This window comes from Crocodylus siamensis, chromosome 1 (genome assembly GCF_052110815.1).
Source record: "Crocodylus siamensis isolate JL-2025a chromosome 1, ASM5211081v1, whole genome shotgun sequence".
NCBI classification, from domain to species: Eukaryota; Metazoa; Chordata; order Crocodylia; family Crocodylidae; genus Crocodylus; species Crocodylus siamensis.
In genome coordinates, this window is record NC_143395.1 from 95,768,506 (window position 1) to 95,912,684 (window position 144,179).

At 44.2% G+C, this 144,179-nt stretch overlaps 1 protein-coding gene across 1 annotated transcript; it reads left to right on the forward strand.

The window, feature by feature from the left end:
* Window positions 1-22,225: 22,225 nt before the first annotated feature.
* RFX6 (regulatory factor X6) lies at window positions 22,226-83,951 on the forward strand. The gene is made up of 19 exons (XM_090031439.1): window positions 22,226-22,337; window positions 23,390-23,546; window positions 25,650-25,773; window positions 27,365-27,426; window positions 40,952-41,029; window positions 44,314-44,341; window positions 50,155-50,262; window positions 56,645-56,722; window positions 56,820-56,933; window positions 62,048-62,097; window positions 63,637-63,796; window positions 65,324-65,468; window positions 67,149-67,258; window positions 72,356-72,473; window positions 73,571-73,693; window positions 76,405-76,614; window positions 77,554-78,066; window positions 80,917-81,138; window positions 83,464-83,951. Exons 1-19 carry the CDS (start codon window positions 22,226-22,228, stop codon window positions 83,628-83,630), a joined length of 2,679 nt encoding a protein of 892 aa, XP_089887565.1. The 3' UTR covers window positions 83,631-83,951.
* The last annotated feature ends 60,228 nt before the right edge of the window (window positions 83,952-144,179 follow it).

The following is a 144,179-nucleotide window of genomic DNA, read 5'->3' on the forward strand; positions in this document are numbered from 1 at the left end:
ATGCTGAAGTGAGAGCCAGCTGCCAGCACTTGGCAGCCATCTTTAAAACAGAGCTCCATGCTGAGCAGTCTGAGCAGACACTTCTTCTGTGAGAGAAGCAGCATGGCATAGGCACAGGCAGCACATGGCCACTCTGCTCCTGCCGCATCTGCATTTCTCAGCCATGGCTGCACCAGCCCCTAGCCCTGGTGCCCAGGAGCAGGGTCCCCAGATCCCCCTGGCCACCTTGGTCGTCCTGCTGGCCCATCACCAGCACCAGCACCTGGCTGACAGCCATCTCACTCTGGCTGGCTCCCTCATCCACAATGACTGCCTGGATGACAACTGCCACACTCCCTCCACCCCCAGGGTATCCGCCTCTGTGTAGCCACTGCCACCAGCCACAACAACCAGGGGCTCCAGGATGCCACCTCTGGAGCCACCGTCACCAGGCCCTCCAGCCCTACTGCCTCTGGGTCCATCACACCAGCTGTGACTGGCAGCAGTGCATCATACAATGTGATTGGGATGACAAGCAGTGGGATGACACCTTCAGGATGACCCAGGGCACCTTTGATGACCTGCTCCACAAACACCAGCCCTACCTGAAGTGCCAGGACACTGGGCCCTCCCTGCAGACACTCGCCTGGTCGTGATGCTGGTAAAATGGGCCACTCCTGCCAGCCTGTTTGGCAAAGGGGGAACTGACCAGGATACTTACCTGGTGCCAGTGTGGAGGTGCTGGCAAGCCACATGAGAGATAGAGATGGGGAATTCACAGTGTCTGGTAGAGAGAAGTATTGTGCGTTGCTGCTGTCACTGACTGCGAGAGTCTGGTAAAGCTGCTGCCCCTACAAAGGAGAAGAAGACAGAGATGGATGGTCCATGAGAGTAACAAATGGGAGCTCTGTTGTGAAGAGGTGAATTAGCCCCACCAAGGGCAAATAGAGTCCCCTGCCCTGTAATTGGATAGGTGGAAGGACCTGGCCTGGACCGGCATCCCTAGCCTGCAGAGTTACTGCGGCAAACTAGAAGGCATCTCTGTACTCTGGATTTGGAGAGCGAAGGACTCTGGACTTCGTATGATGAAGGGAACCCACATGGCCAGCAGGCCTATTGTTCTGAGAGTTGGATGCCTGGAGAGAAGGTGGCTCGTGATTAGCAAGAAGTCTGAGTACCAGTGAAAAATGGATGATTCACCCTAGGACTGGGGTGTGTAAAGGCAACCGTGAAGCCCAAATATGTTAGAGGATAAACCAAGTGACAAGTTGCTTTCTGAGGGTAAGAGAGTCCCATATAAGTGAAGGGCATTGAAGAAGATGATTGGGCATACGCTGGACTGTTTCCTTTACTTTGTAGTTTACGTTGACTTTTTTGTTTATGAGTGGAACAAGTTGAGTGGGACTAGTAACTGTCTGCTCTGACACGCTATAATTACAACTCATCTGAGCAGCCTCACTGCATGTGTACAGGTGCCCTCTGATTCCCCACCTGTAAGGTATGACTTACAATATATATCTAACCCACAAAAACGTTGAAAGTCTAAATTAATTAATGTTAATGGATGTTAAAATCACTAAACACAAGGCAGAATAAAATTAGAACTACAATACAATACAATACTCAAAGCATCAACCAGCTGTTTTTTAGATTGTTAGCTCTTTAAACATAGGCAGTTTTTCCTATGTATTTGCACAGTGGAGCCTGTTAATGACTCTATCTTCCATAGGGTGGGGGTCCACTACAGTATGAAATATATAACACTTTACAGAATGTCACTTAACCAAGGGGAGAAACAGATTTGTCCATTCCAGTACAAACCAGAGTACTATTCCAGATAATAGGAGTGCATTATATACAGAGACAGACAAGGTGCCTTGGGTAAATCTGATATCTTTTATTAGACTCATTCAAATAGTTGGAAGAATTCTTGTTCGTGAGCTTTTGGGTTTAAATACCCTTCCTATACCTACACCCTTATATACAGAGAGAGAAAGAGAGAGAATGGGAAATACACTGTTAAACATCACCATCTACTGGTGATCAATATTTGTTCCTCAGGAAACAAGCATTACATTTCTGTAGTGAGAGAGGTAGCTAGCCATATTAGTCTGAAGTCAGAAGTCAAGTATAAGACAATTTTTGTAGTGAGTAAGCATGCCATATAGGTCTTTGGTTTTGTAGGTATGATACTACTTATATGCTTTTAACCAAATCAGGTACTGATTTTTGTAGACCTGTTCCTTGAAGTACTTTATAGCATTAAGTTGAGAAAAATGTTTGTCCAGATGGTATAATCATGAAAAACACAAGAATGTATCAAGGATTTTGTGACACCATAGAGAGCACTAACCAGCCAGTAGTTCATGTGTAGAACTTCATAAAAAGAAAGGTTACATGACATTTTTTTTCTAGCTTTAACCCATGGGACAGAATTCTGGTTCACCTACTGAATGACCAAAGTGCATCTTGAGAGTACCTGAGGTACCTGACTAAAGTGTCAGACCAATTCTGTTATCCTCCCTAGACATGTATGTGCACCATTCTAGGAGCAGGACCACCCATAGGCATGTGCTGATGTCTCCTTATTCCTATAATGGGGGCACTTACATACCGAGAGCAGGGATGATAGACTTGCTTCTATACTTTAGTCAGATAACTCAGAGTTAGTCTCAAGTCTGTACTTCAGTCATCCTTTAGGAGGTGAAACAGAATTCTGCACATAGTGTATATAGAGCATAAAGTTGAAAATTAGCCCTCCAGGGGGCATATGTTAACTGTTATTCCAATGCCCGCCAAGGAATAAGGCTCACTTTTTTTCATCCTGTGAAATAAGCATGACCTATGCCTGCAATAATAGAAGTATCTGAAATGTTCTTCTCCGTGCATACACATATGTGTACACACTCTATTGTAAAGTGCTTCTGGATGACATTGGGGTCCAAAACTATTCTCTTAGCCTTTTGACCACAAAAGCAATTACTTTCTCTCTTTTGTTCTTACTGAAAAGCAATGACGCACTTTCCACATCTGTTGTTGTGGCACCTTTGTAACCATTGGTGCAACATTACCAAACCTGAGCAGAGTTTGGATGCAGTCACATAAGAAATTTCTCAGAGGAGACAGCCTAGCAAAACTGGAATAAGTTTATAAAGGAACTACAATAATGATTCCAGGTGTAGAAAGCAATGGTTATAGTGATCAGCTAAAAATGTACCATGTCTTCTTTAAGAAAAGGTTCTGAGGTGATCTGATTGTAGTTTGTCAATTCCAAGGGAGAAGATAATACAGTACATGACTTTGCAAACGAAGTAAAAATAAAATCAAATGGCTGGAAGTAGAAGCTAGAAAAATTTAGACCAGAAATAAAGTTCAAATGTTAAACAATGAGAGTAGCTAAGCAATGAAACATACCTAGATATGTGGTAACTCCTTTACATCTTACCTTTAAAACAAGGATGGATATCTTTCCAAAAGATGTACTATAGCATGAACTGGTATTATGAATTTGAGGCACAAATCTCTTGCTGAATATTTACAGCCATTGTGGTTCAAGAGCTAAAACTAGATAGTCATAATTGTCTCCTGGATCTTAAAATTTATGAATTTCCATATAAATATATTTTGTGGCACACTGGGGCTAAACTCTGCAGTCAAGCTTCCTGATTCCATCCTAGAAATAAATGCCCAGGAGGCACCCATTTATAGCAAAATCATTTTGGAACATATAGTTTTAACTCAATAAATCTAAAGATCCAGCACATGATCCCTACAGATTTCATATGATTAGTGCTAATGGTCTTTGAAGAGGCTCACCAAGAAATGTTTCCAGCTTTTGTTCACTTTGAATTGACATTATAGAAAGAGAGTCAATATATTAAGACTGCACAAGGAAAGGTACAACAACTGGGGAAGTTGTACTTGACCTATGCTTGAAGTGGGTCTTAGGTGGGGGTGGTTGTTGGGGGAGGAGAACATGCACACTTTTGCTTGAAATCCATAGCAGGAAACAAGGAAAGAACAGGTCTGGGAAAGGATCTGGGCTGGAGCTGTACACTGAAGCAGGGAATGAGAGAGATGCTGATACAGTTTTCTGTCCCAATTCAGAAACATCCACGTAGTTTCAATGAGTACAAGACGGTGCTCTAGCTTACCATGGTGCCACTGGTTGAGGCCCCATTATCCAAGTATTCCTAACTTTCCTACCTCTGTTAAAGCATTGAACTAGGGGAGTTTTTGCTGCTCAAAGGAACTGAAACCTTCAATATCCTTTGAATCACAAGTTATACTGCCTTGGAGGGGGAACATGCTGTACTAGATGATTGTTCCCCTGTGTTCTGCCCCAGATGTGCTCTATGTTGAGGTCACAGAGGTGGCTACTGAAACCAGGAGTGAAGAATGTAACTGTATAGCAACCACACCTTTAATCCAGCTTTCTGCATGATCCTTTCCTAAGTATTTTCCTTGGTTTTGCACCTAGCTATACCACAAAGGGTGTCATTTAAACCAGTGGTCCCAAAACTAATGAGCAGAAGAATGTTGTATACCAGGTCTGAATTTTATCTTTTTTGTACAAAATTCTGTGGTGAAATAGATCCATGTGCTGGGTGTGGAGAAAGCCTTTTCTAATTCAGAAAACACTTTTGTAATCACTTTAATAATGCACTAAATATTGTGGTAATATTACCAGTTTGATGAGTCCAAGAAATAACCTTGCTAACCTGATCTCATCCTAACTTTCACTGCCTCCCAGAAGAAGTTTCAAAGTAAGATGCAAAAATAAAAATCTGTGTACTGCTCCTTCAATGACTGGTGTAGGTATTCTTTCAAGTTTCCTGATTTTCAGGGAAAAAGCAACAAAAATTAAGCATAAGTATGTGGAAGGTTCAACCGTTACTCAAACACTGATAAGTAAGAGACAAGAAGCCAGAGCCCTTATACTGTAAACTAAAGCCATTCCACCAACATCAATGAGTTCACTTTACCTTAACCATAATGTTTGCTGGTATGCAAATTTAAAAAGACTTTTAAATAAGTTTGGAAAGAAATAAATGTTTATTCATGTCATACTAACGGAAATTAATAACCCAGAAGTCAACAGCATATCAAAATATCTATTGTAGTACGTTTGTTCAGGGTGGATATGCAGCAACACATTTTCCATACACTTATGTCAACATCAAGAAGTTACACAGGAACAGATCGATGATAAATTTTATTTCTATGACCACATTTATGTTCAAAATGCTATTCAGTTCAACACACAGATTCTCCCTTCCAGATTATTCTTATTGCTTAGTCACACTGATACAAACAAAAGATCAGAATGTTTTGTTTCCATGTACTGCGCTAGGAACATGAGGAAAGAAAATTGCACCCATCCATGTGGAATCGCCCAGACTCTAGGAGTTGCCATTGAAGTATATAACACATAAATATATACATGCTATACCCATATAACAATGACAATAACAACAATAAGAAAAAGAATAACTCATTCTTATATGCCTATTCTATGTTATACATGTCCTTATGATGTCCTAACAGACCTTATGATGAGAGGCTGAGAGCAATGGGGCTATTCAGCCTGGAAAAGTGCAGGCTCAGGGGTGATCTGGTGGCCATCTATAAGCTTATCAGGGGTGCTCATCAAGATCTGGGGGAACAAGTGTTCACCAGAGCGCCCCAAGGGATGACAAGATCGAATGGTCACAAACTCCACTGCGACTGGTTCAGGCTGAACATAAGAAAGAACTTCTTCACTGTCCGAGCCCCCAACATTTGGAACAGACTGCCACCTGAGGTGGTTCAAGCACCCACTTTGAACACCTTCAAAACACATTTGGATGCTTATCTTGCTGGGATCCTATGATCCCTGCTGACTTCCTGCCTCTGGGGTGGGGGCCTGGACTCGATGATCCTCCGGGGTCCCTTCCAGACCAAATGTCTATGAAATCTATGAAATGTCATATAATAACAACATGTATCATATAGAATAGGCATATAAGAATATATATTGTAATAATGTGAATTGTGAAGTGTAGTTCTGGTTCACCAAAGAATACAAGGGCTATTTTAACTTAGCCAGATATGTTTTTCCATGCTTTTAAGGATTTGTTTATCACTGTGTCCAAAAGCTGTTGAATGTTGGTGATTTCACATCCGTGAGCATCATGGGTAAGACAACTGCGCACAGAGAAATCAAAGAAGGCAACCAGCTTTCAGGAAGGAAGTGAGAACAATCTCTATCACAGATGTGTCAAACTCATCTGGCCCTGTGGGCTGGATGAATGGTGTAGAACCAGTCCATCAGATGGATAAATGATGTAAAGCTGGCCCCATGGGCCAGATCAGGTCCATGGCCTCTCCCACCCCCTGAAGCATACTGGATTCAGAGCTTGCTCTGGCCAGTCTTGGATTACACCATACATGGTGCCTGCTTCAGCTGGTCCAGGACCTACTGTACAGGTGGAGGGCACTCCAGCTGGTCCAGGACCCACACTACACACACTACCCACTCTGGACTGGCTGCCACTTGTGGTGCATGTGCTGAACTGACTGGTGTCGTGTGTGGAACAGTCCTTCACCAGCCAGAGGGGGTGCCAGGAATGATGGATCCAGTATGTGGGTAGACGGGGGTGGAGGGGGTGGTCCTGGACTGGCCAAACATGAGTGGCACATACAGCACAGGTCCTGAACTAGCCAGGCCCATGTCACTTGTGTTCAGGGACCTGTGTGTAGGGCCTGTCTAGCATGTGCCTTGTATGATATGTAGGTAAACTCAAGAGGGCCAACCCTGGAGGCTGGATGATGGGACTCCATGGGCCAGATCTGAACTTTGGGCTGTAACTTTGACACCCTTCATCTATTTGATTGCACTACTAGCTTAAAAACCTTATATTAAACATAGCCTGACTTCTTCCCACTTTTATGACTGTCTAAAACGCACCTATCCAAAATCTATTTAAAGTGGACTGCATTCTGATACATTACTATATGTATATGAATTACCCTGACATCAACTGGGAGGAGCAATCAGCCAGGTCTAGCCACTCACGAAGGTTCCTGACGTGCGTACAGGGCCTACACCTCGTGCAAGAAGTACATGTCCCTACTAGAGAAAACGCCATACTGGATCTGGTGTTAGCCTCTGGGGATGACCTGGTGGGGGAGGTGCCAGTACAAGGGAGGCCAGGGGACAGTGATCATGAAATGATTCAGTTTGCCATTCAGAGAAAGGTGGGGAGGGTAATTAGCACAGCGCAAATTCTTGACTTTAGGAAAGCCAACTTGGATGTGCTCAGGGCAGTAGTCAGGGAGGCACTTGGAGCCCAGGGATTAGCTAGTATGGGGGTCCAGGAAAGGTGGTCCTTCCTCAAGGAGGCTATCCTTGGGGTGCAGCAGGACGCAATTCCTCTGCGCAGGAAGGCAGGACAAGGGTCCAAGAAACCTTCATAGCTGAGCGCGGATATCCAGGCTGGCCTGAGGGCAAAGAAAAAAGCGTACTGGTGGTGGAAGCGGGGGCAGGGACAAAGGAGGAGTACACCTCCCTGACCCGAGCTTGTAGGGATTTGGTAAGGAAGGCTAAAGTGGCACTGGAGCTTAGATTAGCTTCTGGGATTAAGGATAACAAAAAGCCCTTCTTCAAGTATATGTAGCAACAAGAAGTCTCGGGGTAACATTGGACCCCTATGAGGCAAGGCAGGGTAGTCGGTGACAGACGTGCGAGAGAAGGCAGAGCTCTTCAACAAGTTCTTTGCCTCCGTGTTCCTGTCTGCTGACAATGGGGTGCTCTTGGGTGATAGTGTAGAGAGGCCCGGGAAGGATGCGAGTCCCCCGACTGTTAGTTCAGACCTAGTTAAGGATTACCTGGAGGGCTTAGATGTGTCCAAGTTGGTGGGCCCGGATGACCTTCATCCACGGGTGCTGAGGGAATTGGCTGGTGTCATTGCAGAGCCATTGGCATGACTGTTCAAGGACTCCTGGTGCTCGGAAAACTTTGGAATAAGGACTAACAATGACAGTAACAGAAGATACATGCATTATGTTTTCTATATGTAAGAGAAAATTAAGTCCTTTCAATTAGGCTGGCTGTTTCTAAGATCATGTCAAAAAACAAAGAACAAATATGAATGTCAATGAGACAAAGAAAGAGCACTAAGTGCATAACTATGTAAGAGATCTCAGTGTCTGGAGCAGAAAAATGCCTTTTTAAGGTAGGTGCTTACAGTAGGTATCATTATAGGGGCTTTTCAATAAGTGGTTGGGGAAACATGCTAGTCTGTTTGCACTGAATTTAAGGCTGTCCAAGGATGAAATCAGTAGGTATGTATGAAATGGGCCGTATTTGATTCAGATTTTGATTTGGCATGACTCGGGGGCAGTGATTCGATTTGTTGATTGGGTCGCTGTCCTGATGCAATTTGGCTGGATCAATGCTGAAGATTCGATGCTGATTCAGAGAATCAATGATTCAGCCACAGACAGAGCTTTAAATATTTTTTCTACATATCTTGAGGTTCCATGCATGGCTTGTGAACTGTGCAATGCTGGGGGAGATGGAGCATCCCAGAGGACCATGCCCCTCCCACCCCGGCCACATGCTCAGCAATGAACCCAGAAGTGGACTGGAAGTACTTCTGGTCTACTTCTGGGTCTGCCACCAAATGTGCTGAGGGCCCACCCTATGTCCCCCCCTGGCTTGGCAGTTGGCCATGGGGGGACTCTGGGTGCCCTCCCAGACCCAGGAGACACCAGTTGCCAAGCTGGGGGTATGTGTGGGGTCCCTGGCAGACCCAGACGTAGACCAGAAGTGCCTCTGATCCACTTCCAGGTCTGCTGCCAAGCACACTGGGGACCATCCCCCCCCACGCTTCTGTGGGGTGCTCCATCCATCCCATCATCTCAGTATTCACGAGCTGCCTGGTACCTTGAGATATGTAGAAAAAAGTTTTAAAGCTGTGTCTATGTTCAAATTGTTGAATCTTTCCAAATCTCTCCAAATAGACTTGGAGGGTTCCAATTCGACTTGGAGAGATTAAAGGGTCTCCTGATTCAATTCAGATTTGGAGATTCAGCCACTGAATCGGGCTGAATCTCTGCCGAATCAAATCAGGGACCAAAGCTTCACACAGCCCTAGAAGTCAGCTACAGTTGTGGACATTTCACTTGAACATATGTGTAGCTTACCCTGAAATATAGTTAATTATGGCTTTCTAAAGGGTAACTTTACCTTAGGCTAGAGGGACTACTACCCATAATATGGGTCCACTACATTTTTATACAGGTGCTGAGGCAGATTACACCAGTGCAAAAACATCATGTGTCCACACTCTGAGAGCTGGGGAGGAAAGTGCCAAAGAAAAGAAAGTTTGAGAAGAAAGATGTGAAGTTCAATTTCCACCACATCTACACATGCATTAACACGCTTTAGTTAATGCACATTAAATCTAGTACCTCCATTGTGAGATACTAAGAAAATGTGCATTAGCCTACCTTAATGCACATTAACTAAAGAGCATGTGTTTTAAGTGGTGCTTAATGCACATTAGCCTACTTTAATGCACATGAGCGAAAGTGCATGTTTTTAAAGTGATGCTTTAATATGCATTAAAATAGGTTAATATGCATTAAAGCACATGTGTAGATGTGCCCGGCAAGTAATGCAATGCTAGAAAGACAGTCTAATCTTTTAGACTGAGCAGGTACAGGTGGAGTTGGAGGAGGAAACAGAGATTGAACTCATCAGCAAGGTGGCTACTGAACTCAGAATTTACCTAGTATAAAATGAAAAATTGGGATGAGCTACATCTGGTAATAGAAGTTGTAGCTTGGAGACGCTCCCTTATTTAGACTATACAGGCTAGGAATTGGGGATAGCCCTTCAGTTAAGCTACAGTTACATACAGTCAGTTGGAGAGGTTAGGAGGAGATTAGATCATGTTTAAAATGGCCACCCAATCTAACTTCCGGGCACTGAAATTGCGGCAGAAAGATAGGCAGAGGAGCACAACCACAAAAGAGGCCTGGAAAGACTGTAATCAGCTGTCAAGAAGGATGAGAGGTCAAGAAGGATGAGAAAGCACCCTAAGAATTGGCCAGGAGAAAGCTATCTTATAACCATATTAACTGCAGATATTGTGGAGTGAACAGTTCTGAACTGAATGAGATCCAGGGATGAGGAAGGCCTACTTGATGTCTATTAGGAGCATGGGCCATTGCCCATCAAGTACAGCTAAAAGCCCCCCTTTATCTGTGGAGACACCAAATGCACATCAAGTGATTATGGGAGACAACTAAAGAAGAAAACAAGGACAGGAGAGAGGGTAACATTTTAAAATGAGTGCACCAAGGGAGGACACCAAGCAGAAAACATCAGACAGTGCCCACATCCTCAAGGAAAAGGAAGGAGGATGAGATAATAACACTTCCAGATGACTCTTGTGGGGCAGAAGTAAGACAGGATCTGGAATTCTGGGGAAGGGAAGAGGTGTTTGTGGTCAAGTGAGTCTTATCATTTTTGTTTTATTCACACAAAAAGGATCCTATTGAGGAAAATAAGATAAAGCTTGCAGAAGTGAAAGAATGAGAGCAAGTGAAGAGTAAGAAAAGCCAGGAAGAATGAGGTACCCGATTAAGGTGAAAAAAGGCAGTGTAGACTTGTATTGTATAGACCAGGGTGAACACAGTCCAGCCCATGGGCTGGATCAGTCCCATGGCAGACTCCATTTCCCAACAGCCCCTGCCCACATTGCTGCAGCTGGTTTTCATGGAGACCCTAGAAGCAGCAGGGCCATGACAGTGCAAGGCCAGGGTTTCCATGGAGACTGGCCCAAGCAGCGCTGGCAGGATGCACAGCTGGGCAGGGAGATGCTCCAGGGCTGGGGCGGGGATCTTACAGCAGTGACAGCGTGGGCCAAAACTGTGATCTGCTGCCTACATGCCCGGAGCAGTGCTACTTGGACTTGTCTCCGTGGAAATTCTAGCTTCGCACTGTCACCACCCCACTGCTCTTGCCGTCTCCATGGAAACTGGCCATGGTGATGCAGGCAGGGGCCACTGGGAAATGGAGTCCAGGAGCTGACCTCTGTTATAGACTAACTAAATCAGAGATGTATAGTATAAGCTTTCGTGAGCCTAGCTCACTTCATCAGATGTTGTGAAAGGACATGCATGGAGATGTGTCTCAAATGGAGAGGGTGATTTGAATTAAAAAAACAGGGAAGGGAGGAAGGGAGAGGAGTGGGTAGGAGTGGGAGCAGAGCTGGGAGAGGCAAACAAGTAATAAGCCCATAGAGGCAAAAGGTTCACAAAATCTTATCCATGGGATAAGCATCCATAGTTCCTGTTTAGACCACACTTAATGCAATCCAGACTGTGGATGATTTCTTGTTCCACAATGTTCTGTTCAAGTTAATTTTTAAAGTTTTGTTGTCTTAGAACAGCTACTCTGAAGCCAGCAATGGAAGTTAAAGCGTTCTGCCATAGACATGTGTGAAAAAAAGCATAGAAGGTGTAGATGTTAGGGTTCAGAAGAACAGATCATTTTTCACCATAAGCAGAAGGGTTGCATTTATTAAACTGCTATATGAATGACAATTCCCCCTTTTCCCTGCTTTTTTGTTGGGGAGTGTTCTGCTTCTGACCAAGTAGTTTCTACTCATCATAATTCTCCTCCAAGGATATTTTTTCTTTCTATATAAATTGGTTTTTGCTATTCACAGCATAGTTTTCAAATACAGTGCTTTGGAAAATATTTTAGGCTTATTATAATGCACCCAGCATCAAAAGAATAATTTACACTGTATTTATAGTCTCTCTCATGTATTTTATTTCTATTAATTATGGAATAGACATGTTTGCTCACATATTGTGGTACAGGATGAGATACCAGCTCTCATGTACTCTTAAAGCAGTGTGTATTTGCTTAGGTACACAAGCCTACAATTTTTTTCCCTTATAATTGCAGACATATGCTTAGTTTTATATTAAAATGGCCACACCTCAGGACAATCTTTTACTGGCCTTAAAAAGACAAGTAGAGCTATACAAAGGTTACTAAATCCATTGAGCATTTAGATTTGCTTAAATGGCTCTTAAAAGTCATCACAGATTTTAGGTAAAGCTAATTAAAGTAGTGGCTCCTTTCAGCATTTTCTCTCTCAATGAGCCAAATTATAGCTGACCCTGAGCAGGTGTGATAAAAGAAGAGGGCACCATGCAGGAGGTAGCCATAATTGGTTGGCTGCACCAGGGGAGGGAGCCAGCTGGTCTCTGGACCAGATGCACTGCTGCATCAAGCTAATTTCACATTGCTGCTATCCTGCTGATTTTAGTGGAGTTGCTCTGGAGTAACACAGAGAAAACCTACACCGGACATATTGCACTCAGTTCTGTGCACCTTGGTACCAATGTATGGATCTTCATGTACTGTTCTCATAAAAGACTGAAATAAATAAATAGATAAGGGCTGAGAGCAGTTTACCTTAGAGGAAATATATTGAAAGTGTTAACTGCTGTGGGCCTAATCCTGAAGTACTTGATCAGTCACAACTCTAAATGAAGTCAAAGTGTAAATTCAGTTCTCAGTACACCAGAATATTGAAGTTGCACCAAGTGATAACTGTGATCTGAATTTGACCAAGCGTCTGGACTGACTAGTAACCAAAGTATAAAATGCATAAGGATTTGGTCCTGTGTGTACAGGTTAGTGAAATGATGGCTCACAATGGAAGGGGAGGGGAGGTGATAACCAGATAAAAGTGTTTGTCTTGTAGGAGGGAGAAAAATTCTAGCATGTCATAGAGATATGCTAGAATAATCAATCTATAAATAAAAACAACAGGATAAAATTAAATAAGAGAAAGTTTAAGCTAAATACCATGTCCTAAGAATCAAATTCTTTAAACTCTGGAATAATCTCCAAGGGGAAATGGTGAAAACACTGTCACTTAGGATATGTATAACTAGAGTGGACAAATACTACGAAGTCTATTAATGGAAACCATGTTATCCTGCAGAAGAATAGCTGGGATGACATTTGAAGTCTTTTTCATTGCTCAGTTCTATTTCTCATATTCATATTACAGCTTGCATCTGTCATACAGGTTGCTATACTTCTGTATAACAGAAGTTATAACATTTAATCTATCATATAGGCTCTTGCAAGGCTTGTGCTGTGAGTCTGAGGAGGGACAGATCACTAACTTCAGCCTGGAACCATGTGGATGGAAACTATTGCACTTAGAGTAGTAGAGTAGCAGGGTAGATTGGCAACTTATAGACCTTGATGCTCAACCTTCTGGCCCCATCTGCTGCGTGAGTGGTGTTAGGTTGGTCCATGGGCAGATCCTGCGGTCTGTGGGCTGGACGCAGCATGGGGTCAGTTGTGCAGTCAGTCCTCAGATATAACCTAGCTGTGTGCCTGCCCAACCCCATGTGACAGATCTGGCCATGAAGTGACCCTGCAAGTCAGCGCGATCTAGCAGGTCATTCCAGATCCCTATAGATTTGGAAATCTGGTATTAGGAAGAGGCTATTAATACTGCCACCATTCCTCCTGCCCCCAAATTTCTAGACCAACAGGGAGACTCATGGTCTGGATGAGATGGCCTCGCAGGCTGGATCTGGCCTGTGGGCTGGGGGTTGAGAACTACTCTTCTAGACTAACTAAATCAGAGACACCTAAACTATCATAAGCTGTAGCTTACTTCTTCTAGGTGCTGTGAAGGGACTGCAAGAAGCAGAGCTTTTAAACAGAAAGCAGTGATTAGAATACAAGGGGTAGGGAACGGGGAGGAAAAAGAAAGGGGCGCTACTGGGAAAGGCAAGGTAAGTAGGAAAGAGAAAGCAGTTAACCCACTGAGGGACATAAGCATTATAAAAGATAATCTGGGTAATGGGATAAGAATCCGTGGAGTGGTAGCCAGACATTGTGGCATCTGGTGCAGATCATGAGCAGAGGACCCTTCTATGCCCTACTGCAGGGGTGCTGAACCTCCAGGCAGCAGCTCATATCCAGCCCATGGAGCAATGGCATCCAGCCCATGTGCTGGGAAATTTGGTGGCAGAGGTGCAATGACAATTAATGCCACCACCCAACCCCCCTGCCAAATTCCAAAGCTCTGTGCAGTGGGTCAGAGCCTGGCCATATCCCCTCCCCCCACATGACCAAGTTAGGAGCTGGGCCATGCTCTTGTCCCTCTGCACAGCTAGGCTATGCCGCCTTCTCTCCACATGGCTGGATCAGAGCTGGGTCATACCAGCCCTTTTCCCTCATATGACTGGATTGCTCCCAAGGTGCCCCCATTCCTTTTTGTGTGGCGTAATTGGACTCTGCCACACGTGCCTTGGGTGCTGGATCAGGACCACTGGCTGGATCCTGCCCGTGGATGGATGGGGCACTGCCCATCCGGTCTGCTGGGCAAAAAGGTTGAGTACCACTGTCCTACTGCATAACAACAATCATTTTGTATTATTGTTTTTTTTTTTGTGGAAATGTTATGAGATTACTTTCAGTATATATAAATATGTGTGTAAAACAAAACACAAGCAAAATATCCCCACACAGCCTCAGGATGTCCAGCACCACACATCAAAGGGACAAGGGGTGTGAACTTGTAAAAAAAATGCAATAAACAAGTTTCCTCCCTCCTGCCCTTTCCCTGCTCTGCCCTCTTCTCCCATTGCCATATGTGAATCCCAGCTGGGACCAGGGGCTAGAAGTAATTGCAATGGCAATAGCAAAGCAGGCACAGAGTCCTGGAGCCCATATGAGCCAGGGGGACAACTTGAATGCCCATGCAGTAGGTAGACCAGCAGCACCAAGGGCAGGGGCAGGTGCTGCATATTTCCTGCTTCCTCATGTGGGCAGCTCCTTCCAGGGTTGGGCAAGACAAGCATGATTGCTGCCTGTGATCTGGATTGAGCTCAGGCTAAGCTCACGTCAATGTGGGGCTAGGACAGACACTCAGTCCATCCTTATGTGAGTCGCCACAGGAGGGCAAGCTGGGCAGCAGAGTTAATGGGGACTGGGAGCTATCCATCCTGCCATACAGGAAGAAGCCTCTTACCCTCTTTCTTGGCTGAGCCTTTAAAGCAGAGAAAACAGGCATGGAAATGGAATCAGGGCTGTACAGGTAGAAGTGGAGCCAAGCTCTGTGTGCATCCACTGCTCTTAAAGCAGCAGCACTTGCCTTCCTCAGCCTGCTGCTGCAAGGGATCCTACCACCATCCATTTGATCTGCCACCCCAATGCAAGGGTACTCAGTGCTGGTGCAACACTGGCATAAACTTGCTATTGTACTGAGAATCTGTACTCTCAATTTATAGACTGCACTTCCCACAACTGAGTTTGTGCATGGTTTGTTGTTCCACCATTTTCTGTTCAAGTTGGTTTTTAAAATTTCACTGCCTGAGAACAGCTGCTTTGAGGTCAGCAATGGAATGTCCAGGGAAGTGAAATGTTCTGCCATAGACTCAGGTATAATTCTGGAATTGGTGTCAAATCAGTGTTAAGTCATTCTTTCATGCAGGGACCACACTATCTGTCCAAAGTTGACAGCAGAGGGGCAATATAAGGAGATGATGGCATGTATGGCATTTGTAGCTAATAATAACATCTGTGGGTCATTCAGCCACTACACTACTGCTGCTTGAGAAACCTTATGCATCTCTGATTTAGTTAGTCCATAAGGTGCAAATCTCCCTGTCTTCTGCCTGACTTCAAACTAACATAGCTAACTACCTCTCTCTACTTAGAGCAAAATGGCTATTCTATAAGGCTATTCTACAGGGCACATCTATAAGTGAATTTAAATGTGCTTGAATTGAATGTACATAAGGCTAATGTGCATTAAGCATTTTCTGGCTGGTGTCTACACGTGGTGGGACTTGGGACTAACTTTAGTCCCAAGTCACACTAGGCCTGCTGTGTGCCTGCGTGGCCACTGTGGGGAGTTCCAGCCTCTGGCAACATGACTGCCAGCACTTGGCAACAATGCTGAAGCCAGAGCCAGCTGCCAGCACTTGGCAGGCATCTTAAAAGCACACCCTCTGCACTGTGACCTCTGGGCAGCTGTTTTCTGGAGCAGCATGGCAGAGAAATAGGCAGCACATGCCAGCCCTGCTCCTGCCACAGCTGTGCTTGCCAGCCCTGGCTGCCCCAGCTCCTGGCCGTGGTGCCCAGGGACAGGATACCTGGCTCCTCAGGGCTGCTGCAGCTGTCCTGCTCACATGCTTAGGGTTACCCTATTCCAGTATCAAAAAAGAGGACAAATGTTGGGGGAGGATAGAGAGGAGGGGACATATGACTGTGGGGGAGAGGCAGTTATATGCCTGTGCCCTGCCTCTGCCCCTCTCTCCTAAGCCCCGACCCTCCTCACTGCCAGCCCCTCCTCACTCCTACAGCCCCCTGCCCCACAGCCCCCTGTTCCCCAGTGCTGCTGGTGCCCCTCACTCCTGACCCACAGCCCCCAAGCCCCCAGCCCTTCCAGTGTCATGCACTCTGGACCTGCAGGCCCCTGCCTGCCAGTCCTGCCAGGGCCCCTCTCTCCCTGCCCCCCAGCCCTGCCCCCCAGCTCCTCACTCCTGACCCACAACACCCTGCCCCCCCAACCCTGCTGCTCAACCAGCTCCCACATTGCGCTTGCATGTGCATACCCCTCCCCCCACACACAGAGTGTCTCTTTACTTGGCTGGGGCCCCAGTGGGGATCACATGACCCCTGACAGCCAAACACCTTGCCCGCTGCTCCCAGCCCCAAGCAAGCAGCCCAAGAAAGCAGAGAAAGAGCAAAAACCTGGCCATTTGATTGCATTTTAAAAACCCACCTGGACAAGAGGACAGGGGTCCAAAAAAGAGGACGTGTCTGGGAAACCACAGATGTATGGTAACCCTACACATGCTGCCATTTCTGAATGCCTGGCACTTGGCCACCTTGTGCCACCTGACTCCCCCACCTGCTCTGGCCACCTGCTAGATGACTGGTACATGGCCTTCTGGGACCCTGCTGCCATGTGGCTGCTGCCACCAGCCATGGTGACCCCAGGTTCCAGAACACAATGGCTGTCACCGTCCTATCCCACCAGCCCCACTGCCTCTGGGCCCACTGTGCCAGCCAGGACTGGTTGCAGCATGCTGTGCTGCAGGAATGGGATGATAACCAGTGGCCTGGATGTCCTGGGCCACCTTTGAAAACCTGATTTGCCAGCTCCAATCCCACTTGGAGCACCAGGACATGGAGATGTGTCCAGACATCCTTGCTGACACCTGCCTGCCCCACTGGCCATCCCCCAGCACCACTCCAGGACATGCACAAATTTGAAATCAAAATTTGTATTTCCTTCACATCCCTCACATTTATTTCCCACACCTCCCTACCTCCCCCCCACAAACAACAGAGCTCCCTCTCTCCCAACACATAGAGCCCCTCCAGCCCCACCCCCCACCCCCCAACAATAAAAACCCCTCTTCCCAAACTGAGACCTATGTACAACAGTTTCAGTCATTGTATAAGTCCCGGAGTTGGGGTCTGTGGGGTGGGGACATCCAGGGCACACAGCCTGGTGGCAGGCAGCTAGCACCCTGGCTGTAGACAGTTCCCCTGCAGGTCCAAGGGCCATGGTGAATGCCAGAGGATCCTGTGTAGGAAGTGGTGGAGGTCCTCCTCCAAGGCCCAGGTGGGGGCCTGCTGCGGGCCAGCAGGAGGGACCCAGGGACTCTGCAGGGCCGGGGCCAGGGGCCAGGAGTGGAAAGGCATGGCCATGGTCTGCATTGGGTGGCCCTGGCTCAACACAGCACTGTTTCAGGGCCTCCAGCTGGGCCCAGTGCTCCTGATACACCTGGTCCTCTGCCTCCTCCTGGGTGGTCTCGCAGGTGATATCTTTCTGCTGCCAGGCCAGCTCCCATGCCTCTCATGCCTGCTTCTGTGCTGCCCAGTTCTTCATCACAACCACTACCACCAGCCACTGGAGCAGGACAGTCCAGTCCTTGGTGCATCGCTGACAATCAGCATGTCTAAGCGACTCCAGCAGTGGGTGGCAGCAACCCTGATGCAACATTTCCACAGGCCCCGGTGGCCTCTCCCCAAAGTCCAGATGTTGGCCCTGCAGAGGCAAGAGACAGAAGCCTTTATGTGAGTTTGCAACATTTCAGAGATAAGATGATCTGCACTAGGGGCTGTGTGCTGCCTGGCCTCAGATCAGTGGTTGGCCATGCATGGGTTCCCAGGGACCACGGAAAGCTGTCCAGGCAGACCTATGCTCAGGTGGCTGCTAGCCAAGCCCCCCAGCCCTGCTCACTCCCCTGGGGCTGGCGGGCCTCTGGGTGCTGGCTGTAGGCACCTGCCTCCCCCGCCCCCTTCCCAGGGTGGCTGCACCTGCTGCCACAGCTCTAGGCCCCACTCCCCACCTCTCCCTACAAGCCAGCTGGTCTGCCATACTGCTGCCTAGCCCATGGCACCCAGGCTTGGGGCACACAGGGCTCCTGGACAACTAGGGTGATAGGCTGGCTGCACCCCTGTCTACTCCACAGGGGGCCTCTCCAGGGAGGTGCCATGAGGCTGCCACCCTCCATGGCACCACTGTTCCCTTGCTGCATGTGCCTTAGGCAGTGTGCAGTGAGCTATTTGTGCAGGTGGGGGGGGTGCCCAAGCCACTATGCCCTGCTGTTGCCTCTCCTCCTGGTACCCCAGGCACACCTACCCTCCTGGTCTGGGGCCCTGAGCTATGACATCATGGGGGGCAAACCTGGGCTGCCCACGACCTCCACTGACACCTGTTGCAGTGCTACACAACCTTGCTGCCAAGGAGGATATTGCCTCTGGGACTGATGCCTTCCTTAGTGTGTGAGAGGCCTGTGCCCGCCCAGCTGCTGGGACACAGGCTGCTCAATAAAGTTTTGAACTGTGTCCCACCTCTCTGCATGGTATGGTGTGGGGGGAGGCGGGGGACTCTGGGGCCAAGGGGAGTATGGGCAGGCCAGGCAGGGAGCAGGGGCAGGGGCCAGGGGCAGGGGTAGGGCCAGTGACTTGGATGGCCCTCCCCAGTGGCAGTATTTACCATGTGTCCAGGGATAGCAAGGCTGGAAGGCTTGGCATAGGGCTCCCTGTCAGTGACGGTGTCTGGCTACACCCAGTATCCATGGCCTGTAGTGTGCAGCAGGCCAGAGCCTGGCCACGTGTCCCTCCCCACCTGGGGAAGAGCTGGCAGCTGGCAGTGACATGGCTGGCTGTTCTTCAAGGCAGGGTGTGGGGCTGGGCAGAGGGTGAAACAGCTGCTAGGCAGGGCTTTCCAAGGTGCCAGTAGATGCAGCAGGCAAGGAGGTGGGTGGGGGAGGGCACCCTCCTCAGGTGATGTGTGACAGGAGGTGTCAGGGTGCAGAGCAGGCAAGATTAGGCCACCCCTGCTGGTGGCACTTGCAGAGGTGCAGCCTGTCTCCCAGGGAGCCAAAATGCAGGTTAGCTCCTGCATGAAGGGCATGGTCTTCTGGGCATGACCAGACTGACGATTAAATGTGGTCACAGCCACCCACTGTGCCTTCAAGACCTTGACTTTCATGAGGCACTGCTAAGATAACTGGGAGTGGCCTTGCATATGCATCCCACCTGATTTGGCCTTATAAATGTGAGTGTTCAAGCTCCCACACTGTGTGAACCATCTCTGGACATCAGTCCTGCCTCAGAATGCTATGAGGTTGCGCACCTCCTCCTAGGTCCAGTTCCAGGCCCGGGCACTCCAGATGGGTTTGGGCATGTGGGTGAGGCTGTGGCTTGACAGGGACAATGTGCTGGACATGATCCCTGTGCCAGCTCTCTGGGCCCCCCTGTAGCTGTCCCTGCATGGCTGCCAGCAGCACCCTGGACAGGGGCACAGCCAAAGACTGTGAGCCATGGAGCAGAGGTGCTTCATTACACTGCCTGCAAAGAAATAGAGCTGGGGGTAAGGAGCAGCAGGGAGCAGGTACTGGCCACCATGCTGCCATAGATATCAGAGCCAGCAGCCCTGGGGGAATCTCAGGGCTGGGCAATGAATGCAGCAGGCTGCAGTCCTTTTCATTACTCACCTGTGGCCAAGGAGCAGCACAAACCAAGACAGGCAGAGATTGCCTGGGCTGCTTTTACAGCTTGCAGCTAGGGGCTGCCGGAGAGCAGCCCAGACCTGAGGCAGAAGAGGCACCCAGCCAGGAACCCTGGGGCTGGGCTCTGGCTGGCCCCCTAGTGGCTGGGCAGACCCAGGACTAAAGTCACCCTGTTAATGGACTTTAACGCGTCTACACATGCATTAATGCACTTTAATGAATCACACCTAAATTTGATACCTGCTTTTGCAGATATCAGATTTAGGCACGATTAACGTAAATTTGGCATTTTAAGGTGCATTAAAGGTGCTCACATGTAGATGTGAGCCCATGATGTGCCTTAAATCAGGCTAACATGCATTAACTGCACGTATGTAGATGTGCCCATAGAGTACTCCCCTCCTCTTCTGCCACAGCTGCTCAGCCCCTGGAGGAGCTTTTCTCACCCCAGGGATAGCACCAGCAGTTACAGGTGAGAGGGGAGCAGGGAGTCAGAGAAGAGTCCTGTGGGGCATGGGGCAGAGCTGCATGAGGGGTGGGAGGAGCAATTTGAGCAGTGCAGGGCAGCAGGAGGACAGTGTGGGGGCAGTGGGGGGCAACAGAGTGGGATGGCATAGGCCAATCTAGGCAGTGGGAAAGTGATCTGAGTGGTGTGGGGAACCAGTGGGGGACCCCTGTTACCCTCCATCCTTCCCCTGCCTCTCCCTTGGCCTATACTGCTGCTGGAGAGTCAGTTGTATTGTATTGTAGAGTAGGCACAGAGTAGACATAGCAGCTCCTAAACAAGCTCCTGCTTGCCAGGCCTCAAGTGGCAGGTCAGAGCTGTGGATGTTAGTGGGGGTATTAACACTTAACATATGACTTCTATGATGACTGTCAGCAGAGAAGACCAGGGTGCAGGGCCCGGGCAAATCAGCCTGTGTGGGGCCCAGATTTGGCAGCAGCGGAGGGTGGGAGTGGGAGAGTAGCAAGCAGCAGGACGCGAAGCTGGCCCAGCTCTGTGAGGACTTCCCGAAGTGTGGGGCCTGGGGCAGTTGCCTCGATTCACCCCCCTAGAGATGGCCTTGACTGTGCTAGAGTGCTAGAGTACGCTGGCCATGCCACAGTAGGAGCAAAATGCCCAAGATTGTTGCCTTGGGCAGGTACAAGATGCAAATCAGCACAAGACAGAATCTCATGTTTTTATCAGGTTGAATTTCCAACCTGGTAAGAAAGCTGCTCTGTAGAGCTTGGCAGAAACTGGATTTTCCACTTTTTCTTTCCTTCCTTCCTTCCTACCATTCTACAATGAGATAAAAACAGAATCTAAACTGTAACAACGTTCTCCATGATGTTCATTCTGGATAGATGAAAGCATTTTATTAGAATAAGATCAACACATCTTGTTCCAACATTGACATTTTACTTTGACACCACAGCCTTTTCTTCATGAAAATGCATCCCTACAAACGAACAGCTAAAGTTAGTCCCAAGCCAGCCCCCGCACCCCCCCCCCCACACAGAGTGAGTTACTGCGCAGTAACGAACCCGAGGCAAATTTAATACCTGCACCACGCAGGTATCGGATACGGCGTAAGTCGCCACATTTATTGCGCAGCATGCCCATGTGGACGCAGAGTCTGTAGCTGTGCCCAGGATATCCCAAAGGGAAAGAGGCTCCTCCTGCCCAACTCGCAGCCAACTGGAGCGGTTTGAAGAAGCGCCGCCACACCGAGCAGGGACTGCCCGCGGCCAGGCTGGGCCCGGCCATGCCTCAGCCCGGGGCGCGGCGGGGCAGGGAGGGGGCCGCGGGTCTGCGCTCGGGCAGGGCCAGGAGCCGCGCCGAGGCCGCCCCTTGTCCGCGCTGTGAGGGGGGAGCGGTGCCCGGGGGCGGCCCCGCCACACAGCCCGGCTCCAGGGGTTACTCATTAACGCGCCTGGAGGGCTGCCCCCGCGCCGGGCCGGGCCATGGGCGCGGCGGGGGCTCCCCCTCCTGCCGGGGGCGGGCTGGGGCAGGGCGCGCAGCGCGGGCCGGAGCCGCGCCGGGGCCGGCATAAAGGCAGGCGGGGGGCGGCGGGGAGGAGCCCGCAGCCGGCGGGGCAGCCTGGCGGCCGGAGCGATGCGGCCGCCCGGGCGCCGGCCTTAGCCCCGCGGCAGCCGTCGGGGAGCCTCGGGCAGCCGCTGCCCCGCGATGCCGCTCAAGGCAGCGTCGAGCCGGGCCGCGCCGCCCCCGCAGGACCTGCTGGCGCTGCCCGCCGACGGGCTCTGCCCCGAGCCCCGCCTGCCCCCGGGCGTCAAGGCAGGTGAGAGCGCGGCGGGGACGAGGACGGGGCGGGACAGCGGCATTGCCCACGGGCGCCCGAGACATGGGGGTGGATGTGGCCCCAGCACTGCTGTCTCCCGATCTACTTATCCATCTGTCTTATGTATCTGTCTCTCTGCCTGTCCACTGCTGCATCTACCGATATGCTTATCCGTCTATGTATGTACGCATGTATCTATTCCTAGCACTGCTGTATCTACTGATATACTTATCCATCTATGTATGTGTGCTTGTCTATCTATCTAGCCCTAGCACTTCTATGTCTACCAGTATACTTTATCTATCTATCTATCTTTCTTTCTATTCAAATATATACATATATTAACACACATACATAAAAAAAAGAGAGCGTCCTTGGTCTGAGATCATCTAGCCACAAATCCGGACTGTAGCTATACAGGATGCAGAGAGAGAGGGAGGGAGAGAGAGCAAACCAGGATTGCTACATCAATATAGTTTGTATTTTGTCATGCTGGAAGTTTTTACTGTTTCGTACAGGTACATTAGCTGACCTAGATAGGTAGAGCGATTTCCTTCAGCCAGAGGTAGTGATTCTCAACCAGGGCACCTCAACATCTTTTCAAAGGTGCCGTCGGATGCTACACAGGGTTAAGTGTGTGAACATGATTTGCAAGATAAACCCAGAGATTTCATATAGGAACCCATAGTGTTAAAAAATATTCTGACTTACTGTGGTCTTTCTGAGGTCTTTGCAATGGACGAATTGCTCTATTATTTTTCTGTAGTCAAAAATGAGTGAAAAGCAAGAGCTAGCATTTTCCATAGTGTGCCTTGAGCTGAATGAGGGGTGCCTTGCGCCAAAAAGGTTGAGAACCACTGAACCAAGGCACTGTCCATAGTTATACACACCATATTACCAGCCACAAACACTAATACTGTAGGTAAAATAAAAGGAAATGAACACAAGAATAAGTCAGCACTGTGGCAAGTATATCAGGACAAGGAACTGTGATAAATGCAGTGAGACACTTGGATTTATGTTCTTTTCTCCCCCTCCCCCTTTCCTGCTAGAAATACATTTTAACAGTGAAACCCTTTCCTCAGAAGAGGAGGATACAGATATTCATGGCAGTAAAATAAAATCCCTGGACAAACCCATGTCGCCAAAGAAAACGATCACACAGATCATGAAGGATAAAAAGAAACAGACCCAACTCACCCTACAGTGGTAAGGCTTTTATTCATTTATAGATATATTCACACCTCTCTCTCTCTCTCTCTCTCTCTCTCTCTCCACATATATATACATACACACACTTTGGTTCATCTATAAGATACAACTCTACCCTGCCTTCCTATAGTTCAGATACAGAGCATACCTGTTTTACTTCAGTTTTTTTGCTAAGACTTTTTTTTTTGAGAAGAGAAAGATGCTCATTATTTACAGAGTCTGAGTATATTTGGGTTGGAAAATCTCAAAATGAAAGCTTTCCCAAAGAAAATTACTCTACTATTTGAAGAAAATATTGATACTTGTCTTTTAGTGTCACATAAGTAAAACTAGATTACATAGGATTTTGTGTCAGAAAGTGAATGTGCATATTGGTTGATACAATAAGTCATGTCACATTACATAACCGCTTTTTCAGTTTTGGTATTTGATTCAGGTGTATTCTGGTATTATTTGAAAATCATTATTTCAAAATGTAGCCCACAAGTTTTTTGTCCTAAAATTCTTAAAGATTATATTGATGAACTTTATCTGTTTTTAATATATTCACTACAATAATTTCATGAGATTCACTCTGTGTGCTCTCTATGAAATAGTAAACTTGTTGAAGAATAAAGTCACTGTGTACAGATTTATCAGAGCTGAATGTAAATTCAGGTATCTGAAAGTAAAAGGATAGATTGTAATTGAAATGTTTCTTTCCGTTTACCAAATAATAAAATACTAATCAGTATACGATGCATATTGGCAGAGTATCAATTTATTTCCGTGAAACATGATTAGTCTTTCTCTCTTAAAAACAAGTAAGTGACAATATTGGAAAGAGAACCTTGATTTTTCCATTTTTTCTGAATGATGACACCTACAATAACACTTAAGCCCCATTAACAGTGTTAGAAAGAAAATGGAGAGGTGAATGATTAAGGCATAAACTTGTGAAAGGATGTGCTTAGTTACCTACTAATGCTATGTTTATGATAGTTTCACTGAACTGTCATACATTTGGTTAGTGTATCCCACTGTTAATGGGAAAGCTAATTTTACTGCATCTTATTTTGGCATGGTTGCACCAAATAGTTCTCTAATTCTGCCTTTCTTGCTCAGTAAAGACTGCCCTTGGACTCTTGGGAACTGTATTATACACTACAGAGGTAGACCTAGATTATTCCCCCTAACTGTGAAAATCATAAGAACAAATGCAGGGTTGTATTTGCTAGTGCTGAGTTTTTGATTTATTTTACCCTAAAAAGTGGAATATGATCCCATGCCATATCCTGTGTCTTTTACAGAATTTCCTTTCATGTGTTTATGCCATTTGAAAGAATTAGGGGTTTTATTTTTTGTTGTGTTTGTAATGTACAAGCCTTACTGATGACCATGAAGAATACAATGCTGAAGAATAGAAATGGGCTAGGGCTGAAATACCCTACTGGACCAGGTGCTTAGTGGTACACAGCTACAATGTGAAAAGATCTAGGAATGGCCACCAGGTGTGGTTTCAGTCTATGGAATTCTGCTTTGATATCCATCAGTAGACAATTCGAATTAGCACTGGTTAGCAATTTTTCACCAAATTGTTTTCTTCTTGGAACATGCCAAATCATTGGTTTTCAAGTGTCTGTCATAAAGATTTCTTGGGTCTGGAATGGAATTTCTAACTGGAGAGAGAGCAAGCACAGAATAGGCAATAGTCTCGTGGTTAAGTTAGGGATATTGCTAAGTAGAATGTTCAAATTCAAGGGACTTACACCTATGTTTCCCACATTTCAGGTGAGCACGCAATGAAGTCCAATGAATATTAAATTATTTATATAAAGTGGGATAGCTACAACACAGAGACTGTGCAAGCCTGATTCAGGAACTTGAGCCTGGGTTTTCTATTCTCTAGGGAGTGAATAACCAGTGCACTTCGAATGCATTGTCTATGGAGCTGGTCTCTCTCAGGCTCTTGTTCTAGGTACCACGCAGTTAGTTACTGCTTGGTGGGCTGTAGCAGAAACCGTCAGTAAAAAGGACAGTATGGAATAATGGAGGGAAAATAGAATGGAGAAACTCAACAGGTATTTGTTTTATTCTTGTTATTGCTTATATACTCTACAGGCTTGAAGAAAACTACATAGTGTGTGAAGGAGTTTGTTTGCCCAGGTGCATCCTTTATGCACATTATTTAGACTTTTGTCGAAAAGAGAAACTAGAACCTGCCTGTGCTGCAACATTTGGGAAGGTAAAGAGCAAATACATGATTTATTCATAGTTTATTAGACACATTTGTCAAAAAAATCACACTGGTTAGAACACTTAATATTTCCATGTCATCATGACTCTCAGAAATGCCCAATTCATTGCGCTTTTTATGACTTTTGTGTCCTTGTGTAAAATTGGGTCCAGCTAAACCTAGGTTGTTTCATCTAAATTGGGAAACTAATTCTGCAACTTCAGAGGAACTAAACTAAAATTCTCTTTGTTTTGTAATGGCATTGGGGTGCCATTGCAAAAAAAAGTTCAGATTGAGTGATCTGGTATGAAAAGCATAGATTTAATTATATTCAACCTATCTAAAGCCACAGAAGTACTTTGATGACTTTTACTAGAGAAGGAAGGAGAAATAATAACAGAAAGAGCTTCTAAATAAAAAGCTGTTGTTCCTCCCCCACAATTAATCCTGAAATCATTTAATCAGAGTAAAATGCAAACTCTTTAAATTAAATCTAGTGTAGTTAATGAAACAGGAAACCAAAAATTCTTCACAGATCATCTTTTTTAAAACACCACTGATCTGCTCAATTTGCTTAGGGAACTAAAATGCATTAGTTTAATGAAATAATGGTAATGGAAATAAAATCCAATTCATGAAATGTTTGCTTGCCATGTTTTTCTTTCTCCATAGGATATATTGGGGCAATTCACAATGCACTTAGATTAACTGATGTCAGTACTAGTGAGGAATACGATAACTTTCCACCTAAACAGTATTATTGTTGTGATTTCTGTTTCCGGTGTGTCTCATCAAATAACTCTTTCATTTGGTACATCTACTGCCTCAGCTTATTTGTGAGGAAGTATGATCTGTTCATAAAGGTAGTAGCTTAGAAACTGAGAGGCCAAAGTTTAGTCTTTGCTGTGTCATGGGCCTTTTGACTGACCTTGGATTTGTCTCATAGCCTCAGTTCCCCTATGTGTAAAATGGGGGAAATGTTACTTCCTTATCGCAGGGGGGAATCCAGAGAAAAAATTGATGAATACAATAAAGATGGTAAGGGGCTTAGATACTACATTAATGGGGACCATTTAAGGACCTAAGACGGACAATGTTGCTTGTCTTAACCTCTGGATTACACTTTAACATTTTTTAAAGTCCATTAGAAAACCAGATCCCCCTAGAGTGGACAAAACAGATGCTGCCTCCAACTTTCTTAGGTGCTTGGGGCAACCAGAGCTGCTTGTGTAAACCTGAAAGCACAGATTCCTTTTGAAGACAGCTAGTTTTTTGTGGCATATGAGTAAGAGTGAGAGTTGGAAGGCAATTGAGGGGCAGGTGTTCCTGCAGTTAAAGTGAGATAAGCTCAGATATAAAGCACCATTAGAAAGCATAAGCAGCTTTCTGTCTGTCTGAGGATTCTGGTGGCATAATGCTTCTTCTTTGTGAACTACAAATGTAAATTATTTGTCTCCACTGTTTTTCTTTTGTACCATTTATCTACTATCTAATATTTAATTTCCTCTGGAACATAAATCTAGCGACTGTCCAACACCTGCTTTTTTAGCTAAGGAAATATGCCTTTGCTAGATACTAACAAGTCTGCCTTTCTCTTTAGACCATTCGCCAGAAATTTCCCCTTCTTACCACACGCCGGCTTGGTACAAGAGGCCATTCAAAGTAAGAAGCAATTGTCTATAAATCCACTTATGTACTGCTGTAGGAAATGCACATATTTCTGCGTCTACAATTTTCTTCACTATAACCTGTATACAAATATCTAGAGCTACCAATGGCATCTTTTGTGTGTGTAGTAAAACTAAAAAGCACAGTCTGAACTTAAAACAAAAATCCATGTATGATTTCTAAAATTCCAGAGATTATAAAGATAATGAAATTCTTGGAAACAAAGTCATGCACATTTTGTAACATTAAAATCTTTTGCCAAGTATTTATTATAATTACTCATTTCCGCTGGGAAATTGCATCTTGATATTCCACCTTTGTGCAAATCTGACAGCTTTTCATTTTGCTTTCTATGTGACACCAAATAGTTTATCTGAAACTATTAGAGAGAGACATTTATCATTCCTCAATAGTAAATTAAGTGCCTAAATAAGAGTTACCTTTCTGAAGCTGGGTTTAAGGCCTAAACTAGAAGAAAATATAAGGATACTTTTGATAGATTCATAAGGCCTTTGAGGAGTTCATAATTTGCAGCAGCATATATCTGATATATAATCAATCTGTTTTATAGTTGAACTGTAGAGGTTGAGATGTTGAAAGCATAAGATATTGGTTTTCCACATAAGTATCTATGGTAAGAGTATGATGTCAAGCATGTGAGTTATACCAGTTTTAGTTCTGGCCCCACACCCAAAACAGTGTTATATTAAGGTGGATCTGCCAGGAGGACAACACATTTCCTTTTGAGTCTCCAAGAGCTTTGAAGAAGTACTAATCCATTGTCTCTAAGGAGTTTTTGATTTTTTGGTTTTTTCATGGATTGTGTGTATTCTTAAGAAAGAAGCAATGTGATACAAGTATGTCGAGACACGTTTACTATTGTCTATAATGTAGTGATGTATAATCAGAGTATAAATAAGAATCAGGCATTTAAGTAAGCTCCCTTCCCAACTTGGAAGACCTTTGTCTTGTTTGGAGTTAAGACTGTTACGAATTTTCTGTGGATGTGCTGCAAGAGCAGAGCTTGTTATGATGATCTTAAAAGCTCATCTCCATACCTACCAAGATTCATGGAGTTTTTTTATGTTTAAACGTAAGTTTGAATTTTCACAGTTGTCAAAGTTGGAGGAGTACTTCTTCTTAGATAGAAGAGGGTTTGTGTACATGCTATTGTTCTTTAAAGGGAGCTTTCAAAAAGATTAGTAGTAGCTTTTCAACTTTAAGTCCAGGATACTCAAAGTTTTTATTTGTGAATTTCTATTGGTTTCAGAATAGTGTTTTATTTCTTTCCAGAAGGATGCCAGTGTTGCCATGAGGACCATTATGGGACTAAAATGGTCCAAGTCTTTGTCCATTTATCTAGATGTACATTTTCTATTAAGGCCGTAATTCAAGATTATGTAATTTTAAATACTGGTATGTGATTAGTTCTAAGATATGTACACGATTCAAGTTATGTATCTGTTTAAGTATCTTTCTGAATCAGGACCTATGGAAATAGACATGTCTGAAAGATGAGAGAGCAATGGATTTGTGGTTTACTGAGGAAAAGCTGAAAGGCAGAGTAAGGTGATAAGGAAAAAATAATGTATGAAGATGGAAAGTAATCATAATAATAGTAATAAGAAAAACTTAAAGTTTGTTTACTTAAGTATTTTCCATTCACAGTGTTTTTTCTTATCTTGCCATTTAAAACATCTGTAAAAAACCCAGGAACTGAAGGTGACTCTCATAGTAAGAAAGTCATGTCTTCCAATGCATTGCTGAAGAAGTCACAGAAATGTCACATAGGGCTGAAAGAGACCTCTAGAAGTCATGTAGTCCAACCCCTTCTCAAGGCAGGATCACCCCTATCCAAACCATCCCAGACAAGCTATTCTTAAACCTACACAACCTATTCCTAACCAATTCCTAAAACTACAATTGACCATGCTGCACAGCTGCAAGGCTTTTTAATAAGTGTATCCCTGAGGGGGGAGTGGCCGGACGTGGATGATGGGGGTAGAAACGGCCAGATGCTGGGAGGGGGCAAACAGATGGATGCAGAGTGGGTGGGTGGCAGGTGGCAAGCGGTGGCAGCATGGCATCTGTGTGGCCCTGCTCTCACCCCTCCCTGGCCTTGCTCTTATGAGACAGTGGCACGGGGTGGTGGTGCTCCATCCCTGCCCACCCCACGTACCATTTGGTACCTTTCAAAGTACCTGCCAGGGGTACATGTACCTCTGATTGACAACCCCTGCTCTAGATGAAGCCTAGCCAGTGCCAAGCAGAGGCACTATCGCTTCCTGCATCTTGTACTTAATGCTCCTATTGATGCAGCCCAACACTACATTTGCTTTTGTTCAGCTGCAACACACTGCAGACTCATACTGAGCCTGTGATCCACCAAGATACATAGATTCTTCTCCATTGGTGCTGCCATCCAGCTTGTTTTCATCCATTTTGCATTTTTGTTTTTGATTATTCTTCCTGAGTTGTAACACCTTGCATTTGTCAGCATTGGACTTCATCCTGTTGGCTTTCACCCAGCCTTCTAAAAAAGAGAGTGGACAGGACTTAAATTTCTAACCCAGACAGGAACTGAAAAGCTCAACCACCTTTCAGGTTTTAGTTACATATAACAGAAAAGAAAAAAAATGGGATATAAATTCATTTTTTCCTATGCAAGCCAGCTTCAAATGGCAAAAGGAAGCTTCTGAGCAAAATTGTTCTTGGAAAGTTTATATAGGTTAAATGTCCTCCATGGGTGGAAAAAAAAAGGAGATTGTGCATTGTTGAAACCTCTTGTTCAACTACAGGCATCCTAAGGCAAATGTATCCTGATATATTGCCTGAGATCTTTGCTGCTATGCATCTCTTTAGATTTGAAATGTATTCCATATGAACGCCAAAACTCGGGTTCACATTACATACAAAATAATTAACAAAATAATGGCTTCCAAACTTCAAGATTAAGCAAGTTCTCATGAAGACCCACATACTCCAACAGATATTGAGTCTATGCCCAGCTGTTTCCAAATTATAATGAATCAGAAAATGCTAGGGAAAAATACTTCCCAAAGTGTTGCTAATATTTTTAAATTCCCACATCCAGTAAATAGATTACCAGATTATGACCCAAATGTGTTATAAATAAATGTTTCACATGTATGACATTTTACTGGTTTGAGTTCTATGAATCTGACAGGCTAAGTTTAAAATTTGGGTCTCTAAATGGAAACCTTCCTCCAGTATTAACTATGTATGGGCTACTGTCAATGCACTCTTCTGTTGTCTAACACACTTGATAATATTAGCACAAAAAATACAGTATCTCCCGCATTTACTTAGCAGATCCCTAGCCTTTCTGACTTTGAAGATATTAGTGAGTTATATTTTCATATGGATTAGCTGTCCTTGAACAGTTTTTTTTATAAGAAAAAGCATCAGCTGGCTTTACTTGAACATTTGGCATTTGTTTTGTTTTTTTTTTCTTTTTTCAGCTGGCTTTTCTTCGAAGTGCATCTAGATTTTCATTTACACTAAGGTGCTTTTACAGTTTTATGGCAGTTTAAAGGGGTTAATACATGTATAAGTCTGCATCAATCCCATTCTTTACAGGGCCAGGTGATCCTGAGGTAGTCTGAGTGTAAATGGTGATCAGTCCTCAGGTAATTCTGCAAAATGTATTAATTTCATAATAGTAATTTCATTGGGCACATGTATACAAGACACTTTACTGTGCAGCAGACTAATTTGCTGTTCCGTAAAGCATCACTGTCTATACACATGCAGCAATTAGGGCAGAGTAGATTAATTTACTGTGCCTTCAGATAGTCCCATCAAATAAAAAGTGGTATCCAGCAGTGCAGTAAATTATTGTGCTTAACTGCATGTGTAGACAGTGATGTCGGGATTAGTTTACTCCAGCTCTAATTTAGTCAGAGTATATTCAGTCTCATTAATTGCATGTGTAGACATGCCCACTGATGACCAGCTTTCCTGAACCCTAATTACACCTGCTGTTATTCTCAGGAGTTATTCCTAGGAGTGGTTCTAGTAAAGTCAGTGGGAACACTCATGTGAATAACTAACTGTTTAACAATGAAGATGAATGCATCATCATTTGGCTCTGAGTGATTCCAGCAATTATTGGTATCCCATGTTGTAATATAGATATTTCTGTGTAAGACTGAGCTGAGTTGTTATGACTGGGAGCAGTCACTTGCTAGCAGTCAAACTCTTTTAATACAATTTCACAAGATGGAAGTATTTTCTAATATATAGGATTAACAGTGGCAGGATCAGAGGGCCTGCTTGAGCCATCAAAACTAGTTCAGTGGGTCTTGGGGCAACCTTTTGTCCAAAGAGCCCTAGAAAATTTTCATTTTAGCCCCTCACAGACAGTACAATCACAAAACACCACATGAAAACCAACCAAAATACCCAATAGGGGTCACAAGTGAAAAGCAGGGAAGACAAAGGCATCATTGCTGCCCTGCCCTGTAATGGCCGACAAGGGTGACTGGTGCCTCCTGAGTCTGGGGGACCACAATTTGTGGGTGAGCCTGGGGGCGGGCCAAAAGCCCCATGTCCACTCCTATATTTCTGTGCCATGGTTTGGTGTCCCCCCCACCAACATGCTGCATGGCAAAAAAACTGCTCAATGACTTACCATGCAGTAAATTTAAGCTGCTGTAAATGCATGTGTAGACATACCTGGTTTGTCTCTAAGGTGCCGTTTTCTTACCTTCCACCTGTTTTTAAACTAACTCATTTTCCCAGGAGCATGTCCTAATCAGCAGACTATAGCATAGGCATTTTCATCTGTTGAAGTTAGTCATGCATAGTCATGACAGCAGTAGTCATGGACCATAAACATAAAGGTTCCTATAGGCAGACAGCAGAAACCAGAACTCTTCCCTTCCAGGGGAGTGCAGTAACTACAGAGGCTACAAGGTCATGCTCTCTCTTGCTTGCTTTCAGTTACACTTGTACATTTTATTTTAGATGTTCATTGGTTAACAAAACAGAAATAAGCCTGACAGAGACTGGAATGCAGGACACCCCTCTTCCAAAGTAGTGGCTTGGCCCCTAGGCTATGGTGGCATGCTTGTTCCCTTTCTGGTACTATGAGTCTTGCATGCTTGGCTTTCTAGTACCCTGACTTTGGGGGTAGGTCCAGGCAGCATGGGCGTGGAGGGTGGGAATGCAGGGGTGCAGCTGCACCCCTATCCCTATTCCACAGTGTAGCACAGTGAACTATATGGAAAACGTGCTGGTGGTTCCTCTTCCCCATGGCTCTGGATAGCTCAGACAATGGTGGATGATGGGAATGAGAGCTCCTCAGCCACTTGAGGACATTTAGAGGGCTGGATAGGAAGCAGGCTCAGGAAGATGTCACGTGCACACAGCAGTTACTGCTGTCTCTGGCTGATCTGGGGGCAGGGGATGCCCCAGAGCCACTCCAGCTGCTCAAGATCCAGGGTTGGCTGGGGACAGTGGTGACAGTGGGCTGCTCTCCCTTTCTGTTCCTGATCCCTGTGCAGCCCTGCTCTTCTCCCGTCAGGTGTCCCCTGTTGGCCCAGGAGCAGGGGCAAGAAGAGGAAACCAACCATTCCTGCTGCTGTCCCAAGCCAAGTCCAGCACTCTATGCAGCTGCTCCCCTCAGGTCCTTGCTGGAGCAGGGCAGGAATGACCCTAGGTCAGCCCTAAGGCTGCTAGAGTGAGCCAGGAGCAGCCGGGAGGCTCCTGCAGTTCCCAGGTCATCTAGGGATGGCAACAGTGTCAGACAGGGTCCCCCTTCTTGCACTGGCTCTCTGTCTGTTTCCCCCCAGCTGTTGCTCTGCCAGCCCAGGGGCCCCAGCTGCATCTCACTCCCCTGCTTCCCTATGGTCTGAGCTCAGTTTCTGCTGTCCAGACTCTCAAGCATCCCTGGTTGTGGTGCAGTCTGCTGGCATGTCTTCCAAGTAAAGCCTAAGCACCGTGTACCTAATGAAGCAGCTCAACTTTAAGGAAGTCTGCACTGGTCCGGTCCTGCAGGGAGCAAACCAGGAAAGCCAAGGCTGCAACTGAACTCCAACTAGCTTCAAGCATCAAGGACAACAAAAATTCCTTTTTCAGATATGTGGGGAGCTGGAGGAAAAGCAAGGGCAACATTGGACCCCTGCTAAACCAGATGGGGCAACTGACAACTGACGCCCAGGAAAAAGCCAACCTATTAAATAGGTACTTTGCATCAGTCTTTCATCAGTCCCATGGGACGCCCATGCCTGCTATGAGACAGGGAGATCCGGGTGATGGGGATCCCCTACCCTCCATAAATGCTGACCTCGTGAAGGAACACCTTGAGAAGCTGGATACCATCAAGTCAGCCGGCCCTGACAATCTGCACCCCAGGGTACTCAAGGAGCTGGCAAGCGTCATAGCCCAGCCCCTGGCACGGATCTTTGAAAACTCCTGGCGCTCTGGTGTAGTGCCCAAAGACTGGAAGAAGGCCAATGTGGTGCCAATCTTCAAGAAAGGGAGGAGAGTGGATCCGGCTAACTACAGGCCCATTAGCCTGACTTCTATCCTGGGGAAGATCTTAGAAAAGTTTATTAAGGAGGCCATCCTTGATGGACTGGCCCAGGCTAACATTCTAAGGGATAGCCAGCATGGGTTTGTTGCGGGTAGGTCTTGTTTGACCAATCTCATTTCCTTCTATGACCAGGTGACCTATCACCTGGACGAGGGAGAAGAGATTGATGTCATATGTCTTAACTTCAAAAAAGAGTTTGATCTGGTATCCCATGATCACCTCTTGGCCAAACTGGCCAGTTGTGGCCTTGGCTCCACCACGATCCGCTGGCTGAGAAATTGGCTCCGTGGTCGGACCCAGAGGGTTGTAATTGATGGCAGTCACTCATCGTGGTGCCCTGTGACCAGTGGGGTCCCTCAAGGCTCTGTCCTTGGACCCATATTGTTCAACAACTTCATTAATGATGTGGACATTGGAGTCAGGAGTGGACTGGCCAAGTTCGCCGATGACACCAAACTTTGGGGCAAAGCATCCATGCCAGAAGATAGGCGGGTGATCCAGGCTGACCTGGCCATGCTCAGCAAATGGGCAGACGAGAACCTGATGGTGTTTAACACCGAAAAATGCAAGGTTCTCCACTTTGGGAGGAAAAACCTGCAGCACCCTTATAGGCTCGGCAGTGCTACGTTGGATAGCACTACAGAAGAAAAAGACTTGGGGGTCATCATTGACCACAAGATGAACATGAGCCTGCAATGCGATGCTGCGGCTAATAAAGCAACCAAAATGCGGGCTTGCATCCATAGATGCTTCTTGAGCAAATCCCGGGACGTCATTCTCCCCTTGTACTCGGCCTTGGTGGGGCCACAGCTGGAGTACTGCGTCCAGTTTTGGGCTCCACAATTCAAAAAGGATGTGGAGAAGCTTGAGAGAGTCCAGAGGAGAGCCACGCGTATGCTCAGAGGTCAGGAAAACAGATCTTACAATGACAGGCTGAGAGACATGGGACTCTTTAGCCTGGAAAAGTGTAGGCTCAGGGGTGATCTGATGGCCACCTATAAGTTTATCAGGGTGACCCCCAGGATCTGGGGGAACGTTTGTTCACCAGAGCGCCCCAAGGGATGACGAGGTCGAATGGTCACAAACTCCTGCAAGACCGTTTCAGGCTGGACATAAGAAAGAATTTCTTTACTGTCTGAGCCCCCAAGGTCTGGAACAGCCTGCCATCAGAGGTGGTTCAAGCACCTACATTGAACACCTTCAAGAGAAAAGTGGATGCTTATCTTGCTGGGATCCCATGACCCCAGCTGACTTCCTGCCCTTTGGGCAGGGGGCTGGACTCGATGATCTCCCGAGGTCCCTTCCAGCCCTGATGTCTATGAAATCTATGAAGTCATGGTGTGGTGTGGATCCAGGTGATGGGGGCTGGGAGCTGGGGTGGAGAGCGGGGCAGAGATGCAGGCAGGGGGATGCCACCACTCTTGTAGTGCTGGCTCCATATATCATACCCCACTTATCAAAAGTCCTAGATCTACATATGCTTCAACACTTTCTCTGTGTAGACCACCTGCTGACCTCAACCTGAATAAGCTGCCTCTGACATCTCTCTGAATGAGGAGCTTAGTACTGTGGTGCTGCAGTGCTGAGGTGTAAGCATTTACTGAATGTCTTTAAATTGCCTCTCAAGTCTTCACCAAAACCAAGATGTTTTTGCAATATATTTTGACTGAGGATAGACTGCCTTTTTGGCTGAAATTTCATTCAGCTGAAAATGTTCTACTATTTTTCTGTTTTGCCCACTCTGATTTTTCCATATTGCTCAATGGGAAGAGTCCCTAGCTAGATCCCAGCAAGATGGGAATGGGTCCAGTACAGAAAAAGCTTCAGATCACAGTTTCTGATTAGGATTTAGTAGGCTGTAAGTTCTTTGGGGCAGGGACTGCATTACTCTGTATGTGTGGGCAATTCTGAGCATATTGTACCTGTTACCATAATTCACATAATACCTAATAATCATGGTCTGTGAATCACGTGTAGCAGCTATTCAGGAAAATGTACATACTGTGCAGAGCATACACACAAGAGATTGTGTTTGAGCTCAAGTTACATTTTAATTTCTTTGTAGACTTTGATCAATGTTAAATCTTAGCTTTTATCCATCATGTCTGAAAGCTATTATCTTATTTATTAGGAGTGATTTAGTGGGTTAATAAAACTGATATGGCAGCTGGCCTCATGATAACAAGTTATTGCAAGTCCCTGAACAGCTTAATCCTATCATTTCCTTATCAGCCATCATTTGTGTCAGTGTATGCTAAAATCAGGGCTACTACTTGCAGAGAAACATATGTTACAGCACACCTATGAAATTAAAAAAGGAGAGCAGCTTAGTAGTTTCTTTTTAAAGGTTCTGTTGGGAAAACTGAGATTAAGCTCTTCACCATTTCAGACTGTTTTTTATTTATAATAATACATACTATAAACCTGGACAATTCTATGTTATGGGATGAAGGCTGTGATAAAGGTGTGGTGTCAATGACAGCATGTAGTGGTGAATCTGTAAGTCATCTAGGTAAATGATTATATTTTTGCTCTGTCTTCTATATAATATATGCTACATATAATGTGAAAAGGCTTCTGAGTTTGAAAAATGGCTGACAGTAATTTTGTATCTTGCGTGTAAAGCTGGGCTGATTCCTTACTGCTATAAAGCTTATCCTGGAGAAGGAGATTAAATAGAGAACTTATTCCTTTGGAACAAATCTAACATTTACTTAAAATAGATCTTCTCTAGCTAATAAAAATGTCACTGCATAAAGTCTGATATCTTGTGACCTTCCTGGATTAGGGGCAGGTACTGTGCCTCCCTTTGGAAACCTGGGAATCTCCACTTTCCAGTGATATACAGCTGCCATTCCAGGCCTTAAGAGGTCACAAGATCTTAAATCTGTCGCTGAGGAGTGCCTTTTTTGGGCCACTGGCCAGGATAATTTTGAGGAGTGGGAATTTCACATTTGTGGGAGCAGAAGGCACATGTTTGTAGAGTTTAAAGTTCTAGTAAGAGTGTGAAATTGCTGAGAGATATGGCATGTTAAACTAAGACCCGGGCAATTTAGTGATTTAGTGATAGCACAATGCAAATGAACAGGTCACAGATGGATATATTATAACATATGTAATATTTTTAAATGGTAATAATAGTTGTCTATGGATTTTATTTCAGTGTACACCTGTTGACTTTTAAAGTTTATCAATTAATATTTTTCAGAACTTATTCTCACATATTTCGGCCACTTGTAACTCATATCTCATCTGAAATAGTTCCAGTTTGATGAAAGAGAAATGTCTGTGGTTCAGACTGAAAAAAATCCATATGGATTTTAAAAAATATAAACTGTTCAGCTTTAGTGATTTGATCCAGACCTAGGTCTTTAATACTGGGTATGTGGAACACAATGAGAAAAAAAAATATCACTTCTTTCCATGAGCGAGATCATATGCTACAGAAAACTACATGGCATTTCATGATAGGTCCTTTTGGATCCTACACCCAAAGGCGTTGCTGTTATTTTACTTTTCAGCTCTGTCTTATAAAGCAAAAAAATGAAAGACTGATCCAAGCAGGTAGCCATACTTGTAGGCTATGTTAACAGATCTTTAAAAATGGCTTATGTCATATCAGGCAGAAAGCAGGGTAGATTTGCACCTTATCGATTAACTCAGTGATTAACTCATAAACTTTTGGACTCCCAAGCTCACTTCATCAGATGCGGTCTTATCATAATCATGTCATACCACCATTCCTCAGGCTAGTATATACATGGCAAAGAAACACATGCTGTACTGGGTTAGAACCTAAATTATTTTGCACAACATGACTATTTGGCATAGGCATGCTGTTCTTTTGCATGTTACGAGTTTCTGTAGCACCTTAGAGAGCAAGACTTTCACATATAACTTTATCTGTTTCAATGCTTTTGTGCTTGAATTGGTGGCATCAGGTTCAACAGTGAGTTTTGCAGTAGTATTTTTTGTGTCCAGTCCTTTTGTTGCATGAAGAAATGATAGCTGGAGTCTAATACACTGATTTGAAAGGTCACTTCTTTTCTTGGAAGGATTCTATTCTATGATGCTATAACATTAGGATCTGTAATAATAAGATGCTGGATCAAAACCATGCCTCTCTCCTTCCTCAGTATTATGCTTCATGTTACTTTTTATTTCAAACTTCAGAAGTGACTTTACTATGAAAACTTAAAGGTATCTTGTCACTAAGCTGGCGGTATTTGAGTAAATGAAATTCCATAATATTGGTATGATAGTAATCAATCATATGAATGCATGTGAAGGAGATGTTTCCATAAGCTTAAGCTTGATTTAGGCCTCTGTAAGATACAAGAGGACAGGCAATATAAGATATGGATTTATGGAGTATGGACTCCAGGCCTGTTTCAGTGAGACTCCAGACTGTATCAGGATCAGTGATACTAGAGAATGAGAAAGAAGCAGTTGAGTTATTTCTACCTGATCTATGAATGTGAAGACATAGTACCTACTTTTCATGCTCATCCAGAATCAAGGCTATTTAATCAAGAGATTTTCATAGATGTCATAGATTTCATAGACAGTAGGGCTGGAAGGGACCTCGGAAAATCGAATCCAGCCCCCTGCCCAAAGGGCAGGAAGTCAGCTGGGGTCATGGGATCCCAGCAAGATAAGCATCCACTTTTCTCTTGAAGGTGTTCAATGTAGGTGCTTGAACCACCTCTGATGGCAGGCTGTTCCAGACCTTGGGGGCTCAGACAGTAAAGAAATTCTTTCTTATGTCCAGCCTGAAACGGTCTCGCAGTAGTTTATGACCATTCAACCTCGTCATCCCTTGGGGCGCTCTGGTGAACAAATGTTCCCCCAGATCCTGGGGGTCTCCCCTGATAAACTTATAGGTGGCCATCAGATCACCCCTGAGCCTACGCTTTTCCAGGCTAAAGACCCCCATGGCTCTCAGCCTTTCGTCGTAAGGTCTGCTTTCCTGACCTCTGATCATGCGCGTGGCTCTTCTCTGGACTCTCTCAAGCTTCTCCACATCCTTTTTGAATTGAGATGTGTTATACCAGCCTTCTTGCCAATGTAGGATTATTTGCAAGTATTTCAGCCACTCAGATTTTAAATGTGCTAAATGATTGGACTAACCACACTTAAATTTATTCCTTCCTTACACCATCTTTTCTGCCCTTCAGGAATCTTGCAACTGACCACCCAACAGTACCCCTTAGGCTTTTCTCCTACCCCATTTCCCTTTCCTCTAGGTAGTTCCTTCCCTACTGGGCATTTTAAAAATTCAGTGATGAAGTGTTTAATAGAGAAAGGTTGTAAAACAAATGGTAACTTCTGGAGGAAAGGTGCTGTATAAATGTAAGGTGTTATCCTTTATAGATGAGGAAATTATGTTGATGTAAGTGACACTAATGGGTCATTTTGAAATCCATTACTACTTTTATTGTTTACACCTGAAATTTACAAGTAGCAATTTCAGAGCAAATTCTCTTATTTAAGCTGAAGTAACTCCATTGAGTTCAAAGGAGTCATACTGATATAATTTAGGCATTCTCTACACACAAAGTTGTGTCAGTTTAACTAAAGAGGCAATTTTAACTCAAAGCAGTTTAATCAGTTAAATGTTGTATTTTTGGGACCTGTACACCAATATTAAACAAGGACTGATTTAATGAAAGAGTTTCTGAGCACATATAGTTAGGTCAGGGCACAAAGTCTGGACAAAACATTAAAGGAGAACCCAGCCATTGTGGCAATTCAGAGATGGCACTGCTACATATGGGAGAGAAGGTTAGCCAGGGCTGGGTTGGGAGTGGTGGTAGGGGTAAGGGGGCGGGGTGAGGGGTGCAAGCGCTATTGTTGTTTCAAGATGGTCTCTGAGATAAAGTGGTCATAAACTACTTAGGACTTTGTAGGAATTCAGATAGGACTGTGATGAGCATGATATAAAGGCCTAATGATGGATCAGCCCAACACCTTAACTGTGACCTGGAAGCAAACTGAAAGCCTGTGAAAGCTATGCAGCAGCGGTGAAATAAGTTCCTGGAAAGAGAAGTTTTCAGCTATGTCCCTGTAAAAGAAAAAAAGTAGTTTAGAGTCAAGAAAGTGTGCAGCTTTGCTCTAGGGATAGAAATTTTACATAAACTGGTATGAGTGATCAGAAACTAGTTAAAATCTGTAGCACAACAGAATTTCAGTGCACATAAACTGCTTTCAAAATGACTGAAACAAGTTTAAGATAAATCTGGATGGATACAGTGTCAGACTTGGACAGATACAGTGTCAACTGATTTAGGTTAAATCATTTTATTGAACTGTCCCAGATCCCCTCCAGATTCAAGTTACCCCACAGTCCCTCAGCATCCCAGGATGCTTTGCACGTCCCCCATAGTCCCCCCCAGTGGGGGGCTAGACTTGGTGCAAGCTGTCTGTTCCTGCCCAGTGGGGAAGTGTGCTATACTGCCCCCTGGCTTCTGGCCTGGGCCACTGAAGGCATGTGGCTACATTTCCAGAATCAAAAGTGAATGTCTGTCCACTTGCCTATTTGTTCAATCTAAACAGCTTAGACTAACCTGCGAAGACTGAATTGATTTAGCCTCTGGCTTTTTGACTGTCTGTACTTAGCCTTGGTGTTTGAGCCAAGTCTTGGCCCTATTCAACATAGCAAAATCCTTTCTGCTGTCAATGAAACAGGTTTTGGCTCTAAGACAACAACAAAAAGCCCAACTTTAATTAAAAGGTAGTGTAAAGAAAGATTTCTCCTATTTGTCTATTTGCCTATATATTTCAGGCATCATTTGATAGTTTTATTTGCTGAGTTCCCCAATACTTTGTCTCCCTTCTCAACAAGTCACAAATCTTACTGTTGCCAAATGAAAGCACGCTCAATTTTGGCATCAATTTATTTCCCTTTCGACTTTTATGGGTGTCCTCCAAAAGCATAAGTAGTCCTTTTATTTTTTTCAGGTATCATTATTATGGAATTGGCATTAAGGAAAGCAGTGCCTATTACCACTCTGTGTATTCTGGAAAAGGCTTGACAAGGTACAGTAACATATCTTTTGAGATTAAGTCTCTGTCATTGTATTCTGCAATGTGTTTAGTGTTTATCTAAGCATCATCTCCTTTATCCATCTACATTCACAGAGCACCTATCACTGTTGTGTCTAGATACTAGTAGTTCTGTATACTGATGGATTTAGTACTCCTGACTTTGGAAAATATTTTACTCTCCAAATTCCAGGATTAATTTTTTTGATGTAATGAGCAGTCCCCAGCTGGTATAAATCAGTGTGGCTCCATTTAAATCAGAGTGGCTTTACACTAACTGGGAATCTGGCCCTTTAATCTTAAAGCAACAAACTTCAATAAAACAAGCATATTAGAAGGTCCGCCTTCTCATTTCCCTACCCAGTACAGATGAACACTGTGAAGTGCTGGGGGAATGGTGTGAAGCTGGCACCTGTGGGCAAGAGAGAGGGCTCACTGTAGATTAATATTTACTGGTTCTTTTACTGGAAAATACCAGTTTAAACCTAAACCAGGAAGCTCTAATTATATTTATTTAAGGGACAGCTAGCAAAATCAATACATTACGATAGCTGCATGTTGGTTTACCAAAGATTAATAGTTCATAAAACAAATGTCTCTGTTCACATATGGCTTGAATGATGACTTTCATTGTCAATGACAGTATACAAATACGATTGGGATTCTGAGAAAGGAAAAGAATACGTGAGTTTATATATAGAAAATTCGGCAACTGGCAGCTTTTAGTTATGACCATGTTAGTGGGGTACAAGAAACAGGACAAGCAAAAAAAGTTGAGGTTAGTATGGTCATTGTATTGAGAAAAGAGAGCTTGCTGTTGGCAATAGTCTGTATATAAAAATCTGAATCTGCAATTTCGTTATCCAGCATTTATCAAAGGCTGAGGATGTGTTGGTGGCGCACAGGTCAATGAGCTTCTTTTACAATACAGAACTATTGCAAACACATCACTTATTTAATTGACTGAAAGACAAGGAGCTTAACAAAGGGAGGCATCTCACTAGTGGTTCTATCTCAGTCAGTGCCACGTACCATTTGGTGCAGGTCAGCGTCCTGGCCAATTTCTATGAGGTTAAGTGGAATTATTACAAAAGTATCCAGGGTCAGCTTTTTAAAGGAACTTAAATACATAAAGATGCAGATTGACATTTATTGCCACTTACTAGGCTCCTGGATACCAGTAATTTCAGTAAGAACTGGGCTACTACACACTTCAAAGAATTCCTGCCTGCACAGCTTACATGGCAAAGGGCATAGTGGTACCTAACTTCTGTACATCTTGCAATCCAGTGTAAATTACAATTACAAGGTAGGCACACAGGTTACCCAAACAACATGTCAAGAGAGTTAGGATGTACAGAAGCCAGCAGATTTTGTAGGTAACTACCTAAGTTAGCCAGTAGAAAATGCTGAGAAAAAGGATGGAGGCTAAGTTTCTTTTTTGTATTCTCAGCTGTCAACCATCTCCTGGGGGTTGCACTCAACTGGGAGTGTTTGCAGGGAGGGAGGGGGAAACCTGTTTTCAAATCCCTACTGTTCCTGATCTGGAGAAGAAACTCAAATGCTAGTTTTCCACAACTAAGGAAGAGTGGTCTGAGCAGCTGGGTGGCAGTAGGGCTAGGGTAGTTGGATGTGTGCCTCTGTTCCCCTTGGCCCCAGAAGAAACTTAAGTCACCTTGGAGACTACACTCTCAGAACATTAACTACCAGTAGCAATAGGCAGCAGCTGAGCAGGAGCTCTGAAGATCTCCATTGGACTTGAGCCACAACTATTCAGTACCCTGACCATACCTGGCAGTGGTACCCTCAAGCAAGCTACACAGTTCTGGGTAGGCTGCTTCCTAAACCAGAAAGAATGGCACTTGTTGCAGAATAGTTCTGCTTTTGGAGGATGTCTACCTATAGCAGCACAGCATGCTTGAGGCCATGTCAGTATGTAGCCAGAGATGCCTAGCTGCCAACTTAAACGTCAAAAGTTCCGTTGTAAATTTATCCCTTAGGCCTTTAATAATAAGTCTCCCATCCTTCAGAGAAGAAAGTGTAGCCCGTTCCTACTAATTACACAGGCAGCAGTATGGGAAGAGCTTTTGAATAGGGCTCTAGAGGAGCTCTGTCAGCAAAGGCTGCCTGGTTTGTCTGGAATCAGGCTGTCCCCATGCCGCTCCATCCAAAATACATACCTTGTAGTCAGTGAGTTTATTTGTACCCTCCCTTTATTCTTGGTGCTTGAATGTCAGAAGTCAACACCTTCTAATTATGCCTCTGAGCCATTCTCTTCTCCTGGGTCTGATCTGTGTGGGCAGAATGCCTTTGGCCACCTCTGCTGTGCTGTTAAAGCTTCCTAAACCAGAATCCCTATCAATAGGGCACAAATCAGAAACATAAAACCACAATATTGTCCATAACAACTTTAAGGGTTCATATTGCCAGTGTAATCTTATCACTTGGCAGCTAAAATAAGGGAGAAATGCCAATAATTAAACAGGTCATAACAACATTGTTTTCATCATTGAATTGATCCTTATAAAACCAGGCACCTTGGGATTCTTTAGGTTACCATTTCTAATTAAAATTTTATGTTTTCTATTTACTGCACCTATGGCTGGCTTCAAAAACCAGAAAGGTCAATGGGAATCTTTTCACTGACTTTTATGAGCATTGGACATGGTCATTAGTATAATACAATAATAACTGAACTGTTAAGTACTCCTTGTAGTTATTAATGAAATGCCTCCATTAGAAGTACATCCTAAACACAATGAAACTGTTCTGTATGTACAGAGAGCAGGCCATTTCTGGCAATCATTAATCTATGGATTTTTTTTCATTCACCTCAAAAGGGAAATACTGAATACTCCTTCCCCTTCCCCTAGCTTCCTCCCTCCCTCCCACCCTTCCCCCCAGTCTAAATCTACTTCGACCATTATAAAATATTCTAGATTCCAGCTAAATACATCATTAACTTGCTTCTGTGCTGCCCTATTGGATTCTGTGAGGTTACTCAGGTTTGCAAATGAGACAGAATCTTGGCCTTGTACATTCCTGCTTATTCACTGTCCTAAATCCTTCACTTCTAAAAAAGTCTGCCCTGGCTTAGGTGTTATTTGCATGTGTTTGGGAACTTACAGAAGTAATAATATTTTTTTAAAACCTAATTCTTTAGACATATTTATTTTGGAGGCTCCTGATCATTATTGTTCTAGATGATGCATTACATTTTTTAAAATAACTGTTATGTTGTTTTTTAACGAAGCAATAACATTCATTTGTTTTCAAAGGTTTTCTGGAAGCAAATTGAAAAATGAGGTAAGCACTGTTCCCTGATTCCTTTTACCTCTGAACTGTTTATTCACAGTAATGCTATTGGGTAGAGTTTTTCAATACCAGTTTCCTTGAAAATTGTGACAGCCCTATATTATCTACTACTTTTACTGAGGCTAAGTGCGTATTACATTATTACAGGAATAGAGGATATATAGAAGTGGAAGGGAACTCCTAGGTCATCAAGTCTAGTTTTCTGTTACTGTAGGCACCCACATCATATAATCCCCTTCATAAGGCTATTCCATCTTAAAAATTTACAACAATGGCCACAACACCCTACTATTGGAAAGCTATTCCAGAATGTCACTAACTTTTTAGAAACCTTCTTCTTCTTCTAACTTCCAGCATAAGTGTATACATGGACAGTTTAGTTCACTTGTTCTTATGTTTGAATTGTCTGATAGTTTAAATAGCTCTATCCCTCTGTTGTGTTTTTATAGAGACCAGTTATATCCCCTCTCAGTCTTTGTTTTTAAGGTTGAACAAGACAGTTTTTTATAGTATTTTCATAAGATAGGGTTTCCATTTCCCTAATCATCCTTGTAGCTCTTCTCTGCACCTATTCCATTTTGGATACATCATTCTTGAATGAATGAGAATGAGAACTGTACTTAGTATTCCAGATGAGGTTTACCAGTACTTGTTCAGTGGCATAATTTTTTCCCTCTGCTTTTGGAAATACTTAGTCTGAGACATTCTAAGATCATATTTGCTTTTTCTGTAACTCTGACATCTCATAGTTATATTTTGATTGACAGGTACCAGGTCATCTTCTTCTGCCTTATCCGGCTGATGAGTTCCCAGACTATAGCAGAAATTCTCATTATTAGTCACTACATGCCTGACCTTGAATTTTGTATTGTTAAATTTAAACCCATTTCTTTTAGTCAGTTCTTAAAGGTCACTAGGTTCTTCTTGAATGATATTCCAATCTACCACCATACAAGTGTTGCCTCTCACCTTTGTGTCACCAACAACTTTCATTATCAGGCTTCTGCTTCTTGAGCCACAGTTACTAATAAAAGTAAAAATTAATATTTGTCCAAAGCCTGATTCTTGAGACTCTTTATTAGCAGTAAACAGCCTTCAGCTCAACAGTTCCCCTTTCATTACAGCCCACTGTCATCTCTTCTTACCTACCTAATAATTCTTGCACTAATCCCCATCTTCTACAATTTAACTAATACGTTCTCTGTGATACCATATCTTTACTAAAGTCCACACAAATGAGGTCTACTGCCTTTTCTTTGTCTAGTAATCATTTATCTTATTGAAGAAAGATATTAGAGTGGTCAGTCCTTGATAAATGCATGTTGCATTTTAGCCCATTTGCCCTTTACTTCCATGTCTTTATTTTTTCCTTCAAAATTTCTTCTAAAGCCCTTGCTTTAATTGCATACAGTTGAAGGCAGACTAATGAGCCTGTAGTTACCCAGCTCATCTCTTTTCCCTTTTCTTAACTGTAATATAGGTATATTGTACAGGTAGTACAGTTACTATTTTCCAGTTACAGCTTGCAATACCCAGCTTGATAGTTTTACTAAAAATTCTAGCTTTATAGACTTACAATTTCATGTGCCAATTCTTTCAGAATTCTGGGAGGGGGATTATCTGGTCACTCTGACCCAAATACATTAAGCTTTTTGAAATTTCTTTCCACCCTGGATACAGTCATTTCCACGGTCCTCAGTCCTATTAGACATCCTACCTTTGCCAGTATGTTCAGCATCTTTGGCTTGATTGACAGCTAAACCCAATGAAGTATGCCCAGTACTGGTAAGAAGAGACTTCCCAACGTAAGAGCGGTATAGTCTGACACTCTGTTGTATGGGACTGTGCAGGCTGGTTTAGAAGGAAGAATTAAGCAGGGTCTTATCCAATTGGTGTAAGTGAAAAATGGGCAACATACTTTCCATTAAAGTAAATGGATAATATGCTTGAATCCCTGTTCACTACCTTGAAAATTGTTCAATTAGTTATTCCAGAAATGATTTACCTTGACTCCTTGAGGAGGAACTCCTATTAGCAACTCAAACATCAACAGATTTTAAAGAATTTGTCAATGAAATTTCAGTGAATAGAGACGCTCTTTATTGCTGGTATGTTTTATCACATTTCTAGTATTTTTCTGTATGTGAAGATATTAGCAAATTCTTTTATCTAAATCAGTTAGTGTGCCATTAGAGACTGCATGGTTAATTAGGCAGGTAATATTGCTGTAATTATCTTAATGTTAAATAGCCATTAGAAACAGATGGTATTAAAATGAAAGGGCAGGTGGCAGTGGGTTAAGATATCAAATCTAGCACTGAGCCACAGTCATATAAGCCCATTAGCAGAGTAAAATGTTGCAAATATTCTACTCTTTAAAAGAAAGCCTTTTAAATGAACTAATTTCTTTTAATAAAAGCTTTTAATACATTTAATAGACAATTGCGTAATGAAGTCAGATAGATTGCTTCTGTTATCAATTAAAAAACCTCCTGATGCTAAAAGGCAATTGTAGATCTGCAGAAATACTGACTCAGACCTGTATCTAACCATCTATTATTTAGGTCAATATGGTATTTAAATTTCTTTCATTTCTCTCTTTACCTGTGGTTGAACACATTGATGCAGGCAGGGTGCAGTTTAAGTAACATACATTTTTCATTCCTAGCTCTCTATTTTGTTTTGTTTTTAAATGGCACTGAACTGTTCATTAAAATCTGATTATGAGAGAGCTCATATCCACAGCCTCAAAAATGGATCAGAAATATCAGGTTTAACATTTCAATTTTTTAAAGGGGAACATGAATGATAAACAATGATCAGCTACAGTTCTTGTTTTCTAAACTACTTAATTTAAACCTGACCTCCAACTGGTGAGATCTTATCAGGAGACACAACAAAACATCTTTTTTTTTAATTCCTTGTACCACACCAGCTCAACTTACTAATATACTAAGGTGAGATTCACCCCACACAGTGTTCATCTACACGTGCGCTTTAATGCACAGTAGCCTATTTTACTATGCATTAAAGTGGAACGCAAAACAACGTGCTGTTACACTTATGCTCAGTAAAATAGGCTACTGTACATTAAGCATCACCTAAAAAATGTGTGCTTGCGCTACTGCACATTAGGGCAGCCTAATGTACATTAATTTAGTACCTCACATTGGAGGTATTAAATTTAATGCACATTAAGAAAAGCGTGTTCATGCACGAGTAGATGTGCCCACAGAGGGCTAGAACAAGGCCAACTACCACTTAAGCTCTCAAACTAGAATGTACTTGCCTAGTGGACAGTAGTATAACTAGGAGTGAGCAAATAAAGCAACAGCCCCAGGCACCAATTCAGAGGGGGCACAAGAATGATGACTATTGGCTCATCTGCTGCTGCCTAGGGCACAGAAATTGTTTGTAACACCTTTGATAAATCCTGCCTCATTCAGAATTAGTAGGCTTATTAGGGTGAAAGTCTTCTCAGTTCAAAAGGTCTGTACAAGGCTCTGTGCACTGCTATGCCTGTCTAACAGGATTAGGTGAGATTGAAATGGAATGCTGAGCCTTGGCCAGTCTGCCCAGAGGCAATATATGGGAGCCAACATGATTCATCAAGGAAGGATGACATGTATTATGTTAATTTATTTTGACAGGTGTAGTTTCATCTTAATTATAGTAGTTCATACTGCATTACTAAGTTTGATGCAGTGTAAATAGTAAAAGTAAGAAAGCCTTAATAATGTTATACATGGTGCTACTGTTCAAATTTTGCTGGAAGTAGGCTGATGCAGCCAGAATCTCATGAGAATTATAAAATGAGCAAACTAAAGAAGCGTGGATTTGTCATGTCGTATTGTATAGTCAGTAAAGTAGGGCTGTTATTGTTTCTTGATATGCACCTACTGTCTCTTCACACTGGAATGGCTAATATGAAAGTTCAGGGTTACAATTTTAATATACTTTTCTCTATATACATATAGCCTGCACTTGTGCTGAGATTTTTAGTCCTCACAAATTCAGCAGGCTTAAAGGTAGGCTACTACTTAAGTGGAAAGCAATGGGGAATGTTTAGGAACCACAAAAGCTGGTGGAGGGAGCATTTTTTTCTCTGATTGGGTGGATCTATGTAAGATGTTTACTGCACAGTTAACCAATTAACTGCCCAGTAAATATCTCAGCATCTACACGTACCTCCCTATTAGGGCACATGAAACTAATAAACTCTGCAGCAGGATAGGGCTTGTAAATACAAGTCCTACCCTGCTGCAGGGTTTTTTCATGCACAGCAGCACATGTGTAGATGCTGCCTTGGCTGGCTGAGGCACAGGGTGCCTCAGCTCAGGACTAGCCAGTGGGGCCTCACCCCAGGTAGCTGTTCCACAGCATGCGGAGATGATGGAGTAGTCAGCCTGGGCTGGCTGCTTCCCCATCTCCATGTGCCACTCCACAGCTGGCTGGGGTGTAGTGTGCCTTGGTATGGGGGCTGCCCTCCAGCTAGCCCTGCACTGAGACTCCCTGTGTCCCACCCAACACCCCGTCCCTCCCTGCAGCACATGGAGCCCAGTCGGAGCAGCCCTGGGCTGGCAGGCTGACCCCCTGAGCCACCTATCAGCCTGGACTGTTCCAACTGGCCTTCATGTGATGCCCACAAATAAACTCCAGAGCAATTTGCTCCACAGTTTTTTGTTTCCGGGTGCACATTCAAAAGGTGTGTTTGAGAGCAAAATACTCTGGAGCAAGAAGCTCCACAATTTATTGGTCTTCATTAATTGGATGTGTAGACATGCCTAGTCAGTCCTAACTAGTGCCACAACCAGCTTAGTTTGAGGCACTGAAGTATTCCTGAGAATACTATCCTTATGGGTTATCTGTAGGCACCTAGCACTGTTTGGAAGAGGGAAATGACCATAGTGTTCTGACCAAATTCCAGCATGAATAATGATAATTTGCCTACCTATATTGCCTTGGCATTTTAATTGAACAAATTATTTCTCACCTCTTACTCTAATGTTCAGTCCTGGAGGATTTACTTAGGCAGATCTCCTACTGTCTAGGAACTTCAGTTCTAAGCTTAGGAGTTACTTCATAGTATTGCTGCAGACCAATAATATCTGTAGCTACCTCCTCCTGGATAACTCAATCTTCAGCAGGGATCAAACCAATAAACCTGTTTTTTTTGGACTAATCTAGGACTCTGTCAGCTATATAAAAGTAGCAGAGCTCTCAGAGCTAATTTGCTTTATGGAAGGAAATGAATGGGAATCACCTGTGTACAAGTCAGACTATTCTGGGGACCTTTATAAATACATGCAAACCTATTTCCATCATAAGCCTCTTGGGTGTATCTGGACACTTACTGAAGTGAATGTGTTATTGGATTAAAAGTTTCTAAAAAGTCTCTTCTAGAAACCATGGGTCTAAAACAGCACTGTGAAAAATCATCAGAGTTATGTTTAGGATAAATTTGACCCAATATCATTGCCTGCTCTTACAGAGCTCTGTGCCTGTAAATCTTGAGTCAGTTCTTTGAAGCCAGCAGAAGTTCATGAAGTCAGTGGAGTTAAGTCCAGGTTTGTACCATTTTGTAAACAGAATTTGGGGGACTAAAGATGAACACATGTTTAAGTCCTTACTATTCTAGGACCAAGGTTCAATAAGAATCAATATTATGAATGGATTACTTCCAAACTTAAATGTTTTGGAATTTCTGAGAGTCTTGCTAGATAAAACATTAGTTTAGTATTAATAATTGTTTTAGTAGTGGGGCACATATCTAATTTTTTCTTTGTATTTTCTTTATACTCTAGGGTGGCTTCACTCGAAAGTATTCTCTTAGTTCCAAAACTGGAACTCTCCTTCCAGAATTCCCCAGTGCTCAACACTTTGTGCTTCAAGGGTGCATTTCTAAAGACAAGGTAAAATGTGAGATGCCTCTTTCTTGATTTACAAACCAAAACTTGTCAGCGAACTTTCCTTCCATATCTTAGCCTTTGAGACATCATAGTATTGACATGAAAGAGTCACAAATGTCCATAATCAAACAGAGGTGACTGATTTATAGAAGGGGCAAACCTTTACTAATGCCGATTAACTGGCTCTCCAGTGGAAAGGTGGTTGAATTATTTACCTATTAACTCATCTAGTATTTTACAAACTGATGGTATGTAGGAAGGGGAGGGCAAAACAAACAAATAGTTAAGAGCTGTATTCATTCCAAATGCCTTTGTATTTTAAAGTAAATTTTCTACTGATTAGATTGGAGCAAGAAATAGTTGGGTGAATTTTATCTTTTCTTCCCTCCCCCCATCTTCATCAATGGTCGATGAACAGATCTCAAAATTTTGATCATATGGATTACTTGAAGTTATTCACTAATTTCCTTAGCAAATACTTCTTAGCCAGGATTCTATTTGTATTTCATTGTTTTAATTTTGTATACAATTGTAGTATAGACAATTTGTTCAGTTCTATATGCATCCTAGTAGGAAACAAGAACAATGCCTTAGAATTTATGTAACTGACTAGCACAAAAGAAATGGTAAATTATATATTTCACCAGTCACTACTGTGTTACTCTGATCCCCATTTGCTCTGTGAACTGTTCAGTTAGCAGTTTTGCTGATGTAAACCACTAGTCATCATCATGTGTATGTATCTTCGATCTGGTATCCCATGATTACCTCTTGGCAAAACTGACCAGCTGTGGCCTTGGGTCTGCCACGATCTGCTGGCTGGGAAATTGGCTCTGTGGTCAGACCCAGAGGGTGTTAATAGATGGAAGTCAATCATCATGGTGTCCAGTGACCAGCGGGGTCCTCCAAGGCTCTGTCCTTCGACCCATATTGTTCAACATCTTCATTAATGATGTGAACATTGGAATCAGAAGCGGACTGGCCAAGTTCGCCAATGACACCAAACTCTGGGGCAAAGCATCCACACCAGAAGACAGGCAGGTGATCCAGGCTGACCTGGACAGACTCAGCAAATGGGTAGATGAGAACTTGATGGTGTTTAGCACTGAAAAATGTAAGGTTCTCCACCTTGGGAGGAAAAACCTGCAACATCCTTATAGGCTCAGCTGTGCTACACTAGCTAGCACTACTATGGAAGAAAGAGACTTGGGGGTCATCATTGACCACAAGATGAACATGAGCCTGCAATATGATGCTGCGGCTAGTAAAGTGACCAAAATGCTGGCTTGCATCCATAGATGCTTCTCGAGCAAATCCCGGGATGTTGTTCTCCCCTTGTACTCGGCCTTGGTGGGGCTGCAGCTGGAGTGCTGCATCCGGTTTTGGGCTCCGCGGTTCGGGAGGGATGTGGAGGAGCTTGAGGGAGTCCAGAGAGGAGCGGCGCGCGTGATCAGGGGTCAGGAAAACAGACCTTACGACAGGCTGAGAGCCTTTAGCCTGGAAAACCACAGGCTTAGGGTTGACCTGATGGCCACCTGTAAGTTTATCAGGGGTGACCACCAGTATCTGGGGGAATTCTTGTTCACCAGAGTGCCCCAAGGGATGACGGGGTTGAATGGTTATAAACTACTGCAAGACTATTTCAGGCTGGACAAAAGGAAAAATTTCTTTACTGTCCGAGCCCCCAAGGTCTGGAATAGCCTGCCATCGGAGGTGGTTGAAGCACTTACATTGAACACCTTGAAGAAAAATTTGGATGCTTATCTTGCTGGGATCCTATGACCATAGCTGACTTCCTGCCCCTCGGGCAGGGGGCTGGACTTGATGACCTTCTGAGGTCCCTTCCATCCCTAATATCTACGAAATCTAAAAGTTTTACGTGATCCACAGGAGATATGCATCTTTTACAAATCCAAACTTCAGAGGTTAGCTCCTTAGATCCTGGAAATTGACAGTTAAATCCCCCGAGGTGGCCAAAATGGTAGCTACCATTGTGATGTTGGGGAGAGGGGTAACTGAAAGCTACTGACCTGCTTTTCCAGTACCTATTACCTTATTCATCTCCTCAGAAACTGTAGCTACTGGGCTCATGTCTACTTTTTCAGGAGGTGTAAAAGGAGTAGAGACCATGGAAAACCTTGTGTTATGAATAGCTATCAACAAGAAGTTCTAGACAGCGCGCAACAACAGTGATATTGGTTCTAAACAAAACCTGCAAATTATGCTACATAGTGGGTGCATCTACATGAGACTCTGACTGTGCAGCAGCCTAATAATACTGCATAGTAGCACGTCACAGCACAGACAGTGCTAATACACTATTGCACAGTATTATTAGGTTACTGCTTAGTAGCATCACTTAGAAGATGTATGCTAGTGCTACTGTGCAGTAATTCTGTTTACTGTGTATTTATTTAGTACTTGCTACAAGCGCTACATAAATGCAAAATAACCGCTGCACAGTAGCATCTCATGTAGATATGTCCAATGATGGGTACCAGCTACAGAAACATTATCTACCAACTATATATGACTTTCTGACATCTCTCATTTGTTACAGGGTACTCCTGTAACATCAATGTGTGAGGGCAACTGGAGGTATCTGGCAAAACAAGTCTACTGGCCTTGTCCTCCTGTCTGCAGTTGCTGTCTTAGATTATTCTCATGGTTCCAAAAATAGGCTCTTTTTGGATAAACAAAAGTATATTCTGCATTTTAGAAATGATAGTGGGAACATAGCTTAGTTTAAGTTAAAGCAGAACTTTCTTATGTAGATAATCTCTGTTGTAGTTGAAAGAAGATTCAGCACAGCACGGCTGAGACTCTGTAGATTAGGGGTGGGCAGTTATTTTGGGCAGAGGGCTGCTTACTGAATTTGGCAAGCTGTCGAGGGTCACATGCATAGCCCCACCCCTTGACAGGTGTCCTGCCCCCTGGTTGCCACCTTGGGACCAGAAGTCCTGTCCCTAACCTCTGACCTTTGCCACTGGAAGTCCCTCCCCTGGCCCCTGGAAGTACTCCTTGGGGGAAAAGGGTTTGTCATCTTAGGGGAATAAAAAACAAATTACATACTAAAAATCAAACACCCATAATAATATATTTTAATTTAATTAAAAAATATATTTTGTCCTGATTTGTTTGTGTTAAATATGCAGAAGTGATTGCATATGGGGGTTGTAGGGATGTGTGGATGTGTCTGTGTGGGTATGGGACCCATGTAGTGAGGAGTGGCCAGTGGACGGGTGGGTAGAAAAGTGAGAAAAGCAGCAGGGGGAGGGGTGGGGGAGTGGTAGCAAGTGGGAGCGCAGGGCCTGCACCAATGTCCCGAGGCCAGCACCAGTACGGCCCAGAGTGTGGTGGTAGGAGAACGGGGTGTGGGCTGGCAGGGGGTCTGTGCCGCCGGGCTGGGCTGCACCGGCAAGGAGAGGAGGGAACTGACCTGCTCCATAGAGTCCCTGGCAGCCAGGATCCTGTGCTCCTGCTGCCCTGCTCTGGGCCCTGCCAATGCTAGCCCTGGGACACCAGTACAAGCCCTGTGCTCCTGCCTGGCTGCTGCTGGCTCCCATGCATCCTCTCACTCCCAGTGCCCCCATCCCAGCCCTGTGGTATGGGTGGGGACAAACACACAGCCCCAGACACGCCATGCTTTCCCATCTGAACTGAGCAGCAGCAGGGAGGATGGTGCTTAGCATGGGGGAAAAGCGCACTCCCCCATTGCCAGGCAAAGCTCATGCAGGGCTGTCCTGCCTCTCTGCTGTGTCACCATCACCCTGTGGGGGCAGCGGTGGCAACGGAGAGCAGGCACAGGCAGCCCTGCGTGAGCTCCGAGTGGCTTCAGCACAGGGCGCCGGCAGTAGGAGGAGGAGCGGCTGCTTTTCCCCTGTGTTTCATAGTTTCATAGTTTCATAGCTTCTAGGGTCAGAAGGGACCTGAGCAGATCATCGAGTCCGACCCCCTGCCCTGGGCAGGAAAGAATACTGGGGTCAAACGACCCCAGCAAGGTGTTCATCTAGCCTCCTCTTAAACACCCCCAGGGTAGGAGCCTGCACCACTTCTCTTGGAAGCTGCTTCCAGCCCCTAGCCGCCCTGACTGTGAAGTAGCGCCTCCTGATATCTAACCTAAACCTACCCTCTGCCAGCTTGTGACCGTTATTCCTGGTCACTCCTGGCGGTGTTTGGGGAAACAGTGACTTCCCCAATGCCTGCTGATCCCCCCTGACTAGTTTATAACAGGCCACAAGATCCCCCCTCAGCCTTCTCTTGTGGAGGCTGAACAGGTTCAGGTCCCGCAGCCTGTCCTCATAGGGCCTGCCCTGTTGTCCCCTGATCATACGAGTGGCCCTCCTCTGGACCCTCTCCAAGCTGTCGACATCCCTCTTGAAGTGCAGCATCCAGAACCGGACACAGTACTCCAACTGCGGCCTGACCAGTGCCGCATAGAGGGGGAGGATCACCTCTTTGGACCCGCTCGAGATGCATCTGTGGATGCATGACAAGATGTGGTTGGCCTTCCTAACTGCCTCTTCACACTGCCGGCCCATGTTCATCTTGGAGTTAATGATGACCCCAAGATCCTTTTCCGCCTCTGTGCTGACAAGAGGGGACCAACCTGTAGGTATGGTGCCGGTTGTTCCTCCCCAGATGCATCACCTTGCACTTGTCTGTGTTGAAACCCATCCTATTCTCATCTGCCCACCCTTGTAACCTGTCTAGGTCTGATTGTAGCCTGTTGCATCCTTCCAGTGTTGGTTGCCCTTAAGCATGCAGTTCCCTGCTGGCCTCTCCTGGATGTGTGCCCTTGCTGGCCCCTCCTGGTTGAGCACCAGTTAATTCCCCACTGCCGCTGCTAGCTTGGGCCTCATGCCAGCTCTGGGCCACCCATCAGGTCTGAGATGTGGCAGCAGCAGCAGGGCATGAACTGCTCAATGCAAAGGAAAGCAGCCGTCCTGCTTGCCGCTGTAAGGCAGTGTTTTCTGCTGCTGCCCGCCTAGAGCTTGTGCTGTGCTAGGCTGCAGTGCAGCTGCTTCACCACCATAGGCAACTGGTAGGGGGTGCATGGGGGTGCATGTACCCCCCCCAATGGTCAACATTGATGCTGTTGGTAGGGCTGGTGCTCCCCCTGAGAGGACCACTCCCATCAGCGGCTTCTCCAGATTCTGGAGACACCAGTCACTCATGCTCACCACTGCCTCTGTGCTGCCCAGCTGCTGCTCCACATGGCCACTGCTGTACAGATATAGTTTCATTGATGTATCACAGTATAATTCTTGGAAAGAAATATTTCATTCAGCTGCAGAATTGTGAAAATATCCAAAATATAGCTCAAATGATTTCTAATGAGGATGAAGAAATGTGAGAAATATGAGAATTTGGAAAAGCAAATGTCAACTGTGAGAGTTACAATTAAAAAAGGATGATATTTTCTGAAATGTGATTTTTTATTTATTTAACATTTTTCAAAAGGTCTACAAATAATTCAGTAACATGGTGAATTCATTAACATGCTATTGTGCAACACTTTCAAAGTCAATAGTATTGGTTCACACAAGGAACTATGTATTAGAACTCATCATAATTTTTCTGACAGTCTAAAGTGTAACCTGTTTCATACAAAAGTGGGCTGTGGTTCACTGGAAACATTTGCTAGCCTTAGCAAGCTTTTTAGGAGCATCAACCAGATTTTGCCCAGTGTCTAGGTTTTTTCTTTTTGAAAATGTTTTGCAGATGAACAACTTTACTTACATGTGATCTCATTTTTCTAGACATGAAGACAATTTTTACTGTCAGTTATTTCTCTGTAGTCCCATTAATATAAAAGAGCATTACACTTGAGATGAATCAGTTTATTGAGATGAAAGAAAAGTTCTGGTTTAAAGCTTTGCTTTTGTAAGGTGATGATTAAACTTTGACCAAATGACTGACAGCTTTTTTCTCATTTGTCCAACCAGATGATGTTTCAAAACACTCATAGACGCCTATAGTAGCCTAATGATTAACTTGCACTGCCCTTAGTGATTAATCCTATCTTTAAAAATGTCCATGTACTTCACCAACTGACTTGGTAGAAGTAACGTCTTTCTGTCCAAGCAATAGCTCTGTATGCATTTTCAAAATATATTCAGTGATGCACCTGCACTTCTGATAGTAGGAAGGGGCCCTGGAAATGTTGATAAAGTATTAGATATGAATGTTCAATATACTGTTATTTCCTATAGAGCTATGGTCACAATATATATATTTGTGTCATACATTTTCACTTCTTTTATACTACAAATTTTGTGTTCTGTACTTAAGCACTAGCAAAAGAAAGCAGAAACCTGTTTTGTTATATAACTAAAGGGGAAGGGGCACAGATTCTGTTTAATCTTTCTTTCTTCCAAAACAGGTAGATACCCTTATCATGATGTATAAAACACACTGTCAGTGTGTCCTTGACAATGCAATTAATGGGAACTTTGAAGAGGTAAGGCTGTTTACACACACATTCTTGGTTATATATGCACAGGTAGCAGAAAAGGCACTGCTTATGCACGACCAATGTTTTGGTTTTCTTTCCATAGATTCAGCATTTTTTGTTACATTTTTGGCAAGGAATGCCAGACCACCTTCTGCCTCTGCTTGAAAATCCTATCATCATCGACATCTTCTGTGTCTGTGACTCAATACTCTACAAGGTGAGCTAGGCATTCAGTTATATGGCTAACCTCTGCCATCTCACTGCTTGTACCTAGATAAAATATAATACAGAAGTTAGAACAAGAGAAGTCCTGGGACTTGACTGTCTTCTCCACACTTGTGTAAAACCAGCATTGATGCTATAAATGTCATTTGCATAAAACCAGTCTAAGTGAAAACAGAATTCTGTTCCCTAATCAGCCACAATTTTTGTCACACACAAGGCCAAATCCTGAGCTTTTCACTCAAGTTTTACTGAAGTAAACTCCCCTTACGGAGCCAATACCCACAATGAAGATTAAGCCCGAATAAAGATGAGGTCTTGCCTATACACAAAATAGTTACAACTAATACCAGTATCAAAAGCTCTTTTCCCAGTACAGCTTATGTTGTTCTACAAGATGTTGTTCAAGATTCTTAACTAGAATGGTAAAAAACCTCTTTTGCCAGCATCACCTGGTTTTCTATCAGGGTTTTTTTTTCTGGTATAATAACCATGGGAACACAAGACTCTAAGAGACCCTCTGGGAGAGTGAGTCCAGTTGCCTGCTGTCACAGACTCTATGCTGTATAATCCTCTTAATAAACTGATCCACCTGCACTAGTTAAAAAATTTTTCTGTTGCTATTCTGATTGGAAGGTCAACCAGCCTAATTTTGTTGGCAAACCTTGTGGCACAGGCCTGGTCTGACTCTTGTGAAAGTAGTAGTACCTGTAGAGGTAGAGTGGAAGTGCACCAATACATTGGTCCGATATCAGATCGGCACCCATACAAAGAAAATTGACGGTATCGGAAGTCAGCTTTTTTTGCCTTATGTGGCTGATATATACACGTGTGCAGCCACAGCACAGCACGTAGGCAGTAAGGAACACAGCCTGGCAGCTTGGATAGCTGTGTCCATTTGGTAAGTCTGTTGTGGTGGAAGGGGAGGAGAAAGGAAAGGGGGATAGGGTACAAATTGAGGACCCCGTGATGAAGGAGGGAATGGGGCTGGAGCAGTGGCAGGTGCTCCCCAGTGGATGGAGCCGCAGTTCATCCGGGGGTCACGGGGAGACAGGGCAGCTCCTGCTGCTGTGCACACCCCGGGAGGGCATGGAGGGGGGGTGTGCCTCTAGATTTGTGTGCGAAGCAGATTGGGCTGCTGCTTTGGGCTGGAGCACAGCCCCGGCCCTACCCCACAGCAGCAGCCCACCCCACCCTGCACACAGATCTGAGGGCACGTGCCCCCTTTGCCCTTCTAGGGTATGCACAGTGGTAGTAGCCACCCTCCCTCCCCACACCCCACAACGAGCCACGGCTCCATCCTGTGCTCTGACCTGGCTGGGAAGTACATGCCCCTGCCCCAGCCTCAGCCCCACTCCCTCCCTCACCGCAGGGGTCTTGATCTGCCCTCCCCACACCTATGCCCTCCCCTTCCACCACAAAAGACTTACCAGCCGGACACTTCTTTTCAAGCTGCCAGGCTGCACATCAGAAATTGGATCAGTATTGGCCAATATGCCCCCTTAAAAATCAGCTATCGGTATCACCCCCGTAAATCTCTATCAGTGCACCCTTACTATAGATATAGGCACAGTAGTATGCTAAGGAACTCTCACTACTGCGTAGTACAGAGTGGTGTTTCACCCTCGGGGCTATCCTGATGCATCTATTTTGGTAAAAGAATTCCCTCTCTAATTAAAAAACTGAATCACTGTAAAAACTGTGCAAACCAGGCTAGAGTAGGGATCTTAGACTTCGGCATCTAATCTCTCTCTGTTTAACTTTACCACCCATGAAAAGGAAATAGCAGCAATCAGGGATGCCACTTTCAGGTGTGTGTGTTGGATTTCTTAGAAAAGTCTGATCCATAAGTAATGAAAGTCTTTAAAGCATCTGGAGTTCCACAGGAGACACCATACAAATATGAAAGGATTATTGCAATCTTCCTGCTAAGTTTCACAGATCCACAAAGATTACATGAAGGAGCAACTGACAAGTCAGAAAACCAAGCTGATGCGTGAACAGAATTGGGGTTACTTAACACTACATATTTTTCTGGGACTATTTGTATTTCTTTACTGCAATCAAGAAAAATATCCACCAAAGGAAAATGTATTTCAGAAAGGCATTACAGCAGTAAAGAAAGTAGATATTACTAGATTCAATATGTAGTATGAAAATAGTATAAAGATATGAATTACTCCTCTTTGACTATCTCCACTGCCTTATCTCCTTATGTGCTTTGGATTTATAGTGGGTTTTCATGTTACAAATGGATAGTACAAAATCTACATACACACTTGTTATGAATAAAGATAATATCTATGTCAAAGGGGGAAAATGCCACAAAGTACAGAATTAGAACCCTGAAATAATAAAATTTCCCATGACTTAAATTAAAGAATTCAGTATTTCTTCTATGTCACTTTCCCTTAGGTCTTGTTTCTAAGAATTCAAAACATTCTTGATATTATATTATCAAACAATTTTAGTGGGTTACAATAATGATCACAATAGTTGGAACAAATGTGTTTATATTATATGAACTGTATAAGAAAGTTGGTCTAGACTTTCCTTTTTGCCAAAAAGACAATTGGAGGGGTTGGAGTCCAGTGGAATCTCTCAATAGTTTTTTCACATCTCTGTGAATGAGTTACAGGACCTGCAACAAATGGTGAAAACTCTCCAGGACATACGTGCAGGAGAAGAAGGGATAGCTCAATTGCTGAGGATACTAATCAACAGGGATCTGGGTTTCCTGTTCTCTGTGGAAAAGCATGTAAAAAAACAGCTTTTCTCCTTTAAAGGAGAAAAATGTGGATTTCCCCCTTTAAATGAGAAAACCGCGGGAAATTGTGGGTTTCCTCTTGCAGACTGGCAGCCTTCCAGCCTGCAAGGAGCTGCTTGGGGCTGGGGAGAGTGTGGGAGGATGATTGAAGGAGGGGGCACCACCTCAGGCAGTTACCATTAAGCAGCTGACCTGTGGTAAATCTCCTTTTACCTCCCAGTAGCTTGTTCATGTGCTCATGCCCCTCAGCTCAGATCATACTGGATTTATGCACCTAACTTCCTCTGATTTCCACATCTCTCAAGCAGGGTCCATACCTGACAGGGTGCTGTGAAGATAAGCACATTGAAGAGAACGAAGTCCTCCAATAGCCTGATATTGGGGACCTAAAATATCTAGAAGGGAGAGTCACGGTTTTGTGCTGTGAGGGAAACTTTTGCCCCTGAAAGTTTACTGTCTAAATAGACCAAGCAGACAATGACTTGGAGAAAGATAAGTACCTCTATTATAGCAAGGCACAGCAGCTGGCTTAAGGTCACATCAAAAGTTTCTGATATATTCAGAAATTCAATCCAACACTCCAGACCAGTCAGCCTCAACTCAGTCCCAGGAGAAATCATGGAGCAGGTCCTCAAAGAATCCTTTCTAAGCACTTGGAGAAGAAGGTGATTAGGAACAGTCAGCATGGATTTGCCAAGGACAGGTCATGCCTGACCAACCTAATTGTCTTCTATGACTGGTTCTGTGGATGCAGAAAGGGAAAGGAGTGGACATAATATAACTTGACTTAAACAAGGCATTTCCCACAACATTCTTGCAAGCAAGCTGAGGAAGTCTGGGTTGGATGAATGGACTGTCAGATGGATAGAAACCTGGCTGGATTGTCAGGCTCAGGGAGTAGTAATCAATGATTTGATGTTTAGCTGGCAGTCGGTATCAAGTGGAGTGTCCCAGGGGTTGGTCCTGGAGCCAGCTTTGTTCAATATCTTCATTAGCAATCTGAACAATGGGATGTATTGCACACTCAGCAAGTTTGCAGGTCACACAAAGGTGGGAGGTGTAGTAGATATGCTAGGATTCAGAGTGATGTAAACAAATTGGAGGATTGGGCCAAAAAAAATTTCATGAGGTTCAGCAAGGACAAGTGCAAAGTCCTGCACTTAAGATGGAAGAACTCCATGCCCTGCTACAGCCTGGGGACTGACTGGCTCAACAACGGCTCTGCAGAAAACGACCTGGGGGTTGCAGTGGACAGTAAGCTGAATATGATTCAGCAGTGTGCCCTTGTTGCCAAGAAGGCTAACAACATACTGGGCTGCATTAATAGGAGTGTTGCCAGCAGATTAAGAGAAGTAATTATTCCTCTCTGGCACTGGTGAGGCCACATCTGAAATACTGTGTCCAGGTTTGGGGGCCCCATTATAAAAAGGATGTGGCTAAGTTGGAGAAAGTCCAGCAGGGAGCAATGAAAATGGTTAGTGGGCTGGGGCACATGACTTGTGAGGAGATGCTGAGGGAACTGGGTTTAATTAGTTTAGAGAAGAGAAGACTGAGGAGGGATTTGACTGCAGCCTTTAACTACCTGAAGGATGGCCTCAGAGAGGATGGAGCTAGACTGATCTCAGTGGTAGCTGATGATAGAACAAGGAGCAATGGTCTCAAGTTGCAACAAGGGAGGTTTAGGTTGGATATTAGGAAAAACTTTCTTACTAGGAGGATGGTGAAGCAAGTTACCTAGAGAGGTGGTGGAATTTCCATCCTCGGAGGTTTTTAAGGCTCAGCTTGATAAAGCCCTGGCTGGAATGATTTAGTTGGGGATGGTCCTGCTTTGTGCAGGGGGTGGACTAAATGACCTCTTGAGGTCCCTTCCAACCCTAATTTACTATAGTTCTATGATAATCCATTCTACTACCATCTTTCTTGTCCAGTTGTCACAGAATTATTGTGCTGGCTCTGTTTAACAGTCACAACTCATTCCATTATGATAAGTTCTTGTTTCACAAAATACAAAGTGAAAGGATTTTGGAGAAGTTTTGAGATATACCTCTATCAAATACTGTGATTCCTATTCAGACTACAGGCAGAATATAGGAAATTTTACTGAATTAACATATCCTTAACAATGAAGAATGTGAAAAGAGACTGCTATTTATGTCTGTTTCTTTTCTTCTTTATCTAGATTTTTCTTTTCTCAAGAAGCAGGGGGAAAGCTTCAAAGGGATGTAAATGGAAAAGATTTTTAGGACTTTAGAATGGAAGTGAAATTTACCAGGACTTAAATTCCTTTCTCAATATGTTGAAAAGGGAAGTGTAATAAAATGTATTTTATTATCTTGTTCAAGGTCCTTACAGATGTACTTATTCCTGCAACAATGCAAGAAATGCCAGAAAAGTAAGTACTTGGCAGCTTATACTAATGCTATATTAATTATTAGGAGGTAAAATGTTCCAAAAAAGCTATGGAGGCAGCAGATGACCAGTTGATAGTATATATATATATTTTTACATTCACATTAATTGTCTATACATTCCTAAAATGGAACCATAGTAGTCTGAACTGATGGAGTCTGTAAAACTGAAATAGACCTATGTGGAAGTTTTTTCAAAATATTTTAAAATCTGGATGTACTAGGTAGTTGCCCTCTCCTCCTATGACTTGATAGTCACATTACATTTGTAATTAAATGAAATTGAATGAGTATAATTTTTTTTAATTTCCATTTTTGGGGCCCAGCTGATCAAATTCTAGCTTTCTGAATTCAGTGGCACTCTTCTCCTGACTGAAAACTAATTGCATGGATAAAGATTACGGGATAAGGGCTGTGGTTGCTATTAACACCTTAGAATAGATCTTTACTTGTACAAAGTTTGCAAGGGAGTAATGAGGGGGAGAGCTCTTACAACCTGTATTCAGTGTGACCATTTCTAGCAGCATCCTTGCCAGTTTAAATTACAGCAGCTGAGAATCTGTTCTCATTTACTCAAGATACCCCTGTCCCAGGAGTTATGGCATCTGGCTGAAAGCAGATATAATAGCTGTAGCTTTTTTTCCATTAACTCAGGGGTTGTCTACTAGGGGTACATGTTACCCTAGGGGTACTTGGACTGGTCCTAGGGGGTAAGCGTGATTTGACAGGGATGGAGTGCCACTGCTTTGCAAGGGCAGGGCCAGGGTGGGGCGAGGGCAGTGGCACCCCTCTGTGGGGTGGGGAAGCTCACATGTGGCGGTGACTGCCACCACACACCAGCCCGGTGAGCTTCCCCACCCTGCCGAGGGGCACTGTTGCCCTCACCCCCAGTGAGTTTCCCCGCTCTGCCCTGGTTCTGCTCTTGGGAAGCGGCAATGCTCCATCCCCTCCCACCTACCTGTACGCTGTCCCCACCTCCCTGCTCCGTGTCCAGCCACATACCACCCCTTCGCCCCCCATGCTCGGTGTCCAGCTACTGGGGTTACTTAGACTAAAAAAGCTTAAATACCCCTGCATTAGCTGAATAGCTAATGTAGCCAGTTTAGGAAGAAAATCCATTCCTTTAGGAGAAACCCTCCAGACAAGTGTATTGAGTGAACTTGGACATGAAAGGAAGAGAATGAAGGGAGTAGGTACAAAGGTAAGTAGGTTACAGGACAGATCTTTGTGGATAAAGGAGACTGAAAATGTTCTTTTATTTGGAGAAAGACTAATTTCTCCCTAGTGAGATTCCTATATCAAAATCATGGCTATGGTATCAAAGCACCTTTCCAGCAATTCATTATGATTGGGACTGGTATCTGTAATGTGTGAATCCTCCTATTCCTTCCTCCTTGAGATTTTGTCTGTCTACATTATTATATTGCTGATATTTCTGCAGGAGGTCCCTTGGCTTTTTAAATAATACCTCTTAAAAAAGATGCAAATCAATGTTGGTCTTTATTAAATTATTTTTACTGTAGTTTATTAGCAGATATAAGAACTTTTGCTAAAAACTGGGAACAGTGGGTAGTTTCTTCTTTGGAAAACCTACCAGAAGCCCTGATGGAAAAGAAACTTCCTATTGCACGAAGATTTGTTTCTTCTCTGAAACGACAGACGTCATTCTTGCACCTAGCTCAGGTAAGCCTGAGAGATAAGAACAGGAATTTGCATCATACAAGACATTGTACATTACATGTAATAAGCCTCACAGAACAGTGGATACAGCACAGTATTGTTAAAAGTCCAGTTGCTGCCAAAAAAACCCTCCCTCCTTGTGGATTCAGGACTTTGAGTGTCACAGAACAAGCGAAAGAATGCCATGGGTAGAACTGGTCAAAGCATTTTGAAATTTTCCATTGAACAAAATAGAATGTGTTTTATGATAAAAGGTTCATGAAACAAGTCTTCCCATTTTTAAACTAGTTTTAGTCAGGGGCAAATCTGTCTGCATTTCAGGTGATACTGCTATAATCCCCTTCAGTACCTTTCTCCGCAAACACTTCTTCTTGCTTTGGCACTCAAATTACAATACGGGATAAGCGTGCATTACATTTTTTTTCCCAAAGTAGAAAATATCAAATGATCCTTCTGGCCTAACAGAGAAGAATTCTCCTCTCCATGACTTTCAGTGTGGTGCTTAGTGAGTTTCTCTGTTTTGGATTAAACTGGTATCTCTCTACGTAAGTGACATAGGTCTGATGATGCTAGCTCTGCACTGACGATATCCAGTTATTCACAATTATGAAACAGCACAATACCACATTGCCCTGTGGGTAGTACACAGATCTGATATTCAATGCCTGCTTTAGCTCTCCTTTGTAACTTTGGAAATATTATATAAATGCCTTCACTTCTCTTATTTATAAATGAAGAAAACTAAAAAATGAAAGTGACATTCTGCAAGTACTCCAGTGGAAAGCACTTTATTAAAGTATTAATTTTGAACAAACCAAGAGGTAGCTAGCATGAAGTTTGAATCAGGTCTCCCTTGGTCATGACAGCTCTTTATGATTACTGTTGACATATTTGTCTTCTAGTGGTGGGGAAGTTTGATAGCTGAGCTGTGAAAAAATCTGATCATTCATCAGCCTAGGAAAAAACCCCCATGAGCCAACCAAAGATGCTTTCTCTTCTAGGAGTTACTGGGTGAATCTACATGTGCAGTTATCCCGACTGAATAAACTCCAGGTGCAGTTCGTGCCAGAGTCAGCTGCTCTTGGGTGCAGCATTTACACATGCACCCAGGACTGCAGAAATTTAAGCTGGGGCAGGGCAGCCCCAGACTGGCAGAGGACCTGGCACTATGGGTGGCAGTAGGGCTCTGGGTGATGGAGGGGGCTGGCTGGGGCACAAGAGAGCTACAGGGAGGGGCTAGCCAGCTGGCAGTCCTGCACTATAGCATTGTTGTGCCCCAACCAGCCCAGGCCAGCATCTACACATGAATCTTGGTGCACTAAATGACTCCTTCATAGGATAGTACTTGTCCTAGACAGTACTATCCTACAGCAGAGTTAATTAATTTACTGCTCCTTAATACACATATAGACAGTGACACTACTGTGGAGCTAATTAGTCAGCTCTGCAGTAAAGTGCACATGTATCTGCACCCACTGAGTCCTTTATGCTGGTGTAAGCCTTAGCATTTTACCCTGACATCTTTTACAGATTGCCCGACCAGCCCTATTTGATCAGCTTGTGGTGAACTCTATGGTATCTGATATTGAAAAAGTTGATTTGAATAGCATTGGCTCTCAAGCTCTTCTCACGGTCTCTGGCAGCCCAGACTCTGATGGGGAGGTCTACACTGAATGTAAGTCTGTGGTAAGGTATTTTGTGAAGTAAAGTTTGTGCATCCAACTCTGAATTGCCTATGATAGGTAGGGTTCACCTAAAAAAATTTTAAAAAGAGTTTCAGTTGGAATATTGCTTCCAACAAGAGAACCTTAAGACCAAATACTACATGCTAGAATCAGTCTTGGTAATAGAGCTTTAACGAAGTTGCACCTGATGGTGTCTTCCCAGCTGTACAATTTTTTGAAATGGTGGTCATTTAGAGCAGGACTGGACAACCTGAAGCATAAGTGCTAGATGTAGCCTCAGCAGCCTCTGTGTGTGGCATATGACAGATCAGAGAGGGGACAACACAGCAGCAGATAGGGCAGAAAGCAGAATGGGAGACCAAGCAGGGAACACAGAATAAGGGAGCAAAGGCAGAGCAGCAGGCTGGGCAAAGGAAGGGGATCATAGTAGCACTTAGGGAGGATGTGGGCTAACTTGTGGCATGTCTGCCAAAAAGGTTAGTCCCCACTGGTTTAGAAAATACTCTCTACATCATCTTCTAGAATCTAGATATAAATTATAACATTTTTCACATAGGCCAGCAAAAGTGATCAGCTCCTGAAAATGTTTTTTAACAACTTGCTTAATAGCAAAGACAGGGTACTAGGGCTACTAAAGAAAAACTGCTAAAATCACCTTTATTTTCTAGCTTCACTTACTAGGTTCTAGAGCTGGTTGACCTTTTTTTGCATAAAAGGATACTTTGGAGAAAACTAATCTTTATACAAAATTAAAGTTCTTGATAAAATGAGATATCTATTTTTCTACTCTTTATTTTCTGTAAAAAAATTCTAAAACTGATTTCTCTTCAAAATCATTTTCTACTTTTTAAAACTTATTCCTATATCAAACTGGTACTATAAAAGGAGAAAAGGTGCTTCTTTGAGGCAAAAGGATACAACCTTCTCTTCAGGGCCTAAATATATTATTACTACTACTTATCACTTTGGAGACATATTGGTCAGAAACTGACAGAATTGACAGCAAAAGCTTCTTCTATTAACACGAAAGTCTGAAGGAATTATATTTTGTTTTATCTTCAGTTAAGTAATGGATCACAACCAGTTCCATTTTAGTTGCTTTTTTTACTCTCATTTTCCCATCTTTTATTGTTTTATTTTTTGCTTTTGCTATCTTAAGTGCAAAAATAAGATATTAGCCATAAATCCATTGGGTAAGCTTATCAAAGGCTTTATAAAGGAGGGAATCTTGGAAGTATTTGCTATTTGATTGTGCTATTCCTAATGAGACTCCATTGGCATTGGAGAAGCTAACACAATAAGCTGTTATCCACTCCTAACACACACATTATCAGATGGTAATTCTGTGTTCTGTGCCCTTCTAAACTTGGAGCTAGACATAGTTCCAAAAGTAGATCCTTAAACAAATGGAAAAGTCAGTATTCTCTTATTTAATGTTATTTTCTTAGAAAACATCTATTGTCGTAGTCATAGTCTCCCTTAATTTGCAGTGTTGAAGAACTTTTAACACCTGAATGCTTGCTTCACTGGTGAATTTCTTATTCTTTCACTGCTCTAATTCTTGCCTTGCCTTTCTTTTCCATGCTACAAAATTGTCAAATGACTGGTGAGTGGTTTTCTCTCCTCTTCAGAGTAGTGTGCAACGATATTTTTTCCTTTTTACATGGTAGATGACTCTATTACAGTGTTTCAAGAACTGAAGGACCTGCTAAAGAAGAATGCCACTGTGGAATCATTTATTGAGTGGTTGGATACTGTGGTTGAGCAAAGGGTTATCAAGGTATCAAATGTTTATCAAATGTTCTGTCTGACCTACTCACCTTACTTATATAAGCTGTCCCGTTAGCTATAAGATGGATATTTCAAAAGCAATCAGTACTGGCTTTACTCTCTTCTCACTGGGCATGTATAGACAGTGATGCTTTATTGTGCAGCAAATTAGTCTGCTGTTCAGTAAAGCACCTTGTATAAATGTGCCCACTGAAATCCATGACCAGTCAATGGGTAAGTTCTCATGTGGCCTAAATTGTTAAAGCTCTGTTAGCTGTAGCTGGTGCGGCTACACAACATAGTTTGCTGTGCAGAAGACTAATTTGCTGTGTAGTAAAGCATCACGGTCTATGCTTGTGCAGAAGTTAGGGCACGGTAGACTAATTTTTTGTGCTGCCGGATAGTCCTGTCAGATACAGGTGGTATCCAGTAGCGCAGTAAATCACTGCACTTAAATGCATGTGCAGATAGTGATGTTAGAATTAGTTTGCTCCAACTCAAATTGGGCCAGAGTATATTCACTCTTATTAGTTGCATATGTAGATGCTCCCACTGAGAATCTATTCTAATAACTTAAAAGTTAGAACCAATGCTGAATGTTTTTTTAAAATCCCAACACATTCAGTGACCTCTAAATAAAAAACTCGGCGACCTCTTAATTCTGGCCTCAGAATCAGTACCCCAGAGAATACATATAAAATAAGTATACTCCATAATTTTTTTGACTTCCCTGGGATTGCTCAGATGAATAAGGTGAGCTGGAGTTGTTCCCTAGAGATGTGGCTCTTTAGTATTTTTTATATTATTTGTGTGAATTACATATGCTTCTATTTAATACAATGGAGGAAATTGTATATAATGAATATCCACAATAGATCACTTATATGAAACGAATAACACCATGAAGTGCCCCATTGTAGTTTTAATTTGAGCAAACTATTATTACTCAAAATATTTTAGGAATGACTTCTTATGGAGAAATAAAATATTTTTGCTGTACCCATATTAAATTATTTAATATCACCAGCACATAGGTTTGTGTACAGTTAAATTATCATTATTATTATTACTATTATGTTTTGATTTCTACAACCAAAACACTTGTGTATTTGACAACAGTAACTCAAACTGGTTCCTGCTCACCTGTCAAGACCTGCATTTCATTCTGGGTTGCAACTGGAATAGCAAATAGCACCCCTACGTGAGACTTAAAGCATCTAAAATACCAGAGTATTAGGGATATTCTGAGCTTCAGGAAATAGTAAAATTAATGACTGTAAGGCAAATGCCTGACTCTGAATCAGGCCTTTACAGTGTAGAAGAAGCTATAGGTGCCGACTCTGTGGGTTCTCTGGGTCTCAGGCATCCATGAAAAATATTAGTGGGTGCTCAACACCCACAAGCTATGGCCATTTTGGTTTTATGCATTAGAGCTCTGTGGCTACTTGCAAATGTTAACCCCCACCTCCCAAATGCTTTACTAAAAGAAGGAATGCTTTATTTCAACCTGGGTGTACAGCATCTGTAAAGATTAGGCACGTCAGTAGGGCTTTTGGTCACTTTTAACTATAGCTGATTCAATCAGCTATTAGATAAAAGTGCCAAAAAAGCCCCACTGAAGCACCCGGTCTTTACGGATGCGGGGCAAGCTGGATTAAAGTAACGTGCTGCCTCTTCTGGGCATGCACAGGGCTCAGCACAGGAATGTGTCTAGTTTAAAGTAAAGCACCATTTTGTTTTGTTCTGGGTTTTTTTATGTTTTCAAGCACCCACTGGTAAAAACCAAAGTTGGTGCCTATGAAAGGAATGTTTCTTTACAAAAATTTAGAAAATGTAGTGATTTGCGGGGATCCTGTTTTTTTCTGATAAAAAATTGCAAATTCTCTGATAAAAACTCCAAAATCCATGATTAAAATGAAACACAACTATATATACAGGTATCAAGTGAACACACTGTTTTATTGATATATTTACAATTGTAAAGTAATTTGGAAGCCTACCAGTGCCTCAGTCACTATAGTAAAATAAATTCTAAGTACCTATAAATTTTGGTATTTGATTTGGGGTTTTTTATCATAGAAAAATCATCTCTCTCTGCCCCCTTCACTCACCAGGATGCAGGTCCAGGCCCTTCACTCATTACCCACAGCCCCCTGGACCCTACTTGTACCCCTTACTCATCACCCACAGCCCCCTGGCCCAGCTAGTGCCCTTCACTCTGCCCCACAGCCCCCACAGTCCTGCTGGTGCCTCTCACAACCACAGCCAGATGAGCCTTAATCTCCCTCCACAGCCCCCACCCAGCCCTGCTGGTAACACTCACCCCCCACCCACAACCCCCTGCCCTCCCCAACTGCCAGGGCTATGGGGCCAGGGACCTGGGTCTGCAGCCCTCTACTCCCACAGCAACACCCGAGCCCCAGTTGTTGCCTGCAGGAGACAGTGACTGCTGCAGCCCAAGCATGGAGCCCAACGTGGAGGGGTGAGGCTGGCTCTCTTCTGCGTGCATTCCTGGGGACAGTGAGGGGGGCATGTGTCTTCCAGATTGGTGCTCAGGGTGGGGGTAGGCTGCCTGCTGCAGGATCAGGCTCCCTTTCCTGCTCCCTTCCCACCTCTGCAGCCTGTCAAGTGCAGCAACACAGAGCGGGGCCAGGCAGGAAAGCTCGTTGAGCCATTATGAGGGCAGTGTTCCTCCTGCCTGCCTCAAAGCAGTGGGGGTGGCAGCATGGGGTTGTACCCGTCGCTGCTTCAGGGCAGACAGTGGGCAGTATGGGGCTTAGAGCGGTGATATCAAGCTTCCCTGCCTGGTCCTGTTGTGACCTGCTGTGCCAGGTCCCACCCACTGAGCTGTGGAGGCCCTGGGGGGAGGGCAGCAGGGCAGGGACCTCAAGCCCACAGCAGGCAGCCCACATCCACCCCCACTGTACACACAGATCTGGGGACAGGTGCTCCCCTGCCCTCCCAGGAGCATGGACAAAGGCAGGGAGCCGACCCCATTCCCCCACTCCCCAAACAGTCCGCCTATGGCCCCATTCTGCTCCCCACTGGGGCCCTGTGGCTGCACATTGCAGCCCTGATCCCCAAGCCCCATGCATGGCCCCACCCCCAGCCCTGCCCTGCTCAGCCCCCTTTCTACCCCCATGGGGGCCTCAATTCCACTCCCCCACAGACTTACCTGTGGGAGCTGCTCTCCAGGTCCCTCCTCCTGCTCCCCCTAGCCCCTTGCAGCCTAGAAATCTACCAGCCTGCAGAGAACACTCTGCAAAAGAGCAAAATTTGCATGTTTCTCTGTTAAAATGAAAACTGCATTTTTCTCTGGGAAAAAGGAATATCTGCGGGTTTTTCTGTTTCCCCACGGGAAATGGAAAACCTGGGTCCCTGGTGCTTTGTAATACTGAAATCTGCTCCTCACATCTTACTAAGCACTGTAATATAAATGGGAAGGTAGCTAATAAACAGAGGAATGATTTCTAATCCTGGCTCTGCCGCCAACTTGCTAAGTGACCTTGGACACTTTCACTTCTGAGTATTTCTGGTATTGTTGCAAAGTGCTTAGCAACAATTCCAGAAATACACAGAAGTGAAAGTGTAGAAAGAGGAAGAGGGCCACACAGATGCCTAACTCCCATCAATTGTAAATGACATTTGAGCCCTCGAATATATAAAGATAGAATTTTATATTTACTAACTAAAATGTTATATTTTGTTCCCTAACTCATCATGGGGAAACAACCCTGGAAGACATATCTGTTTGTTTAATACAATATCACATAATAGATACAGAATGGCATGTGTATCTGTAATCATCTAGAAAAAATGAGAATCACAAGTGCCCACTACATGAGTCCAGTTTAGGTAATGATTTACGGTAAATGTAATCCTTCCATTGCCCTCCACCTTCTGTTCACGTTAAAATGCAGTTATTGTGAGACTCGCAAACCTACTTCTTTCTGTTTGCCATTTGAGAAAATGACAGCTTCTAATGTTACCACATACAGCAAAGCCCTCCTGGTGAAGTGACAGCCAAGAGTAAATAAATAGAGGCCAGATACAGATACCCAGTTTCTACCTGGAGAATCACCATTCTCCTGGTAGAAACCAAAAATGTGCAGATGTTCAGTCTTTTTCTCCCAAAGCATAAATGGCTTCCAGGAGAAAAATAACCTGACAACAACTCAGGTTAAATCACTCCCAGGATAGTTTCTTCTGTGATCAGCTGGGCAGCAGAACAGCAAAGAGGAGCCAGGCCTGATAAAGCCTCCACATGCCCAGCTCCCAGCCCTCCCAGATTGGAAATTGTTAGTCCCATTGCTCATCTGAATGATGGGGACAAGGGAAAACCAGAGGGGCTGAGAACTGGAGACGCAGAAGCTTTCCCTAGCCCAGCTCCCAGCCCTTCTGGCTTTCCTTTGCCGCCTGAACTGCCCAGCTGACCTGGAGCAGTGCAGAGGGAGTTAGGCTGCTTCGCCATCCATGGTGGCAAGGCCTTGGAGCTTTGTCATGACAGCAAAAAGCTCCACACTGCTTTGGGTCAGTCCAGACCAGTAGGAAGCATGGACCATGCAGAGTCTTGCCATAGCAGCTTCCTTTCCCTGCACTCCTCCAGGTCAGCCCAGGGAGTTAAAAAAAGTGAGGCTATTCTGAAGGAAGAACCAGATGGGTTCCCACTATGGGAGAATGCCCCCCTCCTGCCAATCACCTGATTCATGGGATAGAAAGGGACATTCTTCCAGGGAAGGAACCCTCCCCAGCTGTCTGTGGTAGCTGCTACTTTTCAGCACCTGTCAAGTGCTACTTTACAGCCAGCACCCTTCCCAGGCAGGGGACAGTGCAATCTGTCAATTAACAGGCTTCTCTAAGGGTGGGGGTGGTCATTTAGGGGTGCATGCTGCTCCTTTGAGACATACCACTGAAGTATTCTACCTTCCAGCCAAACCGAGCTATTCTGTTCAGCCAAGTGGTCTAGAAATCCTATGAACTGTTAAGAACAATTCACTCTCCTTCCTGCCTTGCTGTGTTTCTGACTTCATGAAAGGGGTGGACTTCCCTGTCTGGAGAAGTAAACTTAGTTTACTTATTGATTTTTCTTTCTTCATCTCTCTTTTAGGCAAGCAAACAAAATGGAAGGTCATTAAAGAAGAGAGCTCAAGATTTCCTTCTCAAATGGAGCTTTTTTGGTGCCCGAGTGATGCATAATCTCACCTTAAACAACGCATCAAGTTTTGGTACTCTGGGCTTCATAAAACCCCATCTATTTCCTGCCCACCTGCTGAGTGCTCTGGTTAACCTTCACACCACCTGAAAAATACATGAGATTGTCCTGATATTTCTCTGACCAGATTCCAAAAGACTGTATAACGTGCATTGCCTCCTCCCTCTTTAAAAAAAAATCGTAGTGGTAATTCATTGGAAGCTGGGGTTGATTATTAAGCTTTTAAAGTTATTTTTTTTTCAAATTAGTGTGTCATTTAGGAGCTACAACTAATAGGTATAATTTGATTGAGCAACAGAGCCACAATCACATTTCCCAAGATCTGAGAAAAGCAATTTAAACTAATATTGTGTATGAATCCATTTAGTAAAACAGTGACTGTTTTTTTCAGCGAGGCCATTTTATAAGAAATGTAGCTAAACATCTCTAGGTTTAGCTCTAGGATTCCTAGGCATGGAAATGCAACATTACATTTATGGGTTTTTTTAGGATCCTAATACAAATAGCATATCCTAAAGTATTATTTTTTTAACATTTTAATGTCCTTCAAAATGGGTATTTCAAAATGAGAAAATGCTTCTGAACTAAATGAAAATCACTTCTCATTAGCACATCATTTCCTAATTTCTCTCTGTAGCTGCAAATTAACTTTCATCTTAAACTGAAAGAGCAATTGGAAAGCCTACAGGGAGATATCTGTTTTAATGTGATAGTTCCTTGAAATAAGCTCCAATACTTTGTCAACCATTGTCCGCTTACAAGGCAAACAAAAATAAAGCAGAGTCAGGCACATTCAAGTCAAGCTCAGCCTTATCTAACTCCAGTGTGTGCCCTCTTCAAGTATAAAGCATGTCTCACTTTCATCAGTATTTTTCTTTGATGTAATTAGTGGCCAAATAGCCTACAGGACAGTAAACAATTGAACTAGGTGGGCCTGTGCAAAGAGAGATTAGAGCTAGAAGTCTGGCACTATTCCTTGTTGGTCTTAGCAGGTCATTTAAAGTCCAACAATTATTTGTTTGTTTCACTCACTTCTTGTAAAGTGTTGGGAGATGGTCACAAAGATAACTCAGCTACTCTTTCTCATTCTCTCTCTTTCTCAATTTAAAGGTTCTTTTCATTTGATTCGTATGCTACTAGATGAGTACATTCTGTTAGCAATGGAGACCCAGTTCAACAATGACAAAGAACAGGAACTCCAGAATCTACTGGACAAGTACATAAAGAACTTGGGTAACTGGATTGTGAAGTTTGGTTCTTTTTGCTTTTATTTATGTAAGCCATGGCCCTGCAAGACCTACCTACCTGTGTAACTTAAAATACAAGAGAGGTAATTAGCCACAGCGGTCTGAAGTCAGGTTGGACCTGGTGCCACGCATGCTGCAGACAGCATGGGGGTGGCCTGGGGTGCTGCATGCAGCCTGTGCCATGTGACGCACTAGATCCAGCCTGGGCATCACAGACAGTATACACCCCATGCTGGCCCCATGGGTCATATGCACAGTGAGCCCAGAGCTAGAATGTACTGCATATAGAACAGGGAACCAGCATGATGTGTGTGCACCATGTGCCAGCCCCCTGTGCCTCATGTACTGCACTAGGCCACGTGTCATGTGCTGGACTGACCAGCCCTGGAGATTGCTATGCACATACCAGTGTCTGTGGCCAGCTTGGTACATGTGCTTTCTGCTACATGTAAGCTGGACCTAGTACTGTGCATGGCACAGTGGTCTGGGATGTGGGCTGCATGTGGCATCCTGTGCTGCCCATGGCACCAGGTCCTGTCTGCGCTCCTCATGCCACCCCTGAGGGCCAGCACTCATGGTACATGGGCAGGGCTCAGCACCACAAACACTCTGCAGGGGATTGATCCTGGTCCAGTCTGCAGACAAGCTCAGGTATGCTCATCCAGGCTCCAGGACTGGATGAGTTAGACACCCTAAGACTAATTCATTCAGAAAGGTATAATCTTTCATTGGATGCTCTCTAATGAAGTAGGCAGGCACGTACAAAAGTTTATGTCTTTCTGCAGGAGTTAGTCTTAAAGATGCTAGACTGCCCTGCCTTCTGCCTTAAAACACAAGATCAGTCTGGTTAACTTCAGCTGAACTACTTGTGTGCTTTAATATTAAGTATATGACAAAGTATTAAGTATTAGCATAAAGCAAAGAACAGAATTCATCTTTAAAGAGCATTTTAAAACACTCCCAGCTATTATACTGCTTGAATGGTGACATTTATATCATGTTCCAGGCACTTTAACGTAGGATTATAGGTAAGGAGTCTACTCAGTTCGCGATTTTATGGAAAACACGAAATCTGGGATGAAATCTCCCTGCTTTTCTCCTTCATGTAATTTATAAAAATAAAAAGCTGCCGTGGCCCAGCTTCACAGTCTGCTGGAGGGAGGGGGAGAAGGTGCCAGCTTGTGGGGCCACACAAGGGGCAGCAAACAAGATAGTGGCTGCCTCCTCATCCCTAATCCCCACACTGGGGCCTCTCCACCAGTCAGTGCCAACGAGCTGGGCCTCATGAAGGGCTGCCAGCAGACAGAATGGTGGCCACCCCCTTGTCCCTCCTCTCAGGCCTCTCTGCCAATCAGTGTTGAGGGGTGGGGCCAGTGAACACAACCAGGAAATATCTGCAAAATTTATCTTTATGCTGTGGACCAACCCATGGAAATTGTTTAGTCTCACCGGGTGCCCATACATGTGCAAAGAGGCTGCTCCAACGCGCTGTAATTACAATGCATTGGAGCAGATTTCATTAATTGGGTCTGTTGGAACTCCAGCAGACTCCAGTGTCTTATGTATCAGTGTCCCCATGCTGAAAAATGGTGGTGGAGGTACTTTAGCTAAAGCTCATTTGATAAGGTTTAGGTAAAGCGCCCCTCCCACCATTTTTCAGCATGGGAAGGCTGGTACACATGACATTCTGGGTGCTTTAATTAGGGCAGCTCTTGGAGCCACTCTAATTACAGCACCCCTCCTCCCCCCACACACTCCTGAAGCATGTGTATAAATGTCCACCATGATTATAGGATCACAGGAAAGGAGGGCTGGAAGGGACCATATGAGGTCATCCAGTCCAGTCTTCTGGACTAAACAAAGCTTAGGAAACCGCATCTGGACCAAATCTAGGTCTCTATTATTCCATATAAATCCAGGATAACTGCATTTGGTTCAGCAGACTTACATCTGATGTACACCAATCTAGATTAAACTCATTTTTAGCTGTTTCTTCATTGTCTAATTGCACCCATTCAGATCAGTAAAGCCCACTGATTTTTATCTTATAATGGAAATTAGCTATTGTTGTTATTAAATTCAGCTCTACAGAAGACTCTTCTTCTGTTCAGCATTTAAATTCAGTTTGGGGACTATAGTGAGGATGCAGGGTAAAATCTTCATCCCACTTGAAGAACAGCAAAACTCTTACTGACTTCATTGAGGTTGGGGTACTGAAAACTTGAAGTGCAGAAAAGCACAGGTCTCAACTGGGAAAGGGACTTTAAATCTCCCTGCTTTTCTCCTTCATGTAATTAAGGATAAAACATGAACCTAATTCATCCTTAGTGCGACTCATCTGACTTAATTTACTGCAGTAAAATTACAGGAGGGATCAACCTGATCCGTGTATTTACTGTTACTGCTTCAATTTGGAGCAATTCTTCTGCTGGTATCTATAGCATAGATCGGTGGGTATAGAACACAATAGAAGAGGCTTGAAAAGGAAGACCACGGCAACACTTAAAAAGATGCATATGTTGACTACATGCAATGTTTGGGATCTTTATAAGATTTTGAATTTTAAAATAAGTTACCAAATTGATCTACTATGTACCATTATCATGAGTCACTTCACATATTGTTTACATGCTGACATGACTTTCCACACTATGTATATGTGCATGGGCTACCAGGTATTTTCACTAACTTTTCCAGATGCAAGTAAAGCCACCTTCACGGCATCACCAAGCTCTTGCTTCCTGGCAAATCGTAACAAAGCGGCTACCCTGGCTAGCGACACATCAGTAAAAAATGAGTGCCTTGTGGAGCAAGCCTACATTTCACTATCAGCTAACCAGCACAACAGCTTGCCCTCTGGTTTGAATCCTTTCTCCCCAGGGGACAATGAGACTCTGCAGCTAACAGGTTGGCATCAGTCTCTCCTCTTATCTTTTGCTGGTATTATTGCTCTTTAAGTCCAGTCTTGCAGAGTTATAAAAAAAAACACTGTGTAAAGTTTATTTAACCCACTGGTGACTGAAGTTTCTAAGTCCCCCTCTATACTGTTACACACGATACAGGCTTATAAAGCCTTCAGCTACCACTGCCACTCACTTTGATTTAAATTACTGTGGACCTCTTTTGCTCAGACTGGTTTCCCTTTGTACAGAGGGTATGAACATCGTCAGCCTGAGCCCATGAACTGACATGATGGGTAACAACTCACTGTGTTATTGCCTCTAGTCCAGTGGTCCTCAGCCTTTTTAACCTCAAGGCACCACTCCATAACTTTTCTGAATTTAGCAAAACCCCATTTTAAAAACTAATTTCACATATCTCTTGACTGCGGAAAAATAATAGAGCAATTCTTCTGTTGTAAAGAATTCAGAAAGGCCACAGCAGGTTGAAATGTTTTTGACACTGTGATTTCTTATTTGAAATCTCTGGACTTATTTTGTGAATCATGTGTAAGAATTTGCACACCTAACAGTTCTAAGGTTGCACAATACTCTTCTACACCCTTAAAAGGATCTCATGACACCCCAGAGTGCCATGGCAATCTGGTTGAGAGCTGCTTTAACTACTACTTAACTTGGCAGCCTCAAGGTTGATCAGCATGTGAAGGATGGAACAGGGTACCTCCAAAGAGAATTGTGTGAGTTGCTCTAGCTTGACATAAAGGGTGACGTCTGTGCAAGTTGTAGGCTCTAACAAAGCTTATCCTCTGTTGCAACTTAGAACCATAACTTGTGTTCACCAAGTCATCGGATAGTTATACTTTAAGCTTTAAAGAAACCTTCCCAAGTCAGTGTCTGAAAATGAGACAGCATGATACTAAATAGTGCCAATATTTGTTTCTTTCAGGGCAGACGGAGCTCTCGCAAAGCACCGGCCCTCTGATGACTCCACCCATTTCTCCAGCCATGGTCAGTCGAGGAAGTGTTATCAATCAGGGGCCAATGGCTGGGAGACCTCCGAGTGTAGGCCCAGTGTTATCTACACATTCACACTGCTCTTCCTATTCAGAGTCTCTCTATCAGACTCTCTCACAAACTAATCAGAGCTACTATGGCCCCAACTCCAATTACCAGACCATGTTCAGGACCCAGGTTCATCCGACTTCGGGATCTTATCAGCACAGAGCAGAGCATGGTCGATTTACGGCCTTGAGCGAGCAGCAGTTCTCCAGGGACTACTTCAATAGCAGCTGTGCTGTGTCTCCATACAATGCCAGGTCTCCCTCTAGCTATGGGCCTTCCTCAGCTTCACAAGATGCACATAATATGCAGTTTCTGAATACTGGGAGTTTCAATTTTCTGAACAATTCAGTGTCTTCTGCCTGTCCAGGAGCAACATATCCGTCTAATGCTTCCAATGGTATTAATCCTTAAAAGTCTCCTTTTTTTCCTCTCTGACTGTCCCTTTATATCTAGAAGAAAATTTTTGCTCTGTCTGCTTTAGGCATAAGGCATTCTTCAGTTTCTGTTCACATCTTTTGTCTTCCTATGCATCTGGCACTCTGGTACTCTGGTGACACAGAGCAGCTGTAACTCCATCTCAACCAGCTACCTGAGGACAGGTTTCTGCCTGGGGCTTTGAGGGCAACCAGGGGCATCCTCAACTAGCATTGTGGCTATGAATCTCCTATGCCAACCTCCATCTGGCACAGTTCAGATAAAGCAGTCAAAGAGCCAGTGTGTCCCTATACTTACAGTGGCTCAAAAAGCTTCTTAGGCAGCTGGGGTAAGATAAAGTAGCCCTCTCATTACTTTGTCTTGCATCAGGAGCCACTGCAGCAGCCACTAGCTCCCAAAGTTAAAATGAAAAAATAAAAGATGCTAAAAGCACTTGGCTTGGCTGCTATTTAGGATTTTGGCTGTAGCATATATTTCTGTGACCTGTAACACAGCTGCCATGTTCCATCCCAGCGACAGTGTGGGTGAAATGATTCCTATAGAAACTGTAGTCTCTAGATTAGTGTATAAAGTGGTTTGGGATCCTTCAGGATAAAAGATGCCAGAAAAAGATGCCAGATATTGTTATCCTGTAGATTTTCTTACTTTTCTACCTAAATCATCCATTCAGCTATTCGTTATTTTGGGCCATATTATAAAAAGGACAGAATGGAATTATGGAATCAATTTTGAACAACTGCTCCTCTATGTTCTGCTTCTGGGTGTCACAGTTTAATTTGGAACTTTAAAATGAAAATTTCATTCTGTGCTAAAACCAGGGGCAAATGTTAAGGTCTCTTGTCTCCTCATTGCACATACATAGTTCCTTAATGCTTAACAGGTTATATGTATACATAATGGTACTTGTTCTAAAGGAACTTGCACAGTAATATTACATACAGTAACTGGTTAGGACAAATTCCAAATTTATGTACACAATTAAGTGAAACATACTGACTAAAGCAGGGGTGGGCAATCATTTTGGGTAGAGGGCTGCTTACTGAGGTTTGGCAAGCCATCAAGGGCCACATGACAGGCAGCCCAGGGCAGATAAATATTAATTTTCTAAATTTTTTAGGGGCCCTGCAGGCCAGATTGAATGGCCTGGTGGGCCGCATACAGCCTCCGGGCTGCATTTTGCCCACCCCTGAACTAAAGCATGTCACTCACTGGGCATGTCTACATGAGACATTTACTGAAAAGCTGACTAAATAGCTTTGCAGTAAACATCTACATGTGCATTATTATTAGGGCACTGAAACTAATAAACTTCACTGTAGAGTAGTACTTGTAAATACAAGTACCATCCTGCTGCAGAGTTTTTTTGGGCACAGCAGTGCATGTATAGACACTGACCTGGTGGCTGGGGCATGAAGGTGTGTCAGTATGGAGGCTGCCTGCTGGCTAGCCTCACACTGAAAGAACCTTGTGCCCCAACCAGCCCTTCCGCAGAACATGAGCCTGGTCAGAGCAGCCCCACGCTGGTAGGCTGACCCCTGGGGACTCCTGCTAGCCAGGACTGCTCCAACTGAGCTCCATGTGCTACATATGAATAAACTCTGAAGCTAATTGCTCAGGAGTTAATTGCTCCTGGGTATATGTTCAAATGGTGCGCCTAGGACGAAAAAATTCAAGAGCAATAAGCTCCAGAGTTTATTCATCTGCACTAATTACATATGTAGACACACCCACTGATAACTTACAGCATCTATATTCATGTAGCAAGGCTTCTCTGATGTGCTGTAATTATAGTGTGTTGGAGCAGACTCAGTCGAGTCTGCTAGAGCAGTGTAATTACCATGCTCCAGCATTCTCCAGTGTCACGTGTATCAGCCTCCCTGCGCTGAAAAATGGTGGTGGGGGTGCTTTAACTAACTGGGATTAGAATCTGGGCACTCTCAGGAGCCGCTCTAATTAAAATATGTGTAGCATCTTGTGTATGCAGTGTCCTGAACTGAAAAATGGCGGTGGGGGCACTTTAACTAAAGCTCATTTAACAAGCTTTAGTTAAAGCAACCCCGCTACCATTTTTCATCACAAGGATGCTGATACACATGACACTCCGGGCACTTTAATTATGGCGGTTCTTTGAGCAGCTCTAATTAAAGCACCACCCCCCTTGCCTCCCAGAGCATGTATATAAATGCCCTTAGAAGTTTCATAAATAATCCTTCATTTTTAGGTTTTGAACAAAAACAGTATAATGAGAGATGTGTTTAGAGTTTGAATTTAAGATCATATAAAAGCTAGTTCTCAGGTTCATATTCTGAGGCACAAAATCAATGTAAGAGTATCTGTTCTAATTAGATTTTTTTCTCTGCATCCTCCCTGGAATCCTAACATTTACCTCTTGATTTTGGATCTGACCTGAAAAAGTGACTTTAAACCTAGAGGGTGCCCATACTCATGTGGAACGTCTGCTTTGATGCGTTCTAATTAGAAGGTGTGGATTGAGTCTGCTGGAGGGTTCTAATTAGAATGCTCCCTCAGCCAAAATGGTGCAGGATACAGCATACATAAGATGCTACAGGCATTTTAATTAGAGCGGCTCTCAAGAGCTACTCTAATTAAAATGCACACCCCTTCCCCAGAGCACGTGTATAGATGCTCAGAGATTTTAATCCAAGGTCTCTTTAGATTCAAAGAGGTTCCATGTTCACCAACAAAAATAACAATAGAACACAGATATTCTCTTTCTGAGATATGCACTTTAACCCTTAGACCATCCTTCCTTTCTTGTGAAGTTTATTTTATCTTATTTATTTCCTCTCAGTAGGATACTATGGAAACAACATAAACTACCCAGAATCTCACAGACTTGGATCCATGGTGGATCAGCATGTTTCTGTAATCAGTAGCGTAAGCAGCATGAGATCACTGCCATCATACAATGATATCCACGACCCACTGAACATCTTAGATGATAATGGAAGGAAACAGGCAGGCTCATACTATACAGATTCCTCACCGTCACTTCTCTGTCGAACCCCTGTTGGTAAGTATATTTGGTGACCAAGCAGCACTATAAATAAAGCTTGTAACACCTTGCTACAATAGTTCTAAATGCCTTGGCTAAGTCCCACTGTCCTCACATCAGTATAAAACATGGGAGGTAATTATTCTGCTGTAGTCAGGATTAGGGAGGCCCCACCTGGAATGCAGGGATGAGTCTTAGATACCACACTTCAAGTTGTGGACAAGCTGGGGAAAGGCTAACAGGGAAGCAACAACAATATTTTAAAAACCATGGAAAACATGGCCTCTTAAGGAAGGCTTGAAAAGACTTGGTTTTGTTCAGTCTAGAAAAGGGAGGGCTGAGGGGGAAAATGATAATAGACATCTTAACAAGCCTCAGAGTTCAATTCTTTCAAGCAGATTGCTGGAGGAAGGAAAAGAGAAACTCTTTTGGGTTCAGGAGGAAGTGCAGCTCCCAGCTGTAACTCAGAAAGATTTTTGCGAAGTGTTCTGAGTTACAGCGTTATCCCAAACCAAACAGAAGTTCGCTGCTGGTTCCAGGGGAGAGGGGACTGGGAGCCTGCAGCCAGGTTCCCCCAGCAAAAGCCAGAGCTCTCTGCCAGTGGTCACTGTTTTCAGAATGGGAGGGGGGAAAGGCAACAAAGGGAGCTTGTTCTTGGAGCCCCTCAGCTGGTGCTGAAGGGTGGAGTGGGTGAATTGGAGTCCCCTCTCCCCCATCTCAGGGGGGCTCCAATACACCCTCCCCACTCTCCAGGGGGGCTGAAAACCCCCCAAACTGAACTCCCTCCACTCCCTTTCCCCCCTCCCATTCTGAAAAAAGTGACAGGCTGGGAGCTCTGCAGACACAAGTTACAAAAGATGGTACGTTTTGAAACGTCTTTATCTCATACCTTGTCCGAAGGGGGGTCAGGTTTGCACCCAGTTGGCTATTTTTAAGCTGTTTGCAGTTGTGCACCTATGTTTGGCCATAGCTATGAATTGCCTTCTGCGGCCAGATTAGGTAAAAATTGTCATTTCTGTCTCTACTCAAATTATGAAAGAATTGGTGTCAAAATCACAGGCCCATTGGCTTGTATATTTAATAAATATGTACATGATGGATTAGTTCTATCTGACAGGAAACTAGTAAACACAATATGTATATGGCTCTTTTGTCCTTTTGCCTTGAAGAAACCTACCTTTAATTTAACTAGTTTTGACACATAATTTTGAGAAGTAGAGGTTCACTAATATATTCAAATATAGGAATGGAATTACACACAGTGACTATCATTGCATATGCCAACCAGGTTGCTGCAGATTTCAAAGAAACACTTATTTGCTTCTGGCATGTGTTGTCTGTCCCCTGATTGTGTCAGCGGTCATGGAATACAGCATGTGCAAAAAATTAGCCAAGATGTTCATCTAAACTTAGGAATGAGCAGTTACCTATCTGTCTTGTGCTACATCTGCTTTGTCACCAGTTCTGCCAGTTGGAAGCAAACACCAAATTTGATCTACTTGCAGGTTGAAGACCTCCAAGTAACCATTTCCAGCTTTCTCACTCCTTTAAATGAAGCTACAGCAGGGGGAGGACATGGCGGGGAACTCAAGCAAACAGGAAAAAAACCTACTTCAGGGATTGTCTTCATCAAGTGCCTTTTGTGTTCTGTGTTGATAGTTGCCAGATGGTAGATTTGATTACTTATGCACAGAAGCAGTGGTGCAGTCTGTGAGTCAATAATCAAATGAATGATGCAAGATGGTGGAAGAGGAGGAATACCAAACATACTTGGTTCTGCACACGTTCTTTTTGATGTGGGGTTGTGTTCCTGCTGTATTTCACACCCACAGCTGGATTTCTAACAACATTCAGCCATACCTGGGGTTTCAAAATATCCCGCTGCAAAGAAATGGGAAATTTCTATCTGAATCCAGACAGGGTTCCGATATCAGGCCCTTGCTCTTTGCACTTAGGGAGAAAGTGGACGCGTCTGCATGAGACGCTATGTTGCATAGCAACTAGCTACGTTGCTGTAGCTCATCACTATAGTGATGTGGCATCAATGGACACCAACTGTGATGCCAGTGCTATTGCATAGTAGCTTGTTGCTACTCCGCAGTGGAGTTGAAAATGAGACATGCACCACCAGGAGTTCACAGTACTGGCGGGTACTGCACAGTCATTTAGTACCTGCTGAAGCAAATACTAAAAGACTGTACAGTACCAACTGGACAGTCAGGGGCACCTGTAGATGTGCCCAGTGTGTCTGATATGTAAGTCTATATCTATTTCAGGCAGGCTGTATTTTTGAGAGAAAAATAAACAGAAAACCTGCAGTGACATTTACCTTTTTCTCCATAGCTTCGAATATGCAATCTGCATCTTCTTCCCAGTGCATGTATGGAACGTCTAATCAGTATCCTTCTCATGAAACACTGGAGTCTCATGGACAGCCTACTAGAGAGATGGCATCATCTTTACCACCAATCAACACTGTCTTCATGGGAGCCACTGCAGGAGGCACATGAATCAGTAAAAAGTTGGGTTTTTTTAATTTTAAGAACTTATTTTTCCAGTTCAAGTTTCTAAGGTTTGTTTTGCAGACAAGCCCTTTCAGTGACTGGGATTAAAAAGTATTACAGATTGGTTTTACAGGAGCCATCTTGAAGACATTAACATCCAAAGAGGAAAAACAAGCTGTAATGACTCAGAAACTAATGCATCAGCAAAACAGTTTTCAAGTCAAAACTTCAGGGACAGAAGGAAAAACCAGTGATTCTTGCAAACATGCCTTGGTTGTAAAGAAATGATGATACCTGTTTCTAACTTATTAAAACACTGTTTTAATCTTTCACATAAACCTTTTTGTATAAAAAATTGTTTATTTAAAATCTGTGGTGCTCCTTATTTATTAGGATTGCAGAGTCACTGTTTACTTTCTCCTATTTGACAGATTGTCAAATATATGAATTCTACCTCCTAAAGAAATGTTTACAAGGTCAATTTTTACTGCTTCAAATCAATATAGACCAAATCCTAAGATTTCTCCTATTGTGCATTAAAATATTCATTTCAGTTAGTGTCTAATGTTCTACTTGCATTAAAGTAAAAGTGCACAAGAAATTAATAAATCATACTATAAAGAGATTTTTTTCTTTTAAAATAAAAAAAAGAACCTGTCCACCTTTCCTACTTAATTCCCCCCTTCAGAAAATGCAAACAGCTAACTTCTCTTATAGTCAGATAACTGAAAGTAAATGGAAGATGTGCCACAAAATCTCAAAAACACTTCTGGTATCGTCCCAGTCTAGTACTACGTGAAGTAAGTGGAAAGACTCACTGACTTCAGTAGCCTTTAGAAAGAGCTCTGTGTATCAAACATAAGTGAAATGGACATGATCAAAACACATACTGCACACCTCCAAATCAGCTATGCTTTAATAAAACCTCTTTTTAAAAAGATACAAATCTATGTGTGTATGCGTATCTAAGGTATAGGAAGTGAGTGTTCACAAACCTATATAAAAGAAGCAGAGATATAACCTATAACTAACCTAAAGGAGATGTTATTGTAATGATACCATGAAATTGAGAGTTTAAATCCAAAGTTCCCAAATTTAGGGGGATGTTTGGTTTTACCATTCACCAATTCAGCCTGTTGTACACTATTTGGAATTAGAATAGCTAGGATATACTAGGTTCAAGTCTCTGCTCTGAATCAAGTACAACAGGGACTTGAGCATGGCTTTTCTACATCCCATACAATTTTCCAAACTATTTGGCAATAGTTAAAAACTACAATGAAGAGATAAATTAAATGTAAATTTCTGGGATAAGCCATAATGCAACTCAGTAATGACTACTGCTTTAATCAAGTCAAGATAGCAGGATTGTAGATGCACTGTCTGAAACAGAGTAAATGAGACAAATATTGTGATGGAAGTGTTTTTTCTAGTCATGTGTGGTAACGGTAGTGATGCTAGTCTTTTTGGATAGCTGTTATAAAATACAATTGAAATGATTTCAGGCCATACCAAACTACTTTAAATCAAGACTGAAGAACTTTCTACAAGATATCCCTCAGTTCAAGCAGAAGTTATGGACTTGATACATGAATGATGGGTGAAATTCTATGTCGTATTGGAGATCAAACTATATCACTTGCACTCAACCTTCTGGCACTGAAGGCTGGATATGTGGTGTGGGACTGTGGGTGAGGTCAGTCTATGGGTCAGATGCAGGGTAAGCTAGATGCATAGGGTCAGTACCTGTTTCAGCCCTGCATGCTGGCCAGGCCCCATCTACTAGTTCTGGATGTGGCCTGGCATCTGCCTATCACATGCTCCCGCACACTGACCTACTCATTTGTGCCATTTCTGGACACAGGGTGACCTTACGCATGGGCCCAGCTCCACATACCCCATCCATCTGAGCTGTAGTAATTCATGCTGCCACCACTACCCTGCCACCAAAGTTTTGGATCTGTGCAGAGCCCCACAGGTCAGCCTCAGCCTGTGGGCAGAAACTAAGCACCAGTGGAACAGATGATCAGAACATCCCCTTCTGGCTGCAAAATGTGAGAAAGAAAACAGGAATGGTTTCCCATGTGTATCATTCACTTACCATTGTAAAGTCCCTACAGTACAAAGTGCACAACCCTTCTGGGTTCACTAATATATAAATAAACCAGCAGCACCTAATGTAAAGAACTTGGCATTCAATTTGCCTCAGTGACCAATAATGAATAAAAAATGTCCAAAAATACAGAGCTTGCCCACCAGAATTGGGTGGGACACTGTCGAAGGCCTTCTGGAAGTCTAAGAAGATGACATCGACTTCCTCCTTCACATCTAAGCTTTCTGTTATCTGGTCACAGAAAGAGACCAGATTAGTCAGGAAGGATCGGCCTTGCACGAACCCATGTTGGTTACCCCTCAACATCACTTCCCCTGCAGGGCTCTCACAAATATGGCCTTTGATAATTTTTTCAAATACCTTCCCCAGTGAGGCTGACCGGCCTGTAGTTGCCAGGGTCTTCCTTCCTCCCCTTCTAGAAAATAGGAACCACATTGGCCCTTTTCCAGTCCTCAGGGACCTGGCCTGAGCGCCAGGAGTCCTCAAACAGCCATGCCAATAACACCAGCCAACTCCCTCAGCACCCGTGGATGAAGGTCATCCGGGCCCACCAACTTGGACACATCTAAGCCCTCCAGGTAATCCTTAACTAGGTCTGAACCAGCAGTCAGGGGACTCGCATCCTTCCTGGGCCTCTCTGCACTGTCACCCAAGAGCACCCCATTGTCAGCAGACAGGAACACGGAGGCAAAGAACTTGTTGAAGAGCTCTGCCTTCTTTCGTGTGTCTGTCACCATCTGCCCTGCCCTGCCCCTAGGGGTCCAATGTTACCCCGAGACTTCTTCTTGCTACCTATATACTTGAAAAAGGACTTTTTGTTATCCTTAATCCCAAAAGCTAATCTAAGCTCCAGTGCTGCTTTAGCCTTCCTTACCAAATCCCTACAAGTTCAGGTCAGGGAGGTGTACTCCTCCTTGGTCCCTGCCCCCTGCTTCCACCACCAGTATGCTTTTTTCTTTGCCCTCAGGCCAGCCTGGATACCTGCGCTCAGCCATGAAGGTTTCTTGGATCCTTTTCCCGCCTTCCTGCACAGAGGAATTGTGTCCTGCTGCACCCCAAGGATAGCCTTCTTGTGGAAGGACCACCTTTCCTGGATCCCCATACTAGCTACACTCGGAGCTCAGAGTGCCTCCCTGACTACTGCCCTGAGCACATCCAAGCTGGCTTTCCTAAAGTCAAGCATTTGTGCTGTGCTAGTGACCATCCCCACTTTTCTTGGAATAGCAAACTGGATCATTTCATGATCACTGTCCCCTAGCCTCCCTTGTACTTGCACATCCCCCACCAGATCGTCCCCAGAGGCTAACACCAGATCCAGTATGGTGTTTCCCCTAGTGGGGACGAGTACCTCCTGCACGAGGTGTAGGTCCTGTACGCATGTCAGGAACCTCCGTGAGTGGCTAGACCTGGCCGACTGCTCCTCGCAGTTGATGTCAGGGTAATTCATGTTCCCCATGACCACAACATCCTTTGCACGTGCAGCCTCCCCGAGCTGCCTGGAAAATTCCAGATCCAGCTCTTCCTCCTGATGTGGTGGCCTGTAGTAAACCCCTACCACCAGATCCCTCTCCCCCCTCCCTCCTTGAAGTTTGACCCACGGGGTCTCAGTTAAGCCTTCCTCTGGTCCCATTTGGAAGGTAGAACTGGTATACTGTTCCCTAACATAGAGCACAACCTCCCCACCTTTTTTCCCCTTCTCCCCCACCTTTTTTCCTATCTCTTCTAAACAACCTATAGCCCTCTATGTCTAATGCCCAGTCAATGCTTCATCCCACCATGTCTCCACTAGGCCAACAAGGTCAATTTTACTACTTGCAAGCAGGAGAGCAAGCTCCTCTGGCTTGTTCCCCATCCTTCTTGCATCAGTGAAGAGACACCTTAATCCAGGGAGCCCTGGTCACCCCGCCTTCCTGAGAGACAACTGGTCCCTTGGTATATACCTGAGCTCTTACCTGGGTAGGTCCTACATCTGGTTGAGTTTTCTCTTGCTCCTGTGGATCCCCATTCCCTGATTAACTTAGTTTAAAGCCCTCTTGAGGAGGTCAACTAGCCTGTAAGCCATCTTCCCCACCCCTGAGAACTCTTTGCATTCTGAGTCCATAAAAAAGGAAACACAAAAGGAAAAAAAAGAGAGAGAGAATAGCTGCTCCTGAATAACTCCACTCTGTTTCAGATCTGTGTTCATTTCTTGAAATACATGCCTGAAACTCTGGCTTATGCAGAATATTATCCTCTTAGTGGGATAAATCAAATTTGTGAGAGCTCCTCCCAATTAGTGCAGATTGAATCCACCTCCTCTGGAACCCCTGGATGGATCCAACACTCTTGTGTTACATTGCTTTTTCCCAGTACATGATCAGAACAGAACACATGCTTTTTCAGTTGAGAGAAAAGTTTTTAACATTTCCCTCAACCTCTTGCAGTTCCTGAGAAACTGGGCAGATTTGTTACCCCTCAGCCAGCAGGAGCCAGAGCTCACTCAGCCCTGATCAGTCAGTGGGGTTTTATTCTTTCTTTTTAAAAGGATAGTCTTTTTCAGTCAACCAGACTCTGCGCCTCTTCACAGAATTCAAATGTGTAGTAAAGCATCAGTGTCTACACGTGTGCAAGACTTACTGCACAGTAAATTAAACTAATATGCCCTTTGCTAGTACCAGCAAATACAGATACTAGATCAATGGTACATTAGCCACTGTACAGTAGTGCACATGTAGATGCTGACTGGGAGCAATTTGCTTCTGGTCACCATTGGCAGGAGGAGGGCCACAGGAAGCAGGAGTTGTCCAAGGCTCCAGTGCTGCTGAGCTCCTGTCCTGGCTATCCCTAGGGACAGGGGAGTTCTCTGTTCCTGTATTCCTGGTCCTGGTGCTGCTCAGCTCCTGGCTCCCCCCAGACATGGGCGGGGAGCAGGAGCCACTGGGATGTATGCTGTGCAGGCAGTGGCAGGACAGAAGGGACAGAGAGCTCCCCTGTCCCCTCAGCCCTGCTGCTGCCCATGGAGCACACAACCCAGATGGCTCCTGCTCCATGCCCATGTCTGGAGGATTTGGCAGCTAAGTAGCACCAGAACAGGGGAAAGCAGTGCAAGGAGAAAGAAGCAGTCCTGGACTGAACTGCTCGCAACAGGGGCATACATGTAAATATGCACCCAGAAGCTCTTTAACGAGTTTGAATTTTCTTTGCAGAAAATTCTGGCACATTACTTGCATGTGCAGACACACCCACTCTCCTCCAATTTTCTTGAGTCATAGTCATTTGTAATGTTATATGGAATCCTTGACAACCTGTCTGCATGAATACTCTGGCTTCCAGCTTTGTAACTTCCAATATACCTTGCAAAAGTTGCATCTTCCTCTGAGAAAAATTCTGTTTATGAAAACTTTTCAGACATGCAGGTTATTTGGGATCCTATATCGAGGCAAAAAATCATTCCTGTTCCATTTCAATTAGGGTGGGCAATTACTTCAGCTGGAGGACCACTTAATGACTTTTGGCAAGGTGTTAAGGACTGCAAGGGTAGCCCCACCCTTTGGACAGGTGCCCCACCCCCTAGTTGCCATCTTGGGACCAGAAGTCCCATCCCTAACACCTGAACTTTGCCACCCGAAGTCCCTCCTCTTGTCCCCAGAAGTACTCCTTGGGGCTGGGGGGTTGCACTCTTGAAACCAGAAAAAAAAATCATATATTAAAAGTCAAACATCTACTATAGCATATTTTAATTTTATTTAAAAATATATTTTGTCCTGATTTATGTGTGTTTGCATAGTGTATATAGAGGTGATTGCATTATAGCTCAAAAATAAAGTCTTACTCTTTTATATTATGTGGGGGGAGGAATGTGTGTGGGGGGGTGTGGGGGTGTGGGTGTGTGGCTCTGTGTGTGGGAGGATGCAGGGTATGTTGGGGGTGGCGGGGTGTATGTGTGGGCAGGTTATGGGCAGGTGTGTGGTCAGGGTGTGGGTATGGCTGTGTGAGGTTTGTGAGGTGTGGGAGAGGCTGGGGGGTGTAGGGACCCCCCACATGCCTTCCCCATGGCACACAGCCCCCACCACTAGCAGCAGCAGCAGCAGCAGGTGGCAGGCTCTTGGGGCGCTCATGGCCTATGCAGGCACAGCTACCCAGTAGCATGCGGCTCAAGCCAGCTAGAGGAGCTGCATGTGATGGCAAGGAGTGGAGCCAAGCCAGCCTGCCTTTATCATGCAGGGCTCCCCGTGGCCATGTGCAGATCTTGGGACTCACGCGTTATGGGGGGGAAGCTCTGCACAATGGAGCCAGTGGCCTGGCTCCACTCCCCGCCACAACATGCAGCTCCTGGGACTCCACCAGGAAACAGGGATTGGGGCTCCCCATCACTGCCAGCAGACAGCTGCACATGGCAGCAGGGAAGGCAGCCAGCTTCATTGCATGGGGCTTCCCCCCACTGCTACATGAGTCCTGGGAGCTGCACATGAGCTGCAGTGAGCCCCATGTGATGGAACCAGGCCAATGCAGGCTCTGCGCTCCCGCCATCCTGCTGGGTACGGACCCCAGGCCCCAGGCTCCATGCTTCCACCAGTCCTAGCCCCACTCTCCATGTTCCTGCCCAGATGCAGCTTCTGCCACCCACTGCTGCTTCCCTACCTGCTGCCTGGAGTGAGCACTGCAGCAGGGACACAAGGAGGAGCCACTAGAGGCCAGAGAAACTGAGCAGGCCCCCCCCAGAAGCTGTGATAACTTCTTTTTTTTACCCTTTCCTTTCTTGTGGGTTTGTCCTTCTAATAAGGCATTCATTGGCTTTGCAATGTGACTTCCTCTTGGAAGTCTCATTTCTTCCTCAAAGTGGCCTGCTCCCTGGTCATCTGGACCACTTGCTCAGAATCTTTATCTTCCTGGACTTGGAACTTCCTGGCATAGAAGGCACTGTGTGCTTTAGTTTCTATCATGTAGGTCTTTCCTTCAGGGAGTTACTGTCCCCTTCCCAAAATGTTTCCTCTTTTCCTTCCTCCTAAGTGCAGACTTATATTAATAGGTCAGAGTAAGTTAATCAACTGGTATCATATATTATTGTTTCTTTGTCTTATACAAGAAGTGCTGAGTAATTAAGATGAAGTATTTAAATACAGATTTAGGACTGAATACATGGTGCAATGAAGATAAAAGTCTCATTAAACTACAGCGCAGTGGACATTAGCAAGTATGTTAATGCCATAGCTTTCAAGAGTGAGATTGGCCCTACCTATCTCTTGCACCTGGGATGAGATTTAATCAAGGACCAAAAGGTCAGCCAGGAAAAGAGTACAGTTAGTCAGCCTACAATCTAATTAGCAAATGTGTTGCTATCAGCAGCTGACTGGTGCACCAGCTATCAAAGATTAAATAGTACGTGTTAGAGGAGCAGTAAACAACATCTTACCATATGCTATGACAGCTCATCTTGGGTCATCCCATCCTGAAAAAGCAAGTTTGATTTTTGATGGATCAGCTCCTAGAAAGCGAGGCCTACATAGACTGTATGATCTATGGTGGGGATGGCAGCAAGTGGCTGATATTATTTAGGCAGTGGTATGCCAAGCATCTTATCTGAGAGCATTGTGGTTTACATGCATAACTCCCATACAAATTCTAGTTACACTGTTGATGCAATGTGTTTCATCTAAACTATTCATTTTGGCTCAGACAAGACCCAATATTCCAACACCCATTACCAAATGACCAAATTATGATAATGATGGATAGGCCAGATGTAGGCCAGATAAAATATTAAACTACTGAAAATTATAGCTCGTTACTAACAGCCAAGGAGAGGTAAAAATAAAGATTCTAATAATCTAAATTACTCAGCTAATCAAGAAAATCCTTACGTAGTTAGAATCTTTAGAATTATTTAATTAAAAGCAAGGGGAAAACTTAAAAATCTTAGCATTCAAAAAGATAAATTGATGCCTTTTTGTCTACATAAGCAAACATGTTTAATATATTTAAGCTTGGCAGGATTCAGTTTTTATTGGTAAATGTTGATAAACGTTGATTTCACCCCACACTCATAAACCAACCAAAAATATTACTATCATTTATAATCAAAATTTATAGAAAGGGGGCATATGAAAAATGATTGTCCCAGGAGGTTGGCTACTAAAAAAGACAAAGTGACAAAGTGGATGAGGGAGCTATGGGCAAGTGGAGCCAGGACTGATGGTAATTCTGCTGCTCAGCTTGTGGCAGTCCTACAGTAGTTACATTTGTCATTAATAAATTGTCTTCTCTCCCCACCCCCACCCCCACACACACATGCTTCTTATTTCATGTAATCCTGAAATTTTAAATTGATAAAAATTGAAATAAATGCTTAAAAATAGACATTGATATCCATCAAAATGATAAAAAATAAAAATTTAATTTTGCCAATATATTTAATCTTACACTATTTAATGTGCATTTCCTTCCAAAGTCTAATGCAATTTTGCTTGTGCTAAATCAGATTAATCAGAGATCTTTAAACTACATTACTGGAAAATTCTTTCTTTTGGCATTGTAGCACTAATAAAGTAGTGGAATAAAGAGAATTAATGAATTTATCACTTGAAAACATTGACAGGAATGTTAAATGTGTTCAAGAGGCATTATCTGGGTTGTTCTGCACCCTGGGTGCTTGCAGCACACAGGGCAGCAGGTGAAGCCAGGAGCTGTTATTTTTGCTCCTTTTCTTCCCCTAAGTCAGTGCTCACGGTTGGTGCCCCAGTCATCCCTCTCCCCTCTTAGTTATGTAATTTGTTGGTTGAAGTAGTGTATGCATTGTAAGAAGCACTTTTGATATCTTCTGTGTTATGGTAGTGTAAGAATTGCAATATGTATATTCCATGTTATGGTAGTATTGGTTGAGGATACTTTGTGTACATATACATATGTTGCTTTTATGCACATTCCAGAAATTAACACAAAATGATACACATTTGCAGGTTGAGATTGTATTCTGTATCAACTGAGTAATACCAATTCTGTATCGACTGAGTATAACAGTCCAAAAGCCACAATTGGAAAGTTGTATGACAAAAAACAAAGATGAGAAATGTTGGCTCATTGAATTAAGTTTTCATGTCAATGAACTTGAGCTGGGTCCAGCACCACCTCCACCAGCTAGGAGCTCCTACCCCAGCTTCCACCCTGGAAGGCCCCAGTGGTGGCATCCAGGAATACATCATCGGTGTTCCTGCTGGGGTCCAACCAGCAGGATGGGGCCCAGGTGGCAACTGCATGGCGGTGATGGCCCTGGGACAGCATGGTGGGGCCAGGCAGGTGGTTTCTGTGCATGGGAGAGCCAGCAGGGCCCAGGTGGTCATAGGCCAGATGGCAGCCAATGCGACAGGCCAGCAGCGCAAGTGCGGTGGCCAGCAGGAGCCTGGGGTGCTTGGTGTTGCTGGCAGGGGCCAGAGCAGCCATGGCACAGGGAGGGAGAGGCTGTGGTGAGAGAGCTGAAGCATGCTGCCCCCTTGCTGTGCACACTGCTTCTGGCCAGAAATGCAGCTGGCCAGGGAGCCAGGAGTGGGGATACCTTTTCAAGATGGTCTCTTGCCACAGGCATCTGTGGCTGGAGCCTCCAGTTCCCCCTGGTTCCTCCTGCTTTCTGCACATGTAAATGCCTACCCAGAAGCATTTACTCTTGAGTAGTTTACTCATGAGTAAACTGCTCCCACATCAAATGCACATGTAAATACACCTCTTGTTTGTTTTGCTGTTTGCTGCTCTGCTTTAGTATTAAGGGTAGTTAATTGTTAATAAAGATGGTTTCCCTGTTCTTTCCTGGGATAAGGACCCCACAGATATACAACAGTCTTTGTATTAAACAAACACATAAAGGAGCAAACAAACTCTTACCCCTTCTGTAGGAGGAAGGAGAGCCCCTTTAGCTCTGACCCAGTACCATCACGTGGCCCTTCTTGGTAGGAAGCGTATCTGAGTTCCAATATGTTGCCTGGCTACAAACAGCTCCTTCCCTCACCTCCCAACTCCACTTTCTCCTCTTAGCTTTTAGCAGCTAGTGGGATAGTCTCTTATCAGATAACCACCCACAGCTGGGTTTCTACAACAGGGCTGTCTGTTCCTTCTTAAAAATCCAAACAACGTATTACACATCTTCTCTCCCTGCTTCCCCTGCCCCAGAAGTGGAGTCTCAGACCCACTCTTCTGCCTTCAGGCTCATCCTTACCCCATGAAAAGAAGCCTGCACTAGCATGTTCAGCAGTGGTGGCAGATGTCAAAGGAATAGGGTATAATGCCAGGTACCAATGTGTCAGCCTGGGGTTGTCTTCTTTTATCATGTGTAGCACCTAAGAGGGGCATGGCCCATGACTAGAAAAAAGGGGACCCAAGAGATAGTACTAGAGGGCCTCAACTGCCCATTTTATCTCAAGACACCATTTCTCAATTACAGAATATTTCTGCTCCTGAGGAAGAGGTTTGTAGTTCAAATATGAGACTGGGAAGAATGGCCCTTAAGCCTCACTCTGAGGTATTTGTCTGTAAAATTAATTTATAGTTAAAGTCTGGACTGTGTAACATGGTAGTGGTATACAGTATTTGTTTGATTTTTCCAAAGGCCTCAGCACACACTGGAGACCACTGCACTATTTTGAGTGCTGTCTTATATAGTTTGTCAGTCAGTGAGGTGCTGATCACCAAGAACTATGGAATAAAGAATTGATAATAGCTGGCCAACCCCAAGAAGGACTTTTAAGTATGGGAGACTATACCAACATCTTTACTTTGTCTACAAATGGTACCTGTTTCCTAATGTATACCCTAAATAGTTTTATGACAGCTGATTTGGCATTTCACTGGCTGTTAGACCTGCAACCCCAAGTGCTTGCAGCAGTGACCTGACCCAATGAAGATCTTCCTTGTAAGTGCTGGTGAACACCACCTTGTCGAAATAGGCCCCAGCATACTTTCTGTGTAGTTACAGAACCCTATTCATCAAGCACTGGGGCACTGTGGAGGTTTTTCATAGATTCATAGACTGTAAGGCTGGAAGGGACCTCGGAAAATCATCGGGTCCAGCCCCCTGCACCAAGCAGGAAAGATAACTGGGGGTCAGGTGACTCCAGCAAGGTAACTGTCCAGTCTCCTCTTGAAGATTTCCAGGGTAGGTGATTGCACCACCTCTGGAGGGAGCTTATTCCAAAGTCTGGACAACCTGACTATGAAGAAGTTTTACCTAATGTTGAGCCTAAATCAATCTTCCAGGATTTTGTGGCCATTAATCCTGGTTTTTCCCTCATGTGCCCTGGTGAACAATTGCTCCCTGAGTCCTTGATGTACTCCCCTAGTATAGTGGTAAGCTGGTACCAGGTCCCCTCTCAGACCTTCTTTTCCTCAGGCTGAAGAGTCCCAGATCCCTCAGCCTTTCTTTGTATGGCTTGCCGTGTAGGACTCTGATCATATGGGTGCCTCTCCTTTGGACTCTTTCAAGCTTGTCCATGTCCTTGTTAAAGTGTGATGCCCAGAACTCGATGCAGTATTTCAGCTGTGGTCTCAGTAGTGCTGAGTAGAGCAAAAGAATCACCTCCTTCGTTTTGCTGGAGATGCATCAGCTGATGCATGCCAGAGTATTATTTGCCCTACTGGCTACAGCATCACACTGCCAGCTCATATTCATACTGTGGTATGAATACTCATATTCATACTATTCAATTATTACAACCAGGTCCCTTTCATTTGTGGTGCTAGTCAGTTTGGTGCCACCAAGGCTGTAAGTGTGCTGGGAGTTGCTCATCCTGAGGTGGAGCATTTTATATTTCTCAACATTGAACTTAATCAGATTCCGTTCTGCCCAACTTGCTAGCCTGTCTAGGTCTGCCTGTATCTGTTGCCGATCTTCAAGCATGACCACGTTCCCCCTTAACTTGGTGTCATCCACAAACTTGGCCAATGAGCTCTTCACACCCACATCCAAATTGTAAATAAAGATGTTGAAAAGTACTGGACCAAGCATGGATCATTATGGCTTGTGGCCATTAGCTACTCCTTCCCAAGCTTCCTACTGTCTGCTCTCAGGTCTCTCTGGGGTTTAACACCTGTTAGGGTAATTACCTGCAGTTGGGCTTCTACAATAGAGTTGGCTGCTCCTTTTTAAAGGGCCAGACCTCCCTGTTACAAGAATCAGAAGAAACAATCCCTGACCCAGAGAGCTTAGCAAGTATAGGACAAGAGGCAGCAGGTTGACATAGAACACACAAAAAAACCCCACTGGTCAGTTTGCTAGGCAGTAGGCATGGTTCATTGATAGCCTGACTGTTGCCAAGTTTTTGCAGGAGTCCTGACAAAGGAGAGTTTTAAGGAGGGATCTGAAGGAATTTATTGAAGTAGTTTTGCTTATGTTGATCTTAAGCATGAGGAGCAACATAGCAAAAAGACAAAATGGATTATTTGAAAAGCTAATAAGTGCAAAGTGGAGGCTGGTCCATGGGTCAAGTGGGTGTGGAACAAAACTACATTTGGCAAAACTATTATAATAGAATGGAGGGATAAGGACTCAAACTTGAACAAAAAATAATGAATGGGGAAGCAAGAAATACATGATAAACATTTAATACAGTGACTGCAGCACTCCAGGAACCTGTAGATGATAGGCCAAACTACAGGGCTGCTGTCAGTTTTCAGTATTAACAACATTACCTGTGTGATACAAGTACACATAGGAATGTAAAAGCAATGTTATCCAATGTTTGATTTTCATAAAAAGTTGGGCTAAATTCAGTTTCACCTCATGAGCTAAATAGCATGTACACTACTACATAACTGTAGTTTTTGGCAGTTATGTGCAGTTTTGGATTCTAATTTGCTCTGCATTGGTACCTACTAGAAGTAAAATGAAGTAGGAGGGAAGCTGACTCAAGCCCTTCTGGGTGAAAAGTTGCCTAAAACCTGGCTCTTCTGCTTCCTGAGCATGTGCCCTAACCACTATGCACTGAGCTAAAGCTTTGAAGGCACTCCTCCTCCTCTGTCTAACACCTGCTAATCATGGATTTTCTGCAGCTGAAACATCAGGATTTACTTGGCCTTATGCATGTACATCAGCAATCCTGTTTTTCTGCATAGCTTCCCAGCCAGAATCTTGTATTCCAAAGGCGTAAAGCTATTAAACATGCCAGAGACATTTTATGCCACTCACCTGGGCATGGGGGCTGCTAGGTAGAGGGTGCAAGAGCTCCAATGGCCCTCATCTCACAACTGAATCACAGACTGCATGTAAGTGCTGAAAACTGCAGTTATATTGTTTCATGTGTGCCATTTAGGCACATAAAGGGAAACAGAATTTTGCCTATAATCCATACACACATTAGCAGTGCCACAGAAGCACTAAGGAAAGTACTACTCACTGCTGGCTGCATGGTCCTTTTCAATTGGATGAACCAACCACATGCATTCTGATCATGCACCATCAGGGCCATACAGCAAAACACAACAGATGCATGTATTCGTCTTAGACCTCCAAAGAAAAATTGATTAGGATTTATGCTAAACAATTCTGACAAAGCCAGATTATAATCTCCTATGGCATAATCAGGACAATCTGGGGAGGATGCTAACCTTCCCAAACTATCCAGACAGAGTTGTCTGGAATGTAAAATGATCTGAAGATTAGCAGCCTGAAGTGATCCAGAGATATGTGTTCCAGAGCTGGGCAGAAATTAAGGCATATTTTCCCATAGAACATTTTTTATTGTAAAATTCAATTCCCTTTTTTGGGAGGTAAAGAAGCAAGTTGTGCCCATATTGTGCATTTCCAGGAGTAGAATGAACAGTGTTATTGAATGTGTTTTGTAGTACCTCATGGTTTTAAAACTGGCCCTGTCTCTACAAGTTCAGATTCTCTGTTACTTGCAGGTTTTTCCCGCTGGCAATGATCACACAGATATGCAATTGGAGGCGCATAAAAGATTATACTAAGCGGCTGAAATAGGAAAAGCTACTTCCCTTCCTTTTGGCTTAGTTGATTATTATCCTTGATCAAATAAAGGGCCACATGTTCACTCTGCCCTTGTGCCCTGGTTGCTACAGTAAAGAGAGCCATACATTGAAATTTTGCATTTGCAAAGAGATTGATATTATGTCTTTTTGTTTCTTTCCTGTTCTGTACATTTTCAATTGTAAATGAATAGGGTGTTCCTCCTATTGTATCATTCAGCTTTGTCCAGAAGGTTTGATCTAGCAGAGAAAGACAATTATACTCAATGAACAAATTTTAATCTTTCATAAAATCTACACTACAATGAAAAACCTGTTACAAATATAGGGAGGTTGACATAGTCTAGTAGAAGTACAGTTCTTGTAGTTCTCTCTCTTCATCTGTAGTTGTAGCGTGGTCTCTACCTGCCTTCATCTTCAAAACATGAATAGCAGCTCTTAACACTAGTCAAGATGTGCTTTAGTAGTAGCACCTTTACGTTGACTCTATTCTCTTTTACGCCATGTAATTCACTGTCTAGCATGTGGCCCCTATTCCTTTCTGTGCCCACCCCCCAGTGAAGGTGAGCTCTTGAAAGTCCTCACCTGTGATCATGCACTGTTGGTACTTTTAGCTTTAGAAGTTACCAGGACCAACACAGCTGTTATCACAGGCTTAGACCTTGAGCACTTGAAAAACTGCTCATGTGGTCTTCCTTTGAGTGCCATTACTGTAATAGTCCTATTTCCTACATATATTTTTAAACCCCTGATGTTTATTAATTTATATTTAGACTCCTGTTAAGTCATAAGGTTTTAAAATTCCTTTAGAAGACCACATGTGTTTGCTTTCTAGTTATTATTAGAGACTACATATTGTTAGTATGTGACACAATAAATTAAGAAATTAAATAATTTTACCAGGGATTGTCCAAAAAAGGAAAGAAAAAGAAATTCATTCCTATGCCGAAGACCCACATGCTACTTAATAACCTCTGGACTCATAATTCAAAAGGGGAATTTTACTCTAAATTTATATATATTATGTGGTGAGTGCTGCATATATTAATTATCATTATTAGCAACAGTTATTAATATAAAAAGAATATATACAACAGAGTTGAAATGCTCTCCAGGCTTTCTGTTGGAGCTGTTTCGTATGGTATACATATGTAAGTATCAGTTGAAACAGAAAATTTAGCAGAGAATGTATGTAGCAGAAAAAATTTAGGACGCAGCCTAGTGCCTTATTGAATTTCAATAAAGCATAGGCCATGTCTACATAGGACATTTACTTGAGGCTATGTCTTACCGAAAGGCAACAAGGTTTAAGCTCTTAAGTTCCATTTTTCAAAAGTGACTTAGGGTGTCAGGCTCAGATGCCTGTAAATACTTAAGGAACTAACTCCCTTTGAAATCGATAGGAGTTAAGGGACTACATGTTTCAAATATCTAGGCCTTTGTCCTTGAGGTCACTGAGGCACCTAAACTGCTCTTGGTACTGAAGTCTCATTGCTTTCAGTGTGGTTAAGTACTGCTAAAGGTCTGCCCTTTGTTCTTCCAATGCTATATTTGTTACACCACCCACAACAATATTTACAGCACAGCACATAACATTCATGGCACATTCACTTGCCAACACACCTACATCCATTGCCTTCCTCTGACTTCTATAATAATCACAGAACAACATGCTGGGTTCAAGCCTTCTTTTCATTAAACCAACAGAAATACTGCTATTGATTTAAAGTGGTGTAAGGATTATTAAAGCCCAGTATCATTATATTAATCCTCATGTCATTAACAAACCATGTGTATATGATGATAAATGTAGCTTGAAGCAAACTGGCTCATGAGGAACTAGTAATGATTTTTGTATTAATTAATTTAGATGGAATTGCTCACACATTTGCATTAAGGTCAACCTGATATCAATCCCTGGGAATGAGAGACAATTCTACTGTTAGTGACATGATTTTGTGAAGCAAATCTATGGCCCAGACAACCTAGGCTACAGCAGAGGTTGGCCAGCTCTGTGTCTCCACATGCACAAATACAAACATAGAATTTCTAACATGCTTTCATTGTTTAACAGTAAAAAGATCTGTCTCTCTCAAGCACCATTTTATCTGCTATCCTCCAGGACAACTCCTAAGGCTAAAATGCCAAACAATCCTGGGCTGAGATCAAAGCTTAGGCTTGTGCATCATGACAAGCACGTCATATGGAAGAACAATTAGATACCTGATATTCAGGTACATACACTATTTGACAGATCTGATTTCAGCACTTTTATCTGTGCTGATAGCAACTGCTTTGGTACAGGATGGACAATGTAGAATGATAGTAAAACTTGAACACTGTTAAAGTATAACCTCAAAGCTACGTTATCATTTTAATAATCAGAGTCCATTTACTTGTTTATGGTTATTTTTAAACCCCACCTTTGTTCTGAAAAAAGATGTAATAAATACATCTTCTCACGTAACAGTTGAAGGAGCTCCCTCCAACTTTCTGGCAGTGAAAAATGGTTGGTAAAGCACAAGACCTTGGTATGGAGAGGAGGATGAAAAGAATTTCTGATTGAGGATTCCAAAAGTTGTGTTAATATATAAAATAAAGCATGTAAGGAAATGCATCACAATGAGACAAATATTTTAAATTTTAACTTTGATATGATTTTTCATTAGTGATCTATGGTCAGACCAACAGACTGGGAGTTAAGACTGCAGGTTTCTATCATTCCCTATTCATGTGTACAATAAGGAGAATAATATTAAAAATCATATGAATACAGATAGGGCTGTATAATTGTATTTCAGGGCATGCACTAATTATGCATGACCTGTAATATGTGGGATGCACTGACCTGTAGATGCCTTGGTGTAAAAAGATGTGCCAAAGCAAGAAGAATTCTCTTTTACAAATTCATAGAGAACTAAGGGTTTGGACAGCCGATGTGGAGCTTAGGATTCCTTAAAAGTCTATACCAGGACAACTCATTCAGTTATGAGGGTGATATATATATGTATAAGTGCACGCATGCGTGTATTCACATACATACACATATACATATCACCCTGATATATATTTTTACTGAACTGGTTACAGCAATGGAAAGTCCAAGTGTGAGCACAGTTACACTGCTATAAAGTGCTTACATTGGTATAATTAATTTCCATGGGAACACCAAACACTACATCCACACAAGAGGGTTGTGCCACTTTATCTCATAGTGGTTAAGTACAAGTGTTATACCAAGGCAAGCCCTAAATGACTTGCCCAAATTCACACAGGACATTATTGTGGTATTAATGTTTGGAAAATGGGTGAAACCCTCTGATGAAAAGGGGTTATATATGGCACACAGGCAAAAGAGAGATCTGTGGCACACAGACAACCTGTCACTGGTACGCATTAACAGATTTATTATAATTACTTTATATGACAAAAACTTGCTGGTGGTACTTAAGGTTGAACTGAAAAAATTGCTGGTGGTACTTAAGGTTGTGTGATTTTAAATTGGTGGTGCACAATCTATCAGAGTTTGGAAGCCACTGATGTGGACTATCATTGCTGGCTGTGTCATCTTCGTTTTTTCTCCAAATGGCTAACCTTTCCATTTTTGACCACAGGCATATATAAAAAACAGTAATAATAAATCCAGGCAATGTATAATTTTATCTCAGTGCGTGCACTATGTATGGCCTGTAGTACATGGGATGCAGTGACTTGCAGGTGCTACAATGTAAATACATGAGGCAACCAAAGAAAAATGTTCATCTATTCTACAAATGCACAGAGGACTAAAGGCCTGGCCACCTGATGTGAGATTGCAGACTCCCCTGAGTAGTATGATTCCTTATTCTCTCCGTACATGATCCATATTGCCAGGCATACGCTTAGGAAAGCATAAGAATAGGTGGAGCAAAGGATTCTTCCCACCTACCCCCACCTTAGCCCCAGTGCTCTGGCCAGTACAGCTGAGCCCGCTACAAGGGGAAATAATCCATGCCAACAAAAGGGCGGGCACAATTTACTTCCCTCCTAGGGCCAGGTGGTAGCAGGAACTGGGGCTGTAAGATTCTAATCATAACCCACCTCAAAGCTGTCCTAATGATACACTTTGAGAGCTTTTGTTTGTGGTCTCAGAGAGGAAATTATCCTCATTTTCCCTTTTGAAGGCTATATACTAACCCCATGATGAGACAGGCTCTGAAATCTACTGCTTTGCAATTAAAAACATTACAGAGTTTTGTCCTTTAAGAGAGGGGGGAAATCACCTGTGTACTACACCAGATGGTTTAAATGCAGTGATTACAAAATCTTGAAGTTAAAATAGTTTAATTACAAAGTCAATACTGCCTCCAACCTCTGCTGAGCCTTTAGTGTAAAAACAACAGACGGCATAGTGCAAACGTTAGGACAATATTTAACCAGAACTTTGCATTAGCTACTGCAGTACAGCTCTCCGTCGGGTGTTCAGTAAACTGAAGATCTACTGATTTTCCCCATTTATATTTGTTAACCATCTCTGCATTAGTATCAATGGATGGCAGCTAAAGAGTAACAAAGAAATCTACTGAGACAAACTGCAATACTGTATGGCAAGGGAAGGCGTATTTTAAAAAACTCAACTGAGGTCCAATATTCCGGATACATGATTTGAGACCAGCCTGACATCCAAGTAAATATCAAAATCTAATGGAAATGGGACTTAATAAGAGGACAGAAAAGATGAGCAGGTACTTTGAAAACCTCAAAGCAGGTGCAGAACAAGGAAAATGTTGACATTGTATACAATAGGAATGTTGTTTTGTTCACTTGGAAAAATGCAGCATATAGGGATCGTGAATGCCATGTTCTCAAGGAGTTTAGTCAATATATATTTAACACAGCTAAGAACTTCAGCCTTGGGGAGGGGTATCATCAAATATGCATCACAAATGTCTTCCCTAACAACTGTAGAGGACATGACACGTGCACACGCTAGCAAACTCTCCCCGAATTAATATCATGTATTGAGGGTGACGTCACAATAGGCATGGGAAGCATTTTTTTCTGAACTAGCAAAATATTAAAATCTGAACTGGCCACATAGAAGATATTTACATTCACGTTAGGTGAGCGCCATTGTAAAGCATCACATCAATAGTGTGTGGGTGTGATAAACACAGATAATGATTAAGGAAAAGGGAATCAGATTCACGTGGTTCAGGAAGAGCCCCGCCAACCACAGGCTCAGCTTTGACACTGGATCTCACCATTGTTGTTAGCAGATCCTCTCATAGAGTAAGTTGCTACCCAATGTAAGAAAGAGGAAAAAATGAATCCCAGAATAAGAGGGGGGAAAAGTGACCCTGACTGTATTCTTCCAAACACAGTGCTTACACTAGGATAATTCCAGAGAATTTGATAGAGTTTCTCTTGCTTTATACTGGTGAAGATAAGAAAGGATTCAGGCCTCTCTAATGTGTGCATTTTCCTCTCCTCATTGCCTTTTACCACATCCAGTTAAAATTTTACAGTGATTAAAAGACAGTCAAGTGCAGTTGACGTAGGTGTCTGAGCACTTATTTGCAAAGAAAAAAAGTTGGTTGGAGTGTTGTAGCTGTAATGTTCTAGGAATTCAAGAGGGGCAAGAACTTTTTTTTGGTAATATCTTTTCTTGTATCAACTTTAAAAGTGGTAGAAAAGTTTAACAGGATCAATGTGACCTTCAGGTCTGAGGAAGAAGCAGACGTAGCTTGAGTTACAATAGCAGATAGAACAAAAATAAGGAAAATAAGGAAAATAAACATTTCTAGACAGTTTATCTGTTAATTACCCTTATGCTCTTAATAAATGTCACCTGTTAGAAGCAGCAGTGTTCCTTTATGTTGATAGGTTAAAAATTTGGCAATGTAGTTGTCTTCATGACTCCAAGGGAATATTCTCAATAGTCTTATGGGTGAAAGTAGGAAAATCCTTAGGTCTTTATCCTTTAAGTTATGCACTGTGGCCCTGTGTTACAGTATATAAGTTTAACTTCACATATTTACAAGCTTGTAAGTTAGATTTTGAGTTCCAGTTTAAGTACACACCTAAATATTTTACTGGACTAAGCACAATTAGAACTAATTGGCTGTGCTAACGCAGACAAGTTTCTACTGGTATTCTACTGGGAACAGTAGTGTGGAAAGGGCAAAGTGTTGGCAACATAAAAGTAATTTGGATAACATTTAATAAAAAAAAAAATCATAGCTTAGCATAGGTCTTGAACAAGTAGTCCATTTGCTACTTACTGGGTGCATCCATTAATGATGTGGACATTGGAGTCAGGAGTGGACTGGCCAAGTTCGCCGATGACACCAAACTTTGGGATAAAGCATCCACGCCAGAAGATAGGCGGGTGATCCAGGCTGACCTGGATAAGCTCAGCAAATGGGCAGACGAGAACCTGATGGTGTTTAACACCGAAAAATGCAAGGTTCTCCACCTTGGGAGGAAAAACCTGCAGCTTCCTTATAGGCTCAGCAGTGCTACGTTGGATAGCACTACAGAAGAAAGAGACTTGGGGGTCATCATTGACCACAAAATGAACATGAGCCTGCAACGCGATGCTGCGGCTAGCAAAGCGACCAAAATGCTGGCTTGCATCCATAGATGCTTCTTGAGCAAATCCCGGGACGTCATTCTCCCCTTGTATTCGGCCTTGGTGAGGCCGCAGCTGGAATACTGCGTCCAGTTTTGGGCTCCACAATTCAAAAAGGATGTGGAGAAGCTTGAGAGAGTCCAGAGGAGAGCCACGCGCATGATCAGAGGTCAGGAAAACAGATCTTACGATGACAGGCTGAGAGACATGGGACTCTTTAGCCTGGAAAAGCGCAGGCTCAGGGGTGATCTGATGGCCACCTATAAGTTTATCAAGGTTGACCACCAGGATCTGGGGGAACGTTTGTTCACCAGAGCGCCCCAAGGGATGACGAGGTCGAATGGTCACAAACTCCTGCAAGACCGTTTCAGGCTGGACATAAGGAAGAATTTCTTTACTGTCCGAGCCCCCAAGGTCTGGAACAGTCTGCCAGCGGAGGTGGTTCAAGCACCTACATTGAACACCTTCAAGAGTAAATTGGATGCTTATCTTGCTGGGATCCTATGACCCCAGCTGACTTCCTGCCCTTTGGGCAGGGGGCTGGACTCGATGATCTCCCGAGGTCCCTTCCAGCCTTAATGTCTATGAAATCTATGAATCCACATGTAAAATTAGTGCAGCACAATAAACTCTGGTGCAATTTGCACCAGCGTTTATTGCTCCCAGGTGCACCGTTTATTGCTCCCGGTGCTCATAGGTGGGACCGCAGCACGTTAAGCCAGGGTGGCATAGCCCCAACTGGCAAGGGGCCAGGGGTCAACCTGCCAGACTGGAGCTGCTCCACCCTGACTCAAGGTGCTGCAGAGGAACTGACTGAGGCATGAGGGCACTACAGCACAGGGCTAGCCAGCAGGCAGACCCTGCACTATAGCTCTTTCATGCCCCAGCCAGCCACTTCAGCATCGACACATAAATTGCATCAGAGTAAATAACTCCACCGTAGGATAGTACTTGTGCTGGGCAGTACTATCATACAGCTGACTTAATTAGTTTACTCCGGCCTAATAGCTCCACATGTGTAGATGGAGATGCTTTCCTGTGAACCTAATTAGGCAACTCCGTGGGGTGTCACGTAGATGCCCCCACTCAAGGTTACTTGTAATACTGCCACTAGTTTATTAGTAGAAGCAGATAATGCTGTTCAGCCTGTCCAGCAATCATATACATCTCTTGTCATATGAAAACTTACTTGTGACTCCAGCTAACAACAAAAAGCTGACACTTAAAAAATTAAATAGGGAAATATAATATCTGAGGATACACTTCATCAGTCTAGCAATTAGAAAATCATCTTTACCTCTTTCAAAAACCCTGCTGCAATCTGAACCCCAAGTAGATTTTTACAGCAGGCCCCAGTTTCCCTCTGTCTGATTGGTCTTTTCTTGCTAGTCCTACTTCTTTCTTTCTGCCCTAAACTTGTGTTTAGCTATTGAGGACTCAGGTGTCTACCTGTTATGTGTCTGGTTCTCCAGGTAAAATTCAGAACACTGTGTCCCTCTACAATGCATGGAAACAGTAGCGTTAAGTAGAGCTGAACAAGTGAGGTGCTAGTTCCAACAGCCAGTTTAGAAAAGGTGCCAGAACTGTGCCCCAGAGAGCCCACACTGACACTGCCCATGCTACACTGGCAGCTGCAGCAGCTCCTGCACAGGAAGTGAGCACTCAGGGCTCCTATAGTCGTGACAGAGCTCTGCTCTGAAGTGTGCTAATTAGCATGTGTTGGAGCAAACTCAATCAAGTCTTGTGCAAGTCTGCTGGACAGTGCTAGTTAGCACGCACCAACAGCCTCCACGTCACATTTCAAAATGGCAGTGTGGGCACTTTAACTAAAATTCATCAAATGAGCTTTGGTTAAAGTGCCTCCACCCCCATTTTGAAGTGTGGGATGCTGAATACATATGATGCCATGGGCGCTTTATTTAGAGCCCTTCTCAGAGCCACTGTAATTAAATTGAACCCCCTCCACCCTGAAACATGTGTATAGACGTCCTCAGTACTGACCCTTTTACTGCCCAGGGTGCCAAAAATTTCTAGATTTGCCTCTACATGGAGAGGGTGAAGTGCCCTACAATGTCACCTAACAGCCAACACAGTTGGTGCACTGAGCATGTTGTTATGTAGGGTAAGAAAGGCTGAACATATCAGGGATGCTGAGGGCTGCAGAAAAATATCTTTACCTACTTGAAAGAGCCTGGAGCCCTTCCTTGAAAGCTGATTATTCTCTGAATGAATCAAGCAGTGCTGCTTCTTTCCTTTTATGATGCAGCTAGAGAAGAAGTGTTGCCTCCTACTCCCCACCCTTTATCTAATGCAAAACAAATACCAGTCATTGAAACAAAGAGAGAGCCTGAGCGAGAGCACCATCCTTCAGCCTGGTTGGTAGCTGCAGAGGTGGGGGGAAAGTACTGTTTCTGTATTTTATCCAATGACTATTGTATCCAATACAAAATCCAGGTATCTGTTTCCCAAGATGTCTGCCACAACCATTGGGGTATAGATCCAGAGTAAGGGATGGGGTAGTAAGAAGCCCCCTCCTTGTCCTTCTGTTCCCCTTCCCCTAAGGCAGCATCCATGGCCCATGCCCCACTTGACCATGCCATATTACAGTACTGTAGTCATTGAGCCGTTAAGAACTAAGCCCAGGGTTATGCTTCTCATGTACAAAGACACAACTACTGGCACCTAGGGAATAGTGAAGTAAAAAAGTAAGGCATTTATGGAGTTTGCATGCTAAGGAAGCATGATACTACTTTGGGATTAAGTGTGGGCAGTCCTAGTTTAAACCATGAAGTCATTTATAGGATCTGGTCCTAAATGAGAAGCTAACTTCCTGTCTATTGGCAATCCAGTACAGGTGCAGCCTGGCCCAGAAGGAAGAAGAGTGCTTGCCAGCTAGCAAGAGTGTTATCCCTTGAGCAAGTGGGGAGAAAGCAGGTCATTTTTAGTCATTTGGGTTTGAAGTGTGTATTTCTAAATAGAGGTATGTTCTCGACTCTACAGGTAGGCTGACTACTTTATCTGCCTGATCTGCTTCCAAGCTAGTGATTATTCTCAGGATATGAACTCAGGGCTGCTGAGGGCAGGACAGCACACAACCCTGTCCATTAGAACATAGTACCTCTCTAAATTTAAAGTAATTTTTTACCAGAGAAGCACATGCAAGAAAGCTGATAATATCAGTGGAAAAAACACTACCTTTTTCCCACAAACATTTACACAAAATTGTCCCATGACCTGTCTGCTTCTGTAATCCATTAAAAAGTGATGTTGTTGCATGACATGAACAAACAACAAATGTTGTAGAGAGGCCATAATTCCATTTAAAAAGCCTTTGCTTTGTTGAAGGCTTTCACTAATGTTGGCAACAAAATTATTGAAGACTACAATAAACTGTTTTCTTGTCAAATAAGCTTTCTTACAAGCAGTATTAAAATTTATATCTGCTTTTAGATTAAACAGTTTGAGTTTATTAATGTTTCCTTTCCTCTCCAAATTTCTTTGTTGAGAAGGGGGGCCAGAGGAAATGTACTAGCAACAGTAGGATGTGAAATATAGCTTGTAATGCATTAAACAGATGTCAATGGGCCTATTAGTACAGCTTGTAGATACTACCACCTGTCCCTTATTCCACTTGCCTTTACTTTAGTACCTGAAAATATAGTGCAGGAAGGTGTCAGGTGCCCATTAAATCTTTACTACTGCATTAGAAGGAACTAACAGGCAAATTCATGCCTTATTGCTAGAAATATTTTCCAGTAATGACTTGCTTATTGGGAAATAACAAACCTAAATAAAAAAGTGGCCAAGGACTAAATGTCAGTCAAGGACTAGACCCATTAAAATACTTTGCGCCTATATGCTAGCCATTGCAGTACATAATTTGTAGTTCCAAATCCTGGACTGGAATCCAAATCCCAAAATGAAGTGCCCTGATTCCCTGTATAGCACATGGGGATAGATGGGGAACTCTGCAGAGCAATTCAGGGTAAGTGGAAAGCAGCCCTGCTTGTTTTCTGAAACTCAGGTACCTGAGTCAGGGTTTCAGGCAAGTGCCTCCATCCACTGGGGTTCCAAAGCTCAGGGTACGTCCACACAAGTTGCCTTACTGCACAGTAGAGCAGTTCACTGCACAGTAAGCCTGAGTGTCTACATGTGCACACACTTACTGCATGGTAAATTGCTCTAATCATGAATAAATTTGCTACCTGAAAATGCAAGTAGCAAATTTACTTGTGATTAGTTACTGCACAGTAGCGCCCATGTACATGCCTGACTGGGAGCAAATGTGCTCCCGGTCAGCCAGGCAGCAGGGGACAGGAGATTGCTCCATGCTCCGCCACCAAAGCCTGGGCAGGGACTATGTCCCTCTGCCTTGGCAGTAGGGAGCTTCCAGGCCCCTGCTTCAACATCACAATCAGGAGTGTGGGGGCTGGGAGATCCTGATCCCCCACTGTAAGCTCAGCAGTCACAGGGCTGGCACTGGGAGATCCTTATCGCCCTGAGCCAGTGATCATGGAGTGGGGGCTGGGAACTGTCCTAGTTAGGGGCAGGTCCCTGCCCTGTGCCCCCCAATTGCATGATTGAGGCATAGGGTTTAGAAAGAGCTGCAAGGGTAGGGCAGGTCCCAGCCCCCTGCCCCTATCTGCTGGTAGATCAGGACAGGGGGCTGGGACAAGTCTCCTACCCCTGCTTGGAAGGCCAGAGCCAGAAGCTCCTTGCTCCTGAGGCAGAAAGACATTTTTCCTATCTGAGTTGTGGTGGTGGAGCCTGCCCTGCCCCCTCCCTCCCCCCCCCCGGGCTCCTGCCCCATGCTCCCTGCCAGCCTAGCACCCTCTGGCTGCTGCAGAGGGCTAGTACAGGGCTGGCAGGGGTGGTAGTAGATTGTTGCCATTAGCAGCAAATCTACTCCAGAGTGTCCTTGAATGTGTAAACTTCTGTCTGGCAGGGGTGATGTGTAGGGGATACATGCAGGCGCATGTGCACCCCCTGCATGTGCCTGTACACCCCCTACAAAAAGGCACCAATGACACTGTCAACAGCACCCGCGGGTGATTGCCGCTCGCCACCCTGCTGCTGGCATCTGTGGGCAGTCCACAATCTCCCCTGGCTGCTGCTGCTGGCAGTGCCTGTGGGTAGTCTTCAACCCCTGGTCAGTGCTCACCACCCCCACCCCCCTGCCGCCAACAGTGCCAGCAGCATCTGTTGGAGCTCCACGCTTACTGCTGCTGGGCTCCTGCCACTGCCACCACACTCTAGCCACCACCAATGCAGCTGTTGCCCACCAGCCGCCGGGGGCACACACCATTCATGCTGCCTGGGAACATTTACTCATGAGTAGTTTACTCACAAGTAAACTGCTCTCAGATCAAATGCACATGTAGACACACCCTCAGAGTCCTCTCGTAAGGGTAAATGCCTTCTACTGTTCTTCAGCCAAGCAGGGATTACTGGTTTCCTTTTAAAATACAGAAAGAAGATGATAGGAGTGGCAGCTTTCACCTTTTATATCATAGCCTAGCAGTTCAAGCACTTGCCCAGGAAGCAGGAGATAAAGGTCCAATGTTTTCATCAGCCAGAGATGCAAACCTCCATCTCATTTCCCACAACAAGGGTTATTCCGTATAGAGATGTTCTCCCCCAGCCTCCAGAAACTGGGCCACTGTACAGAAAAAAACCTATGATTAACATAGCTAGAAGGTGATCAAGGTGACCAAGAAGGTGTAGTCTTATTTTTATAGTATTTAGCTGGAAGAGAAAGTCCCAGGTTCCAGTCTCTAGTCTTATCACTATTTATGCATTATATATAAGACAGTCATTGGTTGTCACCCTCCCAGGTGAGTGCCATAGCCATAAGGTTACAGTCAGACACTCACTCTCTCTTCCTCTCCCTATGGATCTTGCGTTCATTTTTGCACAATGGAACAGCTTCAACAGGAGCTGCCCCTTTCATCCCTACTAGTCTATAGCTTGGTGGTTATACAAAACCCACAAACAGGGGTGAGGGGCAAAACTGAGAACACAGCATTCTCCCTCAATGGTTAAGATGTTCTCTTGGAAGTTCTGGGTTCAAGCTCCCCCCAGGCTGAGGAGGACACTAGATCTTGTTCTCCTGATTCCTGAGCAAGCTATCCAATCAGTGGACTACTGAACTACAAGGTGAGCTCCTTTGTGGCCCTTTTCTGAACCAAAGGTACTTCCTTTTGTGAGACAGGTGGGGTTGTTAAGCATTCTCTGAGCACACCTACCAGAGAAGTGCTCTCAGGGGACTTGGCTGTCACTGCCTGATTTCTGGATCTCACTGGAACTTAGACGAGAGCCAGGCAGGAGGCTCTCAAGGGAGAGTTTTCAGACCAAGTAGGGATGTATCCCAAGCTTAATCAGCTGTTGAGTGTGGGGACATTTTGGATCTCATTCTGGGACTGGGGTGCTTTAAGTCCTCCTTAGTTCTTTATGGATTTGGCCTTTGGATCTTAAAGTGATCGTGCATTGAATATTTAAGAGGAAGACCGAACCATTGCAAATATGCACTGGGACATTTATCATTTTATTCCTGTCATACTAAGGAATGGGTCTCATTCACTTTGTCTGGTTTTCCCAAGGAATTTTTTTCAAGCATATTTACAAATTATTGTCCGCAGGAATACTATATTTTCTCATATACAATTTGCATCTTCCTCCCCCCTGCACCCACAATCAGCCCCTGACCCAAAACTGGGGTGCATGTATTAAGTGGGGAAGCTGATTTTCTGCCTGGTGTTGGAAGCAGCCTGGTTTGAGCCCTACTCTGCTGTGCAGCAGCTGTGGTATTACTGTTGTCAATTAACTTAGTCAATTAACTTAGTGGCATATTGTTCTTCACTCTACAGCAAAGAACTCTCCTTTTGTGTGGTCTTGATGTTCCACTAATCAAGCTAATCATTCTTAGGGTAATTTGCTATCTGTTAGCTGCTCCTGATCTCTCCGTTTTGTAGCCTGTTTGCTTCTTTAGCTTAAAGTCTGTTGCTCTTTTCAAAACATAAATTCATTCACGGAGACCTGTTTTCAGCAACAGTCAGGGATTCAGATTTAGTTATGCAGGAAAGGAAGGATGAGCCCGCTGAAGATTAGACTCTGCCCCTGGTCTATGCAGCCACAACTTTGGAAAAATCTTTTTTCTTCATGCTGTTTTTCAAAAACAAGTTGTGCTTTATGTTTAGGGGAATGTTGTATATGAGAAAATACAGTAAATTATTAAATCAGAAAGTATTTGGCTATCAATAAAAGCAATGATTTTTCTAAGATAAAATGAGGGAAATAGACCCTGATGTAAATCCAACTGTTTCCATTAACATAGTTTCAGTTGGACCAGTGGCTCAGGAAGCCTTGGATCTGTCTCAGTTCTGTAGGGTAGGGACTAATACAGGACTGGTACTATAGAAGAAGGAAAGCCTGTCTTCTGGTGACTTATTTTAGGTAAGGAGTAGGAATAGCAGCAGGAGGAAGATGGCATCGTCTGTGCAGGCATTTCAAATGCCAATCAACCTACTTGTGGTCAGTGATGATAGTAATGAAGATGTTCATTTAATAACGTTTCTGGAAATGAATGAAAACAATTTGTTATATAGAAATATACAGCTGATTAAAAATGCAGTTCTAGAAACAGGATAATTTTCCTTTAGTCTTCTGAAGGGATTAGTCCTTTTCCAGTCCAGGTCATAGGATACATAAAACATATACCTAGCATAGGCCTCATGCATCCCTGGATGTAATTAAAAAAACAAAAAACAAAAAAACAATCCAAATATCCAAGACTCATTGTTGGAGGTAGGCTCAGTGTTGGAGTAGGGCAAACAGTATGTAGCATGGGGCTGTCAGCTAGTCAGGAGCTGTTGTTGCATCACAGCTATGTCCCGGTATGGTTCCTAGAAAAGAGTAGGGGCTGAAAACTGAACCCTTGTACAAGACGCCCTCAAGGTAAATCCCCACTGCTGATTGCATCAGGTTGATTGGACTGGGAGAAGGTTTGCCAGAGAAAGTGGGAGCTCCACACTGCAGCACAGGTAAGGAAGGGAGTGCCTAATTAATTAAAACAACACCTGTAGTGATGGGTGCCACCAGGTTTTAGGTTAGTAACAAACTCTAATCTCAATTACATTACTGTTGAACTAAAACAGGGATAGGTGACCCCTGGCACATGTGCCAATTAGTGGCATCTGGAGACATTTTCCTCATCATGCCAGAAGCTGTGGGGCAGGACTCTGCCTGGCCCAACACAGCTTCTCCCTCCAGGAAGAAGGCAGCTGGCTGATGGGCAGGCTCCAGGTCAGGGGCTTGGCAGGCCACGCTGGCTCCTCAGGGAAGCACAGGGGCTGCGGCAGGCATCGTCAAGTCAGTCTTTGTCCTGTGGCCCAGCACTGTGCATGCATGCAGGCATGTGTGTGTGTGTGTCTGGTTCATGCAGCTGTGTGTGTGTCTGTGCTTGTAAGTGCATTTGTGTGTCTGTGTGCATGCGTGTGTCTGTTCTATGTGTGTCTTTGCATATGTGTGTCTAGTTCTCCATGTTTGCACACGTGGTTCTGTGTGTGTGCATGTGCGTCTGGTTGTCTATGTGCAAGTGCGTGTTTCTGGTTCTCTGTGTTTGTGTGTCTGGCTCGCTCTCTCTCTTCTGTCCTTTTTTCTCTCTTTTTTCCTTCTCTTTTTCTCTCTTTTTTTCCTCCTCTTTTTCTCTCCTTTCTTTCTTTCTCCTTTTTTTCTCTCTCTCATCACAACATGCTTAACAAAAAAAAATACGCAACAACAGGCACACCAACAAAGGTCGTATATGAATTTTTATTTACTGTCACCAGGTTTAGAATTTTTAGCAAACCTGGTATTTACTGTAAAAAAAAGCAACATGTACAATTATTAATTATATTAATATGCAGTGCATTCTGCCATGCACCCCCAGACCCAGCTTTTTTTCCTGTCATGCTGGCACTCCAGCACCTTACAAGGTAGAAATTGTGAGGGGTTTTGGCACTCCGGCCAAAAATGTTGCCTACTGCTGGACTGGAAAGAGTAAGTTAAGTCCTGTTAATGTCTCATTAAAGAAAGAAGGAAAAGGATGTAAGAGAAAGGAAACTAATGTGGGGAAGTAAATGGCCAATTTGATTGTGGCCTGTCTGTCCCATCAGCACCGTGGAATAGAAATCCACCTGTCTGTCACTATGCATCCAAAAAGAGACAGCACTCACTTGTTGAGGAGCCTGCAAAGCAATCATGTGTGCTCCCTCTGCTGGATAACTAATGCAACACCCAACCTAACAACACCGTTCCTAGACTGCATCAAGGAAATTGTTAAGATGTCCTTACCTCAGCCCTCCACTGCCATTAACCCCAGTGCAAGACACGAATTGCTGTCCCAGCAGAACAGTAGTCTTTCAATATGTATTTTCCACAGGTGTAATTGCTACACAAGATGCAGGACTGTGGATCACCCAGCCTTTTAGGTTCTCATCCAGATGCTTCATAGTGGCATTTTAAGTATTTATGCACCATTCAGAAATGCACGGTCTTGCCATTCGGTTAACACATGCTGATATCTTGTTTGTCAAAGAGGCAGCCCAGCCTTTTAGTAAAATGTTACAAATTGACTTTCAGCACAGCTCTAGAACAGCCCCTGTGGGCACATCCAGATGAACCCTCACGTGCCTCTTGCTGTGTCGCAAAGCAATTTGAGCTGCTGCAAAGGCATGCTGGGAGTAAAAAAAAACCTTCCCCGTGCTGCATATTTGCAGCATAGGCTCAAAATTTGATACCTCACATCCTCCCCAGCACACACCCTGCATGCCCTGCTGCCGGACAGGGCAAGAACTGCTGGCAGGAGCAGTGGCTGCAGGGGCAGCTGTCCCGCCATCCTAGTTAGTGAAGGGGTCAGGGGGAGCTCTAACTTTTCTATGATAAGAAAACCAAAAGCAAACATCAAAACATATAGATATTTAGAATTTCTTTTGTTATAATAATAGAGACACTGGTAGGCTTCCAAATTGCTTTACTATTGTAAATATATCAATAAAACATTGCCCAACTAATCTCTGTCTGTCTGTCTGTCTCTCTCTCTCTCTGTATATATAAATATAGTGGTCTTTTGTTTTAATTGTGGAAGAACATGAATTTAGGGGTGTTTTAAAAAGTGGATTTGGGATTTTTTTATCAGAAATTTTGCAGTTTTTAAATAGGGAACACCAGAATTCCTGCTACGGAGGCAAGTGGCAAGACTCAAGCTTAGGAGCCTGCTCGGAGCTGGCACCCAAGACCCAGCTGGTGGTGACTGACCTCCTGGCCACTTAGGGCCAGGAGAACATGCTTTGACAATCCAAAGCAGGCCACTACACTGAGAACATCTTCTCGGTGATAGCTACCCAGATGGCAGGGCGGTAGCACACATGGCAGTAGTGCCACACAAAGGACAACTGTGTAGCCACAGCCCACTGACAGCTGGCCCAGAGGTTCAGATGCCTCTACTGTCTGTGCAGTCCCCATCCGGGTCTGGCAGGAGTGCACCCTTGAGGCCACATGCTGTTGCAGGTGGCAGTAGGTCATAGCCAGGCAGCAGCCCCCACTTCCAGACTGTGACAGTGAGTATAGGGTGCAGGGCTCTTGGTTAGGGCTGCACACGGGGCTAGTGTCCCCAGATGAACAATGATGAGCGATCACTCACGAACAAGGAAGATTGTCTTCCAAGGATCTTAACAGTGAGTCCACAGGTGGCTCCATAGCCCAATTCTAGATTAACATGCCTTGGCACAATGAGGACAGGTGTTTCCAGGAGGGATGGACACTGTGTTGCTAAGTTGGATGTTCTTTTCACCTGTTTCTCTTTTCCTCTTCTGCCTATCGACAAGCTGTTTCAAAGTGTTGAGGTCCCTTCCAAAGAGCCTTCCTCCATTTTAGCTGGTCCTGAGCAAGGGTCTCCTAAGTGTTGATGTCGATGTTACACCACTTCATGTTTCCTTCAGGGTGTCATGCATGGTGATTACATACTGGTAAGGTAACTTTTATGCTTGTGAAGCAGTTAAATACCTTGAGCTCATACTCTCTGCATGGATGTTCCTTGATTTGGAGATAAGGCTTTGTTATTCTCTTAGAATTATGTTTATTCTATTTAGTTTATGCTATTATTATTATTTATGTTTATGCTATTATTATTGTTATTCTTATTATGTTATTATTATTCTCTAGGGTTCCTAAATTTTAGTTTATAATTGTAGTTCAAAGTCTCACCATTTGAGAGAATTTTAGCTTCTTTCTGTCAAGTCTGCAGCCTACATGTTCTGGGCAGGCAGTAGAGACAAGAAAAATCATAAAGGCATAAGGTTGGAAGGGACCTTAAGTATCATCTCATCCAACCCTCTGAATGAATGTAAAAATGCTTTCCCCCAGTCATGGGTGACCAGTGCTTATCCAGCCCCCTAGATTTCTCAGAAGATCAGCTCTCCCCAGTATACACACACTACTGAAACCAGCACAGCTAAGATGGGCCAGCCACATTTCAAGAATGCCCGACACTCGCTTGCTGGAGAAAATCTTCTATAGCAAACTGTCAAATGGAGTATGCTTTCACAGCACACCAAAAAAGTGATACAGGGACACCTTAAAGATGTCCCTAAAAAGTTTTGGCATCGACCCGGAGTCATGGTAGCAAATTGCTCGTGACCATCCATCCTGGAAGCCATCGGTCCAGAGTGGAGCACTGGCCTTCGAGGGGTGGCACATGGCAGAGGCAGTCAGGAAGTGCATGCCCAGAAAATGAAGACCTCTCGTGTCCAGTCCTCATCGCTCTCCTTCCCCTGCTGCAGCAGATTGTTCAGGGCAAAGATTAGGCTTATGTCACCTGCACACCCACATGACCTGGCCTCCACCTCCCCTCCTCTCTCTCTTCTTTCTCTTTTTTCCTCTCTTTCTCCCTCCCTTTTTCTTTCCTGCTTCCTTTCTCTCTCCCCCGCTCCCCACCCCCCAGGTGCTGGATGGGGTCATTTTCACTTGTGAAAGACAAACAACAGATTTAATAGATTCATAGACATTAGGGCTGGAATGGACCTCGCAAAATCATCGGGTCCAGCCAGTAGGTGCCTGCACCACCTCTGGAGAGAGTCTATTCCAGGCCCTGGGGACTCGGACAGTAAAGAAGTTTTTTCCTATGTCCAGCTTAAAATGGTCTTCCATGAGTTTGTGACCATTGGACCTAATCTTCCAATGGGGTGCCCTGGTGAACAGACATTCTCCCAGTTCCGAGTACACATCCCTTACATACTTACAGGCTGCCACCAAGTCACTCCTGAGCCTACACTTTTCCAGGCTGAAGAGTCCCATGTCTCTCAGCCTCTTCTCACATGGTCCTCTTTTGTCCTCTAATTGTTTGTGCGACTCTCCTCTGGACTCTCTCAAGCTTCTCCACATACTTTCTGAATTGTGGAGCCCAGAGTTGGACGCAGTATTCCAGCTGTGGTCTCACCAAGGCTGAGTAAAGTGGAAGAATGATTTCCTGGGTCTTGTTTGAGATGCATAGGAAGATGCAGGCCAGAGTTTTGTTTGCGTTTCTGGCTGCAGCATTGCATTGGTGGCTCATGTTCATCTTGTGGTCAATCATGACCCTCCAAGTCTCTTTCAGATGTGGTGCTAGCACATAGCAGTGCTGAGCCTGTAAGTGTGCTGTGGGTTCTTTCTCCCAAGGTGGAGCACCTTGCATTTCTTGGCATCGAATACCATCTTACAAGATAGGCTTTACAAACCTCAAATCAGGGAAATTCTGCAACTCCCCTGGGTAGTTTATTCCACTGCCTTTTTCCTTTTTCCTAAGAGCAGGAATACCACCTGCCCTTCCTCTACCCAACTATTACTTTGTCAAAGTATGGGATTGTAAAGGTGCATCTTTACCCTGACTTCTGTCAAAGGGAAGGTTCATGTGTGGGGATTAGGAGGAGGAAGTGCTTGAAGTTGGGAAACAAAGCTGAATTCAGGTTGAATGTGCTGAATAATTTCAGCTGGAAAACAATTTCCTGTGGACTGGATTCACAGAACTGCCAGAGGTATCATGACCTTCCTTCTATTTTTACCCAGGATGTGGGACCCCTAAGTTGAATTTCCTCCTCCATTTAAGAGGATCTGAACCCATCTCTCTCACCTCCCCATGGCATCTCTTATGAACCATGCCGCACAGTAGTCTATGGTAAAGTTCCCTCATCTCTCTTGCTGGACCTGTTCCACTTTGTAAAAAATACTTAATATTCATTGAGACAATGCAAAGAAATGACTCCATCCTGGTGGCTATATGCTCAAATGACAGTGAAATACCTGAGTTATAGCTGCTGTTGCAGTGAATGCTTATGCATGAAAATATGAATGCTGTGCTTCGTCAGCACCTTTTCACAGGGGGTGCATATGGTGAGGTGCATCATTACCTCTAAAACGACACATATTTTCCTCCATTTCAAAGTAAACTAGAAGCTTTACTAACCGGCCAAGGGCCTAGGACTATATTATTTGGTTTCATATTAAAGCAAAGCAAATATAACTTGATTGGAATGAATTAAAAACAGTCTGCAAGGTTGTGAAATTGGAGCTAGATTATTAGGAGCAGATAACAGAAAGCAGAATTGCAGAAGAAAGGATAGCTTGATTGGTGGAACATCAAGAGGGAGGGACATTAAAAAGAAAGAATGGTCATTAGCTCCATTGTCACTGGAGTCAAGGAGAGCTGAGGGTTGACAAGCAGCAGCCCCGCCAGAAGCTATGAGCTAGGTCAGTGGGTGCAGGCTGGAGTGCAGCATGGACTGCCCTGGGTGGAGCTTATGCCCATGTGAAACAGTGTCTATGGGCTGGATATAATCAATTGGCAGACCTACAGGCCATATCCAATCAGATCCAGCCAGCAGGCAGTATTTTGCCCACCCCTAGTTTAGAAGGAATCAGGTAGATCATAATGAGCCATGAGGTGAAATGGCTCTGTAACAGGGAACCCTAGCCCTGTTAGCAGAAAGCAGGCTGGCCCCTTTAAGACCAGCTCGGGAACGAGTGGTGGGCCTAAAATTGATGTGGATTAGGTGAAGGAACACCTTGAGAATCTGGACATTCACAAGTCCATGGGCAAAGATATTTGAAAATCTGTGGTGCTCAGGCAAGGTCCCGAAAAACTGGAAAAGGGCCAATGTGGTCCTTATCTTCAAGAAAGGGAGGACGGATGACCCAGGGAATTATAGATCAATCAGTCTGACATCCATCCCTGGAAAAATCCTAGAAAAAATTATCAAGGGATTCATCAACACCAGACTAACAGAAGGCAAGCTTCTGAAGGCCAGCCAACACAGCTTTGTGACTGGCAGGTCTTGCCTAACGAACCTCATCTCTTTCTATGACCAGGTGACACAGGCCCTGGACAAGGGAGATTATGTGGATGTCATATATCTGGATTTCAAGAAATCCTTTGACCTAGTTCCCCGCAATGTCCTCATGGCTAAGCTGGGGAACTGTGGCCTTGATCATCTTATGGTCCGATGGCTAGGTAACTGGCTGCAAAGTTGGATCCAAAGAGTACTAGTTGACAGGACCAAATCAACGTGGTGTAGGGTGAGCAGTGAAGTACTTCAGGACTCAGTACTTGGGCCGGTGCTCTTTAACATCTTCATTAATGATCTGGAGTCAGGAGTTAGATGCAAATTGGCAAAGTTCATGGATGACACCAAATTATGGGGAAGGGCAGTCACACTCAGGACAGGCTGGGGATCCAGGCTGAGTTGGACATGCTCTCAAGGTGGGCTGACCAAAACCAGGTGGCCTTCAATGCTGAGAAGTGTAAAGTGCTCCACCTCAGTAGGAAGAACCTTCAACACACTTACAAGCTTGGCAGTACTGCATTTACTAAAATCACAACCAAAAGAGACTTGGGGGGTCCTGGCTGATGACAAGATGAATATGATTCACCAATGCGATACTGTAGCTTGCAAAGCAAAGCAAACTCTGGTGTGCATCTGCCGATGCATCTCAAGCAAACCAAGGATGTCATCCTCCAGCTTTACTCGGCCTTGGTGAGGCCGCAGCTGGAGTACTGTCTCCAGTTTTGGGCCCTGCACTTCAGGAGGGATGTGGAAAAGCTTGAGAGAGTCCAGAGGAGAGCCACTTGTATGATTCAATGCCTGGAGGGCAGGCCGTACGAGGAGAGGCTGAGGAATTTGGGACTCTTCAGTCTGGAAAAGAGAAGGCTCAGGGGTGACTTGGTAGCAGCTTACAATTATATAAGAGGGGTACATCAGGACCTGGGAGAACAGCTGTTTGCCAGAGCTCCCCAAGGGATAGCAAGGTCTAATGGCCCCAAACTGCAGGAAGGCCAATTTAGACTAGACATAAGAAAAGTTCTTTATGGTGCATGTGTCCAGGGTCTGGAAGAGGCCCCCCCCAGAGGTGGTGCAAGCACCTACTCTGGACTCCTTCAAAAAACGTCTGGATATTTTTCTGGCTGGGATCTCTTGATCCCTGCTGACTTCCTGCCTATGGTATGGGGAGGGCTGGACTCGATGATCTCGCGAGGTCCCTTCAGGCCCCTAATGTCTATGAAATCTATGAAACTAGATAAAAAGGCCTAGGTAGAAAGGGTTGAAATGGCAGCACTTTGTAGAAGAGATGAGCCTGGATTTTAAATGTGTCTGAAGCAGCTGCTAACTCTCAAGGAAAACACGGAGAAGCAAAACAGCAGGTGCACAATGAAAGGAGTAACTATGAAATCCTGTTTATTCCTTACAAGCCTTTTCTTCTTCCAGAGTTGTACATGTCAATAATGGACCCTCCCCCCCCCAACATTGCTAGACTTCTGGAAGTATAAAAATGGGAATGCCAGTAAATAAACACCAATCACAAACAGTTTCAGCCACTGCTCTGTGGTGTGATTTTGCTGTCCTAGGAGGTTGTTTTTCATCCTAACCCAATGAATTCGATTTACAGTGCCTTAGAGCTAGATTTTTATGTGTTGTACAGGGTGAAATGGGACTGACCAGCATATGCAGAGAATCTCTTCGCTGTACTCACTCAAGACAACTTTTAGCAAAGAGCAGCTGCTAATATCTAGCCTGCTTGCATGCCTTGTATCCAAATAGGGTGGGAAGTGTGTCTAGTTCCTCTGTTGGCTAGTGCAAATGTAGTTATCTGTGTCAAATAAATGACAGCTGGCAGCAGGTTGTAGTACACATTGGTTCTGTTCAGGACAGCCATAAATTGTTCCATAGTGTAATCCTGTATTAAAGTCAACCACTTGTCTGCAAATCTGCTTTAGGAGTGGCCATGCAAATCAGCAGCTATGCTTGCATTTGTTACAGGATAGGATTTGCTTCACATCTATGATCTTTACACAAGTCATTGGTTTTTAATGGCTCGGATGATACATGTGGCACTTTGAACCATATCGCCAGTAGATGGCAGCACTACCCTTGGAACACAGCAGCATTTGCTGAATAATCTCCCTCATTTCTTTTTAGAGGGTCTCAGAGAAATGAACTAGTATTCTGTCCACCAGGCAAATAATTTGAGAGGGAAAATGCATGTGCATCTCCAGTAAATACTTGAATGTAGTTCTACATAGACTATTAGGGACCTCAGTAGGGGCAAGAGTAGCTGTCAACCCTGCTGTGGTACCCTGGGGTCTCATGAGATCCTTCTAAGAGTGCAAGGGGGTGCTACACAATATTACCACTGGTAGGTGTGCAAAAACTCACATATGGTTTACAAGATAAGCCCAAGTAGGGATCCAGAGTGTAAAAAAAACATTCTGACCTGTTGCAGGCTTTCTGAGAGGAATTGTAACAGAAGAATTGCTCCATTATCTTCCCGTAGTCTAACCACGGTTGTACTGAGTCCAGCGAGGCTGAGAAACACTTTTTTTTAAACAATACCACCCTGGCATGCGCTTTTGCTATATCTCAAACTGCAAATTTGGTCACGGCTAAAATAAGAAACTCCAAAGTAAAGGCAGGTGCCACAAGAGAGGGATTTAGAGTTCACTGGACACTTCTCCATAAGACACTACTGCACAGTCATTGCTGTGCATTTATTTGGGACCTGTACTAATCCATATCTAGGACTTGTCCTAAATAAATGTGCAGTAACCGGAGTTACTATCCAGTAGTGCCGGTGAACATCTTTTAGACAATGCTACTGCACAGTAGCCTGATAATACTGCTCAGTAGCATATTATCATTGTCCATGCTCTATACGCTACCGCATAGTATTTTCTGACTGCTGCACATCATCATCTCATGTAGACGCACCCAGTAGGTACTTGCTGCTAAGTTATCAGAGCATGTTGTTGGAGGCACTGTGTTATTATAGATATGAGTGATATTTTCTACACCTAACACAAACTGAAACTTTTACCAGTGGTGAAGCTATTAGAAGAGTAACTACAGTATTCTGGCCAGATGCAGATGAGAAGTATTCACTATATGCCCAGTTCAATACATTTTAAAAATCTTTTTGGTTTCACATTCATAGCTTAACTAACTATTAATTGTCAAAATAACTTTATGGGATCTTACAAGTCTTTTATGTAAAAATGCAAACAATTTACAAAGTTTCATGCACACCAGGTGGCATAAATATAGACAAACTGTTGTTCATGAAATATTGACTGTTTCTCTCTCTCGCCTATAAATGTTTAACTTGCTCATGAGATGATTCCAGTTGGGATCATTACATGTAGCCTACCTCATTCCTTCTGAGGTTTCAATTAAATGTGGTATTCTTCACTCTACCCTGAACTGTTGTATAGTGTTGCTCTGCATTGTTGAAGAATCGCTGTGATTCATGACGAGGTGACTGCATTTCAGTGACGAGTAAAGTTACTTAGATGCATACATCTGCGTTTACAGACTTGCAAAGCTTGCACATAGGGCTTGCAAAGCTTTAGGAACCTCCTTGATGAAAGATGCATCCTAAATGTAGGCAATTGCCTCATTAGCATGACTGGCTCCAGGGGTCACTTTAGGTTGACATGCAAAAGAGTGACCCTTGAGATAATCTTTTAAAGCATTTTTCAGTTTCAAATTGTTGATCAAATGCTTCCCTGTGGTAAAAAGACCTGAGAATGATGAACCACATTGTGATGAGAGACATGCTGGGATGGGATGGGCTCCACCTTTCCCCTAAAGGTAAGCGTGTGTTCTCTTCCATGTCGGTGAACCTCCTTTGGCGGGCTTTAAACTAGGCTCATCGGGGGAGGGGGAAGATGAGGGCGGAGGAGACGATGAACTACCAGGCCCAGCAACAGCCAGCGAGCCCAGACCAATGGTCAAAAGGGAGAAACAGGTAAGTGATGGGGGACGGGGCATTGGTGAGACTAGGGGGTCAGTGGGCACAACCGTTGGAGGCCTCAAATGCCTCTACACGAATGCTCGAAGTATGGGGAAGAAGCAGGAGGAACTCGCCCTCCTCCTAGCTGTCACCAGCCCTGACATAGTGGGGATCACAGAAACGTGGTGGGACTCATCGCATGACTGGGCGGTGAGTGTCAAGGGCTATAGGCTATACAGGAGGGACAGGATAGGAAGGAAAGGTGGAGGAGTAGCACTCTACATCAAGAAGGAATATACTTCCTCGTCAATTAGCAAGGGGGTAGAGGGGGGGCACTCTGAGGTGCTCTGGGTTAGAGTAAAAGGCAGTCCAGGGGATAGAGACTTAACGGTGGGAGTCTACTATAGACCTCCCAACCAGGGAGAAGAGCTCGACCAGGAATTCTTAGGTCAGCTCACAGAGGCAGTGAGGGCTAAGGATGTGGTCATCATGGGGGACCTGAACTTCCCAGACATCTGCTGGGAAGAGCAGTCAGCCAAGTCTGACCGCTCACGTCGGTTCTTAGCCAGAGTGCAGGACCTCCATCTAACCCAGGAGGTGCACAGCCCCACCAGGGGAGACGCCTTGTTGGACCTGGTGCTGGCCACGGGTGACGACCTGGTGAGGGGGCTGCAGGTGATGGGCCACCTGGGAGACAGTGATCATCGCTTGCTGGAATTCACCATCCAGCATAAGGTGGCAAAGGGCTGCAGCAAGGCAACAGCCCTAGACTTTAGGAGGGCTGACTTCAACAAGCTAAGGAGGATCGTTGGGGAAGCGCTGAGGACCCAGAGGGGAAGGGAGCCAGATGTCCAAGGTGAGTGGTTGCTCCTTAAGGAGACGATCCTCCATGCCCAAAGGGAGGTAATCCCAACAAGGTTCAAAGGGAGCAGAAGGGCACATAAACCCCCATGGCTCACTAGGAGCATCCGGGAATGTCTCCTTGCTAAAAGGGAGGCATACACCCAATGGAGGGATGGGGTCATCACCAAGAAGGACTATGTTGCAGTCGCCCGAGGATGTAGGGAGGCAGTCAGGAAGGCCAAGGCAGAGATGGAGATAGGACTAGCTTTCCAGATTAAGGACAATAAGAAGTCCTTCTTCAAATACATAGGGGGTAAAAAGAGGGTCCCGGGTAATGTGGGGCCCCTGCAGGACACGATGGGCAATTTAGTCGTCATGCCAGATGACAAAGCTAACATATTTAACGATTTCTTTGCCTCTGTCTTCCTAAGTAGGGACCAGTTCAGCCACCTCCCTGCTGGGCCCCCCTTGGGCCCCGGGAGAGACACGCCTGGGCCAGGGGTTAGCGAGGAGTTAGTTAGGGTACTTCTGGAGAGGCTGGACGTGTTCAAGTCCGCTGGTCCGGACGATCTTCACCCTAGGATTCTACAGGAACTGGCCGAGGTCATTGCGGGACCCCTGGCGTGGCTCTATGAGCACTCGTGGTGCTCTGGTGAGGTGCCGGAGGACTGGAAGAGGGCCAATGTGGTCCCTATCTTCAAAAAGGGAAAAAAGGAGGACCCGGGAAATTACAGGCCAGTTAGTCTTACCTCAATCCCGGGTAAGCTCTTTGAAAAAATTATCCTGGCACACATCCAGGAGGGCCTTGCGGGGGAATGCATGCTCAGGGGCAACCAACATGGGTTCATCAGTGGCAGGTCTTGTCAGACCAACCTGGTGGCCTTTTACGATCAGGTCACCAAATCATTAGACGCAGGGGTTGCTGTGGATGTAGTCTTTCTGGACTTCCGGAAGGCTTTCGACACTGTCTCTCACCCTGTCCTCATCAAAAAGCTGGGAGACTGTGGTGTCGATGCCCACACAGTCAAATGGGTCGCTAACTGGTTGGAGGGCCGCACCCAGAGGGTGGTAGTGGATGGGTTCTTCTCGACCTGGAAGGACGTGGGCAGTGGGGTTCCGCAGGGCTCGGTCCTCGGGCCCGCACTGTTCAACATCTTCATCAGTGACTTGGATGAGGGGGTAGAAAGCACCCTGTTCAAGTTTGCTGATGACACTAAGATGTGGGGGGATGTGGGTGCACTAGAAGGGTGCAATAGGCTACAAACTGACCTTGACAGGTTGCAACGGTGGGCGGATGAGAATAGGATGGGGTTTAACACTGATAAGTGCAAGGTGTTGCACATGGGGAGGAAGAACCGGCACCACACTTACAGGTTGGGGAACTCCCCTCTTGCCAGCACGGAGACGGAAAAGGATCTTGGAGTCGTCATTGACTCCACGATGAACATGGGCCAGCAGTGTGGGGAGGCAGTCAAGAAGGCCAACCGTACCCTGTCATGCATCCACAGATGCATCTCGAGCAGGTCCAGGGAGGTGATCCTCCCCCTCTATGCGGCACTGGTCAGGCCGCAGCTGGAGTACTGCGTCCAGTTCTGGGCGCCACACTTCAAGAGGGACGTGGACGATATGGAAAGAGTCCAGAGGAGGGCCACTCGTATGATATGGGGTCAGCAGGGCAAGCCTTATGAGGAGAGGCTACGGGACCTGAACCTGTTTAGCCTCCACAAGAGAAAGTTAAGGGGGGACCTTGTGGCCTGCTACAAACTGGTCAGGGGGGATCAGCAGGTATTGGGGGAGTCCCTGTTCCCCCGTGTGCTGCCAGGAGTGACCAGGAATAACGGTCACAAGCTGGCGGAGGGTAGGTTTAGATTAGATATTAGGAGGCGCTACTTCACAGTCAGGGCGGCTAGGGCCTGGAACCGGCTTCCAGGGGAAGTGGTGCAGGCTCCTAGCCTGGGGATTTTTAAAAGGAAGTTAGATGAGCACCTTGCCGGGGTCATCTGACCCCGGTGCTCTTTCCTGCCAAGGCAGGGGGTCGGACTAGATGATCTACCTAGGTCCCTTCCGACTCTAGCTACTATGAAACTATGAAACTATGAAACCAGCAGTCAAGATCTTTCAAAGATGTACTAAAAGATTAGCGACTGTAGCCAACCAGAAGATGTAGGTATAGCAAGCTGGGAACTCTTGAGATTCACTGAAAAATCAGGTCCCAAGCCTATAAAACTTCCATCCCACATGCTAATATTAATCTTTCCATCCCACTATTACTACCACTTTCTTAGGAATCTCTGCCCCCCTTTCAGAGCTGGCCTTCAGTGTGGGCAGAGTGGGCATGCAGGGCGCCGTGGTCAGGGGGGCACCACACAAATACACACACATATGTAAGCAGCCCGTGCCCACAGCAGCACTCTCCCCCTGCCCTGCCCTAGCTGATCCATGCTCCAGGCAGGAGGAGCCCAACCCACCCCCTGCCTCCCACCACTGCTCAGGAGGAGCCTGGCTAGGAAGTGTATGAGGCAACAGTGCCTACCTGCCTGCCCACCTTCCTGGTGCACCATGCTGCTCCTCCTCCCCGCCAAACTGAACCCCACACTCTTGCCGGCCTGCTTCTGCCTGTAGCAGTGCCACTGACTTGGAGACGAGGTGCTGGGGCAGGAGCAGTAGGGAGAGGGGCACCAAGGTGAGGGGTGCCAAAGTACAAGTTCGCCCAGGGTGTCATTTTCCCTAAGGCCAGCTCTGCCCCCTTTCCCATCTCTGCCTATGTGGCCATGCTACTGCATGAGAGTTATGTATGCAGGGAGCAGCATAATTCTTACACAAGTGTTTGCCTAGGAATCACTGGGATTGACAGGAAGCAGTTTTGTGGAGCAGCTCTTGTTTGGCTGCACAACTTCATGCTTTTCTGTGCATTTGAAAGTCTATGAAATCCAAATCATATTATATTTGCAAATAATTATTGCTGCAAGTTTATGGAACAAGGCAGGAGCATGCTTGGTGGGCATCACTTTTAGGTTTCATATGTTATAGGGCAGTTTGCCTATTACTCCATTCTGTACTGTGATGTAGAAGGGAGTGTTTAAAGTGCTGTTTTCAGTGGGATGGCATGTCCACACTCTATCCTTGAGTGGGAAAGAGAGTAGCAAAGAAATGATGACTGCTACTCAGATGTTTCAATAGCTACTGGAGTTTACACTCACTTTTGTACGGAGACTCCAGGGTGGCCCCCAGAATCCCAGGTAAGGCTTTTGGAGCCAGCCCCAGTGCTCGCCTCAGCCTCCCCTACTCCACCCAAGGCAACGTACCACGTGCCAGAGAGGTTCCCCAGGGACAAGTAGCACATGTTGTGCCTTTGCTGTTTGTCCTCAGGAACATACATGTTCCTACTCATGGAGATGTGGAAAGTGGAGCTCTAATAGGAAAGGCTAAGTAACTTTTGGCTTTAAGCAAGCCTGAATGACTTTCACTCATGCATACAAGCTACAGTATTTGCTCCATGTATGCTTATCCAAGTCTTCCATGTACTGATAAACTACCTGCTTTTGCAAGCTTAGCCAAGATCCATGGCTTTCCAAAATGAACCACAAACAATGAAGCAGCTTCAGTAGCCAGCCATTAATATGATAATCAGAAACTGGAAATAAAGCAAATCTATAGGGGTTTGAGATGAAAACAGTTGTACATGTTATATTCCAACCCTCCCCCTCCCCACACACTTGTTTTTTTACTAAACTCAGATGATCATATTCCATCATATGAATGTAAAAGATTTCCACTCCTTAAAGAGATGTCCCTCTGTGGCATGGATGCATTGTGTAAACATCTTATGTTGGCTTGACACACATGCAGATCCTGAGAATATCATGAAACAGGACTCCTTGCTCTTTTGATCTCTTCATCTGAAACTGAGCCATACATCTGAGCTAATTTTTAAGCCAAGGCAGTATAGGCCTTGTCCAAAGAATCAAAAAGGGAGCTGGGCACAGGGAGACTGTTAATAACTTTTATCTTATTCCCTCTCTAGGACACCAATCTAAACTAGTCAGAAGCAGAGTCTTACTTTATTTGGCTGTGGAAGTAAATTTGTCATTTTTGCTGTTCATCTCTCGGAAATGGAGTTGCGAGTGCAGCCCTCTTAGACATAGGCACAGACGCTTGGAATGGAAAACAATTTCGACATTCACTGCCTGGAATCTTGCCCTTAGCAAACACATTTGATGTTCATACATGGTCTTTTGGCTTCCTCTACTCAGGACCATCTGTTAGGATGGCATTGTGCCTGATCAAATGGTGGTATGCCAGCTTCACTAGGGCATAAAATAGATGCCAAACAAAACTCGTCTGGTTTTACTTCTATTATTCTAAATTCAAAGCACATGCTAATACTAATCCACATTTTAACACCGTTACAGTGCCAGTAAAGCTGCATTTTTCATTCTCTGCCAGATTTGAAAAGTATTTAGGCACCTAATGAAATAAACCCAACAGGAATCATCTTTATTAGTTTCATATAAACACTGCACAGTTTTGAGGAACTGTATTTGAGAGAGGAGCGTACTTCAGAGTTCACCATATGCATCAGATGGGATTTTCAAAAGTGCCCAGGGGAGTTAGGAGCACAGGAAAAAAATCACCCATTTGCTGTAGAGTTCCTGTGTACCATACCCATATGTTATACAATTTTCTTCATGTTAGAAACTGGGAATTTAAGACACTTTAAAAATTCTGTGCCATATGAAGTATAATCAAGGGCAGATCCAGGGACAGTGCACTGGTGTAGTTGCACCCTCCTTTGATTCCTGCTCCACCCAAAGTTTAAAACCAGCTGTCTGACAGTGGCAGCAGCACTTCTATTCAGTGAGGGAGTCAATTGCTGTTATGGTTCATTCAATTCTACCAGATTCCTTCGAAACTCTTCAGTCCATAAGTAGGGACTTACCACATTCATGGCAAAAATGGGGTGTGTTGTGGCTCCTTTAATCTTGCACTCTCTCTCGCCCCCCACTGATTGGTGGAGGGGCCACACTTGCGGCTTGCTCCTGATCACTGGGGAGACAAAAACTGAGGTTTTAAATATGGTGCCATTTTTGCTCCCACCACTGATCGGCTGAGGGGCTCTGGACGGCCCTGCTGTTTGCTGCCAACTGGTAGGGAGGTAAAAACAGTTCTGTGTTTAAAACTGCCGTTTTAGCTTCTCTCTTGATCAGTAGGGAGCAGCAGGTCCTCCACTAATCAGCAACAAGGGGGTGGGAAGGACAAGGGGTAAAGTGTGTACCAGGGAACATGAAAGATTAAAGGAGCCCCTGTGCACTCTATTGCTGCCGTGAATTCAGTAGGTCCCTATCCACAGGTGTTAATGACCCTCTCTCTTTTTTTAATTGTCCTGGTATTTCACTAATCTAGCTAGCCTTTCTTCTACAATTCTACTGTCTGTTAGCTGCTCATGGTTCCTATTCCATAGCCTTTTAGATTGGTTTTAATGCAATTCAATAAAGTTATATATGTTTTTGCATGAATCCTAAAGTGAATAATACAGGTCTAAGACCCTAGCATATTAATACTGCTTCTAGTTTCTTTTACCTGAAGAAAAATGTATGTTGTGTTATATGTGACAATTGGAAAGCAATTATATAGCCATTTTGCCTCTGCTTCCCCCTTCCCTGCTCAGAGATATGAGCTTACCAGTACTTAAATCGATAGAAAAACTTCCATGGCAGTGGCAATGATTGTAATGGTCTAGAAGGTACATGTTAGGGCTGTGCAAAGCTTCGGACTGTGTTTCAGATTTGGAGATGATTCAGATGATTCGGAGGCTGAATCTACAAATCTGAATTGAATTGCTAGAAGCTTTAGGCTTTCCGAATCAATTCAGAGCTTCCGAATTGATTCAGAAAAGATTTGGCAATTCGGAGATTCAGACATAGAGTATAATGGGGAATCAATGAAATATCTATAGCTTTGTTGTTCATTGGCTGATTCTGATTAAACTTGTAGGAGTGGTAGCCACTGCTGAGAGCATGACACCTACCAAGATTTAAGATGATAGGTGCAGGGGTTTCTGGGAAACTGCACCTCAAAATCCTGAAAGCAAAATTCATGTCACGTGTGTGTGTTAAGTCACAGCAGGCTGAAAACTGCAGGGGTGGTAGCTCTTGCTAAGGCCACAAAATCTGTGTAGTTTCAAGGAGATAGGTACATGAGTTTCTGGGAAACTGCACCTCAAGCTGCTGACAAGCAAAACTCATGTCACGTGTGGCTATTACGCCACAGTGGAGTCAAAACTGCAGGCATGCTAGCCCCTGCTGAAGCCACAAAGCCTGCCAAGTTTCAAGGAGATAGGTGCAGGGGTTTCTGGGAAACCACCTCAAACATCTGACAAGCAAAATCATGACATAGGTGACACCGTGTGTGTGTTAAGATGTAGTGGGGTGAAAACTGCAGGGATGGTAGCCCCTGCTGAAGCCATGAAGCTGGAAGCTTTCAGAGAGAGAGGTGCCAGGGTTTCTGGGAAATTGCACCTCTGCACTTTTACCTGTGCTGCCACATCCCCCTCTCCCCCCAACCCCAGCCTGTCCCTCACCCCATGGCGTCTCCATTTCCATTTTCACTGGCTGGCTTTCTTGCTTGCATTGCATGCCAGGCCAGTCTCTGACTTCTTTACTATTCCTTCCATCCTGGACCAGGAAACACAGCAACTGCACAAAGCCTGACGACGGATTTTTCAATCTGAAAGCTTCCTAAGATATATTTTTCTAACTATTTTGTTTCTTTTCATAATGAACATATAAACAGAAAACACAAGATAAGCCATCACACACCACAAGTACATGTATCCAACACAACATCTTTATTTCTTGCTGTCAATTTCTTTATGAAAAGGAAGGCTCTGTGACAGTTCCATCTGGCTACCTTTGAGATTGCTGGTGCTATTGGTGTTGAGCCAGCTAAGTTATTTTGACCTGCTGTCGTTTACAGTGATGGACTGGACCAAGGCTGTAGGGGAGGAGGAGACTTCCCAGGGGTGCACTGCCATGTTGTGCAGAGGCCCCACCACCAGGAAGGGCACACCTGAACATACACACAGTCCCACAACCACCCATGTCATGAGTTTTGCCTGCTTTCGACCAGAGGTGCAGGTCCCCAGAACCCAGACTCCCAGTGCACCTATCTCCTTGACAGATGGTAGGCTTTGTGGCATGGTAGCAGCATAAAGGATTTCCACCCTTGGACTGTAGGTCTGCAGGTAGGTTTTGGTTCTGTGAAGCAATCCATCATAAGGAATTCCATGTAGACTGGTATTTCTTTTCCTGCAGACCCTTTTCTCTAAAAGGAAATTTATTATGTATTGGCTACCCTTCCCAATAACCCATCTCCTAGAAAAGGCTGTTCAGTGTGTCTGCTGAGAAGCAACTCACTCCCTCAATGTCTAGGCTAGGCTTCACCCTCCCTTACGTTTTGTCCTGGGATAGGAGTGCTACTGCAGCACTGAGTCCTGTGTTTGCAAGGTCAGATGAGGACCTGCTGTTTCTGGAGAGCTTGGTAGATCCCAGACATCTCTGGTCTTTCTTGTTTCCTGGGTTGTGTGAAGAACTCCTGGAGTTGGGCCCTCCTCTCCACTCTGCCTGCAGGTAGGGGAATCAAAATAAAAAAACACTTCCAAAGCTGCAGAGGTAGGTGGTTATGCTGGGTATGGGAAGTGGAAGAGTAGAACTGTCATGGATCTAGCATGAGAAAATGTGAGAAGAACACAGAAGAAAATGATGTGCTTCTTGGAAGATGTAGCACAGGGCGAGTATACAGAATTAATTAATTGATGTTTCTATTTTTCAGAGGTGCTGGGAGCCTCTGCATCACCAGACAGTGCTTTATATAAATGTTTGTTAACTCATGTAGATTTATGTAGATAATATAACCTACTGTTTAACCCAAATAGTTGGCATACATGCATTTTTATTATATAATGCCATAAAAATAATGATTTGCAAAAATTAATGTTTGTACATTAATGGTGCATACTGATCACCCTCAAATGCAGGTATATGTGCATATATTGTTGTGACATTACAGTAAAATTGTAGAAACTTTTTCTACTAAATGCCATATATATCATTATCCTCAAGAAACTGCTCTTGAAATACAGTATCAAAAATCCACTATCTCTGGATAAAGCAAAATCAGGATGCCAAACATAAAAGACATGAATACACCATAAATCAGAATTAGAATAGCTTTATTATGATAAAAATGATAAGAAGAAGTGAATTCTTTACCCTGTTGAAGTCAATTAGCATTTTGCACTGATTTTAATAGAACCAGGGTTGGTCCTGGGGTATTTAGTACTGGCAACATAAAATGAACTAACCTATTAATTATGCAATTCCTAGCTTAAAAATGCTTGGTTTTGAGAATGGTGCAATGGGTAATTGTACTTAAGAAAGTAAGTTTTTTAAACATCCTTTTTATTTGTTTTTAGGAATATGCAAATGACAAAAAGAAGGCTGCTACAGAAACCTTACAACTGAAAGTTCTGTCTTTTCCAAATTTAAAATCTCAACCTTAATATGTTGCAGCTTTTTATTTTTGCCTTGCCACACAGCATTTCATAAAGGTTCAAGAAAATCAATATTATTAAACAGAATAATATAGAACTCGGAAATTGCAATAGACACATACTGTAGGATAAAAAAGAGTTGTAAATAGTACCATTGGGGAAAGCTTTTCCTTGTTGCTACAACTGGTATTTTACATGGACTGGTATATGCCATCTCTGAAAATTTTCTTCTTAGAACAAAATACTTGTGTTGTCTTTAGTGAAACTCCATCATGTTTAAAGTGAAAAGCTGCTTTTATGAGGATTAAAATTGGCATTAGTCAGATGAATAAAATGTTGCATCAAGCAGGAATGTGATGCATCTCTCCTCATCTCTCCTCCGCATTACCAAAGTGAGCAACAGAAAACAGGTGTGTAACCAGTTTTAAACCTCAGTAACAGGTAGAGAAAGCTTTTTTTTATTATTATATTTTACAACCAACGGTAATGGTAACTTGAATCCATAAATACAACAGAGCTAAAAGACCTGACTAGGCCATGATAGAGGGTGCGTGTATGAACTCTAAAATTAAAAATAAACATATGGGTAAATGTGCAGCTAAATATGGGCCGCAAGACGGAATGGGAGCTTCAGCTATTTCCTGCATGTAGCATGGATCCCAAGTTTAACAGCTTTAGCCTTTAGAGATCTGGAGGCGTAAAAACTTGTTTTCAGTTTCTCCTCCTTTCATCTTCCCTTGCTCAGAGTCCTACCACCCTTTCAGTCACTCTTCTGTTTCCAGCTCTCTCAGCAGTAAGACACTCATTTTTCACTTTGTATTACTTGCTCAACTACTGCAGAACATTATATAACCTCTACTGATTACCTCCAGGCTGCCTCCCCACCACTGTCCTTCTACCATTCCGCTGGGGTTTGGTCTAGATTCATGCCAGTTTTCTCCAGAAGTCCTCTGAATGCATACTCTAAGCCACTCTTGGCTTCCTCCTGGAGGACCGGCTCCTAGTCCGAAGATCAGGGTGAGCCATCTCACTGCAATAGTACTATTCTGAGTTGAGGTTCTGGGAAGGCAGGGCGGGTATCAGGACTCAGTTTGACTCAAAATGCCTGCATCTGCATCTGCATCTGCATCTGGCCTGCATCCCTTCTACTATAATCCTTCCCTAATACTGATCAGATCATCTCTACAGGGCAAGGAGAAACTTGTTTCCATGTATCATACCATTAGGGATTAACCAGTGTACCAAACAGTAACTATTACCTGAACAAAATGCCAAGCCACTTGCACAGGTGCATCCAACAAGATGTTTGAATGCCTGCTATATTCTGGGAATGCAGGTCTTTATAACTGCACTCTTTATGACATTTCAGCCTTGAGTTATTTTTTTTCTTTTTGCTGAGGTATAATTACCACAAAAGTAGTGGCCAAGGGTTAACAGAATGACTGACACATTTTTACCTCACAGGAGCTGTGTGATGGCAAAGATATAATTGAAGAAACAAATTATTTACTATTGTGGGATGCACCAAAGAGGTAAAAATAAAAAGAATAAAAAAGCAAACCTGAAAACCTTTGAATGAGTTTTCCAGTCCTTTTCATTTGTAGGTCATGATGACTGGTAACACATCAAGGCTAAATGTAATACAGAAATATATTTCTAAAGCTTACCTTGATGCCGCTTTCATTTATTCTAAAGTGCAGCCAACATGCCCATTTATCCTAATAGCATTTAGGGTTGTTATTTTTAATTTTCTTTTTATATGTCTGTAGGTCATACTAATGCTTTTCCTTGTGAAGCCCCTGAAAAGTCTTTAAGGAAGACTTTCTAATTGTATTCTGACTGTATGTCTTATTGTTACAAATTGTATAACTCAGGTAGCTTTTGTCTCTTAAATCAGAGCTCCATAGCATTGCCCAGTGCCACCCCTATACTACCACCCCTATTGTCAGCTGCAATAAGCTGAGTTTTTTACTCAGCCATTATCTGTGCTTGTTTTTCTCTCCTTGCTGCAGGTTGAAATGCCTACACTGTACAGTTGGAGGCAATAAATAAATAACAGGTCAAGATATGTGGCACACTTTCATGAACATTTTCTCAACATTTTATTACTCATTCATTTTCACTGAAATCTCTATTGGCAGGGGAAGGAAGGGTCAGAATTTCAGTTAAAACAGGATCTATAAAAGATTGCACCTTGATAGTTCATGATTCTGACTTGAAGAAAACAGGCTGAGTAAAATCCAGAAATGAAAGGATAAGGAAAATCACATATTAATGTGATAATGCTAGTTTCCTTATAGAAGGTAATGTGCAGGGAAGGAAAAAAACCTGGATGTTCCAGAAAACACCCTGAAACATGAGATAGCACATAATGTTAGAAATTTGAAGTGATTCAGATACCAGTTTTCAGACCTTCTACGTTGAGGTTATGGCTTATTCATGTTCCATGAGGGCATGAAACGTTTTTAGTGCCTCTGGCAATAAATTCAATACATTTTTTTGCATCATAATACCTCTAATTAACAATGCAGCTACATGTAACTCAACCTGGAATCCAAACTGAAAAAAATTCCACCCTTGGTTTCTTTTATCATACCTCCCCCCAACCGCTGCACTACACACACAAACTCATTATCAGGAAAGCAATGACAACATAAGGGAAAAAAACTCTACTATGCATGAATCCCTTTTCACAAAATACACTGTACATAATACTTTCAGCTTTGTAGCATATCTACTGAAAAGTGAATTGCCATATAAATCCATTAGACAGACTAAAATAAAACTGATTCAGCATAAAAAACCCAGGCCTTCCTTCCAAGGGAGTCACTATACTGATAATTTATAAAGGTGGATTCCAGTTCTCTGGTTGTTTCAGAAAGCTGAAGACTGTAGGAACTGGAAGCAAAAACTCAACATCTCAACAGCTTTCAGTCATTATAGTAGTAAGTGGAGTAGGTCTCAAAAGAAAAGAAACAATACTTTTGAAATGATCTCCTAGAGTGATCCCTGGAGTTTAAGTGTTTCACATTTGTCAAGCTATTTGAGGGTTCACAGAAGCAGATTAAGTTAACTAAATTACGCGTGCGCGCACACACACACACACAAATGTGAATGGTATATATTACGAATATATACTATATGTAATATTATTATAAAAATGTAACTTCTGATCCAAATCTGCTTTGATTTTCTAGTATAAGATTTAGTATAAGACCTAGCAGAAGTATGAGATTGGCTTTTCTATTATAAATTTGAAATAGTCCAATGGACTCATGTCATAATTACAAAGCAAAACACTAACAATTCAGGGCATGGACAGATGTTCTAATAACCTGATTTAATTTTCCTCTTTTACACCATTTTAGGTCACCCCACAGTCAGAAAAAGACAGCTGTGCAACTATCCTGGCACAGCTGCATACAGTAGGTAGCTATTACTGAGACTTGTCACTCAGTGGTGGTGGGAGCAGTAAACAGCTTCTTGACTTTGAGCAAAGCATCTGCTCTAGCACAAATCAGACAAGTAACACTGTAACGTACACTGGTAGAGCTTTACCTTGGATTCTTAGGGACAATTCTAAAATGACTTGGGTGAAGTTACTCTTGTTTAGGGCTTTGTACAGTCTGCCCACTGCTTTTTTTGCTTTTGTTTTTTTTTACACCAGAATAATGCAAAGTGCATAGTATGAACATACTCTTTGTCCATGCCATAAGATTGCCTAAACCATCTGACCCCCTGTGTCTTTGTCTTATGACACAACTTTTAATTACATACTCACATATTGTTTTTCTCTATAAGACATCTACTTCACTTCAACTAGTCCTAGTTGAAAATTAAACATAAGAATGTTTTGCCTTAGTATTTAAATTACTTAACGTTTGACCCCTTGCATATTGCACTGCAAATTCTGAGATCCCAAAGTGAGTGGCAGGAAGCCTGGCTTCCATATCCAAAATGGTAGAAAACAAAGAAGGGTTAAGTTTTCTTCCAAGATCTTAACCATTCTGGGACATGGTTTGCAAACTGTGTGTGAGATCTGGGGGCCATCTAGCTTGTTATTGATCTCAGTTCAGGAGCAACTGTGTAAAATGTAATAGCCTGAGAGAAAAAGAGGTCAGGTGAACTGATCTAATGATGTCCCCTGACCTTAAACATTATGGACTAAATTCTATTTTACTGTCACATGCTTAAGTAGCACATATGTAACCTCGTAACTGCAATTTTTGGTACTTACATGCATTTTGTATTTTACTTCCAGCAGAATAGGATCACCCAGATACATGTGTACCTGATAAAAGGAGAAGGTGGGAGAAGTTAGCTGTTTGCTTAATGGTTAGGAGACTTGCCTAGGGAGCAGGTTATACATGTTCTAGGATGTCTCCCTCATTCAGAGGGGGGTTGACTCCGAATTTCTTATTTTTCAGCAAAGTGCTCTGACCCCCAAGCTATGTTGCCCAGAGCTCTCTCCAACCCTTTTGCTGAAGCTCATCACCTAGGCAGCTAGAAGAGGAAGATATGTGGGGCTAGGAGAAAGTAGGTAACCTAGAGGGAGAGTGGCTCAGTTTGGGAGACATTGCGCTAAAAGGTAGGCTCTTGTACTACCTGACCGTGGTTCTCCCATTCCCTGAGTACATATCATCTAGGAGAATTGGGTAAAAAAGGTGTAAGGATAACTCTGGCGCCCTCCTCTGGTGCCAGTTACACACTAGTTTTGATCTGTCTGCAAACAACATTTCACGATTCACTTAGCATTGTACACATGACCAGGTGCTTTTATTCCACTCCAGGGCCCATGCAGTACCAGTGAGCCTTCTGAGCAAGTTCAGAAGGAAAGTACAGAGTAATGGTAGTTAGATCTGTGCAAATAGTATCCAAACTCTGCATAAGTGCCAAGAATTGCACGCACATGGTTATATAAAGACCACTTGGGCATTTTAAAGGTGAAATAGGATTTAGCCCCAGAATCAAAACATTTCCAAATAATTCAGGGGTTGGTTTGAAACCCAAACTCAAATTTGACCTTGTTTGTGGAGATTTGGGAAGGCAGCTTAATCTCTCTGTGCCTCGGCTTTCCAATTTTGGAAAGAAAATAAAAATCCTTCATTTCTTCTAGTTCATCTTGTGTCTTTAGTCTCTTAGTGCTTTAAGGCAGGGGTCAGCAACCTGTGACTGGTGGACATGGGACTTTGGTGGCATTCCACAGAGGGTGGCTTCAGTTGTGGGCATTCTCCCTTGCCACTGCAGGGACAAGGGTCAGATATGGATGCTTTTCCCATGCTGTTGTGGAGACATATGGCAGTGATAGATGGCTTCCAGCAGTTGCCCCCTACCTGCCACTGACCCAGGTAGATTATTCCAGTTCAGAGCCAGAAAAGGTTGTCTACCCATGCTTTACCAACAAGGCTATTTCATTAGTTGTCTATATAGTGTTCTCACAATGAAACTGTAATTATGGTTGGGTCCTCAAGGAAATTCTGTAATATAAATCATTATTAATGATTAGGGCTGCATGAAGCTTCAGTAGCCAATTTGATTCAGAGGATGTTCAGCCCAATTTGGGGACTGAATCTCTGAATTCGAATTGAATCAGGAGACCAATTAAAAGCTCCAAATTGATTTGAAGCATCTGAATCAATTCAGAAAAGATTCGGCCACTTAGGAGATTTGGCCACAGACTAAACAGGCAGCAGACAGCTGGTAAATCTGTTGGGGTTGGAGGAGGAAGGAGGGAAGGGGGCGTGGGGGAGGGAGGAATTGGGGCTGGGGCTGGGGCTGGGCGCAAGGGCACGTTACTTGGAGAGGGAGGCAGGGGAGTGTGGGATGCAGGTGTGGCAGTGCTGGAAGTGGGGACTCTGCTCTACTACCGCTTGCCCAGCCAGAGCAGGGTGGGGGGATGTGGGCACAGTTTACTCCAGGCGGAAGAGGGGAGCTCCCAGTGCTGCTGCGCCTGCATCCTGCACCTCCCCCCATGCCAGCTGGTAAGCAGCAGCAGGGCAGAGCCCCAGCTCCCAGTGCTGATGTGGGTGCAGCAGCTCTCGGAGAAGGGTCTATGCCCTGCTGCTGCCTGGAGCACACCGTGCCTCCTTTGTGCCCCCACCCCCACACCAGCTGCACAAGCAGTAGAGCCCCCGTGGCCCCCACTGCTGAGGCAGAGGTAGGCACAGCTGGAGGAGCAGGAGGAGAAGCCTCCATGGCTGCCCTGCCGGACCCCATCCCCAACCCGGCCCAGCTCCCAGCACTTTAAAAAAAAAAAGCCCCGCACTCACAGGCTCTGGCAGCAGTGATCAGGGCCTCTGAGGGCTCATGGCAGAGCTCCCCTACACAATGCAGGGCAGTGGAGGGAAGCGGGGATGCCCCCCCTGCCTGGCACCTGTATGGCAGCTGCCCCATGGCACAGGTGCAGCACGCCTTGGTAGGATTCTGCGCATTGTCTGGGAGCTGAGGTGGCCACACCTGTCAGCTGGAGCCTGTCACCACTCAGTCCCAGAAGCCCCAGCTCCCAGGCAGCACGCAGTGCCCTGCCGAGCACCTACACAATGTAACAGCTGCTGCACAGTTGCCAAGCAGAGGGGAGTGAGCCCTGCTACCCACCACTACTCTGCACTGCATAGGCGGGGTCTGCCATAAACTCCCAGAGGCCCCAGTTGTTGCTGCTGCAGTCAGCGAGTGCGGGGTTTAAAAAAAACACACCCTTCCCCACTCACTAGCTGCAGCAGTGGCAATTGGGGCCTCTGGGCACTCATGGCAGAACGCCACCATGTCCCCCCTTGCACAAGTGCAGCGTGGCTTAGCAGTGCTGTGCACTGTCTGGGAGCTGGGGTGGCTCCACATGTCAGCCAGAGGCTGGCACCGCTCAGCCCCAGTTGCCCCAGCTCCCAGGCAGTGTGCAGCACCTTGCTGAGCCACTCTGCACCTGCGCTATGAGGCAGCTGCCACGCTAGTGCCAGGTGGGGGGGCTGATCCCCACTGCCCCCCACTGCCCCATGCTGTGCAGTGGGGGAGGGCTCTGCCATGAGCCCTCAGAGGCCCCAGTCACCACTGCCAGAGATGATGAATATGGAGCTGGGGCTGGGGCTGGGGCTGGGCAGGGCAGCTATGGGGGCTTCACCCACAGCTCCCCCCACCCAGGGAGAGGCAGGTAAAGCTGGAGGAGCTGCGGGAGAACCTGCAGCCAGCCGGCCGTGCCTGCTTCTCCTCAGCTGATCCGAGTCACTGAATCTCTCTGAATCAGTGCCGAATCTTCCAAAGCTGATTCAGCTGAATTGATTCTGGACAGTGATCCAAATCTCTGAATCGAATCACTGTCCTCCGAATTGGCCAAATCCAAATCCAAATTGAATACTTCCCTATTTACTGTGAGGAGAGAGAAGAGCCCCAGAGAAGTAAAATAGCCCCACCTATATTGCAAAGAACTCCACAGGGCTCCTTCTTCACCCGGTGTTTCAGGAGGAGAGATTGAGTCAGCCAGAACTCCAGGATAAAAGGAGACATGGGGCAGGCAAAAGAGTGACACAGGAAACCGGAAGAGACTGACTCAGGCAGAAAGATGCAGGGAGAGCCGGAGGCACTGAGGAAACAAGGGAAACCAGGCTTAAGGGAAGCAACTCTGTGGAGGGAGCTGCCAGGGGAGAGAACCCTAAGAGAAACACCAGGCAGGAGGCAGTTAGATGGTACAATAAAGACCCTAATAGCAGGGCTGAAGAAAAAGGGTACCGTAAAGTTGAGACTATAAGGGCAGAAGAAGTGCCAGTGTGTTTTTTGTTCTCCTTTTCGTTAGGGTGAGAGGAAAGTCACCCCAGATAATGCATTTACAACTATCAGGACAATAAGTCAGGAAAAAGACTGGCTAGGATTACTGGTAGGTCTGTGCCAGGTGCCAGCTGGGCAAGGTACAACCGGGCCCATCAAGGACAATGAGTGGCCAGACCTAGAGAACCAAGGAGCATTTTTTTTTACTGCTCAAAAGCAGATTGCAGAGACAACTGAATTACCACCTGGTGGAACAGGCAAGGGTGTAGGGGTTGGTGGAGCCCTCGCTACACTAAGACAAATTGCAAGAGCCAAAGCGTCAAGATGCATACGCCCCAGCATTCTATTTTCTCCTGTAACAACAAGTCATGGCAGATGAGATCGTGGATGTGTGAGAAGAGCCATCAAGACATGGTGGACTTCAGCTTGTTAGCTGAAGTGCTAAAGTTGTCTTGGTATAGAAGATAGATTCAGAAAGGAAGAAAAGGAAAAAAAGCTGCTCAGACAAGTGAAGAGCTCCAGAGATTGACAACACCTAGACCGATAAAGACAAGCCTCTACCACAGATAGGGGCGGGACTTTGGGTGTGAAAGCCCATCATTGGATATTCACACAGGCCTATTAATAATCATAATTCAACAATCTGTCCTCAAATATCACGTATATATCCGTTGGGCACTTGCTTTGTCCCATTAAAAGGCAAATACAATGGCATCACTTTTTGATCCTAGCAGTACATGATTCAGAGGTGAAGGTCTCACTCAGTCTGTAACTTACTGAGTCTTCAGTAAATTCATTTGCTGGTGTTTCATACCTTGTTTTAAATATGTGAGGTGTGCTAAATTATTTTGTTGAGTTCATTACCAGTGCTTCAGGGCAGTACCTAGACCCTACTGTTTTGTGTTACACTCGTCTCATTGCTCTTATCTTTCCTTCCTAAATAGTGCACACATGGAAAATGTTTGGGATCAGCCCTACAATAAAACTTTATTGGCAGGAAGAAGGGGCACATCCATCAGTTTATGGGCACTGCCTGTCACTGAGGCATAGAATTCTTCAAGTGCATGCCTCTTAACCTGAAATGAGCATCAGGTCACTGTAATTCTGTGTGCGGAGTCCTGCAACAGACATTGCAGGCATTTCTCTCATTGGTGGTAAATATCTGGGAAATCTCTCTACATTTTTGGCACAGTAAATATTATGTTCAGTTCTAACTTAGAGATAAATCATGGCGCATTCCCTGCTATTAGTTTCCAATTAGCTGTGCCATTTTGATTTTTTTTTAAATAAATATTACCAAAGCCCTGAATTCCAAGGGCTAGTCCATATATTAACAGAGTTCACTCACTAATCCAGGACAGATAATGCCTCATCGTCCATGGGCTTTAGGCTTGTCTCTGTGATTAAAACAGATTTGTAGTGTGAATTGTTAAACTGTGCTGTGGATGACTCGATATTCGCAAAGGTCAAATATTGATACCTAACCTTTCTTGTCTTCACGTACACTGAACTGCATTGGAAAATGGTCTTTAAAGAAAAAGGAGAAAACAGGACAGAACCCATTATGTGTTTTCAGTTGCCAGAACCTGTTTATTCATTTACAAAATAAATGCAGCTTTAATAAAAAACGTGCATTTCTAAAAATGTCAGCTCCTATCCATCTCCCTGCTGTAGTTGAATCATGATCTGTAGTACATTGGGATAGAATTATATGTGAGCAAAGCAGTTATATGATGCTACCTGACTGCCACTTGCTGGAGTTTGTGCATGTCGAAGAGCCAATACAGAATCAAGTGACAATATGCTGACATTACTTCCTGGTGGCCGCAATTAAAACTCTTTTAATTTATAACCTTTGCCATATGTGTAGACTGCGCTCCATTGGCCCAGCTCAAGATTTTGGATGGGAAAGCCAAGTCATGTCTCTTGGCTTAGTTCGTCCTTGGCTCACTTTCAAACTTTCTGGCTTGCCTGGATATAGATGACATCCACTTATATCTATCTTTCACAAATGCCAGGCTTTTGAGACACTCTGAGGAAACCTTTCTCCTGGTTTATACTAGCTATCAACCTCAATCTATGCTGTAGAAACAAATGTTTTTGTGTCCTTGTAGGAGATTTTACATGGTAGCTGCTGAAGTCTTACATTCTTTAATGAACTGAAAAACAGTGCATTTAGCAATGCACAAATATTTGGTCTTGTACTCTAAGGTTTGTGCTTGATTTCCATTCTTTTTGGATGTATGTGGATGTATGTGGTTCCTTATATAGGTGCACATGTAGACTGTCATGCTTTACTGCAAAGTTAATTATTCAACTCCACAGTAAAATGCACATATACAGCACCCAGTGGGATTTTTCCTTAAATCAGCTCTGCAGAGGCCATGCTAGTTATGGCTCTAGAGAGAAGAAACACTAATGCCAACTTAATGGCACATACTTTCCTCCTCAAAATGGGTAGCAGAAACCAATATTTATTTAGAAGGGTATTTTCAAAGACACACTGGAGAGCTGGATATGAGGGACTATCTGGCCTTATGCCAGGGGTTTTCCTCTGCCTGCAGCCCTGTGCCCTGCTCTAGGCACCAAGGGCTCTTTTAGATATGCCAAACCACACTGCCAGCTCTACAGGCCTGAACTGCCTTAAGTGGCTCCCTAGGGATGAGGCTCCATGCACCAGATCATGCACCAAAAGGTGGCCCAAGTGGTCTCGAACCACTCTCAGGGCTGAGGCTCCGTGTACCAGTCTGTGTGATCCCAAACCACTCCCAGGGCCATTGATCTATGCACCATGAGGTAGCCCAAGTGGTTTTGAAGCACTCTGAGGGCTGCAGCTCTATGCACTGGGTTGCGCACCACAGGAGCCTCCTGCCACTTGAATTCCTGAGCAGCATCTTCAGGGGTTCTTCTGGGTGATTGTCCCTTGGGCAGCTGTCCCCAGATCTTCTGGATCCTGTTCTTCTTGAGTCCCTCTATATGTCTGCCTTGCATGTCAAGCACACTGTCCTTTTAGTCTCTCCAGAGACCCGGCCCCCGGAGTCTGGTGGACCTGCAAAGTGCAGCCTTCGGTCAGATCTGGAGCTCCTCTCCCACTCCCCCACCTCCAAGCAGGGGCAGGGCAAACCCCTCCCTGACATTGCCTGATTAGTGGAAACGTTCCACCAATTAGGAGTGCCCTTTTCCAAGCCTGGTGTGCCAGGCAAAAGTGGTGAGCCTGCCACAGTAAGAACCACTGCAAGATGGGACTAACAGCTTTCAGATGAGGAAGAAAGAAAAAGCAGTAGACTACAGCCATGGGAAAGTGGGTTATCAGGAGAAAAGCTATGAGGAGGGCAGCATGAATGCAGTTTCTCTGCTGCTTTCTTTTTCACTATTCTTCCCTTTATGTCTTTCATTTTCTTTCTAATGCTTAACATGTGTTTACTGTACATAGCAGTATGTTTTCAAAACAATTTTACTGATTCTATGAAGTAACAGACAATTTCCTAGAGATTTCTCTTCATCTGCTTACCTTATTGGGTAAATTAACATTGCATAAGCATTAATTCACCTCTAAAAAGGAGAAATGAATGACTGGAAGAAAAAGCAGGCGCTAGTTGCACACTCCATCTCCTAAGGGCTGGTAAGGGATGCTTGGGATTCCAAACTTCTACTATCCTTCTTTACAGATTAATTAGGAGACACTGGATAGATCTATACGTGAAATTAAGTTGGAGTGATAAACTCCAGTGCAGTTTGCACCACCAAAAATTTCTCCAGGGCACAGCACTTACTCATGCACCCAGTACTGCAGCAGTCTGAGCCAGGATGGAGCAGCCCCAGGCTGGCAGGGGGTCAGTTGGGTGGCAGCGCCGGGTGGCGGAGGGGCTGGTTGGGACATGAGGGTGCTACAGTGCGGGGCTAGACAGCAGGCAGCTCCCACATGGTAGCACCTTCATGCCTCAGACAACCCCAGTCACAGTCTATACATACGTTACAGTGCATGTAACTACTCTGCTGTAGGATAGTACTGTCCTGGACAATACTATCCTACAGTGGAGTTAATTAATTTACTGCGCCCAAATACTGGTGCATGTGTAGACTGTGATATTTTACTGCTGAGCTTATGAGTCAACTGCACAGTAAAGCGTACGTGTAGACATGGGCGACTGGTGCCTCCCAATCCTGGGGAGGCGGGGCATCAGTGGCCAATCGCCAACTGGGGCAGGGGGCAGTGGCTGATTACTGCCACTGGCAGAAATGCCAGTGGCGAACCCAGAAGTGCTACTGGGGCTTCTCTTGGTGCCCCCACATTCTCAGGGGTGGCACTGGACATCACCCCCCACTCCCCAGCCAGTGAGGGCCAGTCTCAGGAGGAGTACGTGCCTCGCCAGGTGCTCCTCCTACATGTTTCCTAAGCATGTAGATGTACCCCATGAGATTTTTCCTTAAATCAGTTTTGCAAAAGGC

Excerpts from the sequence above, each read along its gene's own strand:
- RFX6 (XM_090031439.1), top strand. The coding sequence starts at position 22,226 with ATGCCGCTCAAGGCAGCGTCGAGCCGGGCCGCGCCGCCCCCGCAGGAC. Across the intron at positions 56,723-56,819 it reads TTAATGGGAACTTTGAAGAG|ATTCAGCATTTTTTGTTACA; the intron begins GTAAGGCTGTTT and ends TTCTTTCCATAG. Across the intron at positions 65,469-67,148 it reads TGGGGAGGTCTACACTGAAT|ATGACTCTATTACAGTGTTT; the intron begins GTAAGTCTGTGG and ends TTTACATGGTAG.